General features: G+C 38.2%; 6 protein-coding genes and 1 non-coding gene across 14 annotated transcripts in view; 2 read left to right on the top strand and 5 right to left on the bottom strand.

The window, feature by feature from the left end:
• The first annotated feature begins 45,157 nt into the window (after nt 1-45,157).
• On the top strand, nt 45,158-45,956 carry LOC131327412 (uncharacterized). Its single transcript, XM_058360552.1, has 2 exons — nt 45,158-45,596; nt 45,673-45,956. The coding sequence occupies exons 1-2, from the start codon at nt 45,465-45,467 to the stop codon at nt 45,952-45,954; spliced, it is 414 nt and encodes a 137-aa protein (XP_058216535.1). The 5' UTR covers nt 45,158-45,464; the 3' UTR covers nt 45,955-45,956.
• A 1,051-nt stretch (nt 45,957-47,007) lies between these two features.
• Nucleotides 47,008-50,462, bottom strand: LOC131327411 (uncharacterized). The gene is made up of 2 exons (XM_058360551.1): nt 48,396-50,462; nt 47,008-48,294 (listed from the first exon to the last, which is right to left on the bottom strand). The coding sequence occupies exon 1, from the start codon at nt 50,354-50,356 to the stop codon at nt 48,656-48,658; it is 1,701 nt and encodes a 566-aa protein (XP_058216534.1). The 5' UTR covers nt 50,357-50,462; the 3' UTR covers nt 47,008-48,294; nt 48,396-48,655.
• An 18,344-nt stretch (nt 50,463-68,806) lies between these two features.
• On the bottom strand, nt 68,807-76,177 carry LOC131327404 (pentatricopeptide repeat-containing protein At3g58590-like). Of its 3 annotated transcripts, XM_058360542.1 has the most exons (5): nt 75,041-76,177; nt 73,698-73,848; nt 70,987-73,540; nt 70,114-70,234; nt 68,807-69,315 (listed from the first exon to the last, which is right to left on the bottom strand). In XM_058360542.1, exons 3-4 carry the CDS (start codon nt 73,527-73,529, stop codon nt 70,210-70,212), a joined length of 2,568 nt encoding a protein of 855 aa, XP_058216525.1. In that variant the 5' UTR covers nt 73,530-73,540; nt 73,698-73,848; nt 75,041-76,177; the 3' UTR covers nt 68,807-69,315; nt 70,114-70,209. The 3 variants fall into 3 exon arrangements, with proteins under 3 accessions (XP_058216525.1, XP_058216526.1, XP_058216524.1); XM_058360543.1 differs by lacking the exon at nt 73,698-73,848 and having other exon boundaries at nt 70,884-73,540; XM_058360541.1 differs by lacking the exon at nt 73,698-73,848.
• A 7,712-nt stretch (nt 76,178-83,889) lies between these two features.
• LOC131328085 (small nucleolar RNA SNORD96 family) lies at nt 83,890-83,982 on the bottom strand. Its single transcript, XR_009200367.1, has one exon. It is a non-coding gene; the product is annotated as a small nucleolar RNA SNORD96 family (small nucleolar RNA).
• Nucleotides 83,983-119,750: 35,768 nt separating this feature from the next.
• On the bottom strand, nt 119,751-126,142 carry LOC131327405 (pentatricopeptide repeat-containing protein At3g58590-like). Of its 4 annotated transcripts, none has more exons than XR_009200296.1 (4): nt 124,213-126,142; nt 121,879-124,103; nt 121,005-121,125; nt 119,751-120,107 (listed from the first exon to the last, which is right to left on the bottom strand). XR_009200296.1 is itself a non-coding variant. In XM_058360544.1 (2 exons), exons 1-2 carry the CDS (start codon nt 124,233-124,235, stop codon nt 121,071-121,073), a joined length of 2,412 nt encoding a protein of 803 aa, XP_058216527.1. In that variant the 5' UTR covers nt 124,236-126,142; the 3' UTR covers nt 120,506-121,070. The 4 variants fall into 4 exon arrangements, 1 of the variants encoding a protein (XP_058216527.1); XR_009200295.1 differs by having other exon boundaries at nt 121,879-124,444; nt 124,604-125,773; XR_009200294.1 differs by having other exon boundaries at nt 121,879-126,142.
• A 4,160-nt stretch (nt 126,143-130,302) lies between these two features.
• LOC131327796 (pentatricopeptide repeat-containing protein At3g58590-like) lies at nt 130,303-132,445 on the top strand. The gene is made up of 3 exons (XM_058360927.1): nt 130,303-130,472; nt 130,558-131,569; nt 131,627-132,445. The coding sequence occupies exons 1-3, from the start codon at nt 130,303-130,305 to the stop codon at nt 132,443-132,445; spliced, it is 2,001 nt and encodes a 666-aa protein (XP_058216910.1).
• A 5,328-nt stretch (nt 132,446-137,773) lies between these two features.
• LOC131327406 (uncharacterized) overlaps nt 137,774-144,179 on the bottom strand; it is a 9,488-nt gene continuing 3,082 nt past the window's right edge. For all 3 annotated transcript variants that reach the window (XM_058360547.1, XM_058360546.1, XM_058360545.1), the window contains 9 exons: nt 143,497-143,623; nt 142,394-142,458; nt 142,132-142,306; nt 141,128-141,322; nt 140,981-141,028; nt 140,638-140,781; nt 140,361-140,443; nt 138,925-139,040; nt 137,774-138,105 (listed from right to left, as the gene is read on the bottom strand). In XM_058360547.1, coding sequence (XP_058216530.1) covers nt 138,023-138,105; nt 138,925-139,040; nt 140,361-140,443; nt 140,638-140,781; nt 140,981-141,028; nt 141,128-141,322; nt 142,132-142,306; nt 142,394-142,458; nt 143,497-143,623 — 1,036 coding nt within the window. In that variant the 3' untranslated portion in view covers nt 137,774-138,022. The remainder of the gene's footprint in view (nt 138,106-138,924; nt 139,041-140,360; nt 140,444-140,637; nt 140,782-140,980; nt 141,029-141,127; nt 141,323-142,131; nt 142,307-142,393; nt 142,459-143,496; nt 143,624-144,179) is intronic.

Genomic DNA, 144,179 nt, shown 5'->3' with positions numbered 1-144,179 from the left:
GTGACAAACTCTTGTAGATTATAGATCCGTCTCGATTAGATAAATCAGAAAAGCAAAAAATTTGCACTTTTACCTAAATATTTTGAAAAATAACCACTTTTCAACCAAAAAAAAAAAGAAAGAGAGTGCCAACTTTAGTTAAGCGGAACAGTGTCTAAAATACCGTTAATTTAAGGCTTTAATTTTTAGCCAATACCTAGTTTTGCTATTACCTTAATTTGCATTGGTAAATTAACCTAAATAGTATTGCAGTGAAATCCTTCCATCCCTCATATTTTTTTTTTAATAAAGAGGCAAGGAAATCGCATAAAATCGAGGATAGAAGGTTAAGCTATTAAATATTTTATAGTTGGTAATTAATTAACATTGGATCTATATGTTAACAATTAGAAAAGGCACGGAATTTGCATGGTGAGCATTCCAATCATAAAATTTGAAATTACCCTTTTAATTCTATGTCCTTTGCCGAGCTTCTTTATTTAACTTTATTATTTGGTGTTACCCAAAAAAAAAAACCTTTATTATTTGGAACTCAAAATTATTTGATTTACGATTTCGCACGAATTATGAAAATTTACAGAGCGCATTAACGTACTACAGTATAGGGGTGTTCAAGAAAACTGTCCGAACCGCAAAATCGATCTGATCCGGACCAAACTGTCATATTTGGTCTGGTTCTGCGGTTTACGGTCAGGTTATGGTTCCAAAATAATAATAACCGTTAATTTTGGTTCAGTTACTGGTTTTCAATTAATGAACAGTGGTTAGAACCGGACCGGACCATTTAAAACCAAGATAAATATAAAAATATATATGTGTGTAATTAAATATGTATTTGAATTTGGTAGGTTAATCTTTTCCTTGCTAAACTTAATTTATTTAGAGATGAAATCTCATTTGTTAGGAAAGTTTTTATTTTCTTCCTTCATTTCTATTTCACATATTCTCTTCCGATTTCTTTAATTTTATGAGTTCATATTTTGTGAATAAGTGTTTGGATGCTTATTGGATAGAACCGGAACCGAACTAAAACCAGACCGGTCTTGCGGTTTGGTTCTGGTTAGCTAGGTTTCATGCATATATTGGTTAGGTTTTGGTTTCTAATTTTCTAAATCTGTTTGAAATGGTCCGATTACTGATTTTCTAGAGAATCAGACCAATCCGGAACATGTACACACCCCTACTACAGTAGGATTCGACCTTTTAGAATTATGGTAATTATCGCAATGGCCTGGACTCCTTTAAAGGTTTTGGGAATTCATAAAGGAAGCTGTTAATTCCACGGGAGGATTTGCAGAGGCCCCGGAAATTAATTACACATCATCCTAATATACCTCAATTGCCCTCCCTAGTAATTAGCTTTGTTTTGACTTCAAATCCCACTTCAAATCTTTTTCATTCCTAATCCACTTTAATACTCCACTACACAAGATCCCAACCAAAGTCCTTTCAGAGTACAAAGAATAACTTCCTATAACTACTTCGTCATTTAAAAACAACTAGCGTCTTGTCCGTTCGATGCGTGGATCATTACATATGGCTCTTGGAAATTTCTCACTTTTCTTGTAAAATAATTTAAAAAATTAACAATAATAAAAAACAAAAGAAATGAAGAAAGAGAAAGGTTTCAATAAAAATTGTCAAGGGCTAAGTGAAGGACACATTACAAACTTTTCCTTTGTTTTTTTTTTTTTCCTCTTGGAACTTCATAGTACATGTTCTCATTATTTTCTAGGGAAAGTCTACAATACACACCCTTTAAAAGGGTGTACCATATGCACCTATTTTATGGTTCATTCATAACATTTTAGAGTGTTTTGTAACTTTTGTTCTAGAATTCATAAATTTTCAGCAGTACGATTCGTAACATTTTCATTATGATTCATAATATTTTGGTTTATCTCGTAACCTTTATACGATTCGTAACTTTTTAGCAATACGATTCATAACATTTTTTCTATAATTCATAACATTTTGGAGGATGCATATGATACACACCCAAATAAGGGGTGTGTATTGTAGTCTCTCCCTATTTTCTAATGCTTCTTGGAATGCATCTTTAATGGCGGTCGAGAATATTAATTTTGATTTCTAATGGTTCTGGTTATGTCTTGCTAATGGTGATTTGCAGTTAACCTTGAGAGCAAAAATATAATTATTATTTTATTCTTTTAATTCTTTGTAGAAGAAAGAATTTTGGTTGGGATCTTAGGAAAGCAACGGCTATGAAGAAGTCAAAACAAAGCTGATTACTAGAGAGGCCAATAGGCATATTAGCTAGGTTGATGTGTAATTAATTCCCGTGGCACTAACAAAACTTTCCGTGGAATTAACAATTCCTATTCATAAATGGGATGTACCTATAAATCGGAAAGTTTGTTGATACAAACTTTTTAGACACATAGCGTGCATAAATTCAATGTGGAGTCCACTATGGGATCCACACAAATGATTCGAATCATTCATTAAATGTAAAACATATTTTCAAAGGTATCAGCAAAAAATTTACTCAATCCGTTACCTATAGATCGATATTCGATACAATCATCTAACTTTTCATTATCCGCCTGATATCCGAATGAAAAGATAGATGATTGGATTGCAATTATAGGTATTGGATTGAGATGATTTTTCGTGAAGGCCTCTTGAAGCCAATTTTGCGTGGATCGAAAAGTGAACGGAGCGAGCACGTTCGAATACAAATGGGTCAATTAGTGCAATCAAGGGAAAGGCTAGTTCATTGCTTAGTGTTTCAGAATCCACCATTAATCCATCAAAGGGAAGGAAAAGCAAGAAAGGCAAGCAAGCTCTGTAATTAGCGGTGCAGAACTCGGGGGGAAAACCAAAAGAGCGAAGCAATAAAGGTAAGGCCAGATCAGTTATTGGTTCAATCAGGGACGGAACTAAAATCTTGTAAACACGGGGGCCAATCTATGAACACGATTTTGAAATTTGAAGGTTCGGGAATCTAATAGTTTGTTTGGTTTAAATTTTAAGGGATGTTTTTTTGGGTAGTAAGTAGAGAGAGATAGAAAAAGAAATGAGATCAATAATTGAAGGAAAAAACTTATGGGAGACCATGCACAGAGAGAGAAATTGGGTTTTGAGACAAAAAACGAACACATTTTTATGTCTAAATAATATCCAATACAAAATACAATATCTAGATGTTCTCACCAAACAGAAAAAAAATTATTTAAAAAAAAAAAAAAAAAACCCGAAACCGCGCGGGGGCCTTGGCCCCCATATGCCCACACCTCCCTCCGTCTCTGGGTTCAATTACTGTGGCACCCCAAGCATGACCAGCTGTGAACGATGAAAAAATCAATGGAACCTGTTTGTCGTTTGTTTTACTTGTTGTCGATGATTGACAGAGAAATATTCACGTATTGGAATGTGGATGTTTGTGGTAGTGGAGTTTGGTTCCTTACCATATTTCAGGACTTTTCTAGAAACAAACGTAATATTATGAAGTGAATGGAAATGGAAGAAAATAACAAATGGAGTTTATTATTCTTCAAAGTAGAAGTCGATCGACAATGTAAACACAATCGAGTGGATGGTTACGTTACAAGCTACTCCCAGGACAAGAAAAGTAAAGTACTGATAAAAAGTAGAAGCTTTTGGGCGATTGTGTGGGAGTCTTACAATGAGGCCTAAAAAGGCTATTTGTAGGAAAACAAAGATGTGCAGGAAATAACTTCCTAATTTCCTACTACTCTTCATTCTTCTAATTTGCTTCCAAGTGTCCAAATAACTTCCCTTCAAAGTGTGTAGGACGATGACAAGTGTCTTTTTAACTTCTAAATGTGTAGGAGTATGCCAAGTGTCTTGCACTTCATTAAAATAAAATAAATAAAAACTAGTTATATTATAAATACGAAATAATAAAATAGAAAGTATTCTCATAATCGCTACCTTCTGGTCGATCATCGACAGGTGGTAAATATATGGTGTAAACAGAACCCGAAGCCTAAACAAAAGAATTTAAGAACTTGCTCAGTTATTGGTTCAATTACTGTGGCATCTGAGCATGATCGGCTGTGAACGATGAAAAAATCAATAGAACACGAAGCCTAAACAAAAGAATTTAAGAACTCGAACAAATAAAAATTTAATACTTAATTAAATTAAAAATGCGCTAACGTAAACCAATTTTTTTTTCCCATATCGAGTTGGGTGCAAACATCCCATATTCTCCGAACTTCAAATTTAACCGTAAAAATACTATTAAACAAAGGTGCAGAAGTAGTTTGACAGAATTAAAAGACATAAAATGCAAATATTCTAGAGGTCCAAAGTGGGTCCCGACTGTCTCAGAGTCCACTACTGTATTCCACAACTAACATAAGAAAAAAAATGTGAAATAAATCCGTCAGTTGCATACATACGTATAAACGAACAATAATAGATGTCTCCCAAGAAATGGTTACTACAAGGATCGATGGCTCAACGAATGGTATTAACCAAGTAAATAACAAAAGATGAAGTTAGTGGCTCAACAAATAGTATCAACGAGATGAATAACCAATTAACGATTAACATGACCAATAATCAAATCACAATAATAAGCATTTATAACAAATAGTTGGCTCGAGAATATCAAAACGACGAGCAATAATAAAAAGGAGTCTAAATTAAAGTGGGATCCATAATATTAACCAAGTATCATATGCCAAATGTTTTCTCAAGGCTCAGCTCGTTAGATCTAAAACCGTATTTACAGTCACCATAGCATAGTGCTTGGAAACTTTTTCCCCAAGCCGATCTGGAATGGGGTCTTAGAGTAATAATTCATAAGTCTTTTCTCCATCCGTTGAGCACTAGAATCACAGGGTAATTCACAAACTTCTAGCGGCCAAAATCACCACGATATTTCACGGGCCCTTTCCTTGGACTTTCACAAATATATACATGGTCCCAAACTCAAAAGAATAATGGCAAACCAGAGTCATGGCTAAAATGTTTTTGTTGGGAAATATTGGGGTATCCCTTTAATTTATACTCTCCTATAGTGGTGATCAATTGCGCGCGGACTCAGAAATTTTCTATACTGAGAGCACTTACTATTCACAATCTTAAACAAAAATAAACAATCAAACACAATTACATAACATTAGGCTCAAACATTGATCATTGTGCATAAAGGTCTATAACATATATATGCTTCCAAAAGTAACAAACGCAAAAATAAAAAATAAACAAAACCAAAAAGTTGTGTCCAGTGAAAACACTCCCTACCGTTTAAAAAATACAGTAGTGGCTACACCCCCTATATATAGATCTCCCAGGAGAACTAAGGAGTTCTGAGCGCGCGCTCTTTCTCTCACCCACTTTGATCATACTCAACAGGAGAGCAGTAGTTATGGGCTAACTATCACCCCTGAATTCTTCATTCGAAACGCAAAATAATGTGGTTGCAGACACCATAGAACCAGGTAGTTATTAATTTAGACTTCCTAATGAAAACTACTTAGAGCATATCCACACTAGGCTCATTTCTCCTCTGGTAAAATTATAATAACGAGTAAAACGGGGAAAAAGGTGATGCATCAGTCTCGCTTGTTCATGGATTAAAGAAACGAATGCTACAGTTGCTTGGCTCTTGTAGTGAGCAACTGTTCATACGCTAACCAATATTTTATTGTACTTTAATGTGTTTGTCTTCGTTTTCCCACATGACTCTGGCCCCACTTCTTTCTCAAGCACGAAAAGTATACTAGATTATTGAAGTATAAATAAAATAATTAATGGGTTTGATGTATATAGTAGTCCTTTTCCCGTCCCAAATTATTGGTCCTATAAAAAAGGCGTGTAATTTTCGGATTAAAAATTACTCCCTCTGTTCCTTTTTAAGTGTTCTGTTTCGGTAACTCCAACTTATTAAAAAGACATCATCATTACACCTTTCACATTAACTTTTTTCTCCACTTTCCCTACCTACCCATCATCATTACACTTTTACTCACTAACTTTCAAAATGAAATATACTTTTATGAACTAAATAGATAATGCACCAACTTTTATTCCATAACTTTACAAATGGACACTTATTAAGAGATAGCCCACAATGAAATACTGGACACTAAATAAGGGACGGAGGGAGTAGTTTTTTTTTTTTATTCGTTAAACCTAATCTACTTTATCCTAGGGGACTAGTTTTTTTTTTTTTTCATTCGTTAAACCTAATCTACTTTATCCTAGGGGACTTGGGAAGGGGAATAGGTGCTTACTAGAATCAAACTCTGCCTATGTGCATGGAAGTATAATAGAGGCACCAACCACATAATTTTTATTTCATAAAAATTATGTATTTTTGTGCATAGTTTTTAAATTTTTTGACACCCAATTAGAGATCTCAATTAGTTTTTTAATTTGATGTCAAGAAACCTGAAAATTTATGCACGAAAAAACTTGATTTTTTAATAAAAAAATTGCACGTTCTTTCATGTATGACCAACAATTCGTAACGGACGGATTACAAATATGACTAGGCAAAATACTAAATGTGACATTTTAAGTTTATAATTTTACTTAAATTTGTTGAGGCTGATATGGATGCTCTTAAAATATAGTCACTGCAAAAATATAGCCGCTAATTTCAGCCAGTGAAAACATTCAAATTTAGCCAGTTGGGAATGAATGGCTGGATAGGAGTGCAGTCGGTAAAATGAGAAGGCTAATTTCAGCCAGTGAAATGGTTGAAATTTTTAGGAAGGAAAATATTGAAAATATGCAGATAAAACCTATGGGGGGAAGATTCTTGATACTAACATTCCCTACGAAAGAAATCAGAGATGAAATAATGAAAAAGAAATGGTTTATGGGATGGTTTGAAGAGTTGAAACCTTGGAAGGGAGAACCAGCAAAAGATGAAAGGTTTGTATGGATTGCATGTTATGGTATACCCCTTAATGCGTGAAACGTTCCATCTTTCGAGACCAGATCCCCTGTCCGAGTGAAATTCGGATAGACGCCTGTCCCATTGCTCGGAGCCGTTGATCTCGCAAATCAACGGCTGAGATCTGTCGAACACTTTCTGGTCCAAAACGACGTCGTTTTGGCTCGGCAGATCTCAACCGTTGATTTGCGAAATCAACGGCTCCGAGCAGTGGGACAGGCCCCTGTCCGGATTTCACTCGGCCAGGGGATCCTCGGCGCCATCTTTCAGAGCAATTGGAAGTAAATGGGGACATTTTATAGAAGTGGATGATAATACTTTGAGAGAAACATCATATGTCGACAAAGGGAGGTTTCTGATAGCCACTGAAAACCACAACAAGATTGAAGGTAAAATTCAGTTGACAATTGAAAAGGAGAAATATGTGATCAGAGTGGAAGAGGAAGATTCTTTCAGATTCATTCCCCCAAGTAAAAACACCAAGATTGCTGGTTCGAGCTCTGGTGAGGAAGATGATGACATGGATTTAAGTGACAGGAACAAGATTGCCAACTCAACCAAAGGTGATCAATCAGTGAAAGACACGACAGCAGAAGGGGAGGATGGAAATGATGATGTGGAAGACAATAATGTAATTAATGAGGGTCCAAAGGTAATTTACTCAGAGATTACAGCTCATCCAATGGGAATTGGTGTACAAGGTGTGCTTACTGCAATTAATGAACCAGAAAAAGGAAACCAAATTTCTCCGGTCCCAAAGTCGGCTGAACCACTAGCCCCAAATGCAGGTATAGATATTAATGAAGAAAATTCAAATTCAAATTCCTCACATGGACTGGTTTCTTTTATACCTGATTCAGAAAGCCCATCAGAGGAAGAATAACAAGTAAGTGCCAACCTTTGTGATAAGGCCCAAAACAGTGTAGCCCAAGATACATTTAGCCTAGAGGAACAAGTAGTGAATCAGAGAAGTGAGTATCTCTACAATGGCCCAGTGGTGATTGGATCAGATTGCGGCATACGACCATCTCAGATGGCAGGTATTAACCTGCTAGTAGATTTGAACCCAAGTGCTATTAGGAAAGCAGTTAAAAGCCAACAACTAGAGGAGTCTCTGTCAACAGAAGATAGTGAACATGGAACCAGATCCATTCCTATTACACAAGTGCAGGAACAGAATATGATTGACAATGAACTCAGAACCACTATAACAGATGGTGTCACACTGGGGATTGATTTCGAGGAGGAAGATGTAATGTCAGTGAGGGAAATGATAGAAGGAGAAGTTCAAGGATTCGCTCGTCTTCAAAGAAACAAATTTTCACCTCTTTGAAGGAACATCTAAGCATTCTGATTTGTAGCTCCACTGTCAGTTTTTTTCTTATAAAATGAAAATAATCTCATGGAACATAAGAAGCTTGGGAAGTTCAGTTATGAAGAGGCTTGTTACTAAGTTCATGAAGGACAGAGTCACAGATCCTTTCCTCTTCCCACTATCAGGAGGGCTAAGAGGCGTAATTCATTCACTGATGTTCAAGCTGCTATGCTTACAGTCCTATCCGCTTTTCAACTCCTATCTTTCGGAGGGCTAAGAGTTCTCTTTCACTGAGAAATTATATGACTGATGTTGGTTTTTCTGCTGGTTTTGGATTGAATTTTTTTTGTTTCTGATCTGCTGTTGATGGGGTGATGAATGATGATTCTGAATTATTATGAAGGCTGTTTCTTAGTCCAAGTGAGGAATGCCCTGCATATTTTGGGTGACTTGGAGCTTTCAAACTTTGAAGTTTGGTTGCAGCGGCCAAAAGACATACAATGGAAATTGGTATCAGGGGATCTAGACATTCGTATTTTGGTTCTTGATATAGCTAGTGAGTATGGAAAGGTAAGAGCTTGGGCGGTGGCAGGTTGTGGTGTGATGACGGTGGCTGTTGTCTTGTTGCGGCGGCGGTAGATGCTGCACTTTGTTAGGGTTAGTTTTCGTTCTAGGCTAGGCGTGGCCCAATTTTTTGGGCTGAGCCCTTTGAGGTGTGGGTCAGGCCCATATGCTTTTAGGGTTTTATTTTTTGGAGCCGGGCCAGTTTTAAATGAGGGTAAGATGGTAATTCCACATACCAACTCACCTAGACAATTGCTGACTAGGAAGAGGCATAATCGACCCATATCGGGAGTTTGGGTATTAATTCCATCAATTGATTCTCATTTATTTTGGCTTATATTTGTCTCTAGTAGTGTAAGTTTTCGTCATCAAAAAGCACAATAGTTGATGAGGAAAATTTCGTCACTAATTCATTTTTTTCTGACGAAATTTTTCGCTGTCAAAAGGCAGTATAAGTTAGGGATAGCAATTTGGACCGAACCGATGGGTACCCGAACTGATAACCGAAATTTTCCCGAACCATAACCGAAATTTTCCGCATGGATATGGGCATGGTTGAGGCCTTGGATAACCGAACGTGTATCGGTTCGGTAATGGTTCATCTGTTACCCGAACCGATACTTGAACCGAAATAATTGAAACTAGGAAATTACATAATTACCCTTTAGTATATATAATTACCCCTTAGGGTTTTGTCTCCACATATCCTTACACTCACTCACTCACTCACACACACTCTCTCTCTCTCTCTCTCTCTCGCCTTGATCAGATCGATTGCTTGTCCTAAAAAAATAACATATTGAACGTTTGGATTGGGTTTTGAGAGAGGTTATTGAGAGGAAAGAGAATATTTATTCGAAACCATACACAGGAGTTTTGAAATCCAAAACGAACAAGCCTTTCTGTTGAGAAATAAAAGTCATGTTCAGCCACGATCGCTTTAGCATGTCGATCGTGTTAGATCATCAAACTAATCAAACGGTTAGCGATTGTTTGCCGAGGGAAAAGAAAAGGGTTAGCTGTCCAAACGTGTTTTGAACGATCCAAATTTATTCTCTCTCTCCCCTCACCCGACCTCTTTCTCCTCTTTTTCTCTCTCTAAAATCTAAACCGTCCAAAACTCATATGGAGGGAGAGTGGTCGGGTGAGATGAGAGAGGAATGAATTTGGACCATCCAAAATATATTTGGACGGTTGAAATCACCTACGGAGAACTACATGTTTGGTACTTGACCAGCACCAAAAAAAACTTCTCCAAGTCAAGAAACGTGTGGATGATGAGTGATTAGTTCAATCTAATTAAGATTAATTCTATGCCTTGAAGACATGTTTATGTATGTACCAAAAAAAAAAAAGAAAACATGTTTATGTGACCTATTCCACAACCTAACCCACGTCATCTCTTATCTTTTTTTTTTTTGCAAGGCGAAAAATTTATTAATTTTTAAAAACAAATTACAAAGATTAAAAGGAATCAAGGCAGCTTCAAGCTGAAGGAGAGAAAACCCACAAGAGGAAACAACCACTCCAGCAATCATAAGTCAACACGGACCTTAAGGGAAAAGATAACAAACCAAGTTGGCAAGAAACCAACAAAAAAACACCCAAGGCCCAAAGCAAAAATCCAAATGGGTGCACCCAACTAGGCGAACCCCAGCTATAACAACAGCTAAAATACCTAAATAGACACCTAAGAGACACCCAAAAAAGACACCTAAGAGTTAATCATTATGATGATGCGCCTTTGCCCTTTCCTCATCTTCTGCTTCCATAATCGCTAATCGGCGAGTAAGATCCTTTTCATCACCCGAATAATGGAGGCCCATGAACTTGTTAATGGCCCAAACAACCTGAAACTAATCTAGATGAGTCCAGTTGGTGCCTATAGAAGAAAGAGGTAAAGCTGTTGCTGATCTAACACTTTGCTTCTTTTTTCCACCTTTCTTCTTGGGCTTAGGAATGCCCAACGTATTCTCTACCGACTTTTACTTCCATTTTTCTTTCCCCGTATCCTTAACCTCCTCAATTGGGTTGAGATTCACAACTAACTGAAGGCCCTCGACTTCCTTGCCATTTAAAAACGTACTTTTGATAGGTTATAAAAACCTACATCATGTTCCACAACCTCTGAATCTGGGACAATTTCCGCTGCGCCATCTTCCAAGAAAGGAAGTTTATCTCCTGCAATAATAGCTCCATCATCAGCCGAGGTTTGGGTTGAATCCTTAGCATGAATTTCGGTATCATCCACTCTTAATGTAAACAAGTTTCCACACGTAAGGAAATTCTTGTCGCCATGAATATTTGAATTCCATAAAATATTTTACATTGAAACAAACGGAGCCTAAATGTTTATGGCAAATTCAACTTTCAGTGATCGGGGATTTTGTGATCGTTATTTGAATTTCCAGATATGTGCATTGGAAAATTTGCTGATTTTGTTGTGTTGTCGACTGAGTCATGGGATGAGCTCATGGCTGAAGGATCTGCATCTGTAAAGGCTACATATGTTGGTGGCGTACAAGCATATCCCTGAAATCTATTGGGCATACGGCCTGGCAGGTCTTACCTTTCCGCCGGAGCTTCATGGGCGTTGCCCCGTCCCCAATCAGAACAGTAGGAAATATAGGGCCATTAAAGGAGCAAGTACGTAGATTGTATAGGGCCATAAAAAAGAGCAAATCTGTAGGTTGATCATTTAAAAGCATGCCCTGCATATTTCTCGTGATAAGTCGGTAGTTTGCTTGTTTAAAAGGATGCCCAATGCACATATCTCGCCTACCCCTAAAATCGTCGTATTAAGTGGTTCCCAAAGCTACATTTGCAGAGAATGTAATTTGGTTGTTGCTGAAGTTTGTTCGTATTATTTAAAGGATGCGAAACATCAAAGTCTTTGCTAAATTGCTTCTTGAAAACCAAAACACTTCATGACCTCCATTTCTACTTAGCCTTTCCTGAATTGCGTAAAATCTATGGTACAAACAAAGCCTTAGTTGTATCACGTATTGTGCACTCTGTGTTGTAGTCAGAGCCGGCTTATAGGGTATGCGAGGGAAGCAACTGCTTCCGGCCTCCGAATTTTGGTCCAAAATTGAGGCCCCACAATAATGTAACTTACATATTAATATTAGAATGTTTTCAAATAAAAACACAAACCAGATACTTTATTCAATGATCACATAATATTGCTATGTTATTGGGAGTTTGTGGTTCGACTCGTATGCGCCTCCATAATTTCAATCATATCTTTTTACATTTATAGTCATAATTGTATCCTTTTAGTTTGATTTTTTTTGTTTTTTTTTGTACTTTTATCATTTTTTAAAGAAATTCATGAATATGTAAGGGGCTCAATATAGGAAATTCGCTTCAGGTCTCCAAAATATATGAGCCGGAATTGGTTGTAGTTAGGAGGTTGGACAGTTTTTCGCTTTGATATTTGTATCAAATAGGATCGAAACGTTGATGGCAATTTGTTTGGAAAATTCCGTTATATGCGGCCGTCTATTTTTCCAGCTCCTCTCTTTTACTTTTCTTTCTTATACAAATCCCTTTACCACCTCCAAGTAACCCAAGTAGGGCAACTTTCCCGCGAGGAGGATCCCATGTTGCTATTTTTCTAGATTCAACTTAATATCAAGTTTATTTTTGTTTTCATCGGTTAAATCGCATGTTGCTTTTTATCCTTATGCTTAGTTCTTTATCTATGAGTTTGTAGTCTTTTAGGCTAGGTCAATGGATGATTCCTACCCCGAGACCTGGTTGGTAAAATGGTTTCTCTTGCCTTAAAGTTTTAAATTGGTTTATAAAATGGATTAAATCTCTTATTTTCGTTCAAAGCATGTAGTTGTTAACTTCTTTGATTGTGCGTCGACAAGCTTAACTTGCCACATACGATGCTTGGAACCTTGACACTTCAAGTATTTGATTAAATGACTAAATGAGTTTTGGTCCATTTTCGGACCCATCTTTACATATGATTTTCAAGTTAAACCCTCTGAGTGAGAGCACATGGTTGTGACTCTCACTTGAGTTATCAAAGAGAACCATTAGCCGGCTAAGTCGCGGGTCGGTTGATCCCCGAGACCTTGCCGCTCGTTAATTTAGTTTAAAACTCGTTTCTTGTTTCACCTTTGTCATGCTCTCGATTTTCAACATAAATATAAATGATTTCCATATTAAAATCCTCACAATAACCCGTACAATACCCTAAAAGACTTAACATTTCCATTTCCATAATTAAACTTCCACGTGCAATAGTTTCCAAAAGATTACATCATCGACTCAATGGCCCAAATATTTCATAAGCATAGAATATCAAAAGAGAGTTAAGTGTTTACAATATTCCATAGTCAAAAGAAAAGTAATCAAAGTTACAAATACAGATTGCTAAGGGATTTTACAAAGATGGTTAGGTAACTCATCCAGTTAGTTTTCGACAGTATTTCTTTTTCACATTCAAGCACTTCAAGCATGCAAGCTATTATCCTGTAAATGATAATAGGTTGAGTTACACTAGCCCAGTAAGAAAATCTCAACTAACTCTAATTGTGGATGAGATGATGAGCGTAGAGATAGTGAATCATGTTGCATGGGGAAAAAAATCATTCAACAAGAAATGAATCGACAACCCTTTTAAACCATTAGGGTACAAGGAATCAACACACCAGTATAAATTCAAGAACCACACATACCACCAGTAAAAGAAGAATTCACATATTTATGGCCAAAATTCAATCCGTTTCAACACTCCTTTTTTTATCACTTGATGTTCCTTCTTCAATTTCTAACCATCAATGGAAGACGGTTACACTACAACAAATTACATCATTCCCGACTAACGTTTTAGTCGCCAAATGTCCACTTTTTAGTCGCCAAAGGGTTTTTCCAACTAAATAATTTAGTAGGCAAATTAGTCGGGGAATGACAGTCGGCAAATGTAATTACCGACTAAATGAGGTTTAGGCGGCTAATGTATGGTTTTAGTGACTAAAAAGCTTGGTCGGGGTTTCTATTTTAGTCAGCAAAAGTTAACTTTTGCCAACTAAATATTTAGTCGGCAATAATAATTATTGTGGCGTCAAATGTCATTACGAAAAAATCAGGGGACCAAAGTGGAAAAACTACATTTCCATTTCTGAATTATATTTGCCTTTCCCAATTCATTTGGTGGAATATGGCACTTCCAGGTCTCGAACCTGAGACCTCCATCTTCATTACACGCGCAACTAACCACTCAACCACTGCTGTACTTTGTTTATTTTTCAGTAATAAAAATATTTATACTATTTGGTTTCGTTTGTTTTACCTTTATTTTTTAAATTTACTTTATTTTTTTCTTTGATAAGCTTTTAAATTTACTTTTTTTATCTTTTCTTTAAATTTACTTTCTTAAAAATAAAAATAAAAACTCATTACTGCAGTTCATAATCTTTTTTTAGAACTTACACACACTAAAAGAGAATTATATCAATCACACATTCACAGACAGAACCTATTTCTCCAATGCACAAATTAGAACATTATCACTCAAGCCCCACTTTGAGGTCTTTTTTTCCCCGATTAGAACCATCTTATCTTTTGTTTTTATTAAATATGGTTTAAATGATAATTCTTACCGAGATTATAGTTGATTGTTTTTTATTAGACAATTGATTGCATGAAAATACTATTTATTCTAATGAGTTCATGTCTCGATAAAGGGGATTTTTTTTTTCTTTCTATAAAGGGGTTTTCTAAACCTAATCGAGCCGCAAATTTACGAGAATGAATAATTCACCGAGTGTAGCAAAATGAAAAGTCTCGATCATAATATTTTTCTCGTGGTCGTGTGGCTTCTGTAACAATGAGTGCAACATAAGACTTACTTGACTATCATCAAGTAAATAAAAAAAAAGCATAGATTGTAAACATAACTGCCAAGTAATTTTTTGTAATACTCGATCTGAACCGTTAGAATTTCACGTCTTACCAATTATAGCATCGTCACCAAAATCGAAGACCATTCGATATCAGTGACCACATAATCAAAAACATATTTATTGCTTTCGGAGACGTTTAAGTGTTATAGTGCGCTAACCGAGCCCCGCCTGAGGCCTTATTTGGCAATCCAAATCATCTCTATCTTTTACATAATACAAATTAGATCATTCGTACTAAGAATGAAGTTAACCCTATTTGGATAGACACTTGATCAGATAATAAAATTCTTTTTAATTAACAATTTGTGTGCCGATAAACGGCTTTCCTTAACCCAATCGAGCAAAAAAATTACGAAAATCTTATGATTAAGAAGGAAAAAAATTGAACGGTTTCGATCGGGAAGGTTTCATCGCGTGATCGATGTCGTCGGAACAAATATTGATTTTCTTGAACTTTTGTTTAAAAGAGAGGAAAAAATTTATATTCCCCAACCAAATGTAATTTTAGTCGGCAAATATTACTATTCCCTACTAAATTATTTAAATTATTTAGTTGGAAAATGTTTTTTATTTATTAATTTTTTAAATTTGCGAAAAAATAGATATTCGCCGACTAAATGTAATTTTAGTCGGCAAATATTAATATTACCTACTAAATTATTTAGTCGGTAAATGTTTTTCATTCATTAATTTTTTAAATTTAGGAAAACATAGATATTCGCCGACTAAATGTATTTTAGTTGGCAAATATTAATATTCCCTACTAAATTATTTAGTTGGGAAATTTTTTCGTTCATTAATTTTTTAAATTTAGGAAAAAAAATTGATATTCGCCAACTAAATATAATGTTAGTCGGCAAATATTAATATTCCCTACTAAATGGTTTAGTCGGGAAATGTTTTTCATTTATTGGTTTTTCAATTAGGGGAAATATTGATATTCGCCGACCAAATTTATTTACTAGTTAGCAAATATTATTATTTCCCGACTAAATAATTTTAGTCGGCAATTGTGTAATTTCTTATAGTGTTATAAGCTGCCTTTGTGTGCACTACACAGAGGTGCACTTCAACACTCCCGGATCCCAATGGAAGGGATTGGGAAACTTCAATAGGTTGAGGTGGTGTTGTCGTATGCTTGTATGTCTCTAACCTTTTCCAAAAGTGGCTCGTGCTTAAGGATCAAAATATCTTTGGTATGATAGCAAGTGTGGTGATTTCCCTTCACCTTCTTCTTTGGTTCTCTGGGAGAGATACCTTTCAGAATGCATAATCTCCTGCAAATCCAAAATAGAAAATTTAGCGTACATCGTTAAACCTCTTTTTGTCCTCTCCTAGTACCAATTCGTACTACAACCTTCGCTATGAGCATCTAACTACATAGTTATAAGCAAATCCAAATATGTGTATGAATCTATATGCATACACCTCCAGACACTTATTCGTGCATTTCAACAAGCTATAAGCCAATAACTCTATCCTCTAAAAAACCAAGTCGTGAAGCTGCAAAAACCAAGAGAAAAGGTTAACAAGAGTGAGCCAACAGAAAGCTTGACGCAGCGGAACTTACGAAGAGATTAGTTGTGTACTAATTCAAACGAGATAGAACTAGAATCCACAAGCAAATCTTGTGCACAAGGAAAAGTAGAGAGAAACTCTGAATATTATTGATGAAAAGTTGCATAAATATTAGGTTACAACCCATTTTATAGAAAAAATGTATAACCCTAGCAAAACCCTAACTCAAAAACGAAAATTTCTAAAATTTGGGAAAAATAATAAAATTGAAAAAAGGAAAGAAAAACACGACTTTCCTAAAAAGAATAAACTTCTACGGAATTATACGCTAAAAGTTATTAACAAAACAAATATTTCTTAAAACGGCAAAAACGTCCAATTGGAGGCCTAAACGAAAGAATTAGGCCGGAAAACACCATTGATCATCAACCTAGCGTTTGTGGGTTTTAACCACAATGCAAAAATAAGTTAGATTACCAAGTTTGGGTCCGATACGAGCTCATCCGAAAGTTGCCAAACCGGGCAATTTGTAATTAAACAACGCTTGGGCTTCCGAGGCTTCGACTGATCCAATTGATCATGAAATTGGGCCTCCACGTGTTCTACATCAAAGCTGCAAAACCCGCAGCATGGGATTTGAAATGGAATAACAAATGGATTAGTATAAGCCATTGGAACAATTTTGGAAAGATGTGCCGAGCGGGTACCACGTGAAATATATCCACCCAGCACCGAAAACTTTCTCCTCCCAAAGGGCAATCTACACCAACTCTTCTTTTTTTATCATGGCTAAAATATAAAAAGGTGTACAGTGTATATGTATGACTTCATTTTGTGTTTCTATGCATATGCAACGACCAATTTTACCAATCTAAATATCAAGTAATCAACAACTTCCAACAGACTTAATCGTCCCGGAATTTGAGAGAAAATTCCTAAAAACACATATGTTGACTAACAAATGTGGGGAAGGTGTGACCATCCACCCTCCAAAGAGCAATCTGCACCAACTCATGTTTTTAAAACCGTGGCCAAAATGTACGTGAATATGGTTAGTATGACTTCAACTTTTGTTTATAGGCAAATGCACATTTTACCAGTCTAATATTGGTAATTAACGACTTCCGCCGCCTGACTTAATCCAGGAAGATGTAGCAATTTACCCTCTTGAAGAGCAATCTGCACCGAACCAACTACCAACTTCACTTTCTGTTTCTACGCGGATCCAAATTGATTAATTTTATCAATCCTGTCAACTCCTATCCGGCTTAGGGGTACTTGCACATACTAAACTGGTCGTGTACTAGTTACGCATACCTGCTATACTCAAGGCCGGCTCATAAGTTTTAGAGGCCGGAAGCGAACCTCTTGAATGAGGCCTCAAGAAATTCCGTATGTAAGTATTTGCCGTCCATGGTCGTCAGTCGTTGTCTTCCCTTCCCTTCGACATCTCAAGCGCGAAGCATGAAGCATTTGCAGCTTGTTGCGTTTCTTTCTTCTTCTTTTTTTGATCGGCCGCGCAATATATCTTCTTGCTGTTCCTTATTATTATTTTTTTTAACGCCTAGTGTTTCTAATGAGTAATTCCACCATTTGAGGCTATTTTGTGGCTTCTAAATTTCAATTGGGCCTATTTTGTGTGAAGGATGCTAGTGCAATTTTTTTTTGGGCCCCACACACACACATAGGGATTCTAAAATTTTGGAGGCCCTCGTTTTTGAGTTTTTTTGGGGGACCGGAAGTGCAGGCTTCTCCTGCTTTGGCCATAAGCCGGCTCTAACCTACACTTGCACACACCTGAACTGCAAGCAGTTGCACAACTCAGTCACTTGCAACAAAATTTAGGCTCAGATTATCGGCAACATATTACCAAACTGCAGAAAACCCTCCCAACTGCTGTAACACTAACAACTGCAAAAACTAGAGGATCGGCTCGGCTCGGCTCGTCTCATTTAGTAATTGAGTTGAGCTCGATTTCGAGATTTGAGCTTTTTTATTATATGAGCGGAGCTTGACACTCAAAAGTTCGATCAGCTCATTTATATAAGTTCGGCTCGTTTAAAGAGTCTCTTTAAGTAAATTAATTAGTCTGGCTCGGCTCGTTTAGGGCTAAGCTTGTTTACAAACGAGCTAAGCTTGAGCTTAAATTTTAAGTTCGTTTAGCCGAACTCGAGCACTATGAGGTTCGGCTCGGCTCTTTTACACCCCTAAGGCGTGAAACAAACATGTCAACTTATGGATTTTTATCCAATCCTATTGACACTGGAAACAGGAATTAAAGGGAGGCCGGCCGTTGTTGGTTCTCTTGAACCGCGCTCACTCTCAATTTCTTCATTTCAGGCTTTCAATACAAAACGACACACACTCGAAGTAGTACGTAACATTTTACCTTTGGACAGGATGAGCGAGTTTGCCACCGTAGCTTCTCCCTGGATTTGTGGAACCTTCGATCCTTGGTAGTTCTCTAATAAACACCACCAATTACGCGTGTCCTCCTTAATTCTGCATCGCAATCTTCAACGCCTCCGCATTATTATTGTCGCAGTTTGATTTGCCGATCGTCACTGCTCAGACCACCAGCCAATGGATTCGATTTCGTTTTACAAGACGTCGCCCTCGATTCTTCTGGCATCGATACCACCCATGCCAGAGTGACTCTCTCTCTCTCTCTCTGTTTTTATTTAATTTCTGACGTGAAAAATGCTTAATTTTAGTGGTATTAGTAGAGTCAAAGTCACATAATCCTTCAAAATGCCCAGGGTTGGATCCCGCCCTCAATCTTCGGACCTTGCACTCTCAATCCTCGCTCTGACGAATTTTAGTAGTTTGGATGTGTTTCGAAGATACTTTCACGCTCGAGCTCCGCTTATGCACATGAATTACATGACTTAGGCTAGGGTAGAATTCATTGCATTCTTGGGAGTGATGATGTTGCATCGATCATTGGTTATTTCCGTGGAATATGTATCTTTCAACCCACTAGGGTAGCCAATCGTCCATTTGGACCAATCATATTAGAGCATCTCTAGCTACTGTTCAAATTTGAGTAATGTGGTTGGAAAATCTGAGTAAATTTGAGTCTCCCTTGATTTGTGTAAAAATTATATTAATCTATTATCATGAGTTTGAGTCACAGACTGATCCACGTGCGTTTTAGGAGGTTTTTAGCTCAGGTTTTGGTTCTGAGGAAAATTAAAAAAGTAACACAGTCCCTTTGGATAGAGAGAAACGGCGAGAAAAGAAAAAAGAAGGCTCTTTTAGCTGGCCGAACATGGTTGTTTGCGTTCAACCACCGAGCACGTACCTAGGGCTCGGCTTGAACCAAGGCCTGTCAGCCGCTAACATGACACCCGCCTTATGCTTGACGCCAGGAATGTGTCATCCACGCTCGGCGACCTGTGAGAGAATAGGCTCCGTTGGAAGGTCCTTCGTTCGAGGCGATCATTGGGCTCGGCCGGGTGCGGGGCTCGGCCACCCGCTGAGTCGCGTGCTCTCTCACGTGACTGAAAACTGTTACGCCAAAAGATAATGATGAGCGCACATGGGAGGTGCTAGCTCACGCCAAAACGGTTACCAGATCTATTATGTGACATCGCGATGACGCCTTCTAGCCCGTGCAAGGCACGTGCTGGTACTTGGAGAGCAAGTCAAGGAGACTCTATAAATATCAAAGGTTCACAAACCTAAAAGGTACATGCTTCTACAACCAAAACTCTAGTCTCTGGCTTTACTCCCAGCACATTCTCATCCTCTCGCCGGAGGGCCTTGCCGGGCGACCCCCGGCCGGGTCTTTAGTCGTGCGTTCCCTGTGCAGGATAGGGCAAGGAGGCTAGACGATCATCTAAACCAGAGGAGGAAGGATTCAAATCAAGGATTACGGGCCACACAATTGGTGAACCCGACGTGACCCACGAAATTTCTGACTCAAATAGCTCCAATCTCCTTCAATCCACCCCCCTCCTCCCAATAACAACCACTGATCCATCCACCATGGGTGGAGATCTGACTGACATCGCCACCTCAGGAACAAAAGACGCCAGTGGAAACACAATCCTTCCACTGTTCTCTGAGAGGCATATGTCCATCTCAATCCCTCTAACTCCAGACTCTCCCCAGCAGCGGACGACATAACGACGGCCACGTCGCGACAACAAACTGGCGGCTCTGAGGGCGGAAGTGGCCCAAATGAAACAACAAATGCATCAGGACGCCGCTCCTGCCACATCCAGATCTGTTGGAGGCGGCAGGCTGCGAAGACAAACACCACATCCACCATCACTGGAGCATCCTCACGAAAAAGCGGCCTACAACATCTGGGACACGTTGCTCAAAGAGCCACCATGATCGCCCTGACACAAGAGACACCGAGTCGTTCACAAGCACATACTCGATTGGTCGCGCGGAGTTCTCTTGCACAACTGTTTCCCACCGTAGCTGAGATTCCGTACAAATCAGGCGCCATGTCTCTAAACGTCTCGGAGAAATCCCACCAGAAAACTTAGACAATGGAAGACAAGCCCGGCGAAACAAGGAAAGCGAACAAACCCGAGGGACGAACAACGACGCCAGGAACCGACAGAACAGGGAAAAATCTGTCGTCGGCCCACATCGAACAGAAGATTTGCACGAAAAACTACGGCGCAGAACCCACGAAAAATCACCTTGCAAAGAATCCAAAAGAACGAAGACAGAAGGGCACGACAAATCGCCGCGCCCAGGCTTTGAGCGACAGCTGAAGGACCTCGGCGTCTCCCCCTTTGCATCCCACATAATCAACACGACAACCAAGCCTAACTTCCATCTGTCGAAATTCACAAAGTTCGACCCAACCACGTGCGAAGCTTATACCCACCTAACACACTTCCGCCAAACCATTGAATTGTGCACCATAAAGTACGAAATCAAATACAAAGCGTTCCCGTCTAGCCTCGGCTCCCTTGGGCTCCAGTGGTTCAATAAGCTACCCGCTGGATCCATACGGAACCTCGCTGACCTCGAACGCGCCTTCAATACTCGTTTCATCACAAGCAATAGGTCTGCCAAAGAGCCTGAGTCACTATCCTAGATGAGGAAGCTCTCCACAGAAACACTTAGACAGTATACCGAGCGCTACTGGCAACTTTTCAATGAGATCCCCAAAATCGACAAGTACTGGGCTGCGCGAACCTTCAAAAACGGCCTGGAAACTGGCAGCAAGATCCTGGATGAACTTGCCATCCGTCCACCCCACGGTATGGGCGAATTGATGCGCATCGTAGAACGATTCTGCGCTCTTGAGGAATTTTACGTAGACCGAGCGGCTCAGGGGATACCGAACCCAATTATCCTACCCTCAGTGACCACGACACAACTACCTGCACCAATCATAACCCATCAGTCCCAGGAAAAGAAACACGTCAACAACATCAAGGAAGGGAAGAAACATCCGCCAAAGGTGCACGACTACGTGGCTGTAACCACATACTTCAAAGAGCCCATCTGGTCTTTTCTAAAAGAGATAATGAGGCAACCATGGTTCGAATGGCCAACAGAAAAGCTCAGCACTAACACTGGCCAAGAAGATCAAAACCCAAGGAAAAAGTGCTCATATCATAACGAACTCGGTCACTACACAACGGCATGCGCACCATACAAAGCACTATTGGAGCGTTTGGCAGCCCAAGGCCATCTCGATCAGTACATCGATCGAACCAAACACCCACCCGTCCACTTACTGGAAATCCCAACCCAAATGAGCCGCAGCCGACGATACACGTTATTCACGGCCCCGTGACAAAGGAATCTGAAACTAACCTTCGTGCTGACCTCAATCGCGCATCCACTTCCAAGCAAGTATTCGCGGTAGGACCTGGATCCAAACGTCCATGTCCAGAAGAATTACCCAAATGGACAAGAACTTTTAACCGAGCGCGATCTCGAGTGTGTGCAAACACCACACTCCGATGCACTCGTCGTAATTGTCCAAATTGGAGTCCATGACGTCAAGCGCGTTCTAATCGATCAAGGAAGCTCGGCGGAGGTCATGTACTATGACTTGTTCAAAAAGCTTGATCTCCCAGAGTCGGCTTTCCAACCCGCCGAAGTACCCCTCATCGGATTCAACGGAGCATCCGTCTGGCCACTTGGTTGAATCTTCCTGCTAGTCATCGTGGGCTCGAAAATGTTGAGCGTCGAATTCATCGTCGTCAACGTACCAAGCCCATACAACGCAATTCTTGGCCAAACTTGGCTGCACGGCATGCAAGCAATCGCCTCAACCTACCACCAGGTCGTTCGCTTCATCGGCACCAATGGGAGACAGGAAGATCTACGAGGCGACCAAATAGCCTCGAAAAAGTGCTACGTCTCAGTCGTCCACAACTCCACCAAAGCCAAGGAAGTGCAATGGGTCGAAGTCCCAGACAAAGCAGAAGTGGACTTCGTCCAAATGCCCATCAATGAGGATGGCTCCCGATTCTTCTTACTCAGCTCCTTCATCAGTGAAGCTGACCGCGAAGAAATGTTCCAATACCTAAAAAAAAAACATAGAAGTTTTTGCTTGGACCCCCAACGAGATGCCGGGGGTCGACCCCAATTTTATCAGTCACTCTCTCAACATAAAGAAAGATGCCAAGCCTGTCATCCAGAAGCCGCGGCGTTCTGCAGCCGAACACGCCGACGCAATCGTTGAAGAAATCAAACATTTGCTGGAAGCCAACGCCATCCAAGAAGTACCATACCCAACATGGTTGTCCAACACAGTGGTCGTTAAGAAGAAAAACAACAAATGGCGAGTTTGCGTGGATCATACCAATCTCAATGACGCTTGTCCAAAGGATTGGTTCCCACTCTCCAAGATTGATCAACATGTGGACGCAACGGTAAGCCATGCTCCGTTAAGCTTCCTGGACGCCTACCGTGGCTACCACCAAATTGTTATGGACCCGGACGACATGGAGAAAACCACTTTTATAATACCATATGGCATCTTTTGTTCCCGAGTCATGCCCTTCGGGCTCAAGAATTCGGGCGCCACATTCAACAGAGCCATATTCAAGATGTTGCAAGAACAAATTGGCCACACTGTAGAAGCCTACATTGACGACCTCGTTGTCAAGAGCAAAAAGGAATCAAACCACTTCCAAGATTTGGCGGAAGTATTTGAAATCCTTAAACTACACAAGCTACGACTAAACCCTGAAAAATGCGCGTTCGGTTTAAGCGCTGGGAAATTCCTTGGACACCAGGTCACCCGACGTGGTATTGAGGCCGACCCTAACCAGATAAAAGCCGTTAAAGACTTGCGCCCACCAAGGACAATCAAGGAAGTACAAAGGCTAACTGGGATGGCAGCGGCTCTGAACCGATTTATCAGCAAATCATCAGATAAATGCTACGCATTATTCCATGCCTTGAAAGGCAAGAGTCGTCGAAGTTTTGAATGGACCACAGATTACGACTCCGCCTTAACCGAACTCAAAGAATACTTAAGCTCGGCCCCTCTACTCGTGAAACCAAAGGAGTATGAGACCTTGTATCTATACCTTGCCGTCTCCGCCCACGCAGTCAGTTCAACATTGGTACGGCAAGTTGGCACAGACGACTTGCCTATCTACTTCACAAGCAAAACACTCCTCCCAGCACAAACACGATATCTACCACTTGAGAAATTGGCCCTCGTTCTCGTTTTGGCAGCAAGGAAACTCCTCCCTGTCTTAACAGAACACCCTCTAAAAAGCCTCTTTCGCAAGGTTGATCTCTCCAACAGGGTCTCCAAATGGGCAGTCGAATTAGCAAACTTCGACATCTGTTTCGAGCCACGAACAGCGATTAAGGGTCAAATTTTGGCCGATTTCATCGCGAAACTAACACCGGAGGACACAAAAATTCTCAAAACTCCCACTCTTCAACCTGTCACAGAATCAACTAAAGCACCACCACCGTGGCTACTTTTTCAAGGCAACATCTGGCAATTACATGTCGACAGGGCTTCCAACAGCAACGGAGCCGAGGCAGGAGTTGTCTTAGTTTCCCCTTGTGGCACACTTCATGAAAGCTCTCTGAGCATCGACTTCCCCGCCACCAATAATGAAGCTGAATACGAAGCCCTCCTTGCTGGCTTACGCTCCGCAGTCGCAATGAAAGTTTTCGATCTTGTTATCTATTGTGACTCCCAACTCATAGTTAACCAAGTACTTGGGGACTATGAGGCTCGGGACCCGCGAATGTCAAAATACCAGGCAACGACAACCGAACTACTCATGCACTTCAAGAATTTCAAAATCGAACAGATCAACCGCGAACACAACGCGCATGTAGACACACTCGCTGGCCTTGCCTTAGCCTCCATGGCCTCCGAATTTAGGACTATCAACTTCGGCAGTATCGACCACCCAAGCTTTGACACCACTCCAGAGGTCCTCAATGTCGAACTCGGTCAAAGCTGGATGGACGAGATCATTGCGTTTCTCAAGCATGACACTTTACCAATAGACAAGAAGGAAGCTTACCACATCAGGAACAAAGCTGCTTACTACTGGCTCTCCGAAAGTGGCCAACTCTACAGGAAATCTTTCTCGGGCCCTTATCTCCTCGTTGTCCACCCAACTCAGGTACCCACGATTCTCACCGAGCTTCACTCAGGTAGCTGTGGATGCCACTCCGGCAGCCATTCGCTCTGCCAATGAGCAATCAGTCAAGGATATTTTTGGAAGAACATGAAAAAAGACTGCGAAGAAGTCGTCCGCAAATGCCGACCGTGCCAACTTTTTTCTCCTATACCAAAACATCCTGCCCAGAACCTCTCTCCCATCACAAGCCCTTGGCCTTTTGCACAATGGGGGCTTGACATCATAGGCAAATTGCCCACGGCTCCAGGAGGTTTTAAATTTTTTATCACGGCAACAGACTACTTCTCCAAATGGGTCGAGGGCGAACCACTTGCCACCATCACTGAAGCAGATGTCAGACGATTTGTTTGGAAGAATATTGTCACCAGGTTCTGCGTCCCTTATGCCATTGTCTCAGACAACGGCAGCCAATTCGTCGGCAAGGACCTCACCAGCCTCTGCGCTGAGTTCGGAATTCGCTTCTTCTATTCAACTCCAACGTATCCTCAAGGGAATGGTCAGGCCGAAGCCACGAACAAAACCGTCTGTGTAGGGATCAAACGTCGGCTCAATTCCAAATGAGGAAAGTGGGCTGAGGAATTGCCACATGTTCTTTGGGCTTACCGTTCTACCCCTAGGCGCTCAACAAGCCAAACGCCCTTCTCAATGGCGTTCGACATGGAGGCCGTAATCCCACTAGAGTCCAGGTTCCCCACTCTGATAACAGAGAAATTCGATCCAAAGACTAATGACAAAGCCGTGGAACAGGAACTGATCTTGGCAGAAGAGAGGCGCGACAACGCTCAGCTAAAGCTCGTCGAGTACCAACAGCAAGTAGCAAGAGGCTACAACCGAAGTGTTCGCACCAAGACGTTTAAGCCAGACCTTGGTTTGGCGAAAGGTAGTGCAAGCCAGCAAAAAGCAGAAATTCAAGCCCAACTGAGAGGGTCCCTTTCGTGTTGTCAAAATTGCTGGTGAAGGTGCTTACATACTCGAGGACATGAATGGAAAAATCTTCACCAATCCATGGAATGCACAAAACTTGAAAAAGGCATACATGTGACAAACCATTTTCCAAGGAATGGCTTCGGCGCCATCTTCTACTTAGATTTTAGTATGGCTTCGGCCCCTCTGTTTTTATTTCTCTCATGTACTCCCCACGTTTATCAATACAAAGAGGAATCCTGTTTGGCAAATGATGTCTTCTGCATTTTTTGGCTTGATTTCACTAAAATAATTCACTCTCGACAAAATATGCCACAAACAAACGTTGACTTCGGTCACACCCACAAACGGCTTTTACACCCCCGCTTCGGCCACAATCGCTCCCCAAATGAAGCAAAAATAGGACATATGGTCCACCAAACCTAAGGCACACATTACGGTTGGAACTTAGACTTTGGTTCGGCTTGGCAAGATAGTAAGGTCGGCCAATGCCAGGTTATACTCACATTTTGGTGAGCAAACCGCTCACAAACGCTCCACATCTCAAGCACTATGTAACGACCTGAAATTTCAAGCACCACAACATAGAAATTAAAGTGTACGACCCGTCCCACATCATTATTTACAACAAACCACAAGCTGTTCATACATATAATTATGCGTGAAAACACCACCCTGGCCCAACCCCACCGAGGTTGCACCCACCAACTGTTCTGTTCTTATTTTTTTCCCTTTTTCCTTATTAGACACGTACTTAAGAGAAGCACCCCTCCCATGGGCACCTTCCCCCCTTTTCTTCATGTAAAGACTTTATACAACATATGCATATCTTCTTCTTTTCTGCATGTCTTCCACATAACACATTAACACAAATGCTTACACCTCTCACCAAACTCACATGCAAGCTAGCCAAATGATGCCACGCCCTCCATGCAAATCTCTCTTCTTTTTTTTATTTTATCCATTATTAGTTTTCTCTCTTCTCACAATTTTCCATTTACCACTCACATTGGCAAATTTTACACAATCATGCAACCCTTACAGTTAATACTTTTGATTAACTGCTAAAATAAAGACTCGGGTCTCACACTGCAAGCCTTCCAATAATATTAATCCACGTTATTAATCGCTAATCGGAAGAAAGATAAAGTATGGGTCTCACACACTAAACACCCTGATTAGGGGCTAGCACCGTACCCAAAGCCCAACAACAAGTAATGGCACCTAAAACTTTTTGTTACCGACCTACCTTATATCCAATAAACCTGGCAAAATAACCTAATGCAATGCCAAGCTCGGCCACCTATCAACCAAGCACAAACATACCGACTTTGGTCAATGCTTGGCCATAACACAACAACAACAGTCCAACAAGTTCCTACTGTATATCCATGTCCAACTACTAAGCCGAACCCAGACCAAAGTGGGGGCTATAGACAACTACCACCAAGACTAGCAAATCTACAAAGAATAGATCAATCAAGTTTGGCAACATTGAAGTATCACGAGAAGGCAACCAGACCATTCATATATTCAAAGAAAAACAAATGTTGAAGAAAAACAAGGGTTGAAGAAAAAACCCTAGAGCTAGGCGGTATGGCTGGGTAAATCATTTAGTACCGACCCCTGACAGACTATTACATCTGCTACGGCAAAATCCAAGCTCGGATCCATCTAGTCCAAAAAAGTTCCAAATTCAAACTACAAATCAAGAGAGATGACAGACTAAACTTGAGTAGTGACCTCAGCAACTACATCAACCTCGCCCTCAGCATTTCTTTCGACATTCATCGGCTTACGCCCTACATCGTCGGCTGCCTTCCCACCTTCAACCTCGCCAGTCTTCTACCCTACAACCTCATCTCCACCCTCGGCTTCGTCACCAGAGATGTCCTCAATCTCTTCTTCACTTTCAGGGAATTCCTCGGGAGGAAGCGGCGCACACTCCTCTTCTGTATATGGCAGGACGAGCTCGGGAACAACAAGTGCAAGGATGGACTTTTACAAGTTGGAGTCGGATTCCAGCTGAAGTGCGTTGGCAGTAGCAGCCACACCATCCTTATAACCCTTCCTGTATGCAATAGGAACCCTCTTCTCCACCTCCTCATTCACCATCTTCCGAGCATCTCTGATATACTCGGCACCGGCTTGGTCGAAACCGGCCTGATAAGCCTTTTCGTCAACTTCTTTCATCTTTCTCTTCTTTCTTTTCAAAACCCTCCTAAGCTCACGCTCGGCCTTCTTCATTTTTTCCTCGACCTCTGCCTTCTCCTTTTTGAGCTCGGTCATATGGGCTTTCGCCACCTTCGTGCTTGACTTTAGAGACTTTACTTTCTCACGCTCGGTCTTAAGGTTGGCGCGGTAACGGGACCTCTCAGCATTGACCAGCTCGGCTTTATTCGAAGCTCGAAGTAAAGCCTGCCCAGCTTGAGAATCAAAATGGGATATGCATGAGAAGGCTAAATAAACAAAAACAGATTCGGAAACTAACGGTAAAAAAGAGTCATGCTCAGACGAACCTGAACAAGGTAAGCGCTCGCACGTACCAAGCTCGGCTGAAGATCCTCCGGAACCTTTTGCAATATCACGCGGAAGAGCCAGACCTTGGAGCATTGCAATAGCCAGCCTCAGCTCCATCTTCACATAATCTTCTACAGTAACAACCCTGCCTTCGGCCAGAGCATAAGATTGGGCAAACTCCGGAACAGCAACCGGCCCAGCCGAACCCACTGATTTTTCAACCGCCTTCGAACCACCTACAGCTGAAGACTCGGTCTTGTCCTTATCACTTGGATGCGGAGTCGACGGCTTAGTTGTGAAAAAATCATGAGTGATTTTTTGTCTTTTCTCAGCAGGCTCAACCACATCTGTATCTTTCTGCCGAACCACAGCGCCGTCTCTGATGTTGACACGAACAACGTTCCTTCTTCCCATTTGGCCAGCAAACTCAGGTATGAGTGTCTGAAGAGGAATGTTAATACCTGGTAACTCGGATTGTTGACTTTCCTGGAACCAGAATTCTGCTGGCTTCCTGAACGTAGGAAATTTCACTCTCGGCTCCTTTTGCTTCTTACTTGCCCCCTTCCGTTGATGTTCCTCCGCCGTTGATAGTCCACCAACCTTAGAAAATTCTCCTCTTTTGCTCGGCTTACCAACCTCCTTTTCTCTCCTCTTAAGCTTACCTTTGTAAGATGGGATGTAACCAAGCAGCGTCAGCGCGTCTCTGACAACTTGAGACAGCAAGACTTCTATGTGCTTTTCAACGGCCAGCGACTGCTGAGTCTTTGTTATGGACCGATGATCTGCAATGAACCGAAGGCAGTCAATGTCATTTAAAAGAGGGAGATACAGGAACAAAAAAAAAAAAAGGCTCGGTAGAAAAGCAAATAAAAACAGACCTACCTCTGAAATGCTTTATCTTCGGCACAGCGTGTCAACAATTAGACTGTTCGCCGAACTCATAATTGCCATTTACTTCAACATAAAAATTTGCTCACTTATCAGTATCAGGCAAACCATCAACTAGGGGCGTCTTGTCCCTATGAGTAGACAAGTATCGACGCTCGGTCTGGCCATGCCTAGACATTATCTAAGTATGGAAAAGGTCAGCGATGGTAAACTCCAGATTGTGGAACTCCTTCAGTGCAATCACTGACATCACAATCTTATAGCTATTAATTGCAAAGTAATGGGGAACTAGGCTGAACCGAGCCAAAAGTTCTCTCAGGAATGGATGAAGCGGAAACCGTAGCCCAGCTTCACAAATCGCCATTAGGGGAACTGTTATATGCTCGGGATGATGCTCCCTCTGATCCCGAATACGGTTGCTGGCTACCTGGCTGATAACGACATCCTCGGGAATACTATAGGCCTTGTTCGTTTAACATATTTACTTTGTTTTGACTTTGTTTTTCAATCATTACCCTATATCTTTCCCCAATCATTACTCTATTTCTTTAATTATTAATTTCATTTATCTCTTTATCTCTTTCCAATCATTACCTCTCTCTCTAATCATTACACTATTTCTCTCTCTACCCACTACAAAAACTAAAATACCCAAAGTTACCAAATGAACAAGGCCTATATTCTTTACTAAAAGTTTCGTATTCACCAGGATCCCCACTAAAAAAATGAGCGTGGGGACAGACTTGACCCCTCTCAAAGAGGTCGACGACCTCTCTATCCTCTGAAGGTGCTTCGCCATGACCAGATCGTGCAGAAGAAGTGGCTTCGACCTGAGAGTTGAATCTCGACTCAGCTTCGGCCCCAAGGTGTTGGTACTTGGAGAGCAAGTTAAGGAGACTCTATAAATATCGAAAGTTCACAAACCTAAAAGGTACATGCTTCTACACACCAAAACTCTAGTCTCTGGCTTTACTCCCAGCACATTCTCTGGCTTTACTCCCAAGGTGGGGCTTGGCCTCTGAGTGTGTCGACGTAATGAACGAAATTTCAAGTTCAGTGTTGGATCCGTCCCCGCCGTATTCATAGTCGTGTTCGACGTTTGAGTCGCTAGTATTAGCAGACATGTTTGAAGCAATTGAAGAGTTCTGGCGTCGGCTTCTATGCCTTTCCAAATACTCTCGGATTATCAAGTCCCAAAGTCGTCCCCTGAGCTTTTAGAGTCGGAAGAAATGACTATGACCTGGTGAGCCAGACTTATAAGCACAAGAAGAAAGTGAGAAACCTTATCGTCGGCAACAGACGAGGATCTCCCTACGCTCGACTACCCTGCTGGCCCACCCTATTCACTCACAATAACTCAAGCTCGGGAAGATCTAAGACTCAAGTCATGGGATTCGGCCCAACTTAGCGTCGGCCTAATCAAACCAACCTCAAAGTTGAAGCTCGGAAGAACAGGTTAAACGCAGGGATGAACATCACTGTTCATCCCCAGAGGAATACTGTTCACAAGGAACAAAACCCCCCCAAGAAAACCCAGAAAAGCAATGAAAAAGGGAACAAAAACTGTAGAAATGATGGGAGAGGGGGATATCGAACACATACCTGGGGTTTTCGACGAAATCTGGCAATGAAACTGCTGGGATCTCAGGATGGAAGATGAACGGTTGGGTCTTGGAGCTTTGGCAATGGAGGTTTAGAGAGAGAGAGTTTTAAAAACCCCTCTCTCTCTCCTCTCGTCCTCCTTTATATAGAGGGAGGGATGGAAATTGAGTTTCCCGCCCATTCTGACACCGCCGAACCAGCAGCCAATTAACACTCGACACGTGGAGGCATTGGGATGGCCTCGCAGAATTCTCTGCATGCCAGCCGTCCTCTCATATGCCGTACCCAACCACCGGGGAACACCTGGCGCCCCTCCATTGGGGCTTGCCTATGATGGTTGCTAGAAAAATGATTGAAGCTTGGCCGAAATTTCACCTCTTTGCCAAAATTCATGTTTGGCGATCAAAAGGATTCGGCCAAGGCTCAACATCAACCTCTACCATGCACCCAGCAATGGCAGAGGTTGAGGGGCTATTGTAGCCGGCCGAACATGGCTGTCCGCGTTCAACCACCGAGCACGTACCCAGGGCTCGGCTTGAACCAAGGCCTGTCAGTCGCTAACGTGACACCCGCTTTGTGCCTGACGCCAGGAATGTGTCATCCGCGCTCGGCGACCTGCGAGAGAATAGGCTCCATTGGAAGGTCCTTCGTTCGGGGCGATCATTGGGCTCGGCCACTCGCTGAGTCGCGTGCTCTCTCACGTGACTAAAAACAGTTACACCAAAAGATAATGATAAGCGCACATGGGAGGTGCCAACTCACGCCAAAACGGTTACCAGATCTATTATGTGACATCGCGATGACGCCTCCTAGCCCATGCAAGGCACGTGTTGGTACTTGGAGAGCAAGTTAAGGAGACTCTATAAATATTGAAAGTTCACAAACCTAACAGGTACATGCTTCTACACACCAAAACTCTAGTTTCTGGCTTTACTCCCAGCACATTCTCATCCTCTCGCCGGAGGGCCTTGCCGGGCTACCCCCGGCCGGGTCTTTAGTCGTGCGTTCCTTGTGCAGGATAGGACAAGGAGGCTAAACGATCATCTAAACTAGCGGAGGAAGGATTCAGATCAAGGATTACGGGCTGTAGACACCCCGATCTGACTTCCCAATCGTTTTACTTTGTTCTTCGGTTTCTTGATTCCCCGATGATGAATCAGGTCGAAAACAGTCCCGAGAACTTGGAATGGCTTGAGTTTGGCATGTGAGGAACCCATCCTTAGCCCTAAAACCCTTGAATCAGAACCTGGACCTTGGGTTTGAATGTCGCGCGACACACTGGGATCCTCGCGCGATGGTCCATTTGCCAGGTGGTGGTCAAAGTCAAAGCTTTGACCATTGACCCTCGCGGGGTTGGCTGGACCCTCGCGCGATGCTCTCACTGTCGCGCGCGATGGTCAACACCTGTTATTTTCACCCGGATTGCGTGGTGATCAGGGGGCTACAGGCCTATGTGACCCCGTTTTCTTCGGCTAAACAACGTTCTGGGGGGCTCCCCTTGCACCACCTCACCCCCCATTCTCCCATCACCTTTGCCACCCCACTTCTCCACCAAGTGATTCTAACCAGCATTGTTGGCTGGTTACAAGGCCTTGGCTAGCCACCAACTAACCCCTTCTTCTATAAATACCCCCCCCCCCCCCCATGCTTCATTGCAAAGGGTTACCAATTTCTCTCCAAGAAAGAAGAAGGCAAACTCAAGCACAAACATCTCACACCCCACTCACTCCCACATAATCACCCTCCAAATCTCACCATCTCATCATTCAAGCCATCTCCAAGACACTCAAGCAAAGGTATAATATCTTTCTGCTCACTGTTCGAACCTCTGAGGGGGGCTGACAGGGTCAAGGCTGGTAATCGATACCAGTTCTGGCCCTAAAGCTAGCAGGGTTTCAAGAGCCGTTACCTGGGACACCCTCGTGCGATGGTCCCATACACTCGCGCGACGCTTTTGTCTGCGTGAGATTGGACCACGTGGGGAAGGGACCCTGGTCTTTAAGTTTCTTGTTGTGTTCTTAGTCATTTTCAAGTCTTTCAAAAAAGTATTAGCTCACTGTTTTGCATGTTGAAAATCATTGTTTGGCTTAGTTTATAACTCCTCTTGGTTTGGAATGCTCTTGGGATGCTCTTGAACATGTCTCAGAGCCCTGAATACGCAAAGCAGTTCCTGGAAGTCCAGTCTGAACAATCGCGCGCCTGTATCACTTTGTCGCGCGATGGTACTGTGTTTTCCAGGGACTGCCCTTGCATGAGCAGCTTGGCCTTGGCCTCTTTTTAGACACCCCCACTGTTTAGGGGTCGTGTTTTCATAATATTTCCATCTGTTTGCTGTAATATTATTTACTTTCAAGTGCTTATAAACTGCTTGGATTGCACCTGGGTGAGCACTGGTCCTTCCAGAGCCCAGAAGGGGGTGAAATTCAAACTGTTGGTGAAGCATCAACACTCGCGCGAGTATGTGGTTGTGTCGCGCGATGGTTTGCTTGCATGCAGATGAACTCACGCATGCAAGCTGGCTGCTTGTTTGTGCCAAAATCATATACAGCGCCGCCTTGATGTATGATCGACGTTTTGAACTTCATTCCATTTATTACTTGTCATCTCACTAATCCATGCCATATCTTATCACATCCTGCAAACATGTTACGGTATTAATCCCCGATTAAACTGTTCCCCCGCCCTAATTGGCTAAAAATTGATTAATCAAAGAGAATCGCAAACAAACATTTCGCAAATGCCTAAGTAGAGACCGATCTCCGGATTGGGCGAGAGGGGTGCCATAAAACCCTTCCCCTCTCGTAACCCGGCTCCCGAACCCAGATATGGTTATGACGGACTAGTTCCTTAAACTTTTTTTAAAATCAAAAAGCGCGGCAAGTGCTTCGAAATACGGTTCCTTGGGTGTCGGACCTTCAAACCCGAGTGGCGACTCTGTATTTTCGCGAGCGCTTGACGTCCAGCTAACAAAAAGCGCTCCCTCGATCCGGGCCCCTTGCCTTGCGTCTCGGAATTCGGAAATTCCGAAAAGGGCACCGCATGCCCACACGGGCCACACAGCTCTCTTTTTAGAGAGGACCAGAATGGATAAACATGTGAGAAATGTTAAGGAGGAGGAATGATGAGTTTTTATTGGCTCATTTTGTTTCTCACCAACTCTCACCAAAAATGGTGAGATTTGGTGAGAAAGCTTACTCCTTTATTTTCTTCTTCCCTTTTCTCACAATCGGAAGGAGCTCTAAGGGCTGGGGATGAAGATTAAGATGCTCGAAGATCTTCTACTTTTGACTTACCTGATATGTAATGCCCCAGAATTTGGGTACGTTAAATAAAACATTTTATTGAAATAAAAGCTGAGTCCGGCTCTTTATTACATCAAGACTTTAAAAGAAGTACTTTTATTACAAACGGGAGGGAACTAAGGTTCCTAACTACAGCTCCGCTTGTTCTTCCATCACAGCTAGCTCCTCGGCTCCGAAGGCCTCCAAGGTGTATAGTTCACCCTGTTCGTCTATGAAGTCTGACATATTATACCGGTGTTGCCACCAATATAATAGGCCAGGGTCACCAAAAAGGCAACACCGTGAGCTTAATCGCTCAATAGAATAATTCAAACCCTCTAACCCTTAACTTATGAACGTAAGAACATAATAACAATAATTCCACTTAGATCATGCATTTAGTCCAACAAGTATTCTAATCCACATTCCTTACTCAACTAACGTTGTGTTCATTTCTTAGACTCATCGTAGACCGTGTTATTATTTCACTTTCCTTTTTACCCGAAAACTCCTTTTTAACTCACCCAACCTCGGTTCCGCTGCGCCGGTCTCCCGAGTATCCTCACAATGGTTCCGCCACGCCGGGTTCCCATTGGCACACAACCGCATTGGCTCCGTACCGCGGATAACTAAGCACACACCCAACCTCAGTTCCGCCGCGCCGGTCTCCCGAGTATCCTCACAATGGTTCCGCCGCGCCGGGTTCCCATTGGCATACACACACATAACTCACATAATGCACCCAAAACCGGTCATTATGTAGTTTCAAAATATTTCATCCCTCGGATACACACTTTTTCATCTTCGTTAACACACCCTAGGTGCCATGTCTCTATTCTCTTGGTTTTCGTGTCACGTTACATGCATAGACTCCGTGGTGTAGGACTTTCCACATAAACGAGCATTTATAAATTTCCAAAATGAATACAACAATATTATCCAACTCTTGACCATATAACATGCTTGAATCATAATAACAACATCATGCATCTCACACATTCTCAACAAAAGATAACCTTATCTACTTTAAACATAATGATCAAAGTTACTTTCTAATGAACTTATTTTAGAGTTATGATACAAAACTACTTTATATTTGGGATAGTAGGTAAAGATAACTACTTTATACTTAGGGTGGAAGATATGGATAACTACCAGGATGGAAGATAAGGAAATCCTACCGTGCTTCTTGGCGGTAGTAGTCGGTTACGAAAATTCGGTCGTCGGTTTTGGATTTCGGCGGCGTAATGGCGTCGGTTTGCTTCGAAAGGAAAAGAGTTGTACTTTCTTTTCCTAGAAACAACTTTCTAACTTAACTAAGCTACTTTAAAAGATCTAAAGGTGGTTTTGGAAGGTGGTTTAGTGGTTTCTCTTAAGAACACTCAAGAACACAAGAAAACTAGAACTTTGAAAGCAAGAACTTTTGGAATTTCTAGAGAGAAGTGAGAGCAATGGTTGAAGGTGTGAGTTCAAAGCTTGGAATGACTTCTATTTATAGGCCAAGCTCTCCCTCTCTCCCTCTCTTGGCCGGCCCCCCTCTCTGTCTCTCTAAGTCTCACTTTCTTTCATATGTCAAGGTTGGTTGAAAGGTTGGAAGCTAATTTTGGTAGGCTTGCATGGCTACTTTGGTCCTTGGATTTGATCTTTGGAAGATATGTTGGAAAGGAGGAGACATGGGTACAAGATTCTTGGTTAAACAAATTGAAAGTTGTACAATGGAGGACAATGGGGTTAAGATTTGGCTTAGGAAAAGAAATCACCAAAGATTTGAAGTACTTTTGGAAGACCAATGTCAAGTACACATCAAATCCTTCTTCTTCTTCAATTCCTTCCTCTTTCCCTCTCTCTCTCTCCCTCTCCTCTTTCTCTCTCTCGACCTCTCTCCTCTCTCTCCCTCACGGCTCTCTCTCTCTCTCTCTCTCTCATGTACTAGCTATATATATATTACTAATGCAAGACAAAAAAATAAAATAATGGGTACTTTTGTACAAAAGATCAAACTAGCCTTTAAGGGTCAAGATTCTCCTTAATAAACTAACAATGGGTACAAGTGTACTAAGGCAATTTACATCATCCAAGTACTTATATACATATATACATATGTACTAATATACACTAGGGCTAAAAGGGTCAAGATTCTCTCAATAAACAATTAAAAGGTACAAGTACTTTAATTAATATAAAAATGTACTTTTGTACTCCCGGGAATCTTAACAAAATATTATTTTAATGGGTTAAGTACTTAGTTGAAAGATGAACTCATTACCCAATGGATAATAAAACCCCTAACGGTTATTAACCAAAGGATAATAAGGTACGAGTACTTTAAATACTAAACTAAGTTTTTTGAAAAAGACTACATGTCCTATTGTCATTACACATGTGTTTATATATATATATATATATATATATATATATATATATATATATGTACTTACCAAATAAAATAAAGGAAAGGCTTTTGTCCAATGGGTAAAGATTACCCTAATGGTTATTGTCCAATGGACCAAAGTTACTTGGGTACTTTTATTAGAAAAAATAATCAAAAGTACTTTTCAAATAATTATAAATGTCATTTCTTTAAAAGATCAAAGTACTTGTTCAAATCTTTCAAAAATCCTTTTAATATAAAGAATTGGGTTTCTATTATCCAATGGATAATAGTTCCCCTAACATTTATCGTCCAAAGGATAAAGAATAAAACCAAAACAATAAAAGAAAATAATTAAACAATTTCTAGTCTAGGGTTGAAAAGGTTCAAAAGGTTCAAGATGGGCAAAATGGTCCATCTACGGTTAGGGAAAAGTAACTAGGTGACTTTCTAGTTTGGTTCTCCAACAAGTCGGTTAGAAGCTAACTAGGCTTACTAAGTAGGGCTTAAAAGTCAAGAAACGATCCTTGAGGGCTAAAGTGTAATTAGGGTTTCTAGTCGAGGAGTAAGATGATAAGGCGTTCGACTGCTTAAATACAAACCACAAGGAATCAAATCAACGAGCAATTAAGAGAAATTAAGAAATTTCAAATAACAACGAGATTTTTATTGAACGAAAAATCGGAGTTGTTACATGATACTTGTGGCTTATTGGTTGTCACTGTGCATACCCTCTAGTATATAAGGTGTGGTCCTGGCTTGGAGGTTCCAATTCGCCATTTTATTTCCTTTTTGGTATATCTGAGGTGCATGCGAATTTGTTACGGTACATTCTTAAGAGTAAGAGAACACACATCAGTCATTAGATTAATTCAATCCTAACCATTGTAATAATTTATCTTTTAAGGATCCTACACCTTTCTGTTTTGTATTATAAAATTGGAAAAAAAAAAAAGAAGAAGAGACCAACTCATCTTTGCTATTTAGAAACTAGAATTCCGAAGTCCAAAGCATTTCACGTGCAAACTGTGAAGTGTAAGGCTTCAAAAATTCAAGAATTCATGCTTTTAAAATTAAAATAGCACGTGGTGCTTTTAGGAAAGTTGGAACACAATTGCAATAAAATGCTTGAAATAAATTATTAGATATACGTATAGATGTGTCTAAAGTTGTCCAATCTGCTTGTAGATATCATAATTTGTATTCGTAGCATTGCTTGCTCGAGTAAACTGTAAAAGGGCTCTCGTGGAATGTGATGGAGTCCTGTCATTGCGTCACACAATTGCACAAGACATCATTGAAAAACAAACTTTTCCTTAAAAGATGATCTTTGCAACTTAATCTCTTAAAATTTCTAGGGATTCCCATTCTGGCGAGGTTTGAAAATCTTTAGACCAAATTTCGGTGGTTGATTGATGGAAAATAGTTGAATTTTGGTGATATGGCATGGATGGCTATAGCCATTTGTGATTCAATATTTGGAAACAAAGATATGCATCTTTTGAACCAAGTAATTGGCACCGCATTGGAGCCTCATGGGTTGAAATAATTGGTGCCAAATTTGGACAATAGCACCAAGTTTGACAAACATTGGACTGTCTTAGTAGTATCATAGTGTGAACATAATTTTCGACTCCAAAGTGAGTGTTGCTTTAGAAGGGACATAAAGGAAAGCACTACATGAAAAGCATTAGTTGTCTTTAATTAATGGTTTTAGAGTTATTGACGCAGCATACGTAGAAATGAAAACATGCAAGACGCGAATCTTCCCTCACTCATGAACAAAGACAACTCTTGTACAAATCTGTTGAATCCTAATATTACCGACCAGAAATATAGGAAATCAAGAGATACTCTATCAACTCTATTATTAGCCAGCATGCCCAAAGTACCAAAAAGGAAAATAAGATATAATGAAACAAAATCAACCGTAATTCTATTGACCAAGTAACCTTCAAAATAGGAAAGGGTCGTGTTAATTCCACGACTAAATTTGTTAAGTAACCTTCAAAATAGTGACAAAACAAATGTTAAAAATCGTCGATAAAAAAAAGAAAAAAAGAAGCCTAATTGGTCTCAAAGGAGAAAGAAACCCGAGTCTAATACTACTTCCACAGTTTTTTTTTTTTTTAAATCTTAAATTGAAAAACTAATTGGTCTCATACATGCAAAGAGACTAGTGGCCATCGAATTAAAGGGGAAAAAAGCCTCAAAATCACCCAATCAAAGAAAGAAAAACAAGAATCTTTCACCACTCTTTCCATGGCTGTAAATGGGCAAAGAGTGAAGGATAAAACAGAGAGGAGATAGAAGGTCTTCTTGCGGTATTTGCCGAGGAGGATCTATGGTGGGGTTGAACTATTTGATGAAGGGGAGGAAGAGATTGTTTGTAGTGAGAGAAAGTAACAGAAACGAGTCAAATGAGAGAGAGAGATCGAGAGAGAGAGAAATTGTTTCGCCTGCAAGGGCAAAAATGTCATATTGCATAATCCTTCGTGGCACTAACAAATGTAATCGTGGAATTAACAGCACCCTCAATGGGAAACCTCAATCAAAATAAACTAGGAAACTAAATACTTCTGCAATATTTTGAATAGAACAAACATATTAAATGAAAAATACTAATTAAACCAAATTAATTAAAACAAAATACGACTTTCTTGGAATTCGCCCTGCATCAGTTGTCCAACACTAAGACTCATGTCACTGCTTTCCTGCAACACCAACCAATTAATTGAACATCAATCTTGCAAACAAAAGAAGCAATTTCTATATGTAGTTTTATGTTGTTTTTGAATCTTTAATTTATACATAAAATAAAATAAAAAAGGTAAGTGATAATGGTGTATTACATAGGAAAATATACTAAATTCCTATCTCACATTTTTTTTTTTCACTTCAAAAAATTGCTCTACAAGTATTACATAGGAAAATACTTTCTTTTTTTTTTTTAACCGGGAAAAGGAAAATCATTGGAAATTACGTGGAAGATATTTTCCTTTTTCGGTTCATGTTTTCATTCGCTCCGTGTATCGATTCTTTATTCCAATACAGTCTTTTAAGGAGTAGCTAATTTAGCATTTCAATATTTTCCACTTCACTGGAATTTAGTTTTGTTTTTCATTTGGTTAATTTAACAAAAAAAAATATTTGTTACTATTAATTACGGATCCTGTATCCTTACCTTGTTGTTGCTTCCACCAGTCTTCGCCTTTCGACGACCACTACAAATTAGGAATGCAAATATTATTAAGGAAGCTTTGTTTAGTAATAATGCATATATATAGATCTGATTTAAATAACACTTACGTTTCTCTGAGCTCTGCTTCTAGCATCTTTAGGTGTTATCCTACGGTCGGCAGCCATGATAAGAGCTTGCTCCTCCCTTTCATTGTAAAACATACATATATTAATTTTTTGATGCCTATTTTTTTTTTTTGCTCGGCAAAACGAACGATTTATAAATCTAGATAGGGAAAATTATTATCAAGAGCTTGTTATTTATTAGGGAAAATTATTATCCAAAACCCTACGTACGTGAAAATTTTTTTGCAAAAATTTATACATGTATATAGACTTATTAACGTGGTAATACGACGTCACGTAAGGACATTAATTTCAAACTAAATTGTAGTACTTCAAATATCGGAAATGATAAACAAATCAATCATACGAAATAAATTTTTAATTAATAGTGGCATTGAATGTCCGAGTTTTTTATACCTGTTACCGAGAGCTTGTTATTTATTAGGGAAAATTATTATCCAAAACCCTACGAGACATTTTTTTCGCAGATATTTATACATGTATTCCTGATCTTCAAATAAGCTAGTTGGCTTTCTTTATTTTTAAAATGACTCATTAGGAATGCTATTGAAAATGAGAAAGCAACTAAAATGCCAAGAAAAATAATAGAGAGAAGGAAGACTAAGAAAAACTCAAAAAAGGCAGTGTACATATATTAGGGGCAAGAAATAAAAATCACAATTTGGTAGGGATTCTTGAATAAATAATAGGTGAAAACGTAAGAACGAGCAATTCTAATTATTTTTTCAAAATATATATGGGTAAAGTTGTGTGGAATTCTTATTTCTATGCTTACTCGATAAATTGGTGGTATGAGCTTACCTGAAAAATTGATGGATATCGCTTGTGGTAGCTGTGTAATAGGTAATCCAGAAAAAATACAAAACTTATTATAAGAATGGTTGGTTTGGAATTTACTTATCAAATATAATAACCGCAAAGAAACGGAAAGAAATGTTGATATATACATACGTTTTGTAATAATGGGTGCTTCAGAAGACGATTGCTGGATTGATGAAGAAGGCTGCCCCATCTGGAATTATACAGAAGAATTTTCTTCTTATTTTACTTAAGATGTGAAAATATCGAATTCTCCAAGGAGATTGAAAAAGAGGAAGCAACAATTAGGTTTTTTATTTTTATTTTTTCTTCCTAAGCATAACAAGTGAACTAAAAGGAAAATCTGACAGTCAAAAAACATAAACGTAGTAGGTTGCGGAGTATATACCCACACACACATATGAGTGTTGTGTGTGAAATTGATTTCTCTCTTTTCCCATCAATAAGCTAAAATAAAACTAATTTTGAATTCCGATTGATTTTCAGAATCCCATTTCAATTTGTAAAAGGTAATCTAGAATTAGTGTTTTGATATACATGTATGCCGTGTTTGCATCAAGAGATTGTTGAGAGTGGAACCTGGGGATTAGTAGTGTTGTTTACAAACGTGGGTCTACGGCAAAGCCTGCATTGCACTGACGTCCCTGTGTCCAACGACCCAACCTAGAGAGAGAGAAAGAGAGAGAGAGAGAGATACACATGTACATTATTCACGCAAAAATATGAATGAGAGAGGGAAAAATAAATTGATTTATTAGTTCTTTTTATCCGCAATTGATTTATAGTTAGTTTATAGGTTTTATTAGAACTTTATGAAAGAATCGATTGAGTTTTTTTTAAGGGAGAAGGGGGTTATTTCAATAATAATCTAATTGATACCAAGAGAATAAATTTTCCCCAATAAGTGAAATATTCCCAACTAATGAACCGTTACTATAATCACAAAAAACCGGGGCAATTAACCACATCATTGACAAAAAAGAAAAAAAAACAGTGGGATGAGTTTTTTTTTCCTTTCTTTGGCTTGCCCCTCAAATTATTATTATTATTATTATTGGTTCAGACGATAGAGGTTGGTATATAAATGTAAAATTACTACGAGAGTTAACCTCCGTCTATGAAAGTAACCTTAAACTTACTGCTCTAAAGGAACAACACAATCACTGAAAGGGTGTATCGAAGTGATAGCTAATGAAAGTGATAAATGAGATATAAAATCCAAGGATACCATAGCGATAACATAATTTAACTGCCATTTAAAAAAAAAAAAGATAACATAATTTAATTATTTCTGACTAGATATGCTTTCGTTAGGGGAACTAAATTTCATGCATATTGCATATATATAGAATTAAAAAATCATGCATATTTCGAGACTCATTATAAATGTAATGCACGAAAGTATAAATATACTAATCTCTCTATCTCATTTTATGAATACTAATCTCTATGTATGCACAAAAGTATAAATATGTACGTACCTCAATACGGATGCTGCAGTAGGCACAATGAACATAGCGATCACCTTCAAGGGTCGTATGTATATCCATGGTGTTGGCTTTAATTCTCTCCCAAGTTGGTATATATTATTACAGGAACCAGTAGAAGAGAAGTGGTTTTGATGTTTGAAGCGTGAGTTATATATAGCTTCAAAGGTGGCAAATACGGTATAGCTAATTGGAAAGAGTAAAAAAAAAAGAAGGAAGGAAATCTAGGGTTTAATTACTATGTAGATTCATGCATGCTACTCCAACTTCTGAATTACTATATATATATGCTACTCCAACTTCTGAATTACTATATGTGTGTGTGTGTGTGTGTGTGTAAAGGTACAAAACTTGATCATATCATTGAAAAATTAATATTAAGTTTATGCTCGTGCAAGAAATTTATACATATTAAGTTTATATATTAAATATGATTGAAAAATATATTGTATAATTTTTTTAAGTTTTATGCGTTTGAGTTTGTTTTCATCCTTGTTCCACTCAGTACTTTTAAGATTTTTTCGATTTTGTCCCTATTCAAAACAAATTCGCGTTTGTTAATTTTGCGACAAACTCTTGTAGATTATAGATCCATCTTGATTAGTGGAATCAAAAAAAAATTGTACTTTTACCTAAATATTTTGGAAAATAACCACTTTTCAACAAAAAAGAAAAAAAAGAGTCAACTTTAGCTAAGCGGAACAGGGTCTAAAATACCGTTAATTTAAGGCTTTAATTTTTAGCTAATTCCTAGTTTTGCTAATACCTTAAATAGTATGGAAGTGAAATCCTTCCATCCCTCATTTTTTATAAAGAGGCAAGGAAATCGCATAAAATCAAGGATGGAAGGTTAAGCTATTAAATATTTTATAGTTGGTAATTAATTAACATTGGATCTATAGGTTACCAATTAGAAAAGGCACGGAATTTGCATGGCGAGCATTCCAATCATAAAATTTGAAATTACCCTTTCAATTCTATGTCCTTTGCCGAGCTTCTTTATTTAACTTTATTATTTGGTGTTTACCCAAAAAAAAACCTTTATTATTTGGAACTCAAAATTATTTGATTTACGATTTCGCACGAATTATGAAAATTTACAGAGTGCATTAACCTACTACAGCATAGGGGTGTTCAAGAAAACTGTCCGAACCGCAAAATCGATCCGATCCGGACCAAACCGTCATATTTGATCCGGTTCTGCAGTCTACGATCAGGTTATGGTTCCAAAAAAATAAGAATCGTTAATTTTGGTTCGGTTACTGGCTCTCAATTAATGAACAGTGATTAGAACTGAACCGGACTGTTTAAAACCAAGATAAATATAGAAATACATATGTGTGTGTAATTAAATATGTGTTTGAATTTGGTAGGCTAATCTTTTCCTTACTAAACTTAATTTATTTAGAGATGAAATCTTATTTGTTAGGAAAGTTTTTATTTTCTTCCTTCATTTCCTATTTCACATATTATCTTCCTATTTCTTTAATTTTATGAGTTCATATTTTGTGAATAAGTGTTTGGATACTTATTGGATAGAACGGGAACCGAACTAAAACCAGACCGGTCTTGCGGTTTGGTTCTGGTTAGCTAGGTTTCATGTATATATTAGTTAGGTTCTGGTTTCCAATTTTTTAAATCTGTTTGAAATGGTCCGGTTACGATTTTCTAGAGAATCGAACCAATCCGGAACGTGTGCACCCCTACTACAATAGGATTCGTACCTTTTAGAATTATGGTAATTATCGCAATGGCCTGGACTCCTTTAAATGTTTGGGAATTCATAAAGGAAGCTGTTAATTCCATGGGAGGATTTGCTGGTGCCACGGAAATTGATTACACATCATCCTAATATGCCTCAATTGCCCTCCCTAGTAGTCAGCTTTGTTTTGACTTCAAATCCCACTTCAAATCTTTTTCATTCCTAATCCACTTTAATACTCCACTACACAAGATCCCAACCAAAGTCCTTTCGGAGTACAAAGAATAACTTCCTATAACTCCTTCCTCATTTAAAAACAACTAGCGTCTTGTCCGTTCGATGCGTGGATTATCACATATGGCTCTTGGAATTTTCTCACTTTTCTCATAAAATAATTTAAAAATTAACAATAATAAAAAAAAAATGAAGAAAAGCGATAGATTTCAATAAAAATTGTCAAGGGCTTAGCGAAGGACGCATTACAAACTTCTCTCTCTCTCTCTCTCTCTCTCTCTCTCTCTCTCTCTCTCTCTCTCTCTCTCTCTCTCTCTCTCTCTCTCCAACCAATCACCACAAAACCTACTTCTCTTATCTTTAACATTTTTCTTAAATACTACTCGAAGATCGATCAGAATGATGAAAGTAATTAAAATTCATCAAAAAATCGGTAATCATCTGCCGGAAATATCTCCTGTTTAAAAAAATAAAAAATGGAATGATGACAGTGATCCAAATTGTACTCCGAAATTGGTACTCATAGGTGGAACTCACGGTATCACGATTTCTTTTTCAGACGGCATAATCTAAAGAACCATAACAATTTGGGTTTATGGGTTTTGGCCATGCATTCACCAAGCGGTGTAGCAAGAGAATTAAGCTGGGCGAGTTTCCAAGTATCGAGTACGAATATACACTGGTGGATCTGATCTACATTGATGAGATGAGTGTATAGTTCGTTTGAGAGAGAAGAAATGAGATGAGATTGAAGGAAGGTGTAATGCTCTGGTTTTGCAATTGAGGGAAGAGAGTTGCCTTAAGAAGGGACATAATTAAAGGGATCCGAAACACCACTTGAAAAGCATAGTTGTCTTTAATTAATTAATGGTTCAACAGCACATGCTTTTAGAGTTAATGATGTAGCGTATAAATGAGAACAAGACGAGAATCTTTCGTCACTTACGAACAAAGACAAGTACTCTTCCCTCTACAAATCTATTGAATCTATCAAGAAATACTCTATCAATTCAATATTATTATTATTATTAATAACAGAATTCCTAAATATTGCCAGCATTACTAATTAAAGCACCAAAAATGAAAATAATATATATAAGAAAACAAAATCAATCGTAATTCTATTGACCAAGTAACCTTCAAAATTGAAAACCTCAATCAAAATAAAGGCTTTTTAACCTTTTTGGTCCCCAATGTATCAAATTCGGACCATTTTGGTCCCCAATAAATGAATTGGAGACATTTAGTCCCCCATGTTTCTAAATGTGTACCGATGTAGTCCCCACCAGTCACACCGTTACCTCTAACGTTAAAACAAGGGGCAATTGTGTCTTTTCCCCACCCCCAACCCTATTATCCCGCCAAAACCATACACTAACCCACCTGGTAACCCTTTTATCCCGCCAAAACCATACACCCATTATATATACATTACCTGTGAAAAAAAAACAGAGTACACCAGTTTCTTCTCTCTCTCTTCCATGGCTTCTTCTTCCTCTGCAACTACCCAATATGAGTACCCTACTTGCTTGTGTGGGAATCCAGTCCCCCTTCGAAGGTCAAAGACCATTGCTAATCCAGGAAGACGATTCTTAGGGTGCGCCAATTACGAGGTATGAAATAAACCCACAAACTATATACTGAAAATAAAAACTGCAAGTTTACAGAATTTGTTGTTAATATTTGCAGATAAAAGAGAAAAGATGCAAATACTTCTATTGGGTTGATCCACCAACAAGGGAGAACGAATTGGAGGCAAAGAATGCTGAGCTAGAGCACCGACTAGAAGACATGGAAAAAAAGAACCAACAACTAAGCAAAGAGAACAAGAAGCTGAAGAAGAAATTGATGGCAGTGGAGGCTAAAATGAACTCCTACAAATTATGGTGTATTATTCTAATGGTTGTATGCATCATGTATTGGTTCACAACAAAAAATGGTCATGTTGGAAGTGTCAAGTATCTGCCATGAAATATAAAGGCAGATATGTAATGACTTTTTATGCTTCGAGTGAATGAAACTATGGTACCCAATGCCTTTAAGTTTATGCCAAAATGATTGAACTGAAATGTAATGCCTTCATTTTGTGAAGAGAGCATGCAGCATGTGTCCATAAGTTCTTCCAAATTTTAACTGAAACAGAACCACAATGTACTGAAACAGAACAAAGTGCACTGAAAATATATATATGCACCAAAGTGTACTGAAACAGAAAAAATTATGCAGCAAATTAGACAAAAAAAATGCAACAAAGTAGATAAAAAAAATTGCAGCAAAGTAGATAAAAAAAATGCAGCAAAACAAATGCTATATTGTTCCCAAAGTGCAGGTATACAATCAAAGTGCAGGTAGCAGTAGCATACAGAATGTTGAATGCTAATAGCAGCAAAAGCATATTGAATCCAGGTGTTCTTCTGCCTAAAACAGCAACAACATACATATTGACCATAACAAAGCCATAACATAAGCTTGGTACCAAAATATAAGGTATTTTTCTGCCTAAAACATTGGCTTACTGTCAAAACATTCAAACTGAATCAAATGCCCTATGGCATACATATTGAGCATAACAACATAAGCTTTAATAGCTAGCTTCCTACTAAATCCAAAAAAAAATTCATAAGCATGGTACCATATCCAAAAACAAGTTCATAAGCATGGTACCATATCCAAAAACCAATTCATAAGCATGGTACCATTATGCCTAATCCATTAGGGCCTAATCCCATGCAAACCTGACACATTAGCATACTTGTTGGTAGCTCCCCTTCGAACTTGCTTAACTTGTGTCACAGTTGAGATTTGGGATCCTTGTGTTGCTTGGTCATAATTTGTTGGAGTATTGACCTGTACAAAATGAGATAAGTGTATAATATAACGTGTGACTAAATTATGAGCAAACAGAGGTTAAGTGTGTGAGATGAAGTGTATAATACTAAATAATGAGCAAATAGAGGTAAAATGGTGGATTTTCACCTGAGTTGTAAGCCCACCCCCCCCCCCCCCCCCCCCCCCCCCCCCCCCCCTAATAGCAGGCCCTGTTCTTCCTCCTCTACCTCTAACAGTTGTTCCTCCTCTTCTTACACCCCTTCCTTGCACAACACCTACATCTCCCCTCACAAGACTGCCTCTACCTCTTGCTTGCACAACATTACCTCTGCCCCTTGCTTGAACAGCATGTCCTCTTCCCCTTGCTTGCATAGCAATGCCTCTACCCCTTGCTTGCATAGCTCCACCTCTGCCCCTTGCTTGTACAACACTACCTCTACCTCTCACAGCCCTACCTCTGCCCTTCACAGGTATACCTTGCACATCAGTTGCACCTCTGCTCCTCCCAGCATTACCTTCAGCTGTCTCACCTTCCTTTTGTTCTGCCAATGGTACACTGCAAGTCCTCCTATTGTGTCCATGTTGCCCACATCTCCTGCAAAACACTGAATTCTACCCAACTTTCAACATCTTGTGTGGGTACAATGGATTAAGGTACTCCTCAGGACCTCTTATTCTCTTCATTCTAGGCCTTCCAACCTTCCTTCTGGTAGATGGGGGAAGCACTGGAGTGAATCCAGTCTTTGGCCACATCTTGTACCCATTGATGGGGTTAATCAATGGTTGATATGCTTTCATGTACGTTGCCTTGGAATAACAAGCATGTATGTAGACCTCTGGTTTTTGGTGTCTTTCTTGTATTGCTGCCATGGCATGAGGGCATGGCAGTCCACTCAAATTCCATCTCCTACAAGTGCATGACCGTTGGTTCAAGTCCACTGTATATTGCTCACCATCCTGTCCCCCCACTTTGACTTGAAACTGCAAATCACCAAACCATGTTGCATAGCATAGGCCAGACTCATTACTCAAGGCCTCAATCTTGTCATAGATATTTGGTAGGAGGGAATTGGGGTACTTCTTGATCCACTCTCTCCTAACTAGTATACGTTTGCTTAAATAGCATCTTATCCACTCAAGCATCTCTATGATTGGCTTATCTCTTGCCTCTAGAATTCCTCTATTAAATGCTTCACATAAGTTGTTGCATACCATATCACACTTAATTGTTTTCCTAAAATGTGACCTACTCCAATATCTAGAGGGAATATTTGCTAGCCAATCATATGCCTTTTCATCCTCCTCCTTAACCCTTTGCATTGCTTCTTCAAATTTGGATACATGTGATGCATTGGCACATGCCCAAAACTTGTCCTCAAATGAAATGCCCTTAAATAATTTCTGAAAATTACTTTATATGTGCTTGCAATAATACTTGTGCTCTACCCTTGGAAGCATTTCATTTAGTGTTGGGATTAAACCCTGCAACATTAAAAACAAATTGAGTGTATAAGAAAATTGAAAAGACAGAAAAATACAAAAAAAAAATGCAATTTTTTATAAAAGAAAAGAACATACAGTACCTTCTGCCTGTCATTAATGAAGGTCCACTCATGTTCATTGTTGTCATTAATGTTGCAATCCATCTTGATTAATGTAAGAAACCATCCCCATGTATCCTTGTCTTCTTTCTCTACCACAGCCCATGCCATTGGATACATAGCGTTGTTTGGATCAACTCCAGCTGCAGTTAAAATCTGTCCATTGTACTCTCCCTTCAAATGGCAACCATCAACACCAATGATCTTTCTACACCCATTAGTAAAAGCAGACTTCATAGCCCTTAGGAATATGTAAATTCTGTTAAATTTTGGTTGCCCAAATTCTTCATCCACTGGTGCGCATCCATTACAACTGTGGATCCAGGATTGGACCTCCTCAACTCCTCACAGTAATCCCACAATCTCCCATACTGCTCAAGATCACTTCCACAAATTAAGGCCGCAGCCTTCCTCTTTGCTCTATACAACCGATTTCTTGTTACATCTACTTTTAATTCTTTCCTCACTCTCTCTTTGAATGCAGGAATAGGTAGTCTTGGATTGGTCCTCAAATCATCCTGGTACTTCCTTGCAATCATGGTTGAAGTTACATTCCTATTTGAATAAGTTTTAATGCAGTTATGGTTGCTAGTATAAGTTCTCACCTGGTATGTACTCTCCCCCAATACCTTATATGCATACCCCTCCCAGTTGCAGTCCTCACCCTGACACCTAGCCCTCACCCTTCTTTTGTCATTTTTAACAAGCTTTAAAGGCCTTTGGTGCTTGATTGCATGCTGCTTCACAGCTGCCTTGAAGTCTTGTGTTGTGCTAAATAGCTGGCCAACCTTGAATCTGGGATCTTCCATGTCTGTCCCAGGCCTGAAAGTCTTGAAGTCATACTTTCTTCTATTGTGCCCATTTTCGTCATCAGATGAGTTGGAAAAACTGTAGTCTGAATCATACTTCGAATCTCCATCACTTAAGATCTCATCTTCACACACCTTTGGCCCTTTGAAGTTATCTTTAGGTACACCAACAAATTCTTCTTCCTTATCAATATTGTAGGCCTCGTACAATTCATCATCATCAGTCTCTCTATATGAGTGGTCACTATAGTACACACCATCGGATGAGTCTTTGTCTGACGAAATAACCCTATTGCCCTCAAACTCTAATATATCTGTGGCATCAAACCCTAAATTCCCATTGCCAATGTCCTCATTTAAGTTAACATAATCTGATCCAATCCCAAAGTCAACGTCAAACCCAACACTAGGGTCCATAAGCAGCATGTCTTGAAACCCAAGATCAGTCTCTACATCAAACCCAGTCCTTCCATCAGTAGGCCCAAACCCAATCCCTCCATCAGTAGGCCCAAGCCCAATCCCTCCATCAATAGCCCCAACATTTTGCTCTGTTTCTAAGGTTAGGTCACAAACTTCGACTTCAGACAGCTCCTCCAAATGTGGGTCCCTTTGATGGGCTGCAATTATATTGGAACTACCCACCTGGCTCTCAAGTAAAGTCTCTCCTCCTTTATGGTCCAAGTAAACTTTAGCAACCCTATCTTTATGCAGAAAATCCAGCATTTTGATTGCCTCTTTATCAGTACTAAAAGGCACAAGCCCTTTGTCCAAACTAAAACCACGTTTTTTATAGTAAAAGGCCACATGGCCAGAATACCCAAGATCCTGGGCAATGGCCTCCATTTCCAACATTGATATATAATCTGGATTTAGGTCATGGAATGTGTCAATCTTACCCCCAGTGTAAAGTTTCATGGGCCTAACACTAAACCTACCCCCATGATGCACTTCCAGTGAATACAGAGAAGGGTCTGATTTACCCCCTGCAAAAAGGCCAAAGAATATATGCATAGTCAAAAGACAGCTTTTGGGACCACACCCAGTGACAAAAGTAACGAAAAATGGCCAAAAAGCAATAAAAAAAAAAAAACTTTTTTTACCCTCCACTACATAGATTCTCTGAAAGTAAAACATTAAAGAACTCACATGATTTTATACAAAGTACCCATACACATTCATATATAAATATATTATACAAAGGGAGGAGTTTGTTTCTTCACATACAAAAAAATACTCCTGTATAATCCTACAGCAAGTGAAATACTCCTACCCACAGTTGCCGTCACTGGTATGACGTGGGATCCCCGGTGCAAGCAACACTAACTCACACGAAATCAATACAAACACGAGCCAAAATCCATGTACAAACCAAATCTTTCCAAATACAAGAACAAAGAGCAATTTTCGTACCTTTACCACCAGCATTGTCCATGATCCAATCTCGGATTCTTGTATTTTCAGTCTATACAAACACGATTTTGGGTTGAGAGTAATAGGGTTGAGATTTGGTAAAGCTCTCCTCCATCTGAGTTTTTCTTTTTCTTTTTTAATCCGTCTTCTGAGGATAATAGGGTTGGGGGTAGGAAAAGACAATAGTGCCCCTTGTTTTAACGTTAAGGGTAACGGTGTGACTGGTGGGGACTACATCGGTACACATTTAGAAACATGGGGGACTAAATGTCTCCAATTCGTTTATTGGGGACCAAACTGGTTCGAATTTAATACATCAGGGACCAAAAAGGTTAAAAAGCCCAAAATAAACTAGGAAACTAAATACTTCTGCAATATTCTAACTAAAATAAAAATATTAATTAAACCAAATTAATTAAAACAAAATACTATGACTTTCTCGAAAATTCGCCCTGCATCAGTTGTCCAACACTAAAACTCATGTCACTGCTTTCCTGCAACACCAATTAATTAATTGAACATCAATCTCGCAAACAAAAGAAGCAATTTCTATGTAGTTTTATGTTGTTTTTTAATCTTCAATTTATACATAAAATAAAATAAAATAAAAAAGGTAAGAGATATTGGTGTATTACATAGGAAAATAGACTAAATTCCTAGCTTACATTTTTTTTTCACTTCAAAAAATTGCTCTACAAGTATTACAAGTCTATTTATTTGTATTTGGACCATAGTCTTATAGAGAGCAATCCAACAAGAAAAGGGAAAATGCCCTTTTTTTTTTAACCGGGAAAAGGAAAATCATTGGACATTACGTGGAAGATATTTTTCTTTTTCAGTTCATGTTTTCATTCGGTCCATGTATCGATTCTTTATTCCAATACAGTCGAAACAAAGTTGGAAGCCATGGATTTTTTTTTGGTTCAGAGTCGGTGGGGCAGTAGTGATTTTGATTTTGCGTACTCTAGACTCTAGTGCTTCCGGGGCGTCATGGGGATTATTAGCTATGTGGAACAAAGTTTTTTTCAAAGCTGAAAATATTATCCGTCATAGGTTGTTTATTATATTGCATGGTGTTATTTATGATGAATTCCATTCTACTGTGGTGAATATCTACGCTCCAAATGATGTGGTGACTAGGAGAGGAGTATGGAAGGAATTGTTAGCTCTGAAATCTGTCTCTCCAGTTCCTTGGTGTATTGGGGGAGATTTTAATGAAATCAAGGCAATTAGTGAAAGGGTAGGCTACTAGAGAATGGAGAGGGAAATGAAGGACTTTTTGGAGTTTAGTACCAATCTGGAACTTCTCGACCTTCCGTTGTTGGGTAGGAGATTTACGTGGACTAACTACCAGGATCATGCGATTCACAGTCGTTTGGACAAATTTTTAATATCCCAGCAGTGGCTTGAGAAATTCAAGGTGGTCCAATGGGGGATTCATAGGCCAATTTCTGACCACTGTCCAATTGTGCTCACTAATGACGAAAGGGATTGGGGACCTAGACCGTTTAGGTTCTTGGATTTTTAATCAGTTTGAATCGGTGTGAAGATCTTATTTCTTTTTATCATATTATTCTAAAGGGTCGTAATTAATTTTTATCTCTAGGACTCATATAATTAAGTACTCCCTCCGTCCAGATTTAATAGTCCTTTTTTGGAGATTGTGTCATTTTCCAATCGATTATATCTTCCAATTTATAATGTTTTATGTGATTTCGAAAATATTGTATTATAGAATTAATCGAGATCTATCAAACAAGATCCATATTCGTTATGAAATTCATTATGGATTCAAAGAGATAACCCATTTTTTAGCCGGTTAAAATAGAACTATGAACAATTAAATCCGGACAAAGGGAGTATCTGTTTTTATTTGGGACTCTATAGAGTAGATACTTAATTATAAAAGTTCTAGAAATAAAAATTAATTATGACCTTCGAGGATAAAATGCTCGAAGAAATAAGGCTACGTACGGATGGACATGATTTAACGCTCTTGTGTTACATATAGTTATATATTCAAAATTTTCCCCCTTTTATTGAATTCATCAATTTTTTTTTTTGGGGAGCAACAGCACATTTCATTAATAAGCTCGAAGGCGAAGATTACATCATAAAATGTGGAGAGAACCAAAGCCGCCAAAATCTACGACACGAGCTACTGTTCAAAGCACTTACGCTAACAGGCTCTACGACACGTACTGCCGAAACAGACCAGCACAAGATGCCGGCATAAGGTCTATCATCGACATGGAAGCAGAGTACCCGAATGAGAACCTGTGTTTATGACAATGCTGTCTTGAACAAAATTTTCCTTGCCCTTACCCTTTTTGGAGTCGTCTCCCATTAAGACTCTGGAGAGCTTATTGTGGTTGTCAATTGTCATATTCTTTTTTTTTTTTTTTCAATCAATAAGTTTTATTCATTAAGCAACGGAAAGTACATCCAACGACGCTTCTACCTGGGCTCAAACTTGAAAATTTCCCACCCAAGCCGGGGGGAAAGTCTAGAGATAGGACATGTGCAGCTATCAAATGAGCTACCCTATTACAAGTCCGAGGAATAAAATTAAAAGAATAAGACTGAAAGCTACGAGCTAAAGCTAAAGTATCCCGGTTCTGTTATTGTTTTCTTCATTTTTTTTTTATTTTAATTTTTTTTTTTTTTTTTTTTTTTGTATCTAGGTGAAATTTCTGTTGTAGGATTAATATATGCTCAATTTCAATGATCTACCTATGTTGCATACATCTAAGCATGGGAACTGCAATGAAAAGAAATCCACAAGTCCAATCCCTTCATGCAACCATAGCTATGAGTCTACCTGTCTTTCAGACGAATTTGGTGCTTTAGAAGGTGGGAAGGCGAAAAATACGTTTCTTTGTAAGGTTGGGTATAAGACCTCGTATTTGGTTGTCGAGAAAGGGGGAAAATATGTTCGAAATACATATGCCTATCGTAGCCGGTATACTTGATATAGTTGGAAATGTCGGGGAGGGAATACTGGCTTTTGATGTTTGTGAGGAGAGAATTTATCTGTCGGAAGAAGGGGGATGGGTTTTTTTTTTTCTCTTCCTTTTTTGGCCAGCACTTCCTCCTAAATTAAATCAGTTTGTGCTCTCGTTTCTTTGTCGAATTCTTGCGCGTCTTCTCTGTTAGAGTTGCTACTTAAAATTGGATGCATTTCTCTAGCTTTGCCTGACGCATTATGGCCTTCTCCTGTGTATATAGCTCATAGTTGATATGGAACATTGGAAGACATGGAATCTCTATCGTCCCAAGAATCAAATTGCAGTCAGCTGGACCAAGGAAAATCCGTATCGTGTGCATCTTATTGTCATGCCAAGTATTGAGAATCAGAAGCTTAATGAAGAAATTGTTGTAAATGCTCAGAAACTTGGCACTCTCTTTTTACTAGAACTAGAGGCTGGAGTAGACTGCAGTTTGTTACTAAACTGGAATCATGTGGAATTTTTGGGTGGATTTTTATTTAAAGTTGCTGGAGGCTGAGCGTCCTCAAATTATTCTGATATATTAAGTTATTTCTCTCTGCTATATATCTTCTTCAACTCTTCCATTCTCTTAGTGTCCAACGAGATCGATCTCCGTCCAAGAAATTCTTGGCGTCCAACGTTTTCTTCTCATTGTAAAACGACCTCCACCGTTCGTGACTCAACCCTCCGACGCCCTTTATCACTTTCCTCAAGTTGGACTAGTACTGTAACTTTTCAAAAGAATAGGTACTGATCAGGGAGAGAGGCAATTACACCCAATAACCCCCATTAACTGTCACATTAATGTTGTTTTTATACCTGGACTTGAAAAACTGTCCTCCAATCATTCCACTTCCTTATTACAAAACTAAATGGGGTGTTTGGGAGCCTATTTTTTGGCTTTTCATGTTCAGCTTTTTGATTTTTTGACTTTTTAGATTATTATCAGAATGTGTTATGAAGAATGAAGGAGTGTTTGGGAGATATGTGCAGAATGTATTTTAAAACAGCAGTAGTGTTTGGTAGATGAATGATGAAAATGAATTATGGATTGATTTTTACCATATTACCCTTGGTTGTTTTATGTATTAAAAGATGTATTTAATGTTTACTTTTATAGTTCCTCATGACTTCTATCTCTCATCCCAACCCACCGCCCTCCAGCCCAAACCCACCGCTTCCTTCTCCCCTGGCACGACTTCCTCTCTCTCATCCCTCCCCCTCTCCGAGTTCATCGCTCCGATCAACCACCACTGTCGCCACAACGGGCAACTCCTACGCCGACGCTCATCGCTCCGATCATCCATCACCGTCGCCACCACCGGCAACTCCGTACATATTTTTCCATCTCCCTTTCTCTTAGTTTCTCCGATCTATGTTGATCTCTGTGTGTGGAAAGGATAAGAGTAATTAATTATTAGCTTTGAGTGGGTATTTTGGTAATTGTACCTAAAATGAGAAAACCCAACAATGCAAAAAGGACCTTTGGAGCTACTTCTCACTTCTGGCCCAGAGTTGTAGAAATGGTGAATGAGTTTTCATTTAATGTATTCTGGAATGAACCACCCAAACACCCAAAATGCAAAAATGAAAAACTGAAAATGTGAAAAGGGGGGAACCAAACACCTATATAGCCACACACACCTACACAAACACTTTACATATACATTCACATCTTTTGGTGGGGCTCATACATTAGAAGCGTAGCATATGTGGACCTCAATATAAATATGAATGTATTTGTGTAAATATTTGTGATTATAGAATGATTGTTTTAATTACCTTTTCCTTTGTACAGTAAAGAGAATGATTTATAATGGGTTTTGGTAGATTATAGATTTTGAAACATAATTATGAACTTTGAATTATCAAAAGTTAATTTTCCCGAGTTTCTAAATTACGCACAATAATAGAAACAAAATTATGCATATGAGTAGTGTTTGCTTGTATAAGACCCTTATTATTATTTTTTGCATATATTCAAAAAATACCCTGATACCTATTTAATTCTAACTTAATTTGTCAGTCTTTATATATCAATATTTTCACTACTATCACCATCACTGCTCATCACCGCAGCCGCCACCGCAACTACCATTGCTCTACAATCGCTGTCGTTACCACCCCGATTCCACTCCCGCTATTAGTAGACCATCACTCCACGGTCGGTGCAATTACTACCACCACCATCACTGCTATAACTACCATCACTACTCCTATAGCTGCCACTGTCGGCAACACCATTGGTGCTAGGGATTTTTACTACCACCCTCCCAACCACCACTCTATTGCCGCCACCGCTACCATGCACACCCACTCCATGATTGCTACAATTACTACTACCACCACCACCACCATTCCAGCACTATCATTACCGCCACCACTCAAACCACTCCAGCTCCAACCAGAGCCGGCTTATAGCCAAGGCCGGGGAAACCTGTGCTTTTGGCCCCCGAAGAAAATTAAAAAAGAGGGCCCCCAAATTTTTAGGATCCCTATATATATAATATATATATATATATATATATGAGGAGGTCCTTATTTTAGTTAAAATAAAGACCTCTCCATTTCTCCCATTTTCCGTTCGAATTACGATAATCCGAGCCACTCAATGTGTTCAGAACATGATTTTAAGAGTACCCGCGAGAAATCAACAAAAAAAAATGACTGGGAAGGGCTTCATTTAAGCAGTTTTTATTTGAACCGTTTGATAAAAAAACAAACAAAAGCTGCTCGGATGAAGCCTTTCCGGTCATTTTTTTTTGCTGATTTCAGGCGATCGAGTACCCTTAAAATCACGTTCTGAACACATTGAGCGGCTTGGATCATCGAAATTCTATCGGAAAATGAAGGTCCTTATTTTATTAAGTTAAGGTGGTCCTTAGAAGAAAGAGACTATAGACTATATACATACACACACACACACACACACACACACACACACACACACACACACACACATATATATATATATATATATATATATATATGGTCCAAAAAATTTGTACTAGCCTCCTTTACACAAAATAAGCCCAATTGAAATTTAGAAGCCACAATTAAAATATGTTCAAATTGTGAAATTACTCATTAGAAACATTGAGGCATTAAAAAAAAGAAAAAAAATAAGGCGTATTCCATAGCAAATACATATTCTTTATTTGTTTCGAATTTGCTATTTTGATTTCTTGTAATACTACTCTATCCATCTCAATTTGTTTATCCAATTTGGAAAATACAACTTTTTAAGGGAACACAATTATTGCACCAATAAATGATCAACTTTCCAAAAGTTGCCCTCCAAACTTTTTGAAAAAAAGTACTTTAGTTCAAATGGTAAGGGACAAAAAGGAAATTTTGTAGCTTTTGATCCATTGGTCTTCTAAAATGGACAAACATTTTGGGACAAGTAAAAAGTAAAAAATTGAACAAACAAATTGGGACGGAAGAAGTAGAAAAATGCATAAAAGCCTCATTTTTGAAGCGCGCTTCCGGCACCCGAAAGTCTTGAGCCGGCCCTGGCTCCAACTACCACTATCTCTCTATCTATCCAACATGTTCCACCGCTACCTTCAAATTCCTTGTTCTTCTTCATGACAACGACTACACCATTGCTCGCTACTCTCGGCATTTGTACCGTTATCTACCACCCATGTCCCTCCTCCACCATCTTCGACTCTTCGTCGCCATCTTTTAAACACACCACCTCCGCTACAACCATCATTGCCCGCACTACCAACAGACACCATAATCACCATTACGTTTTAATTCAATTTTTGATATTTTTATCAAAGAGCTTTTCAACTTAAAATATTTAACATCCAATTTTTAGTACTTAATTTTTCAATTTTTAACTTCATTTTTAAGTAACTATTTTTTCAGCTTTTAGCTTCAGTTTTTAGTACTTATTTTTCAACAATGTTGGGGGCTCTATCAGATTTAGGTTTGACTTGAGGTTGATCTTCATAGTGCTGCAGCGGAGATTACAATGAATTAGGGCGGCAACTATAGGAATCTTTGTGGATTTTTTTTAGATTCAGATTTGAGTGTCTTTTATTTTGGGGTTGATAACTGGGACTAGAAGTGGGGGTTAGCATTTAAGGGGATTCTCTATGGTTGTGATTGTGTAAGCGCGCAGTGGCGAAGTTAGAATTTTGAAGTGGCGGAGTTAGGATTTTAATTCCGAGAATTAGTAGACATAAAATTTTATCGTAACGTATACCTATTATATCATAAATTTTTTATTTTTTTAATACATTACATTTGTATAATGAAATAATTATGGCCTAATGCAGTTAAAGTATATCAATTATTTTATTTTTTTCTTTAAGCTATTTCAACTGTCACGTGCTTATTTTTTATTTATGAAAGAAATTGATAAATGAAAATATAAAATAACAGATTTTTAATCCTATCAAACTAAAATTATTAATATTATAAGTAGCGCGCTATACACGAGTAAATATTAGTGATATTCAAAATCAGATATATACACAGTATAAAAAAATAAAATTCGAGAGCGGGGGAAGGTGTGTTAGGACTTGGTAGTGAGGTGTTTGTGGAGGTGGTCGGAATCGGGTCGGCAGCGGTGATGGTGGATCTACCCGGGTTCCGTGAGAGAAGGGCATTGTTGTGAGCTGTGATGCTGTTGCGGTGGAGTTATTTGGGCCGTGGAGGGGGAGGATGGATGGAGCACCATGTGGAGCTACGTTGGTCAGGTGCCAGAGCGCAGCATTGGAATGTACGTGTCTGGGGAACACGTGAATTTTGCAATTGTTGAATGCAGCAATTGTTGAGAATATGTGCGAAAGATTCTAGTCCTTTATTGATTGGATAAATAAAAAATGATTGGATCTTGGATACTCCTCAATGGATTGGGCCTACGCGCACGCAAAAGAATCTTAGGCGGATCAGACTCCCAAAAAGTGATATCAGGGCCAATGGCTGACAATCTATGCGCAAACTCTTTTGGAAGCATCGGTGGTCGTGAGCTTGCATGAAAACTCTAGGAGGAGTAGAAAAATCCATTGTAACTCTCAATGGAGCAGGAAACTCCTTGTGCGTGCTGCAGGTGGCCGGCAGCAAGGTGGCTCTGGTGGAGTATGGTGGCTTTCGATGGAGTGGGTGCAGTGAATAAGCCGGAGTTTGGACATTGTATTGGAGAATGGTAATAGATCAAGAATTATGGGGAGTCAAATGGATCAAATTGAGGGGGGAGCTAGGCCCAATGCATGGTCACAAATGAGAAGGAGGTTGTTGGGAACATGTATGAATCTCACATCAGATAAATAAAAATGGGTTGGACCTTAATATACAATTAGATGGCTCACCACTTACAAGACTTGGCATTTAAGTGGATATGAATCATTTACTATATATTGAGTCAAGGTGATGTAGTGTGAACTCCGTGGATACTTTCAACGTATAGAACCCACGCGCACACAGAAGAACCTCAGACGGATCAGACTCCCAAACGCAAGAACTCTTGATCTTGAAGTGACCTGCTACAAGATTGTTTGATTTTCAGGATGATCCTCTTAGAGGGTATGATAGCAAATGCTGGACGTGTTTTGTGTGGTAATGGGATTGAATCTCATGCTAACTTAGAGCAAGTTTACCGGTGAATATGTATACTACCTTATGAATAGTTTACAATTCTATTTTAACTTTTTTTTTTCCACAACTACACTAATACTATCTATTTTACCTAGCTAACACCAATTAAAAAATATTTTCTTTCACTCATTTTCTATTATCTTTATTGTTTAAAGAGAGGAAAAAGGAGGGAGGAGAGAGAAAAAGAAACAATAAAAAAAGAAAGGAGTATGAATAGTGCATAGGTAAAAATAGAGTACAACTGTTCATAAATAAATTTTAGCTACCCTCTTACCTATGCTGGTGCAGCTGTGTTTTTTAAGTTTTTCCTCTCCAAAGTAGCTAAAAGGCATTTCACCTATGTTGGTCTACTTGCTCTTATTCTTCACATGTTCCTTCTCTTCCCCAGTTTGCATTCATTTGCTAAGGAAGAATGCGATTCTGGATATACCCAAATATGGCCAAATTTTAAAAAGGGAGATTCATTAATCAATTAATGGCTGAAAATTTTATTTTGGGCCTCGATTGAATTTTTAGTGGACCATATTGGGTCAAATTGAATTTGGAAGGGCCGGATTGAATTTGGGAGGGCAAAATTAATTTTCAAAATTAATGTCCCGCATTAATATTTAGAGCATGATCCAATTAATTAAAACCCAAATTAGTTTTTTAGGTCATGGCCCATCTTTAGATTTATTTGGCCCAAAAAGAAAGAGGTCCAAATAAATACAGTAAGACTAAGAGTAATGAATAAAATTCCTAAGGACTGGGGCCCACCACCTAGGGATGCACGGTCAAGAAAGAGGGCCTTTAGTTGATTACCTCCTTTGGGAGGGCATTTAGGCCATTTCCAAAAAACTTTTTTACTCTCCGTTCTGGAACGTGAAATAAGTACTAATTTTTTAATAAGGTAGTTTCAAGCTAAAAAATGATAGGCTTATTGAAATCTAAAAATGTGCAATATGGATCTTATTTGAAAGATCTCATTGATATTTTTAATACGGTGCAAAAAAAAAATCAAAAAATTATTTTTTATTTTCATTATTTTTAAGTTTAAAAATGTGAAATAAGTACTTATTTTTTAAGAAGGTATTCTGGAACGGGACTCTTAGGCCTGTCATCTTTTTCATAAACGTGTGGAAAGAAGGAAGAAAAAGTGATTTGTGAGCTCCCATAAATCTTTTTTTTATAAGTTCTTCATATAAAATTCCTTAAAGCCATCAAATGGTCCACAAATGAGGACTCTAAGTCAACAAAAATGTTTGATAGTCCTGGTAAACATTTCGGCCATTAGCCTTGGTGGGTGTGTGAGGAGAAAAGGAAAAGAAGATTTCTTTTTTGGCAAGTTTCCGTGCAAAAAAGAAGGCCTTCAGCCCTGCAACCGTTATTCTTGAGTGAGGAGCAAGATATGGGACACTTGGCAGCCATGCTGGAAGCAACTCAAGTCTGGATCTCCTGCCTAAAAATACAAGAACTGAAGACTTAGAAAAGGGTTCAGAACCAACCAAACCTTGCGCTTATTCAAATCAATTCAATTATCTTTACTTTCTAGCAAAGTAGTCAATTTTTTACCATTCAATCCATTTCCATTTCAATTCCTTGTACTGATTAACTTCATGTTCCTTGTACTTAGCATGGAAAGGACTTAAAAAATTTCAACCGTAATGGAAAATGGAAGAAAATGGGACAAGATCTCGATAAAACTAATAAGCCAAACCATGAATCATTTTAAGGCCTTACCCTTTGATCGTACGCAATCGTTCTAGTAGAAGTCAGATTAAGACACGCAGGCCTTAACACGAATTCAGACTGCAGTCCAATCCTGACACGCTCGCAACAAGAAGAAAAAACACTCATGCCATCACGGTTTATCAGGGACCGTTCTGTTTTCTTTTTAAACCTTTCTTTTTGAAAAGAAGGTAATTTCGAATTCATATATTATAAAAATGAAAAATAAATTTTCAATTTTTTTTACATTGTTTAAACAAGATCTATATTGATTTAAAAATTATTTGCATAAAAACATAATTTTTGAGCTTGATTTACCTTCTTTTTCCTAAACTTCCTTTTACAGTAGAAATGGAACGGCACCTTAATTTTCACTTTCGGGGAAAATAGATTCAGAGACCTCGCTTATCTCGTCCTCAAGAAACTAACTGGGCTAGGACTCAGGGGAGGAAATTAAGTGCCCCTATATATATATATATATATTAAAATGCAGGACTTTCCTTCCCGATTGAATTTCGATGATCTGAGCCGCTCAAAGTGATCAGAACGTGATTTTAAGGGTCCCCGCGAGAAATCAGCAAAAAAAATGACCGGAAAGGGCTTCATCCGAGCAGTTTTCATTGAACGGTTCAAAAAAAACTGCTCGAATGAAGCCCTTCCCGGTCATTTTTTTTGCTGATGTCTCAAATGAGGGAGTCCTTATTTTAGTTAAAATGCAGACCTCCTCATTTCTCCTATTTTCCGATCGAATTTCGATGATCCGAGCCGCTCAATGTGTTCAGAACGTGATTTTAAGGGTACCCGCGAGAAATCGGCAAAAAAAATGACCGGAAAGGGCTTCATCCGAGCAGTTTTTGTTTAAACCATTCGATAAAAAACAAACAAAAACTGCTCGGATGAAGCCCTTCCCGATCATTTTTTTTGCTGATTTCTCATAGGTACCCTTAAAATCAGGTACCCTTAAAATCATGTTCTTAACACATTGAGCGGCTCGGATCATTGAAATTCAATCGGGAAAAGGATGTCCGCATTTTATTAAAATGAGGTGGTCCTTACAGGAGACGAACTGTATATATATATATATATATATATATATATATATATATATATATATATATATAGCGTCTGGTCTTTAAACTTTCCATCAGGACCGACTCTGAGATTTTGGAGGCCTAAGACAATCTTCGAAAGTGAGGCCCTTAATAATTGTAAACGAAAATCAAATAAAAAGTCGATCACATTGAATAATTTTTATTCGGATATAGTATTTGTTTACAATTAGAAATACCAAAGTAGTAGCATTTAAGGGGGGGAAAAATGCATCCATACATCTACTATACTAAATAATTTTGAAGGGCCCCAGAGATTTTTGGCGATCCCGCGACCTTTTACTGCTCTTTTTTGTTTTTTTCTTTTGTTTATTCCTACATTCCGTGTTCCATTTTTCTGGACCTTTGAGACTTAAGTATAAAATGTCTTCTTGGGTTTAAAATTGGCTCTAAAACAATACATATATACTAAGTCCTAAAAATAAGTAGAGGCCCTATTTTTTTTGGGGCTTAAGGCCCACGCCTCTTGGGCTTTAGCCCAGAACCGGCAGTGCTTTCCATAGCAGCTGTTCTGTACATTATCCAAATTACCATTAGTAAACCTTGTTAAAAAATTCTCATGCGGAAAGTCTTGCTCGTCTATAAGCCCTGCCCTCGTTAAAAATTTGACATTTTTAAGTACTCCGAGCCTATTTCAGATATTGATCAGCTGCTCTGAGAAGCTCCTGTACATTATCCAAATTAACATCCACTGATCCTGTATATATGTATATGTATAAGGTTTTCATTTAACGGTTATTTGTAACGTTCTCTCATATGGGGTGAGACATACATATACACGGAATTCACGGTCCGGGGGTCCATGATTGCAATATTTGATGGAGTTGTTACCAACCCTATTCTCTTGAACTTAAGTTAAACTTAATTTATATCTGAAAATTTTGTTCTTGTTTGAATTTAGTTTTTCGCCAAATTTTTTGTGGGTTATTGATTCATCTCAACGAGAGGAATCGGAAAAGTAAATTTTTATTTCTTTTACCCAAGTATTTTGAGAAATAACCATTTTTTAATGTGAATGTGTCATTTTTTTGCTAAAAAGTGGTTATTCTCAAAATACTTGGGTAAAAGTAAAAAAAAATTTCCTTTTCCGATTCCTTTCGTCGAGACGAATTAATAACCCATAAAAGTTTGGTACAAAACTAACAAATGCAAAAAAATTTAAATAAAAACAAAACTCTCATATTTAAGTTAAGTTCAAGAGAATGGGTATTTAAGAGAAACATTAATATTAGGACATTTACGCCTAGCCTAAGTCACATAATGTGTGTGTGCGGGCAGGAGATAGAGCGAGCGTGAGTGTGATAATAAGAGCGAGCGTGAGTGTGATAATAAGGATTGAAAGCACGAATGTAGAGCGAGGGTCCTATTAAAGGATTATGTGAGGACTAAGCACCCAGCCCTCTCTGACTAGCTAGGAGTTTGCATACGTGATTTGTCTTCTCATTCAGAGAAAAGAACAATTAGTAGAGAATGCTGGATGTCAATTGTACTTATCCCAAAACCAGATACAGAATTAAAGAACTTCACATTCACACATGTCTTCTCAACCAACAACATGTGTGTGTGAATGTGAAGTTCTTTAATTCTATATCTGGTTTTGGGATAAGTACTTGACATCCAACATTCTCTACTAATTGTTCTTTTCTCTGAACGAGAAGACAAATCACACATACAAACTCCTAGCTAGTTAGAGAGGGCTAGGTGCTTAGTCACATAATCCTTTAGTATGTAGGACCCTTCTCTACACTCGTGCTTTCAATCCTTGTTTTCACGAATTTCGGTAGTTTGAGAAATTTTTTAAAGACGTTATCACACTCAGGCTCACTCTATCTCTTGCCCGCGCACACACATTATGTGACTTAGGATGGGCGTAGATGTCCTAATATCAATTTTTCTCTTAAATACCCGTTCTCTTGAACTTAACTTAAATATGAGAGTTTTGTTCTTACTTGAATTTTTTTTGCATTTGTTAGTTTTGCGCTAAATTTTTGTGGGTTATTGATTCGTCTCAACGAGAGTAATTGGAAAAGTAATTTTTTTTATACTTTTACCCAAGTATTTTGAGAAATAACAACTTTTTAGCAAAACAAAATGACACATTCATGTTAAAAAATGGTTATTTCTCAAAATACTTGGGTAAAAGAAATAAAAATTTACTTTTCCGATTCCTCTCATCGAGATTAATCAATAACCCACAAAAAATTTAGCGAAAAACTAAATTCAAACAAGAACAAAATTTTCAGATATAAATTAAGTTTAACTTAAGTTCAAGAGAATAGGGTTGGTAACAACTCCATCAAACATCGCAATCATGGACCCCCGGACAGTGAATTCCATGTATATGTATGTCTCACCCCATAAGAGAGGACGTTACAAATAACCGTTAAATGAAAACCTTATGCAGATACATATATACAGGATCAGTGGATGTTAATTTGGATAATGTACAGGAGCTTCTCAGAGCAGCTGATCAATATCTGAAATAGGCTCGGAGTACTTAAAAATGTCAAATTTTTAACAAGGGCAGGGCTTATAGACGAGCAAGACTTTCCGCATGGAAATTTTTTAACAAGGTTTTCTTCTAGAATATTCCAGAATCATCTATCTGTTGTACTTTGTAGGTCGGCTATGCTACCCCATTGACAGGTGCAAACTGCAAAGGGGCCTACCCCAGAGAAAGAAACCAAACAGACAATGGCACCCCGAAACTTTTCAGTGCCGGGTGGACACGGGCCACATGGTGCCGAGCATACATCTCAGTCGTCCAAACGTGTTTTGGACGGCCCAGATCTGTTTGGGTTTGAGGGGGTATTTTGGTAATTTCACAATAAAAAATTATCCAAACAAATCTGGACCATCCAAACGCCGAGATGGTGCTCAGCACCACGTGGCCCGTGCCAAACCGGCACTGAAAATTTCTCGGCCTTAAGACCAAACAAAACCAGGAAAATGAAGCTAAGTCTCAATTTGAGAGAAGACCTACCTACACTGGGGGAGCTATGCCAATATGTGCAGACCATTTCAGTTCTCCTCAAATTTCTCCAAGAAATGAGATATGCTCTCACATTAGTTTCTATCCTTAAAATGATCACTTCAATCAACACCATTGCTTTTAGGCTGAAATTATAAAAATCCTCCCATTTGTTTCACCGGGGATATGGTATAGAACTATAGAAGTACAGAACAGCTGCTATGGAAAGTTTAAAGACCAGACGCTATATATATCGGCACTTTCCTCCCCTGAGTCCTAGCCCAGTTAGTTTCTTGAGGACGAGATAAGCGAGGTCTCTGAATCTGTTTTCCCCGAAAGTGAAAATGAATAAACCGCGAAGGCGTGAGTGTTTTTTCTTCTTGTTGCGAGCGTGTCAGGACTGGACTGCAGTCTAAATTCGTGTTAAGGCCTGCGTGCCTTAATCTGACTTCTACTAGAACGATTGCATACGATCCAAAGGGTAAGGCCGTAAAATGGTTCATTGTTTGCCTATTAGTTTTATCTTGTCTCATTATCTTTCCATTTTTCATTACGGTTGAAAAATTTTAAGTCATTTTCATGCTGAGTACAAGGAACACGAAGTTAATCATTACAAGGAATTGAAATGGAAACGGATTGAATGGTAAAAAATTGACTACTTTGCTAGAAAGTGAAGATCATTGAAATAAGCGAAGGGGTTGGTTGATGCTGGAACCTTTTCTAAGTCTTTCACTTCTTGTATTTTTAGGTAGGAGCTCCAGACTTGAGTTGCTTCCACGAATGGCTACCAAGTGTCTCATGTTTTGCTCCTCACTCAAGAATAACGGTTGCAGGGCTGAAGGCCTTCTTTTCCGCACGGGAACTTGCCAAAAAAGAAATCTTCTTTTCCTTTTCTCTTCCACACCCATCAAAGCTAATGGCCGAAATGTTTACTAGCACTGACAGACATTTTTGTTTACTTGGAGTCTTCATTTGTGGGTGGTAGTAGTAATTGTAGCAATCATGGAGTGGGTGGTAGCGGTGGCGGCAATAGAGTGGTGGTTGTGAGGGTGGTAGTAAAAACCCTAGCAACAATGGTGTTGCCAACAGTGGTAGCTATAGGAGTAGTGATGGTAGTTATAGCGGCGATGGCACCGGAGTGATAGTGGTGGTAGTAATTGCATTGACCATGAGTGATGATCTACTAATGGCGGGAGTGGAATCGTGGTGGTAATGGCAGCGATGGTAGAACAATGGTGGTGATAGTGGCAATGGTAGTTGCGGTGGCGGCTGCGATGATGAGCAATATTGATGGTGGTAGTAGTGATAACAGTGATGGAACGGTGGTAATAGTGATAACACTGATATATAAAGACTGACAAATTAAGTCAGAATTAAATAGGTATCAGGTTATTTATTTTATTACCATTTTTGAGTTTACAAATGGTGGTGGTATCAAATTAACTTTTGATAATTCAAAGTTCATAATTATGTTTCAAATCTATAATCTACTAAAACCCATTATAAATTATTCTCTTTATTGTACAAAATGAAAAGGTAAAACAATCATTCTACAACCACAAATATTTATTCAAACATATTCATATTCATATTAGGGCCCACACACACTACGCCTTCAGTGTATGAGCCCCACCAAAAAATGTAAATATATGTGTAAAGTATTTGTGTGAGTGTGTGTGGCTATATAATTGTTGAAAGCAAAAACCCAGATTTTCTTCCATTTTAAGCATTCAATGCCTCGGGCCCAAAATGAATTTTGCCGTGCCAAAATCAGGGGAGCCCGTGAATGTTATTTTTACTCCCCTGTAGCCTTCCAAAATTTGAACTCTCCCTCTTCTCTTCTCTCTCTCTCTCACTGAAAACTTGACTTGGCCTTGTGAGAAGTGAAAACAAATTTCAAACTGAAAATAACATGAGTTTGAATCTTCCCTCCCTGCCTCTAAAATCCTAATTTTGAACACTCTAAAACACCAAAAAGTTTTGGAGAGAGAGAGAGAAGCAAAATTAAACTTTGAATCATCCCTCCAAAACAAACCTCCCCCATTCACCCACCACTACATATAGCTCTCACTCCGCAATCCCCATCTCTGCATCTCACTAGAAAACTCCCTTCTCTTCATCTCACTAGCAAACTCCCTCTTCTCTCTCTCTCTCTCTCTCTCTCTCTCTCTCCAGAAATGGAGGTTGCCTCTTCTTCTTGTCAACACAACGACAAAGAGAAAATCCCACCGTTTGCTCAAAACTAGATCCATCCAGCTCCTCCAGTGATTCATACTTGTTCCGCAAAGAATGCCAAGAGAAGGTTGAGGAGGCCTCTAAGGGACATAACCCACCTTTTCAACTCCCAAATCCAATTAGATTCGGCTCGGGACACCGGTTTCCAGCTCTCTTCCCCTGTTCTAGCTCCTGCTTTGAATTTTCGAAAGCGAAAGGCAGTTGATGACATTGATTCGATACACCAAATCAATTCCAAGTCATTAAGGATGAATTTCTAATAGCTCCATTTTACAACTTTATTAAAAAATTTACAGCTATACTCAATCGTATAACGCTCTAGATTTGTTGAAAGCCTCTCTTTTTTTTTATATTGGACTTGAGAGAATCTTACCTGTGTTTTCCTTTCCGAAATTTACTCAAACTGATGTTTGAGTGTACGATCTGAATTCATTTTCGTTGAGTTTATGCAGTATATGAGGAATGTGAAAACTTAAGACCTTGTTTCATTAACGTTCAGTATTTAATTTTTATTTTACGAGACATATTATTTTCTCACAATACATCACTTTTAATTTTAAAAAATAAGTAATTTTCCTTGGCGGAACGAGGCCAATCTATGCATTTTGTGTTTACTTTAGTCCTTTGCGTTATTTATGATCACTTTTTGAGAAATTTAATAAAAACTTGCTTGGTTGAGGATTTGTTACACTTATTTTTCTCATATTATTTTTGAAAAATAACTACGCTTCATAGTAGTAAATAGTAGTAGGGTGAGGCCGAACCGATCAATTTAGGGAGAATAAGTAAAACCCTGACCAAGACAATGGAACGGCCAAATTGGTTCCAGGTCGTTCGGTCTAGTCGGGGAATTCAGATTTTCCGGTTGTTTTGGGTTGGCCCATAAAAATATTTGGGACCAAATACAAAAACAAGTGATGCTACAAGTACCGACAGGGTCGGTACCAATATCATTTCTGAAAACAAAAATAATGAACAAAAAATGGGTAGTATATCTTAAAATAAATGGGCTGGAGGCCCAAAACTTGGCCGAGAGAACCAAAAATACCATGTTGGGTCCAAACCGGGGTATATATGTTAGTACTATGTTTTTTAGGTCAGGTTCGGGTGAAATTTCAGTCAACAGGAATCGAACTAGAATTCAAAATTTTCTCCCTCAAAAATCGAAACCGACCAAATTCCGATTATTCCAATCGGTTTTTCTCAATTGGTTCGGGGTGGTCAATTAAATTTTTGCCCCTAGGAAATAGTATCCAAACAGCGCCGGCTTTAACTTATTTGGGGTTGGAAGCAAAACGTAAAACAAAAACAAAACAAAACAAAATACTTCACAAAACTATGCTATCCGGCCCTTTCTCCAATGCAGCTCCAAAGTGCACAAGATATTTTTAACAAGATGACCTGTGAAATAGCCTTTGAGCTGATACCAAGGGAAAACATTGACTATTTTGTTCTTCATAATTTCATACCATGTTCAGGAGCAAATACTGTACTATTTTGTGATTCATATCTCATTCAGTTTTTAGAAAGAAAAAAAAAACAATAAATATTTTTGTTCTCATCAAGAATTTGCAATTTCCTTTCAAATGGGGACCATAAGAACAGCCAACATGAGCGCAATGAGTTCATACCACAATAAAGATAACAGAAAAAAAAAAGGGAGGCAGAAAATTCTATCTCATCTACCAAATTCATGAAACAAAATCAGAATCAGCTGTGGAGCTTTATTTATGCAGTCTCTTGCTTTAGACACAATATTGTTTGACGAAACATATAATCCCCCAATTACGCCCATTAAACCAAAATCTTGGTTACTAATCGTGGATTAAGACAATTATGGTGCTCACTGCTTAGGATCTGGTTCCGAAGGAGTCGTTCTGTCTTGAAATACCCTTCCATGCGATATAGACTTTGTCTCCACTGTTGGGAGATATGAACCCTAATATTTGGAAGAATGAAGACTTTCCACAATGTTATGCTTGAGAAGACGTGCTTGCTAACTGATGGAAAGTGTCCAGAGCACAACTAGTGTCTTTGCTGCAGTAGGGTAACCCATTCCTGGTAGAAAGAAATGAGAATGAAGTAGAGTATTGTGTGTTACTCGAGTAACAAAGTTTAAACAAATGACTACCCATACAGTGCTAAGAGATGGTGGTGCTAGTGGAGATTTCATGAATTCGTGAACAATTAAGGAAAATTGATTGATTTCTGTGCAGGTGGAGATTATATTAACTATCTGACCAAGTCAGCAAATTAGCATATTTGGTAATTGGTACATACAAGTGTGCCTGTGATCGAATTATTAGCAAAGAAGAGCGGTCCCTGCTAGTGAAGTTACAGGAATCCTTATTAATTACTACATTTCACCTAAGGCTTTGGTTGATTATCCACAACATTGCATAGGAAAATGATTCTCGAGAAAAATGAACCAGAGGAAAAAACGAATGAAAAAGAAATTAGCAATATTTAATTTTCCACCATCTATTCCGTTTAAAGGAAGTTCATGCAAAAAGAAGAAGAAGAAGAAGAGAAAGTATCGTATAAACGGGAAACAATTATGACAGCACCCTCCATTTCCTGCAATTATTCAATATGTATAAACGGGAAACGCATATCGTTTTTGTTTTCATTTCTCTTCCCTTTCCCGTCCCAAGTTTATCTGTTTCTCAAACGTGGGCAAACATCACTCAACAGCTCCTGCTCCAAAAACGGAATGAATAAGTGCCAGCGTCAGACATTGGCGCAAGTGGACATTATATGAATCTATATTCATTGCTTTCCAGCTTTGGTTCAAAATGAGGAAAGTTTAAACAATTTTCCTTGCACACTTAATTTTGTACGGATAAATTCACTTACTTGGAGATGCTGGACTAGCACACCATGAAGGCAGCTGACTACCGCACAGCCGACTGAGAGGTTGATTCAGCTCAAAGAAAAGACATCCCGGAGATGTCATGTCTTAATTGAAAGTAATTCTCTGCAAGTCATAGATTTTGAACAAGGTAAGGAACCTTTAATTCCAAGGTACAAGTAGTACAAAAAAGCACACTCACTCTATCTCACATACTTTGGTAAGAAGCTTTGAGACTGTGTTTTCCATATCTGATGCCGGATAATTAGAGCATCTCCAATCCATGGCTCAAATTCTACGTGGAGCAGAAACGGTAACTTTTGGCATCCTCATTTGATCCCACCCTGATGCCAAATAGAGTGTCAAATCCAACGTTGATTTGGCTATACACCATTTGTTTCAAATTTGACTCCTCACGCCAAATCTACTTTTGGCTTTTTGGAATTCAAAAAGTAGGTGTTTTGTACTTTAATACTTTGAATTTGACATCAAGGTTGGAGATGAAGGTTTGTTGGTGTCAAATTTGGAGATGTCAGATTACCCATAAACCTTCAAATAAATTTGGCATCTGCAAATTTGACATAATGGCTGGAGATATACAAACTAGTTGACGACCATAAATGTTGCTAGAACGACAAGAAGCATTATTGCTCAATTAGCCAATTAATGAAGATTATGCATAGTGCATGGTTTATACGCTATAAATATCTGTAACCGATGTCATGGGTCAATAATTTTCATGGTGGTTTATTTTAGAAGTTCAATAAATCAATACCTGGCTCAAAAATTAACAGAAGACCAAAGAATGCACGAAAGAACACTATCCGCCTGTGTAAAGAGAAGTGTCAATATCATGACACAACGGTACACAAGCTCACCCGCTCGATTCCAAGTTTACATTATCCACTTCTAGATTCTCTGCATTACGCTGTCTGTTACAGGCTTCAAGAAATCTACGCCATATCAAGGCATTTGGAGGGAAAGGCAATCGCTCTGCTTCCTTCAGATCTCCATATCTAGTCAATAAGTCCACCATAAGGTGATAGTGATCGAAGTCTGGTTCAATCCTATAAGTCATATTCATCTCCCCAAAAAGTTGCTTTCCTTCTTTCACCAACCCACCATGTCTGCATGCTGAAAGCACAGCAAGAAAAGCAATTCTATCTGGCGTAAAACCAACTGCTTCCATTTCTCTGAACATTTGTAATGCCTTGTATGATTGACCATGAAGCCCTAGTGTTGCAATTACAACAGTCCATGAGATAAGATTTCTATCTGCCATTTCGTCGAATATTTTCAAACAACTCTCGAGGCTCCCACATTTTCCATACATGTCTATAATTATGTTGGAAACAAATGTGTCGCAACGTTTGGAATCCGTTTTTATGATGAGGCCATGGAGCGAACTACCCAAAGCTAGATTGCAAAGGTTAGTGCAAACACTCAAAAGGCTAACATAAGTATACTTGTCAGGATGAATCTGAGCCACCCGCATGTGTCCAAGAAGTTCAAAAGCCTCCTTGTAATCGCCATTGCGGGAGCAAGCTGCAATCAAGATGTTCCAAGAGACAATGTCTGGTTCCTCAAGTAGAGAATACAATTCTTGTGTCTTATGATATTGCCCCGTCCTATTGTAAATTCCAGCAATCACATTAGATGGGACAACAGGAAGTTGTGTGTCATCAGCAGGAAGTAAAATCAAGGCATCGGATATCAGACCACTTTTGGCATATGAGGTAATGAGAGAGCATGATACATACTCATTCCCGTGGTAACCCATTTTTATTATCAAAGAATGAAGCTGCTGCAACTCTACAGTGTTGGATGACTTGAGTAGAGTAGAAAATGATAACTCATTTGGCTGACAACCGAATTGAATCATTTCACATAGTAGTTGAACAGGGGAGAAACAGCATTTCTGCGAGTACCCCCAAATCAAAGCGTTCCAAGAAACCACATTCTTCTCATCTATATCATCGAAACAACGCTGTGCATCCCCCAACCAATCAGTCTTAGCATATAAATCAACCAATGCACTACCTACAAATATATCACGATCTAACATGTGTTTAATTGCCATACCATGGATCAGTTTTCCATACATCAGATTCTCTGATCTGGTACAGGAGCTAATAACACTAACAAATGTCGTCCTGTTAGGCCAGACTCCATCAAGACACATTTTCAAGTAGACCTCTAGTGCTTTGCCTGGACTCTCACTTTTTGTCAGTGCACCAATTATTGTATTCCAAGACACAACATCCCGGATAGAAGCCTCCCCAAATACTTTCTCAGCTATGCATGGCCCAGAGCACTTTACATACATATTGAGCAGAGCATTTAGAACCAAAACATTGCAAACCAACCCATTTTTCACCAATAAACCATGTACTTGCTCTCCTAATTCTAGGTCCCGCTCCCACAAAAATCCTGATAACACACCAACATAAGAATATTCTGTCAACGCCCATTCCATCTTCATGATCTTGCGGAACATAACTATTGACTCTTCAGCAAACCCGTGATGGCCAAACAAAGATATCATCGTGTTCCACGTAACCAAATTCTTCCGAGGCATGTCTTCAAAAGCTTTAAGACATTCATCTAAGCACCCGTGCTTCCCGAACAGACCTAACAATGCAGTCCCTGCAAAAGCATCAGGGTAAAGCAACCCACTCTTCAGAACCAATGCCTGCAAGTAAAACCCTCTATAGAGATCCAAAGACTGGCACGACAAAAGACCCCCAAACGTGAATTGGGTGGGCTCATACCCACACAACCTCATCTCAAAAAACAATTTCCAAGCTTCCTCCGCATCCCCACAACGGCTATAACAACCAATCATGGTATTGTATGAGACAGTGTTTCGTCGAGGCATTTCATCAAATACCTTGCGAGCAAGAAATAGCTCACCAAACGACGCGTAGGCCGAGATGATATTGTTGTTAAGGAAGATGGGTTGTGGGCAATTCCAGCCGGTCGTAATGGCGAGTGCGTGGAGAGACTTGGGGGCGTCGAGTGATTTGATTCGTGGGAATTCTTGGAGTAGTTGAAGAAGAATACATTGGTGATGGAATTCTCCATGGAAGTGCTGAGCAGCAATTGTATGTTGAGAATGACAACGTTGAAGGGGGACTGTGAGAAGCATTGGTGGAGATATAGAACGGATTTTGGTTAAGTTGAAGAGCAGACGTACAGACCTTGATGAAGTTGCCTTTCTCATGCAGACTAGGCGGCCAACAATGGACTGTGTGTAAGTATTGTTTAAAGTAACACTAATACTTTGGTGACAACAATTGGCTATGTAAACTTTCAGCTTCGATAAAGGCAAGAGAATATAGGATCTTATTTGCCCAAAAAGATGATCCTGCTCCCTCAGATGTTCATGAAAGCTCCCAAGTTCTTCAAATTGTTGGAACATAGAAGGAACTCCTAAAAAGGGAAAAAGGCCACGAATTAGTAGGCATAATGTAGTTTGATTCGTACAACAAACATTAAGAAACCTCCACACCAAACTTTCAGAAACGTCGAAAGTTGGACATTATCTTTTTCACTTGATAAGCCTAGTAAATTGGCATAACTACATTACACGAAATCGGCCCATTCCAAAGCTATACTACAGCAGTTTGTGTTGTGAATGATGGCCCATACTCCATAATTGTCTCGGACAATGTTCCTTTGTTCCTACTTGTTCTGCATCCCTCATGATCATTGGTGTAAAGTGTGTACATTTGGTCTCCCTAATAAGCAATGCATAAGATTAACCAACAATAGCATTTCAAACTAATCACACGACACTTTTGATTAAATTGGAGTAACAATTGAGCTGGTCATTCTGAACCTCAAACACTAGAAAAGGAAGAGGACAAGAAAAGTAGAAGGAATAAGTAAGAGATCGTGGACTAACATAACCCATCCTAAACACAACCACTTTCTTACCTAACATCACTCGACCTAAACACAACCACTTTCACACCTAAGTTTGAAGTATACTTGACGGAAGTCAAGAATAGAAACAAAGAAGCTGATTAGAATTAGCATGGTGGCCTTATTCATTAGAACTACCCAAACTGTAACATTCAATTGAACTATTTAAAAGGATTGAGTGATAAAACTAAGCAAGATTTGCCAATCATTCAAAAGTCAATCCTTTCATGCTCGCTCCACAATATTCCCTATAGTCCTTGCATCAAAGGCTCTTCTAATCTCTGGATAGATCCCTCAAAAATCTGAGAACAAAAGTACCAAATGGGTAAGAAGTTGAAAGTGAACAGATCCTCAAGAATGTAAAGAAATTTAATCCGTCCGTAGAAGTCTAACACATTCAAAAAACAGAACCAGCTGATTATATTGACCAACCTCCATGTTTTCAAGACATAAGAAGGGACCGAATAAGATGGCCAAACCAATAGCTAGGCAGTAACATAATAAAGATCAAACACATCTTTTGATTTACTTTTACCGCAATGATAAGGCCCAGTCCTTCACTGGCTGCTACAAAATGCTACGATCTACAATCAATGGAATTTTGATTGATTCTATCAAGATGGCCGGCCGGCCAAGTCCTTGATAGTCAAGGGGGTGAGGTAAAAATGAAGGGCTGGGATCCTCTCTAGTTACTGTCTCGATACTCCACTTTCTTCTCACATTACAATAATGTATTCTTACTGGTAAGAATACCATTATGGGGTTTGTCTCAGCAACTGTCCAGGCAGTTACAGGAGAGGATCCGGCTCCAAAAAAGAACGTGAAAACTAAAACAATCTGAAATTTTTCAGATTTGCAAAATAAACGAAGAAAAGGATTACTTTTTCGTGGAAAGCAAAAATAAGAAAAGAACAAAGGGAAATATCTAGGACAGAAAACAAAACATATTCACAAGATTGTTCCTCAAAGAAAAGAATAGCCGTTGGATCCGTGACTAACCATTACCTGTTTGATTTCTTCGGGCTTCTTCCGATCCGGTTGACACGGATCCCGGCCTCGATCGGTGTACCGTTGGCGAATCGGTAACGGAGTAGAAAGCTAAGGACTAATCGGGACAGAAGAGAAAAGCAATACGGAACAGGGATCCTCTCCCGGAGAGGACAGGAGAGGATCCTGGCCGTACCAATATTCAGCGGTCTAGCAAGAGGAAGAGGCGTGTGAACTGAGGTCACTGAGGTGTGTGTATTTATCGTGGAGGTTTGGGTTGGGGGGGAAGGGAGATTCGCGGAGGTGGGGAAGTGGAGAAACTTTTTTATATCGCAGGTATAGGAGGGGTGATGGTCTTGTCCGTTTTTAAGTTTTTGGCTATATTTCGAGTATATTTTGATGATAGCCTCAGTTTATTTTATAGAGTTTGACGAGAACATTAATTTGTCAAAAATTATGTTCATTAGGTTATAATTAGGGCTGTCCACCAAATCGACCCACCCGACCACCCGACTCGACCCAATCCGAAAATACATGCAACTGACGGATTTGATTACTCTGTCGGGTCGGGGTCGGGCCTGTTTAGTCAGATTTCGTGACATGTCGGTCGGGTGTCGGGTGCACCATATAATTCCTCGGGTGACCCGACCCGACCGAGAAATCGTGTATAAAAAGAAAAAAAAGCCCTAGATCTATTACAGTATTACTCTGTTACTCCTCCTGTCTCTTCCCTTCCACTCCTCGTTTTCTCTCTCTCCCACAGCCCCCAAATTCCCACCGGCCACCACCACCAGTCCACCGCCACTCCTCCTTCTGCCGATCGACCCACCGGCCACCGTGGTACATCTCTCCTCTCTCTTTCTCTCGATTGATCTTGAACTCTCCCGTTCATCTCTCACTCTCCCTCCTCTGTAGGAATGCTAAGGTTTCAGAGTTGAAAGCATTATCTGTCAAGGAAGTCATGGAAAATCTTTGGTTCGTGATCTTGTTTTCAAGGAATCAAAAGAAACCATTGACAAGCTGTATTATGTAATCAGTGAACAATTTCTGGTTCGTATATAATCAGTGAACGATTTCTGTTCAAATCTGATCTCATCTCTCTCTCTCTCTCTTCTTCGATCTGTTTGTTTGAAGCCAGTTCCAAACCCGACCGAACCCGACAGAGTGCATTTCGGTCGGAGCCCGATGAGAGTTTCGGTCGGGCTCGGGTGGACATTTTGGTAATCCGAAAAAAGTCGGGGGGGGGGGGGGGGGGGGGGGGGGGGGGGGTCGGGTCCAACCCGACCCGAATCCGACCAAATCCGACCTGTGGACAGCCCTAGTTATAATAGATGCATGATTAGCATACACGAAAATTGAAAAAAAATTAATTAATTTGGATCCAAAAGCACATTAAATCGGAACCCAATATTTTGTTTTTTTTTGCATCTCGAAAAATGGCCAAAAAATTACTCCAAAATCAGACTAAAGGGATACCATCACCCCTCCTATACACATTATGGACGGGTCGGATGCACAAGCGAACACCACGTGATATCCGCTCGGGACTAAAAAAATTTCCCTATGCTTGGGATATATATACAAGTTTCTCTGTGAAGTGGCTATACGTCTAGGGTTTTCACTTTTTGGAACTTGTGATTGCCTGAGTTGGAAGGATAAGTGTTTTTTTTCCACTCGATAGATGTCTACTCTCCTCAGGGTTGGAGTCTAGACTGCTCAAGAATGGGAAGAGATACTACAAAGCAGCATATGGGTGGGTGATTGAGAGATGCTATTAAGCGAGGGTGCTTGGCACTAGTGTTGAGCATCCAATCTGGTCGTTCATATTGATAATCAACGACTCAGATTTTTGCTGAGCAATCGACAGTTCAAATTTGTATGTATTCGGATTCAATCCAAGCCGTCCGTAAGGAAATGAACGGTTGGATGCCACTTGGCACGGGAGTGCTTGGCAGTACCATAACACTAAACACTCACGCTCCTCTCACATTTAATACGAAAATATGTAAGTAGTGACGTTGAGCTACAAACACGTTGGCTTGTAAGGTTACGTTTGAGAGAGGGGTATTTATTTTTGGGAACTTGTGTTTCCCACTTTTGAGATCTGAAACGGCTCAGAGCTTGTTTGATGGAAAACAATTGAACGGTGAGGATTTGGACAGATCAATATGTTAAGGGAAAATGACGGTCAATGACATGTTTTGATAATTAATACCCGCCAAAGACTTGTTTAGAACATTCGTTAATGTTGAAAATATTTTTGGCTGGCATTAATTATTGAAACACGTCTTGGGCCGTCATTTTCCCATATGTTAAACTCCCAAATCATTCTTGGCTTCTGGATCTGTGTCCAAACTAAATCTGGACCGTTAGATCAAGATCTGACAGCTTGAAATAGGATTGATGAAGGCTTTTGTTAACAGTAAAGATTGAGGTACAGCAGTGGGTGTACAGCAGCCCCGTACAGATGGGTTTTGCGTCCGGGCTAAATTCTGAAGTAAAGTTGGATGATTCGTAAACGTCTTTTCTGATATCGGATTGAGATGATTTTTTACAGGGACCGTAAACAATATGTTTTGAACAAAATGAGCGGCTCCGATCATCTTTGCGGGACTCGAGACGGGCGCAAAATTTATCTGTACAGGACTGCTGTACACCCACTGTTGTACCATTAGCAGCTCTCTTTTGTTAACGGGATATGGAAGTCGGATATGACTTTTGCCCGTATAAGAAATTTTGGGTGGGGTTATATCCGATGTTTTGTTTACTTTTTGCTACTCAGGCCTCGAGGATCAAATTTGAACACACCTCCTCATTTTTTTTTCTTTTTTTTTTTATGAAATACGATGTATTATAAGATAATAATACTCCATGTTTTATAAAATAAAAAATAAATTCTTAAAAAATAAAAATCTTTACAGAACGGAGTCTCAATCAAACTCAAAACAAAGAAAAGAGAAAAGTATCCATTACCTAACTGGGTTTTTGTCTAGCCCGGCTATGGGTATAACATTTGGTGTACACTATCTTTTACGGGACCCACTTAGGGGTCCCACACGAATGATCGACTCTGTTCAATTTTTTAAAAAATATTTTTTAAGCATTCCTATTAAAATCAGCTCCGTGGGATATCGGTAAAAGCTTGATTGATTCTATGCCTAATTTTTCTGTCATCAAATCGGACGTAGAATCAATCAAGCATTTTTCAATATTCAACGGAGCTAATCTTTTACATAGATGCTTACAAAAGTATTTTGAAAAAGTTGAGTGGCTCCAATCATTTGCATGAAATCCCTTAATGAGTCTTGTAGACAGCGGTGTACATTTAGTGTACACTAAATGATGGGCGCATAGTTTTATTGGTTTTTGTCTTGCATATTTTAAAAGGGAAAAACCCATTTATAATACTATTATTTCCCAAGCATGCCTCTCTCTCCTCTGTCCTTTTCTTGAAGAAGAAGAAAAGAAAAAGAAAAAGAGAAAGGAAAAAGAAAAAGAAATACAGTAGCATATTTTAATAAATGGAAGTAGGTAAAATGAGAGTATTTTATTTTGTAGTGTTAAAAGAAACAAAACTGCTACCGACACAGATTTTTGAAAACAGACAGCGCGTACAAATGAATTTTGGACCCGTTTTGGGTCCCACAAAGATCGGAGCCGCTCATTTTTGTTCAAAACATCTTATTTAAGATCCCCGTAAAAAATCAGCTCATTTGGATATCGGTAAGGGGGTTTACAAAACACTCAACTCTGCTTCAAAAAATAGGCTATTTTCTGAAGTAAAGTTGAGTGTTTCATAAACCCCTTTCCCGATATCCAAATGAGCTGATTTTATATGGAGACCTTAAACAAGATGTTTTGAATAAAATGAACGGTTCCGATCATCTTTGCGGACCCAAAACGGATCCAAAGTTCATCTGTACACGCTGTCTGTTTGCAAAAATCTGTGCGTGTAGCACTGTTGTAAAAGAAATATGTGTAACTAAAATGTAAAAAGTGTTTGATTAGCATTTTTACCTATCAAATAGTGCAGTAAGTGAACACAGATTATTTGCAGACAAATCTTGCACAGATTATGATGTGGAGTCAAGTTTTTCATTAAATGCAAAACATTTTTTCTAGTGGTCATTAAGAAAAATCAACTCAATCCAATCCATATAAAAGATCAATCCAATCATCTAACATTTCATTCTCCAGAAATCTTAATGAAAAGTTGGATGTTTGGATCGAGTACCTATAGATATCGGATTGAGCTGATTTTTTTTTTGCGAAGGCCCTTGAAAAAATGTTGTACATTTAATAAACAGCTCGAATTTTTTGTGTGAGACCTGTAGTAGGCCCCACACCGTGATCTATACACAATTTGTATGCAAAAGTCTATGTGTAGCAGTGTTGCAAATAGTGTACATGCTCTTACGGCATGCGTTAATGATAATTTAATACTTAAGACCAACTAAATAAGTACCACTCTTATCTAGGTCAGGTCAATCTGAATCTATTGAGACAACTATACCCTTTCACCTATTTCCATGTACAACCTTTTTATTTTCATAATTTCATTCCTACATTTTTTCAACTTTCAAAGTTATCACATCCGAAACAAAAACGGTACTGGTGGGATCATATGTGGGTTCTATTTTAGAGTTTCGCACAAACAATTCAAATCATTCATTATTCATTAAATAATTTTATGAGATTACTTATAAAATTTCAGATTGATCCGATTAATATAAATAATTGATCCAACGTTTAATTTTTCTTTGGGTATAATTAAGATCCTATATTATTTTTTGGGCAAATAAGATCCTATATTCTCTTACCTTTATCGAAGCTGAAAGTTTACATAGCCAATTGTTGTCACCAAAGTATTAGTGTTACTTTAAACAATACTTAAACACAGTCCATTGTTGGCCGCCTAGTCTGCATGAGAAAGGCAGCTTCATCAAGGTCTGTACATCTGCTCTTCAACTTAACCAAAACCCTTTCTATATCTCCACCAATGCTTCTCATAGTCCCTCTTCAATGTTGTCATTCTCAACATACAATTGCTGCTCAGCACTTCCATGGAGAATTCCGTCACCAATGTATTCTTCTTCAACTACTCCAAGAATTCCAAGAATCAGATCACTCGACGCCACCAAGTCTCTCCACGCACTCGCCATTACGACCGGCTGGAATTGCCCACAACCCATCTTCCTTAACAACAATATCATCTCGCCTACGCGTCGTTTGGTGAGCTATTTCTTGCTCGCAAAGTGTTTGATGAAATGCCTCGACGAAACACTGTCTCATACAATACCATGATTGGTTGTTATAGCCGTTGTGAGGATGCGGAGGAAGCTTGAAAATTGTTTTCTGAGATGAGGTTGTGTGGGTATGAGCCCACCCAATTCACGTTCGGGGGTCTTTTGTCGTGCCAGTCTTTGGATCTCTATAGAGGGTTTTACTTGCAGGCATTGGTTCTGAAGAGTGGGTTGCTTTACTCTGATGCTTTTGCAGGGACTGCATTGTTGGGTCTGTTCGGGAAGCACGGGTGCTTAGACGAATGTCTTAAAGCTTTTGAAGACATGGCTCGGAAGAATTTGGTTACGTGGAACACGATGATATCTTTGTTTAGCCATCACGGGTTTGCTAAAGAGTCAATAGTTATGTTCCGCAAGATCATAAAGATGGAATGGGCGTTGACAGAATATTCTTATGTTGGTGTGTTATCAGGATTTTTGTGGGAGCGGGACCTAGAATTAGGAGAGCAAGTACATGGTTTATTGGTGAAAAATGGGTTGGTTTGCAATGTTTTGGTTCTAAATGCTCTGCTCAATATGTATGTAAAGTGCTCTGGGCCATGCATAGCTGAGAAAGTATTTGGGGAGGCTTCTATCCGGGATGTTGTGTCTTGGAATACAATAATTGGTGCACTGACAAAAAGTGAGAGTCCAGGCAAAGCGCTAGAGCTCTACTTGAAAATGTGTCTTGATGGAGTCTGGCCTAACAGGACGACATTTGTTAGTGTTATTAGCTCCAGTACCAGATCAGAGAATCTGATGTATGGAAAACTGATCCATGGTATGGCAATTAAACACATGTTAGATCGTTATATATTTGTAGGTAGTGCATTGGTTGATTTATATGCTAAAACTGATTGGTTGGGGGATGCACAACGTTGTTTCGATGATATAGATGAGAAGAATGTGGTTTCTTGGAACGCTTTGATTTGGGAGTACTCGCAGAAATGTTGTTTCTCCCCTGTTCAGCTACTGTGTGAAATGATTCAATTCGGTTGTCAGCCAAATGAGTTATCATATTCTACTCTACTCAAGTCATCCGACACTGTAGAGTTGCAGCAGCTTCATTCTTTGATAATAAAAATGGGTTTACCACGGGAATGAGTATGTATCATGCTCTCTCATTACCTCATATGCCAAAAGTGGTCTGAACTTTATATTCGGTCTGAACTTTATATTCTAATTATCATAGTTTCAAGTTTCCATTTTAGACTATCAACACAATCTACCAAAAAACTCTATATTCTAGTTTCAGCTAGGAATATTCAAAGTTTGCTTCCTAATTTCTGAACTTTGAAGTTCATGATCGTGGTGCTCCTATAACTTCTTCAGATATCAGACAAAGAAATAAGCTCTTCTTGAAGGAAATAAAGGACACTCTTGGGTTTGGGAAATGAGTGTGTACTTTCATGAAAAGGATGACAGACTCTCATACAAGCTTTAAGAGATTTGCATACATGCAAGCACATTTTCATCATCAACAAGCATTAACAGATTTGCATACAAGCACATTTTTTGATTGCATCTCATTACCTTACCAGGATATGCATCTGTGGCAGCCTTCTTAAACATCTTCACCCAAAACAAGAGCTACGAACTGCAGTAACCTGGAGTGTCCAATGGATATGGTTGTAACCTTTATTTCTTTTTTTTGGTACTTGTAACCTTTCCAAACCACAAGAAACACATGAAAAGGTCTCTGTTAACTCTAGCTTTAAATAAAATGGCATGCACTAGATATATCATAGCAAACAAGTGAAACTCATGCGAAGTTTCTCTGAACACAGACTTTTTCAGTCCCATTTTATCCTATCATGGATCTTCTATTACAATTCTTGTGATGGATAAAATTGACTCATAGTAGATTCATCTCCTAAGTTCTGCATAAAAAAAAAGTTTCGCAAGTATAGAAAAAACTATGACAAACATCCACAAAGTACCAGCCAAAATTCAAGTTTCATGAAAGGGACAACTAGATAAGTTTTCAAAGAGGCAAGAGATTGAATAATGCACATGTAACGAAGATCAAAATACAGTACAGACTACACAGCAACTAATTACCAGAAACTGACAAGTCAAAGACTACAAATTTGCATTTCCACGTGTTCAATTTCACCACAGTAAGCAAAAAAATTCTTTGACGTCCTTCTCGGTTGCTCTAGGAGAGAGGGTAACTACTTCTGCAGTATAGCCACCAGGGTACAGTGTTTTGAAGTCCAACCAAGAATTATTTGCCTAAGTGTGGACGGTTAGATGCAACTAAAAAAGGTCAAAATCTCACACACTAAAAGCTATAGTCATTCAAGAAACAACTTTCACCATTCAAAGGAAAATAGATACATACATGTAGCATACATGAAGTTTTGACCCATAAAATTTCCGTTTGAATGCTTTCGTTTTCCTCAAGAAGAGTCCAAGAGAACTACTAAAACCACAAAATATGTCGACCTTCTATGTACACACTATATATCAACATTTTAGAGACAGAGCCAGCGGAAGACCTCGTAGTCACAGTAGAAGTTCCTTCATCTACTAGAAAGTTTCTGCGCGTCGGTGTTAACCATGTTAGGATTCAGGCTGCCCAATTATTTTGCTATGTTCATTAGACTTAGTTGTTAGTATCTTTTAACTCTAATGGTTTGTTGAACTTATTTGAATTTCTGAAGCACCAAAAAAAAAAGGCAATCTCACTTATACTAACTTGTTCTTCCTACTTTCTCACCAATTCAGTTGATTAGCAAAGAATGCTTGGCATGGTTCCTATGTAGATCTAAAAGCCCAAATCAGGTTCCTATTATAAACAGAAAAATATGCTTTAACAGAGAGATTGAAAGCAACAACAAAAAAAAGGTGAAAATAGAGAAGAGAACAGGAAAAGGAATGTGTATGTAAGCATAAATAGTGACGTGGAACCTGTCATTTCATGAGTCATATGACCATGGAACAATGATTTAGCAATATCAAGATGACTCATTGTCAATGGGCCATTCTTGGCCAGGAAATTAAATAAGGGAACGTAACAAAACGATGAGAGGAGGATTACCTGCCGAAGCATATCAATAAAACAATCAAAATGAAAGCATTTAGCCAACTTGATTCTTTGTATGCCACCCAAACCTGATAAAGCATGCAAAACCAACAAAATAACGTATGTAAATCAATAAACTCAGACACGTCTCATGATAAAGGAGTGGACGAATACACCTCTCGCTGGCTCCACATAAAGGTCGAACACATTTAAAAACATGAATACTTGAATCAAATGCTACAGATTTACAGAGATTGAATACAGGTTTTTCTTTTAGTGTTGACTTCATGAATTTCCGATGTCACGACACATGGATGCAATTGATCATCAAAGTATCTATGCAAAAAAGTATGTTGAAATGTTCAATACATGTACTGCACTGATTTTGATAAACAAGGACATATATTTCTAAGAGAACTTTTTGTTGTCCTGCTTCTTGTAAATACTTACCGATAGAGTTGGAAGGATGAAGTAATAGGGAGTTAAAAACAGACAAAAGAGAAAACAAAACTGTTGGCTATGTGAGTTTTGTTACATAAATCAAAAAGTTGGAAATAAGGCCTTAGAATTGCAGAATGACAGCAAGGCTTGTGAAAAGCCATTCAATCCCGAAAGATGGTGATCTTGTTTAACTGATGTCCCACCAGCCAGATCTACAACAACAATAACATAACGGAACCCATCTAATCCCCAATCATTGGGGGTATGGGCGAGAGATGATTGGAGACAGACCTAACATTTGGCAATATATGCGCAAAATGGTTGCTCTCAGAATACCATTGAAACAGTGGCCCCCCCTAAACCTCCAAGAACCGAGGAGCTACAAGGACGTTTTGCTGCAGAACCATGCCCCCCCAAATCAAAGCCAAATGGAATGATGCCAATGAATACATACGAATAATCAAAATTTTGAACATTAGGAAAGAAGCATCATTAAAGCTAACAAAAATCCCAAAAAGGACCAGTATGTCTCATCCAATTACATAAGCAACACATTTCCAAGAACTGCATAGCGTCATACTTTAAGCCAAAGGACCAATTCAGGAAATGATTCAATGATCAACCGAACTTTAGGGGGGAACCAGCATTTCTTTCTACAAGTCACTCCCAACTAACAAAATACAGATTTTTCAAAATTAATTAGCAAGATTATATACAATTGAGCAGCAAATATTAAGTTTCAATGGAAAATCAATAGGATCCGGCTCTAAGCAATCTAGCTCAAGTAAAAGATCAAAATAAATCTCAGTTGCAATTCACAAATCACAATGCAACCACATTTGGGTCAAGTGTCAATTCTACATAATGAATTTCCATATAAAAACTAAGGCAGCAAGAAACAACAATTAAAGCGAGATTGATAACACGACCAAATAACAGACAAATAGACTATCCAATTGATCAAGAAACTCACCTCTCCTTCAACGTTATTGTTACTTATCATTAGGAGTAACATGTTGATAGGATGCAAATGAGCCAAACTTATTTCCAGACCAGTCCCTCTGCGGCACCATACTATATGGATGTGACTCAAACCCATGATAAGAACCAGGTGTGGCCGGATTACCCATAGGCATCCCCAGCTGACCATTACCATGGGCCATGCCAAACACTGGCATATGCATCATCTGCGGTGGGTAAGGCATTGGAATCGGAACCTGGACTTGCCCATTCCCGTGCCCCTGTACACTTCCTCCGGACCGGCCAGATCTAAAAATTGAAATTAAAAATACGTTATAATTACCAAATACAAAATGAAAATATGTGTTGAGTGATTGCGGAATTGAAATGTAATCCTCATGGCCAGTCCCAAATGGTAAAAGCAGGAACCCTGCTACCCAAGGCGATAGGATGTGAGTATGCCCACCGGTCGGCAACCGGAAACTCCGAGTAACTGGAGTCGCGTCCGCTTTGCACCGAACAGCAGGTTGATCTGCGACGATTCGTTCTTGGAATTTACGAAAACAGACGTAAGTTCACTCCAAACATTTATCCGAATCGTCGCGTCAAATTCAAACAGAGAAACCAAACCAAACGAAGTATATTGTATGTATAGAAATCACCACGCAGAGAGAGAGAGAGAGAAAGAGAGGCATACCAGCAGCAACGGAGAAGAGGAGAATCAGAAGGGTCGATGATACCAAAGACTAGGGTTTTTCTCTTTTTGAGGCGCCAAGGGAATTGGGGGAAATAGAAGGGAAGGAAAAATATTTACTGTATGTAAAACGGTGTCGGTTCTATACCAACTTTTCATCTAAATTTTTTCAATCTCCCGCCCCTTTAATAATTAGATGCCCACCAAACTATTTTGCAAAAGAACAGATGCTCTACAATCCTGTTTTGGAGATTGCATCGCGCAGTTCGTTATGTACGGACCTCTCCTCAGTTATCCGAATCATTCATCTTGTAGGACTCGTCAAATTAAATTTTCACGCAAAAGTTCAACTTGATCAGACATCCGCAACTACCTCATTGAACCACTATTATAGTAAAAAAATTAGTCTAATTATTTTGTGCATGACTAATTAAACTATTCCAATGAGGTAGTTACAGGATAAACTTCATTATTTGTATAATATTTTTTTTTAAAATCAAAATTGTCTATCTTTTGCGTAAGAGGAGCTAGATTATTCCTGCCAATAATGAAGTTTATCTCTTATCAGTATATACTTGATCGGAAGTAAAATATCATTCTAATAATGAATTTGTGTCCCGATGAAAGGACTTTCAAAACCCGATAGACCCAAAAATATACAAGAATGATTAAAACACTAAGCACAATAAAATGAATAGTATCGATCGTCACCAGACCTTGGTTCAGAAACAAGTATATTCAATGTGTAAATTTTGAAGCCAATTGCCGGCTCATTTTTTTTAATGATCGATCTAAACCGTTAGGATTTAACATCTTATCAACTATATCATTCTCGCCAAAATCGGTGATAATCAGATGTCAACAACCACATGATCGTAACACATTCGGTGGGTCCAAAGAGATTAAAGTCCTATAGTGCATAACTCGTGGGCCGCTTGAGCTTCTTTTTTTAGAAAATTAGAAGCCGGTCCTCTTTTTTAGGTTCGGTTTGAACCCAACCCTGAAATATTTTTCCGAACCTAATAGGCTTGGTTATGTGCATGATGGATCATTTTGCCCCAAAATCACTGCTCGTGCTCCTTTCCTACAACCCGCGAACAACAACAACGACGACTACAACCACCACTCAGATCAGGCTGGTGCGGAATCACCACCTCTGTCATCTCTCTCTCTCCGGCCATCCTCCTCCTCCAACGAGTTCCACCTCGGTCTACTGTCTCTTCGTCCAGATCTCTTGCTACATACCCGACGGCCATGGAAGCCCTCTCTGTAACTCCGCCGGATCCGCCTCCACGGAGGACCACCTTATCGACATCGACGGCCTTGCCTCTACGCCGTGTGCGGTGGCCACATCGTTGATGCAAGAGGCGCACAGGAAGGAGGCGGCCCAGCTTGAAATGGTTTACGAGGCGTTAACTCCATTGAAAGTGATTGTGTTGAGAGTCAACCACGTAGCGGATGCTGTGTTCTTTCTAGCCTCCGATGAATCTGCATTTGTGACCGGGCATGACCTCGTGGTCGACGGTGCATACGTAAGTTGATCTTCAGCGTCCAAAAATCAAATTGATCTTTTGTGGATACTGTATTACATTGTGTAATTGTTGATTTTTTTTTTGGATCCGCTGTAATTGTTGATATTCATTTCACTTTTTTTACAAATAACTATATTTGATTATTTTGATTTTTTTTTTTCAATTTTTGTTTGTGTGTATTTTCTATGAGAATTATATATTTTTCTATGAGAACTGTGTATTTTTTATGAGTATATATAGAGAGAGATTGAGAGAGAGCAAAATATTTTTTCCCAAAGTTACTTGAGGAATTGAATTGTAATAGTAAGGCTTTGGCGCACATAAAGCTAACTAAAAATTCAATTCTAAATCAATTTATTACCTTTGTGAACTATTAATTTTTTACTTTGATTACTTTTTTAAGACATGGCGGTGAGAACATATATAACTATATTTAATTTTGATTACCTTTTTTTGTTTTTGTTCAATTTTTATTTATATTTGTATTTTCTATGAGAACTGTGTATTTTTCTACGAGAACTATGTGTTGTTCATGAGAACTGTCTATGAGAATTGCATATTTTTCTATGGGAACTGTATATTGTCCATGAGAACTGTCTATTAGAACCGTGTATTTTCTATGAGAACTATATATTTTTTTATGAGAATTGTGTATTTTAATGTGTGGTAAGACTACGTGAACTATTATTTTTCAGTTCACATAGTCCAGTTCTCATAAGTAGTTCACAAAGCAAGTTCTCTATGAGAACAATCACTTCTCATAGCCAATTCTCATAGAATTGATTATAAAAACTGATAGTTCTCATAGAACTGACTATGAAAATTGGCAGTTCACATGGCTAGTTTTCATAACTCAGTTCACATAGCCAGTTCTCTATGAGAACTGACTATGAGACTTGACAGTTAAAATTCAATTTTAAATCAATTTATTTTCTATGTGAAGTATTATTTTTTTACTTTGATTACTTTTTTAAGATATAGTAGTGATAACATTTATAAATATATTTGATTTTGATTACATTTTCTGTTTTTGTTCAAATTTTGTTTGTGTGTGTATTTTTTATGAGAAATGTGTGTTGTTCACGAGAATTGTCTATGAAAACTGTGTATTTTTCAATGAAAATTGTGTATTGTCCATGAAAACTCTGTTAGAACCGTGTATTTTCTATGAGAACTATATATTTTTTATGAGAACTGTGTATTTTAGTGTGTGGTAAGACTATGTGACCTATGTATTTTTCAATTCACATAGTCAGTTCACATAGGCCAGTTCTCATAACCAATTTACAAAGTTAGTTCTCTATGAGAACAGTCACTTCTCATATCCAATTCTCATAGAACTAACTATGAAAACTAGTAGTTCTCATAGAATTGACTATGAGAATTGATAGTTCACATAGTCAGTTCTCATAGCTCAGTTCACATAGCCAGTTCTTCTATGAGAACTGAGCAGTTCTCATAACTAGTTTACATAGCCAAGAGTATTTTTGTTCGAAATAATATGATTCAAGAATTGATTCGAAAAATATAGCTTTCATAGAATCAGTTCTTATAACCATAGTTCAGGGGTATTTTTGTCCAAAATAATATATTAACTCGAGCTATGTGAACTGACGGAGATATTTTTGTCCGAAATATTATGTTAGCTGGCTATGAGAATTGATAGTTCTCATAGCCAGTTCACATAGCCAAGGGTATTTTTGTCCGAAATAATATAGGTCAGGAGTTGATTCTAAAAATATAAATTTTACTAAAAATAGGCATGTACACAAAAAGTTAAGAAGTAAGGGCAAAATAGTAAAAATGCATGAAAAGTCAAGAAAATGGACCGAAACAAAAAAGGAATATTTTTATCAGGACTAAATTAAGTCCAAACCAACTTTTTGGGGTTGACCTCTAAATTCCCCTTCTTTTTTTTTCTAAATCGGAACCGTCTATATTTTAGATAAGAGAGATTAAATCATTCCTGCCAAGAATTAAGTAAATCTTTTATCGTTACATACTTGATCGGACGTAATAAATCATTTTAATAATGAATTTTGGTACCGATGACAAATTTCATAAAGCAGATCGAGCCCAAAACTTATGACAATAATTAAATCAACAACAACAATCAAATCAATGGTTTTGATTATTAAAGTACACGATTTACTAAGGTCCGTTATATTTTACCATTCAAGATAATTGAAAAAAATGTATATAGTGGGCGTTCCGGTTTCTTAAAAAAAGAACATTTAGAAAAAGAAAGTAATTTCAAGCTCAAAAATCATGTGTTTACGCAAATATTTTTTTTACTAATATGGATCTTGTTTGATAGATCTCATTGAGATCTTTTATACGGTGCCAAAAAAATCATAAAATTATTTTCCATTTCATTATATTTGAGTTTAAAATTTGAAAAAAAAGAACTTTTTTAAAAAGAACATAAACTGGAACACCCATTAATTAATTCTGCTCACTAAATGTACTTTCCCGCCCTATTTTATCACCGAAATTTTGGCACTATTTGATCCCCTCTTTAATTTTTTTTAATCGTCTAAATCCCCTCTTTAAAATGAAAGACAAAAAAAAATTCGTCACCCAAAGTATTTCCTTTTGTGAGGGATTATTTCGTCATGTAATGGTTACAAGAATATGTGGAGGAAACGGATTAGCGATGAAATTTAATTTTTTGTCACCTTATATTTTTTTGTCCACCCTTTTGCTGACAAAATTTATTTTTTCGTCACTGATTAACTGTTTTTGGCGACGAAATAGAATTTCCTCACCTTAAGTTTTTCTGCCCTCTTAGTTGATGACGAAAAAAATATTTTCCTCACAAAATAGGTATATTTGGAGACGAAATCTACTTTCCTCACCACCATATCGTCACATATTCTCATTTTTCTTGTAGTGTTAGCTTTGGGATGTACAGGAAGCCAAAAATTGCATACCATGCTTTGGAAAGTGTTAATTTTTGGGTAATGAACTACTTGTACCAGTTAATTTAACACACAACTATTGAGTAGTTAATCCTTTTCTTCTTCTTTTTGGTCTAAACTATGACTCCTTCGAGAATTATCATATCTATGGCTTTTCTCAATTTGCAATGCCTCTCATCAAACACATCTGAGAGCAAAAACAAATGCATCTTGAAGCACTTAAACTACTCAAATGTGTATGCGAGGAAATTAGATCTTGGAATGACTCAAATGCTTTCCGATCATTTGTCAATGATGCATAATTTCGACGTTGGACAGTGACAATCATACCTTATTTCATAAAGCAATTATATATCACCATGAAAATGTGTTCAACCTCTTGTATCAAATGGGTGATCAAAAAGTATATGGTACATTTTTTCGAGACAATCATGCTGACACTATGTTGCACTTAGCCGGAAGATTGGCACCCCAAAGAAAACTCGATCTTGTTCCTGGTGCAGCTTTGCAGATGTAGCGTGAGTTACAATGGTTTAAGGTGCGGCATCTTACTTTCTAATTTTCTAAGGATTGCTTACAAAATACATATTCCTTTCAACATGCACGCATGCGTAACAGTTATGAGCCAAACATACATATATGTGTGTGTCTGCAAGCTATGCATGTACGGGCATGTTGATAATAGCTTGTCCCATTTAGCAAAACGACACAAGTAAAACTAGTATTTGATGTTGGACGATCTTCCTTTCATTTTTGTCAGTCGCATTTGGGTTAGATATTTTGTTTGTTTTGGTAACAAAGCTAGGTTTGAAAAGCTTCTAGGTAAGACTCTTTCATCATTGATTTGATTGATGCTCCCTTGGGCTAAAATTGCAAGTCGTTTGATGGTAATCCTTGTGATAAGCATCTGCCACGTGAATAGTCCTTTTCAGAACTAATCCCACATCAATTGATTAGTACTATCTAACTAGTACATGAATATATATGGGCGGTATCTCCGGTCATTTAATGGGGAAATGACCGAAACTTGCCACTTACATGCCACTTTCAGACTCTAACTAGCAATAATGTTGACGAGATGAGATAGGCAGTTGGTCAAATCTATTATGGATCAGTGAAATTTTGTTGAATCGCTTTTACACATTTCTCCTAAGACCAATTTATGATAAGTAAGGTATCAATTAAGTATCTTATTGCATTCGACATTGCAACTACAAGTCTATTTTTTGAACAGTCACAGAGAATGACAATATGTTACCAACAAAGGTACTCCGGGTACGGGCCCAACAATTTTAACGATTAACTCTTATACAACCATATACATCCTTATACACATACATACACATATATGTGTACAAGCCTATATTTGTATATACTCTCAAGTCCTGGTGATACCCAAATGGGTTGTGTGAATAAAGTTTTAAATATGTGTACGTATATATTCTTTCTTTGATGGATGAGTCATTTGTATATGTTTGTATTACTTTGTAGTTTATGTGCTATCATGTAGGAAGTGGAGAAACTAGTGGTGCCCTTATATACAGAGTGGCGAAACACCTCTAATGACACGCCTGCAATGGTCTTCACTAGAGAGCACAAGAAATTAGTAGAGGATGACAAATGGATGAAAGACACTGCAAACTCATGCACAATTGAAGTAGAACTCATCGTCACCGTGGTATTTGCAGCCGCAATCATTATTCCTGGCGGCAACAAGGAGGCCACCGGGCTCCCCATTTTCTCCAAAAAGACAACATTCATTGCCTTTGCGGTTTCAGATGCAATCTCTCTCTTCATGTCCATGACTTCTCTGTTGATGTTCTTGTCCATCCTTACATCTCGTTATGCTGAATCAAATTTTCTCTTTGTTCTTCCCAAGAGATTGATAATTGGTCTGTTTACTTTGTTCCTATCTATAACAACCATGATTGTGGCCTTTAGTGCCACACTCTATCTTTCGTTTTGGCATGATAAGTTGGGGATACTCATTCCGGTGGTTGTACTAGCCAGTTTAATTACCAGTCATGTGTTTCGTGTCACTCCAATTTCCTCTCCTTGTGGATCTCATTTCAACAACGTATGGTCCTAGCATTGTTGGCAAGCAAAGTGATCGGCCCTTTTATTAACATGATTAGCATTTGTGGGAAGATAATTAAGATTGATTGCAGTAGTTTGTTGGAAGACAAAGTCATTTGGGTGGGACTTGATGAGAGAAGACAGAGAGGAAGTGAGTGAGGTTCTTATGAGTTAGTGGGTGAGAAGTTATGAATGTGTTTGATTAATGGTTATGTTGGTATTGGATTAGTGTTGTACATCTAAAGGTTTTGGGAGCGAGAGAGAGGGGAACTATGTCATGTGTGTAAGTGTTTGGGGCGCGATTTGTATTTTTTGTAATTTTGTATATGATGAATAGTGTTTAAATTTGTGTGAAATTCTATTTGTTCTCCCACCAACATTTGGTATGAGAGCATAGGTGAAGGATACTGGAAAAAGTTCGGGATAGGTAGAAAGATAAGAAGGTTTTTTTCTATTTAAAAAAATACACTATTCTTTGTGGGTATACATAGACCAACTTACAAATGGGCTCCTATCCCAGTTAACTCCTGCCCTCCCTATGTGGAAGGTCAGGGTTCGAGTCTATTATGGGTGTTTGGGATTTAGGACTACGGATAGCTTCTTAAATCTACTGTGAACTAACCTACTAACACCTTACTAACTCTTGTTTATGTAGAAAATATTAGAAAAAAAAAAAAAGAGGACAATGCTAATGCCATGACAATATATTTTACAGCCACGACAGTATCTATTATCTTCCCATTTTTACCCTTTCATCTTAGTAACACAAGTTCCACTCCCTCTCTACTTTGTCCGCTTCGATTTCTCTGGTTTACTGATCAGAGATTCCCCTAATCACACTCGAAATCACATTCCTCTCTCTCTCTCTCTCTCTAACCAATCACCACAAAACCTACTTCTCTCATCTTTAGTAGCATTTTTCTTAAATACTGCTCAAAGATCGATCAAAATAATGAAAGTAATTAAAATTCATCAGAAAATCGGTAATCATCTGCCAGAAATATCTCCTTTTTAAAAAATAAAAAATAGAATGATGGCAGTGATCAAAAATTGTACTCCAAAATTGGTACTCATAGGTGGAACTCATAGTATCACGATTTCTTTTTCAGAGGGCGTGAGACTCGGTGATTTGGTGGAGCAAATTTGATTGTAGTGGTAATCTAAAGAGCCATAGCAACTTGGGTTTATGGGTTTTGGCCATTTCTCCATGCGGTGTAGCAAGAGAATTAAGCTGGGCGAGTTTTCAAGTATCGAGTACGAATATACACTGGTGGATCTGATCTACATTGATGAGATGAGTGTATAGTTCGTTTGAGAGAGAAGAAATGATATGAGATTGAAGGAAGGTAATGCTCTGGTTTTGCAATTGAAGGAAGAGAGTTACTAATTAAAGCACCAAAAACGAAAAATAATATATAAGAAAACAAAATCAATCGTAATTCTATTGACCAAGTTACCTTCAAAATTGAAAACCTCAATCAAAATAAACTAGGAAACTCAATACTTCTGTAATATTCTAACTAAAATAAAAATATTAATTAAAACAAAATATGACTTTCTCGAAAATTCGCCCTGCATCAGTTGTCCAACGCTAAAACTCATGTCACTGCTTTCCTGCAACACCAACCAATTAATAGAACATCAATCACACAAACAAAAGAAGCAATTTATATGTAGTTTTATGTTGTTTTTAATCTTCAATTTATACATAAAATAAAATAAAAAGGTAAGTGATAATGGTGTATTACATAGGAAAATATACTAATTTCCTATCTCACATTTTTTTTTCACTTCAAAAAATTGCTCTACAAGTATTACATAGGAAAATGCTTTTTTTTTTTTTAAAACCGGGAAAAGGAAAATCATTGGAAATTACGTGGAAGATATTTTCCTTTTTCAGTTCATGTTTTCATTCGCTCCGTGTATCGATTCTTTATTCTAATACAGTCTTTTAAGGAGTAGCTAATTTAGCATTTCAATATTTTCCACTTCACTGGAATTTAGTTTTGTTTTTCATTTGGTTAATTTAACAAAAAAAAATATTTGTTACTATTAATTACGGATCATGTATCCTTACCTTGTTGTTGCTTCCACCAGTCTTCGCCTTTCGACGACCACTACAAATTAGGAATGCAAATATTATTAAGGAAGCTTTGTTTAGTAATAATGCATATATATAGATCTGATTTAAATAACACTTACGTTTCTCTGAGCTCTGCTTCTAGCATCTTTAGGTGTTATCCTACGGTCGGCAGCCATGATAAGAGCTTGCTCCTCCCTTTCATTGTAAAACATACATATATTAATTTTTTGATGCCTATTTTTTTTTTTGCTCGGCAAAACGAACGATTTATAAATCTCGATAGGGAAAATTATTATCAAGAGCTTGTTATTTATTAGGGAAAATTATTATCCAAAACCCTACGTACGTGAAAATTTTTTTGCAAAAATTTATACATGTATATAGACTTATTAACGTGGTAATACGACGTCACGTAAGGACATTAATTTCAAACTAAATTGTAGTACTTCAAATATCGGAAATGATAAACAAATCAATCATACGAAATAAATTTTTAATTAATAGTGGCATTGAATGTCCGAGTTTTTTATACCTGTTACCGAGAGCTTGTTATTTATTAGGGAAAATTATTATCCAAAACCCTACGAGACATTTTTTCGCAGATATTTATACATGTATTCCTGATCTTCAAATAAGCTAGTTGGCTTTCTTTATTTTTAAAATGACTCATTAGGAATGCTATTGAAAATGAGAAAGCAACTAAAATGCCAAGAAAAATAATAGAGAGAAGGAAGACTAAGAAAAACTCAAAAAAGGCAGTGTACATATATTAGGGGCAAGAAATAAAAATCACAATTTGGTAACGATTCTTGAATAAATAATAGGTGAAAACGTAAGAACGAGCAATTCTAATTATTTTTTCAAAATATATATGGAATTGTGTGGAATTCTTATTTCTATGCTTACTCGATAAATTGGTGGTATGAGCTTACCTGAAAAATTGATGGATATCGCTTGTGGTAGCTGTGAAATAGGTAATCCAGAAAAAATCCAAAACTTATTATAAGAATGGTTGGTTTGGAATTTACTTATCAAATATAATAACCGCAAAGAAACGGAAAGAAATGTTGATATATACATACGTTTTGTAATAATGGGTGCTTCAGAAGACGATTGCTGGATTGATGAAGAAGGCTGCCCCATCTGGAATTATACAGAAGAATTTTCTTCTTATTTTACTTAAGATGTGAAAATATCGAATTCTCGAAGGAGATTGAAAAAGAGGAAGCAACAATTAGGTTTTTTATTTTTATTTTTTCTTCCTAAGCATAACAAGTGAACTAAAAGGAAAATCCGACAGTCAAAAAACATAAATGTAGTAGGTTGCGGAGTATATACCCACACACACATATTAGATGTAAAATTGAAAATTTTATTTACAAAAATAGTTTTAGAATTTATTTATTTTTCCAGAGTAACGTGATCAAAGTTTTGGAATTACGATTAAAGTGAGTGTCATTAGTGGTTTGATATACATAGTCCATCCTCTATAGAGGTCATATATAGTATTTGTCATATATTTTGCTTATCAGGCTATCAGCCAAAAAGAGTTGTTAATTTTGTGAGTGAGGTTTGAGTGTTGTGTGTGAAATTGATTTCTCTCTTTTCCCATCAATAAGCTAAAATAAAACTAATTTTGAATTCCGATTGATTTTCAGAATCCCATTTCAATTTGTAAAAGGTAATCTAGAATTAGTGTTTTGATATACATGTATGCCGTGTTTGCATCAAGAGATTGTTGAGAGTGGAACCTGGGGATTAGTAGTGTTGTTTACAAACGTGGGTCTACGGCAAAGCCTGCATTGCACTGACGTCCCTGTGTCCAACAACCCAACCTAGAGAGAGAGAGAGAGAGAGAGAGAGAGATACACATGTACATTATTCACGCAAAAATATGAATGAGAGAGGGAAAAATAAATTGATTTATTAGTTCTTTTTTATCCGCAATTGATTTATAGTTAGTTTATAGGTTTTATTAGAACTTTTTGAAAGAATCGATTGGGTTTTTTTTAAGGGAGAAGGGGGTTATTTCAATAGTAATCTAATTGATACCAAGAGAATAAATTTTCCCCAATAAGTGAAATATTCCCAACTAATGAACCGTTACTATAATCACAAAAAACCGGGGCAATTAACCACATCATTGACAAAAAAAAAAACTGTGGGATGAGTTTTTTTTTTCCTTTCTTTGGCTTGCCCCTCAAATTATTATTATTATTATTATTGGTTCAGACAATAGAGGTTGGTATATAAATGTAAAATTACTACTAGAGTTAACCTCCGTCTATGAAAGTCGAACCTTAAACTTACTGCTCTAAAGGAACAACACAATCACTGAAAGGGTGTATCGAAGTGATAGCTATTGAAAGTGATAAATGAGATATAAAATCCAAGGATACCATAGCGATAACATAATTAAATTGCCATTCAAAAAAAAAAAAAGATAACATAATTTAATTATTTCTGACTAGATATGCTTTCGTTAGGGGAACTAAATTTCATGCATATTGCATATATATAGAATTAAAAAATCATGCATATTTCGAGACTCATTATAAATGTAATGCACAAAAGTATAAATATACTAATCTCTCTATCTCAATTTATGAATACTAATCTCTATGTATGCACAAAAGTATAAATATGTACGTACCTCAATACGGATGCTGCAGTAGGCACAATGAACATAGCGATCACCTTCAAGGGTCGTATGTATATCCATGGTGTTGGCTTTAATTCTCTCCCAAGTTGGTATATATTATTATAGGAACCAGTAGAAGAGAAGTGGTTTTGATGTTTGAAGCATGAGTTATATATAGCTTCAAAGGTGGCAAATACGGTATAGCTAATTGGAAAGAGTAAAAAAAGAGAAGGAAGGAAATCTAGGGTTTAATTACTATGTTGATTCATGCATGCTACTCCAACTTCTGAATTACTATATATGTGTGTGTGTATATATATATACAGAAATCTCCAAGTAAGGACTTTAAAATAAGGACCTTATCTGCGGACCTCCCATTTCTCTCCTTTCCCGATCTGATATCGATCATCCGAGCCGCTCAATGTGATCAGAACGTGATTTTAAGGGTACTCACGAGAAATTGGCAAAAAAAATGACCGGAAAGGGCTTGATTTGAGCAATTTTTATTTGAACCGTTAGATAAAAAAATAAACAAAAATTGCTCGGATGAAGCCCTTGCCGGTCTTTTTTTTTGCTGATTTCTCTAAAGTACTATAAAAATCACGTTCTGAACACATTGAGCGGCTCGGATCATCAAAATTTGATCGGAAAATGGAGGTCCGCATTTTATTAAAATAAGGTAGTCCTTATAAGAAGGGATATGTGTGTGTGTGTGTGTGTGTGTGTAAAGGCACAAAACTTGATCATATCATTGAAAAATTAATATTAAGTTTATGCTTGTGCAAGAAATTTATACATATTAAGTTTATATATTAAATATGATTGAAAAATATATTGTATAATTTTTTTAAGTTTTATGCGTTTGAGTTTGTTTTCATCCTTGTTCCACTCAGTACTTTTAAGATTTTTTTGATTTTGTCCCTATTCAAAAAAAATTCGCGTATGTTAATTTTGCGACAAACTCTTGTAGATTATAGATCCGTCTCAATTAGAGGAATCAAAAAAAAAAATTATACTTTTACCTAAATATTTTGGAAAATAACCACTTTTCAACAAAAAAGAAAAAAAAGAGTCAACTTTAGCTAAGCGGAACAGGGTCAAAAATACCGTTAATTTAAGGCTTTAATTTTTAGCTAATTCCTAGTTTTGCTAATACCTTAAATAGTCTGGCAGTGAAATCCTTCCATCCCTCATTTTTTATAAAGAGGCAAGGAAATCGCATAAAATCAAGGATGGAAGGTTAAGCTATTAAATATTTTATAGTTGGTAATTAATTAACGTTGGATCTATAGGTTACCAATTAGAAAAGGCACGGAATTTGCATGGCGAGCATTCCAATCATAAAATTTGAAATTACCCTTTCAATTCTATTTCCTTTGCCGAGCTTCTTTATTTAACTTTATTATTTGGTGTTTACCCAAAAAAAAACCTTTATTATTTGGAACTCAAAATTATTTGATTTACGATTTCGCACGAATTATGAAAATTTACAGAGTGCATTAACCTACTACAGTATAGGGGTGTTCAAGAAAATTGTCCGAACCGTAAAATCGATCCGATCCGGACCAAACCGTCATATTTGATCCGGTTCTGCGGTCTACGATTAGGTTATGGTTCCAAAAAAATAAGAACCGTTAATTTTGGTTCAGTTACTGGTTCTCAATTAATAAACAGTGATTAGAACTGAACCGAACTGTTTAAAACCAAGATAAATGTAGAAATACATATGTGTGTGTAATTAAATATGTGTTTGAATTTGGTAGGCTTATCTTTTCCTTACTAAACTTAATTTATTTAGAGATGAAATTTTATTTGTTAGGAAAGTTTTTATTTTCTTCCTTCATTTCCTATTTCACATATTATCTTCCTATTTCTTTAATTTTATGAGTTCATATTTTGTGAATAAGTGTTTGGATGCTTATTGGATAGAACCGGAACCGAACTAAAACCAGACCGGTCTTGCGGTTTGGTTCTGGTTAGCTAGGTTTCATGTATATATTGGTTAGGTTCTGGTTTCCAATTTTCTAAATCTATTTGAAATGGTCCGGTTACGATTTTCTAGAGAATCGAACCAATCCGGAACGTGTGCACCCCTCTACAATAGGATTCGTACCTTTTAGAATTATGGTAATTATCGCAATGGCCTGGACTCCTTTAAATGTTTGGGAATTCATGAAGGAAGCTGTTACTTCCACGGGAGGATTTGCTGGTGCCACGGAAATTAATTACACATCATCCTAATATGCCTCAATTGCCCTCCCTAGTAATCAGCTTTGTTTTGACTTCAAATCCCACTTCAAATCTTTTTCATTCCGAATCCACTTTAATACTCCACTACACAAGATCCCAACCAAAGTCCTTTCGGAGTACAAAGAATAACTTCCTATAACTCCTTCCTCATTTAAAGACAACTAGCGTCTTGTCCGTTCGATGCGTGGATCATCACATATGGCTCTTGAATTTTCTCACTTTTCTCATAAAATAATTTAAAAAATTAACAATAATAAAAAACAAAAGAAATGAAGAAAAGCGATAGATTTCAATAAAAATTGTCAAGGGCTAAGTGAAGGACGCATTACAAACTTCTCTCTCTCTCTCTCTCTCTCTCTCTCTCTCTCTCTCTCTCTCTCTCCAACCAATCACCACAAAACCTACTTCTTTCATCTTTAACATTTTTCTTAAATACTACTCGAAGATCGATCAGAATAATGAAAGTAATTAAAATTCATCAGAAAATCGGTAATCATCTGTCGGAAATATCTCCTGTTTAAAAAAATAAAAAATGGAATGATGGCAGTGATCCAAATTGTACTCCGAAATTGGTACTCATAGGTGGAACTTACGGTATCACGATTTCTTTTTCAGACGGCGTAATCTAAAGAAAGATAACAATTTGGGTTTATGGGTTTTGGCCATGCATTCACCAAGCGGTGTAGCAAGAGAATTAAGCTGGGCGAGTTTCCAAGTATCGAGTACGAATATACACTGGTGGATCTGATCTACATTGATGAGATGGGTGTATAGTTCGTTTGAGAGAGAAGAAATGAGATGAGATTGAAGGAAGGTGTAATGCTCTGGTTTTGCAATTGAGGGAAGAGAAGAGAGTTGTCTTAAGAAGGGACATAATAAAAGGGATCCGAAACACCACTTGAAAAGCATAGTTGTCTTTAATTAATTAATGGTTCAACAGCACATGCTTTTAGAGTTAATGATGTAGCGTATAAATGAGAACAAGACGAGAATCTTCCGTCACTCATGAACAAAGACAAGTACTCTTCCCTCTACAAATCTATTGAATCTATCAAGAGATACTCTATCAATTCAATATTATTATTATTATTAATAACAGAATTCCTAAATATTGCCAGCATTACTAATTAAAGCACCAAAAATGAAAATAATATATATAAGAAAACAAAATCAATCGTAATTCTATTGACCAAGTAACCTTCAAAATTGAAAACCTCAATCAAAATAAACTAGGAAACTAAATATTTCTGCAATATTCTAACTAAAATAAAAATATTAATTAAACCAAATTAATTAAAACAAAATACTATGACTTTCTCGAAAATTCGCCCTGCATCAGTTGTCCAACACTAAAACTCATGTCACTACTTTCCTGCAACACCAACCAATTAATTGAACATCAATCTCGCAAACAAAAGAAGCAATTTCTATGTAGTTTTATGTTGTTTTTTAATCTTCAATTTATACATAAAATAAAATAAAATAAAAAAGGTAAGAGATATTGGTGTATTACATAGGAAAATAGACTAAATTCCTAGCTTACATTTTTTTTTCACTTCAAAAAATTGCTCTACGAGTATTACAAGTCTATTTATTTGTATTTGGACCATAGTCTTATAGAGAGCAATCCAACAGGAAAAGGGAAAATGCCCTCTTTTTTTTAACCGGGAAAAGGAAAATCATTGGACATTACGTGGAAGATATTTTTCTTTTTCAGTTCATGTTTTCATTCAGTCCATGTATCGATTTTTTATTCCAATACAGTCGAAACAAAGTTGGAAGCCATGGATTTTTTTTCGGTTCAGAGTCGGTGGGGCAGTAGTGATTTTGATTTTGCGTACTCTAGACTCTAGACTCTAGTCGTCAGGGGGATTATTAGCTATGTGGAACAAAGTTTTTTTCAAAGCTGAAAATATTATCCGTCATAGGTTGTTTATTATATTGCATGGTGTTATTTATGATGAATTCCCTTCTACTGTGGTGAATATCTATGCTCCAAATGATGTGGTGCATTGTGTGCTTACTGTGGTTGAGCTCCTCGATGTATCTTTTCGAGATTCCATAATAAAATTTTGTTTGCCGAGCAAAAAAAAAAATGATGTGGTGACTGGGAGAGGAGTATGGAAGGAATTGTTAGCTCTGAAATCTATCTCTCCAGTTCCTTGGTGTATTGGGGGAGATTTTAATGAAATCAAGGCAATCAGTGAAAGGGTAGGCTACTAGAGAATGGAGAGGGAAATGAAGGACTTTTTGGATTTTAGTAACAATCTGGAACTTCTCGACCTTCCGTTGTTGGGTAGGAGATTTACGTGGACTAACTACCAGGATCATGCGATTCACAGTCGTTTGGACAAATTTTTAATATCCCAGCAGTGGCTTGAGAAATTCAAGGTGGTCCAATGGGGGATTCATTGGCCAATTTCTGACCACTGTCCAATTGTGCTCACTAATCAGTTTGAATCGGTGATAAGATCTTATTTCATTTTATCATATTATTTTAAAGGGTCATAATTATTTTTTATCTCTAGGACTCATATAATTAAGTACTCCCTCCATCCAGATTTAATAGTCTTTTTTTAGAGTTTGTGTCATTTTTCAATCAATTATATCTTCCAATTTATAATGTTTTATGTGATTTCGAAAATATTGTATTATAGAATTAATCGAGATCTATCAAATAAGATCCATATTCGTTATGAAATTCATTACGGATTCAAAGAGATAACCCATTTTTTAGCCGGTTAAAATAGAACTAGGAATAATTAAATCCGGACGGAGGGAGTATCTGTTTTTATTTGGGACTCTATAGAGCAGATACTTAATTATAAAAGTTCTAAAAATAAAAATTAATTATGACCATCGAGGATAAAATGCTCGGAGAAATAAGACTACGTATGAATGGACATGATTTAACGCTCTTGTGTTACATATAGTTATATATTCATAATTTTCCCCCTTTTATTGAATTCATCAATTTTTTTTTTTTTGGGAGCAACAGCACATTTCATTAATAAGCCCGAAAGCGAAGATTACATCATAAAATGTGGAGAGAACCAAAGCCGCCAAAATCTACGACACGAGCTACTGTTCAAAGCACTTACGCTAACAGGCTCTACGACACGTACTGCCGAAACAGACCAGCACAAGATGCCGGCATAAGGTCTATCATCGACATGGAAGCAGAGTACCCGAATGAGAACCTAGCTCAAACAATTGCGTGTCGCCTGTGTTTATGACAGTGCTGTCTTGAACAAAATTTTCCTTGCCCTTGCCCTTGCCCTTTTTGGAGTCGTCTCCCATAAAGACTCTGGAGAGCTTATTGTGGTTGTCAATTGTCATATTCTTTTCTTTTTTTTTTCAATCAATAAGTTTTATTCATTAAGCAACGGGAAGTACATCCAACGACGCTTCTACCTGGGCTCAGACTGGAAAATTTCCCACCCAAGCCGGGGGAAAGTCTAGAGATAGGACATGTGCAGCTATCAAATGAGCTACTCTATTACAAGTCCGAGGAATAAAATTAAAAGAATAAGACTGAAAGCTACGAGCTAAAGCTAAAGTATCCCGGTTCTGTTATTGTTTTCTTCATTTTTTTTTAATTTTAATTTAAAATTTTTTTTTTTGTATCTAGGTGAAATCTAGGTGAAATTTCTGTTGTAGGATTAATATATGCTCAATTTCAATGATCTACCTATGTTGCATACATCTAAGCATGGGAACTGCAATGAAAAGAAATCTACAAGTCCAATCCCTTCATGCAACCATAGCTATGAGTCTACCTGTCTTTCAGACGAATTTGGTGCTTTAGAAGGTGGGAAGGCGAAAAATACGTTTCTTTGTAAGGTTGGGTTTAAGACCTCGTATTTGGTTGTCGAGAAAGGGGGAAAATATGTTCGAAATACATATGCCTATCATAGCCGGTATACTTGATATAGTTGGAAATGTCGGGGAGGGAATACTGGCTTTCGATGTTTGTGAGGAGAGAATTTATCTGTCGGAAGAAGGGGAATGGGTTTTTTTTTTCTCTTCCTTTTTTGGCCAGCACTTCCTCCTAAATTAAATCAGTTTGTGCTCTCGTTTCTTTGTCGAATTCTTGCGCGTCTTCTCTGTTAGAGTTGCTACTTAAAATTGGATGCATTTCTCTTGCTTTGCCTGACGCATTGTGGCCTTCTCCTGTGTATATAGCTCATAGTTGATATGGAGCATTGGAAGACATGGAATCACTATCGTCCCAAGAATCAAATTGCAGTCAGCTGGACCAAGGAAAATCCGTATCGTGTGCATCTTATTGTCATGCCAAGTATTGAGAATCAGAAGCTTAATGAAGAAATTGTTGTAAATGCTCAGAAACTTGGCACTCTCTTTTTACTAGCTAGAACTAGAGGCTGGAGTAGATTGCAGTTTGTTACTAAACTGGAATCATGTGGAATTTTTGGGTGAATTTTTATTTAAAGTTGCTGGAGGCTGAGCGTCCTCAAATTATTCTGATATATTAAGTTATTTCTCTCTGCTATATATCTTCTTTTCTTTTCTTTTTTAATCAGCTGTTATATATGTTCACTTACAAAAAACATACAGGCCTGTATGGCAATCAAGAATTGCATCAACTGGATAAAGATTTCTCTTTCAAAAAGGAAAAGCGAAAACTGGATAAAGGCTTATTGGGAAAATTTTGATCTGGTAATATACTTTTGTCAACTTGAATCATCAACCCTAGCTGCATGCGGGCCTTCGCACTGTGTTTGGATTATGACCGAAAGGAAACTCAAATTCCGTGATTCAAACATGCTGCGGTACGAGATTCAAGAATAATTTCTTAGGATTACCAACGAAATGCACGACCTGTCGGTGGAAGTTTTTCGGCACATATATCACCAAACCATTTCGAAAGCTAACATGTACGCAGATCAAAAAAAAAAAAGAAGCTAACGAGTACTATGCAAGTCTCACAGCAATAATGCAAATACTTGTTGAAATGAAATCCCACTTCTACTGATGAAATTAATGTTTGGAAGCTCCAACCCAGTTATACAAGCATATGTACACCAAACCACATAAAACAAGGCTCTACATATGCAAAGCATGCGCGCAGTGCCTGCTCCCCAATCTGATAAGTAGAATCCAGAAAAGGGTTGAAAAGTGAAGAGATATCGGAACCAATGTCGTCTAACTAGTGCAACCTTGTCAACTCTTCCATTCTCTTAGTGTCCAACGAGATCGATCTCCGTCCAAGAAATTCTTGGCGTCCAACGTTTTCTTCTCATTGTAAAACGACCTCCACCGTTCGTGACTCAACCCTCCGACGCCCTTTATCACTTTCCTCAAGTTGGACTAGTACTGTAACTTTTCAAAAGAATAGGTACTGATCAGGGAGAGAGGCAATTACCCCCAATAACCCCCATTAACTGTCACATTAATGTTGTTTTTATACCTGGACTTGAAAAACTGTCCTCCAATCATTCCACTTCCTTATTACAAAACTAGAGGGTGTTTGGTCATTTCAAAAAAACTAGAGGGTGTTTGGGAGCTTACTTTTTGGCTTTTTATTTTCAACTTTTTGATTTTTTGACTTTTTAGATTATGATGAGAATGTGTTTTGAAGAATGAAGGAGTGTTTGGGAGATATGTGCAGAATATATTTTAAAACAGCAGTAGTGTTTGGTAGATGAATAATAAAAATAAATTATAGATTAATTTTTACCATATTACCCTTGGTTGTTTTATGTATTAAAAGATGTATTTAATGTTTACTTTTATAGTTCCTCATGACTTCTATCTCTCATCCCAACCCACCACCCTCCAGCCCAAACCCACCGCTTCCTTCTCCCCTGGCACGACTTCCTCTCTCTCATCCCTCTCCCTCTCCGAGTTCATTGCTCCGATCAACCACCACTGTCGCCACAACGGGCAACTCCTACGCCGATGCTCATCGCTCCGATCATCCATCACCGTCGCCACCACCGGCAACTCCGTACATATTTTTCCATCTCCCTTTCTCTTAGTTTCTCCGATCGATCTATGTTGATCTCTGTGTGTGGAAAGGATAAGAGTAATTAATTATTAGCTTTGAATGGGTATTTTGGTAATTGTACCTAAAATGAGAAAACCCAATAATGCAAAAAGGACCTTTGGAGCTACTTCTCACTTCTGGCCCAGAATTGCAGAAATGGTGAATGAGTTTTCACTGAATGTATTTTGGAATGAACCACCCAAACACCCAAAATGCAAAAATGAAAAAATGAAAATGTGAAAAGGGGGGAACCAAACACCCCCTAATTATATAACCACATACACCCACACAAACACTTTACATATACATTCACATCTTTTGGTGGGGCTCATACATTGAAAGCATGGCATGTGTGGACCTCAATATAAATATGAATGTGTTTGTGTAAATATTTGTGATTATAAAATGATTGTTTTACCTTTTCCTTTGTACAGTAAAGAGAATGATTTATAATGGGTTTTGGTAGATTATAGATTTTGAAACATAATTATGAACTTTGAATTATCAAAAGTTAATTTTCCAGAGTTTCTAAATTACGCACAATAATAGAAACAAAATTATGCATATGAGTAGTGTTTGCTTGTATAAGACCCTTACTATTATTTTTTGCATATATTCAAAAAATACCCTGATACCTATTTAATTCTAACTTAATTTGTCAGTCTTTATATATCAGTATTATCACTACTATCACCATCACTGCTCATCACCGTAGCCGCCACCGCAACTACCATTGCTCTACAATCGCTGTCGTTACCACCCCGTTACCACTCCCGCCATTAGTAGACCATCACTCCATGGGTCGGTGCAATTACTACCACCACCATCACTCCGGCGCCATCACTACTATAACTACCATCACTACTCCTATAGCTGCCACTGTCGGCAACACCATTGGTGCTAGGGATTTTTACTACCACCCTCCCAACCACCACTCTATTGCCGCCACCGCTACCATGCACACCCACTCCATGATTGCTACAATTACTACTACCACCACCACCATTCCAGCACTATCATTACCGCCACCACTCAAACCACTCCAGCTCCAACCAAAGCCGGCTTATAGCCAAGGCCGGGGAAGCCTGTGCTTTTGGCCCCCGAAGAAAATTAAAAAAGAGGGCCCCCAAATTTTTAGGATCCCTATATATGTATATATATGGTCCAAAAAAAATTGTACTAGCCTCCTTTACACAAAATAAGCCCAATTGAAATTTAGAAGCCACAATTAAAATATGTTCAAATTGTGGAATTACTCATTAGAAACATTGAGGCATTAAAAAAAAGAAAAAAAATAAGACGTATTCCATAGCAAATACATATTCTTTATTTGTTTCGAATTTGATATTTTGATTTCTTTTAATACTACTCTATCCATATTTGTTTATCCAATTTGGGAAATACAACTTTTTAAGGGAACACAATTATTGCACCAATAAATGATCAACTTTCTAAAAGTTGCCCTCCAAACTTTTTGAAAAAAAGTACTTTAGTTCAAATGGTAAGGGACAAAAAGGAAATTTTGTAGCTTTTGATCCATTGGTCTTCTAAAATGGACAAACATTTTGGGACAAGTAAAAGTAAAAAATTGAACAAACAAATTGGGACAGAAGAAGTAGAAAAATGCATAGAAGCCTCATTTTGAAGCGCGCTTCTGGCCCCCGAAAGTCTTGAGCCGGCCCTGGCTCCAACTACCACTATCTCTCTATCTATCCATCATGTATTCATGTTCCACCGCTACCTTCAAATTCCTTGTTCTTCTTCATGACAACGACTACACCATTGCTCGCTACTCTCGGCATTTGTACCGTTATCTACCACCCATGTCCCTCCTCCACCATCTTCGACTCTTCGTCGCCATCTTTTCACCACACCACCTCCGCTACAACCATCATTGCCCGCACTACCAACAGATACCACAATCACCATTACGTTTTAATTCAATTTTTGATATTTTTATCAAAGAGCTTTTCAACTTAAAATATTTAACATCCAATTTTTAGTACTTAATTTTTCAATTTTTAACTTCAGTTTTAAGTAATTATTTTTTCAGCTTTTAGCTTCAGTTTTTAGTACTTATTTTTCAACAATGTTGGGGGCTATATCCGATTTAGGTTTGACTTGAGGTTGATCTTCATAGTGCTGCAGCGGAGATTACAATGAATTAGGGCGGCAACTATAGGAATCTTTGTGGATTTTTTTTAGATTCAGATTTTAGCGTTTTTTATTTTGGGGTTGATAACTGGGGCTAGGAGTGGGGGTTAGCATTTAAGGGGATTCTCTATGGTTGTGATTGTGTTAGCGCGCGGTGGCGAAGTTAGAATTTTGAAGTGGCGGAGTTAGGATTTTAATTTCGAGGATTAGTAGACATAAAATTTTATCGTAACGTATACCTATTATATCATAAATTTTTTATTTTTTCAATACATTACATTTGTATAATGAAATAATTATGGCCTAATGCAGTTAAAGTATATCAATTATTTTATTTTTTTCTTTAAGCTATTTCAACTGTCACGTGCTTATTTTTTATTTATGAAAGAAATTGATAAATAAAAATATAAAATAATAGATTTTTAATCCAATCAAACTAAAATTATTAATATTATAAGTAGCTATACACGAGTGAATATTAGTGATATTCAAAATCAGATATATACACAGTATAAAAAAATAAAATTCGAGAGCGGGGGAAGGTGTGTTAGGACTTGGTAGTGAGGTGTTTGTGGAGGTGGTCGGAATCGGGTCGGCGGCGGTGATGGTGGATCTACTCGGGTTCCGTGAGAGAAGGGCATTGTTGTGAGCTGTGATGCTGTTGCGGTGGAGTTATTTGGGCCGTGGAGGGGGAGGATGGATGGAGCACCATGTGGAGCTACGTTGGTCAGGTGCCAGAGCGCAGCATTGGAATGTACGTGTCTGGGGAACACGTGAATTTTGCAATTGTTGAATGCAGCAATTGTTGAGAATATGTGCGAAAGATTCTAGTCCTTTATTGATTGGATAAATAAAAAATGATTGGATCTTGGATACTCTTCAATGGATTGAGCCTACGCGCACGCAAAAGAATCTTAGGCGGATCAGACTCCCAAAAAGTGATATCAGGGCCAATGACTGACAATCTATGTGCAAACTCTTCTGGAAGCATCGGTGGTCGTGAGCTTGCATGAAAACTCTAGGAGGAGTAGAAAAATCCATTGTAACTCTCAATGGAGCAGGAAATTCCTTGTGCGTGCTGCAGGTGGCCGGCAGCAAGGTGGCTCTGGTGGAGTATAGTGGCTTTCGATGGAGTGGGTGCAGTGAATAAGCTGGAGTTTGGACATTGTATTGGAGAATGGTAATAGATCAAGAATTAAGGGGAGTCAAATGGATCAAATTGAGGGGGGAGCTAGGCCCAATGCATGGTCACAAATGAGGGGGAGGTTGTTGAGAACATGTATGAATCTCACGTCAGATAAATAAAAATGGGTTGGGCCTTAATATACAATTAGATGGCTCACCACTTACAAGACTTGGCATTTAAGTGGATATGAGTCATTTACTATACATTGAGTCAAGGTGATGTAGTGTAAACTCCGTGGATACTTTCAACGGATAGAACCCACGCGCACACAGAAGAACCTCAGACGGATCAGACTCCCAAATGCAAGAACTCTTGATCTTGAAGTGACCTGCTACAAGATTGTTTGATTTTCAGGATGATCCTCTTAGAAACGCAGGGTATGATAGCAAATGCTGGATGTGTTTTGTGTGGTAATGGGATTGAATCTCATGCTAACTTAGAGCAAGTTTACCGGTGAATATGTATACTACCTTATGAATAGTTTACAATTCTATTTTAACTATTTTTTTTTTCCACAACTACACTAATACTACCTATTTTACCTAACACCAATTAAAAAATATATTTTTTCACTCATTTTCTATTATCTTTATTGTTTAAAGAGAGGAAAAAGGAGGGAGGAAAGAGAAAAAGAAACAATAAAAAATGAAAGGAGTATGAATAGATAATAGGTAAAAATAGAGTACAACTGTTCATAAATAAATTTTAGCTACCCTGTTACCTATGCTGGTGCAGCTGTGTTTTTTAAGTTTTTCCTCTCCAAAGTAGCTAAAAGGCATTTCACCTATGTTGGTGTACTTGCTCTTATTCTTCACATGTTCCTTCTCTTCCCCAGTTTGCATTCATTTGCTAAGGAAGAATGCGATTCTGGATATACCCAAATATGGCCAAATTTTAAAAAGGGAGATTCATTAATCAATTAATGGCTGAAAATTTTATTTTGGGCCTCGATTGAATTTTTAGTGGACCATATTGGGTCAATTTGAATTTGGAAGGGCCGGATTGAATTTAATTTTGAAAATTAATGTCCCGCATTAATATTTAGAGCATGATCCAATTAATTAAAGCCCAAATTAGTTTTTTAGGTCCTGGCCCATCTTTAGATTTATTTGGCCCAAAAAAAAGAGGTCCAAATAAATACAGTAAGGCTAAGAGTAATGAATAAAATTCCTAAGGCCTGGGGCCCACCACCTAGAGATGCACGGTCAAGAAAGAGGGCCTTTAGTTGATTACCTCCTTTGGGAGGGCATTTAGGCCATTTCCAAAAAACTTTTTTACTCCCCGTTCTGGAACGTTAAATAAGTACTAATTTTTTAATAAGACAATTTCAAGCTAAAAAATGACGTGCTTATTGAAATCTAAAAATGTGCAATATGGATCTTATTTGAAAGATCTCATCGAGATTTTTAATACAGTGCAAAAAAAATCAAAAAATTATTTTTTATTTTCATTATTTTTAAGTTTAAAAATGTGAAATAAGTACTTATTTTTTAAGAAGGTGTTCTGGAACGGGACTCTCAGGTCTATCGTCTCTTTGATAAACGTGTGGAAAGAAGGAAGAAAAAGTGATTTGTGAGCTCCCATAAATCTTTTTTTTATAAGTTCTTCATATAAATTCCTTAAAGCCATCAAATGGTCCACAAATGAGGACTCTAAGTCAACAAAAATGTTTGATAGTCCTGGTAAACATTTCGGCCATTAGCCTTGGTGGGTGTGTGAGGAGAAAAGGAAAAGAAGATTTCTTTTTTGGCAAGTTCCCGTGCAGAAAAGAAGGCCTTCAGCCCTGCAACCGTTATTCTTGAGTGAGGAGCAAGACATGGGACACTTAGCAGCCATGCTGGAAGCAACTCAAGTCTGGATCTCCTGCCTAAAAATACAAGAAGTGAAGACTTAGAAAAGGGTTCAACGCCAACCAAACCCTGCGCTTATTCAAATCAATTCAATTATCTTTACTTTCTAGCAAAGTAGTCAATTTTTTACCATTCAATCCATTTCCATTTCAATTCCTTGTACTGATTAACTTCCTGTTCCTTGTACTTAGCATGGAAAGGACTTAAAATTTTTCAACCGTAATGGAAAATGGAAGAAAATGGGACAAGATCTCGATAAAACTAATAAGGCAAACCATGAATCATTTTAAGGCCTTACCCTTTGATCGTACGCAATCGTTCTAGTAGAAGTCAGATTAAGACACGCAGGCCTTAACACGAATTCGGACTGCAGTCCAGTCCTGACACGCTCGCAACAAGAAGAAAAAACACTCATGCCATCACGGTTTATCAGGGACCGCAAACCTTTCTTTTTAAAAAGAAGGTAATTTCGAACTCATATATTATAAAAATGAAAAATAAATTTTCAATTTTTTTTACATTGTTTAAACAAGATCTATATTGATTTAAAAATTATTTGCATAAATACATATTTTTTGAGCTTGATTTACCTTCTTTTTCCTAAACTTCCTTTTACAGTAGAAATGGAACGGCACCTTAATTTTCACTTTCGGGGAAAACAGATTCAGAGACCTCGCTTATCTCGTCCTCAAGAAACTAACTGGGCTAGGACTCAGGGGAGGAAATTAAGTGCCGATATATATAGCGTCTAGTCTTTAAACTTTCCATTATGGCCGACTCTGAGATTTTGGAGGCCTAAGATAATTTTCGAAAGTGAGGCCCTTAATAATTGTAAACGAAAATCAAATAAAAAGTCGATCACACTGAATAATTTTGATTCGGATATAGTATTTGTTTACAATTAGAAATACCAGAGTAGTAGCCTTTAAGGGGGAAAAAAGATGCATCCATACATCTACCATACTAAATAATTTTGAAGGGCTCCAGAGATTTTTGGCGATCCCGCAACCTTTTACTCCTCCTTTTTTATTTTTTTCTTTTGTTTATTCCTGCATTCCGTGTTCCATTTTTCTGGACCTTTGAGACTCAAGTATAAAATGTCTTCTTGGGTTTAAAATTGGGCTCTAAAACAATAAATATATACTAGGTCCTAAAAATAAGTAGAGGCCCTATTTTTTTGGGGCTTAAGGTCCACGCCTCTTGGGCTAAAGCCCCAGAGCCGGCAGTGCTTTCCATAGCAGCTGTTCTGTACTTCTATACCATTTCCCCGGTGAAACAAATGGGAGGATTTTTATAATTTCAGCCTAAAAGCAATGGTGTTGATTCAACTTGATTGAAGTCATTTTAAGTATAGAAACTAATTAATGTGAGAGCAAATCTCATTTCTTGGAGAAATTTGAGGAGAGAACTGAAATGGTCTGCACATATTAGCATAGCTCCCCCAGGGTAGGTCTTCTCTCAAATTGAGACTTAATTAGCTTCATTTTCCTGGTTTTGTTTGGTCTAAAGGCCCGGACGTGCCAATGTTTGTTTGGTTTCTTTCTCTGGGGTAGGCCCCTTTGCAGTTTGCACCTGTCATTGGGGTAGCGTAGCCGGACTACGAAGTAAGAAAGATGATTCTGGAATATTCTAGAAGAACCGTTAGTAAACCTTGTTAAGAAATTTCCATGCGGAAAGTCTTGCTCGTCTATAAGCCCTGCCCTTGTTAAAAATTTGACATTTTTAAGTACTCCGAGCCTATTTCAGATATTGATCAGCTGCTCTGAGAAGCTCCTGTGCATTATCCAAATTAACATCCACTGATCCTGTATATATGTATCTGCATAAGGTTTTCATTCAACGGTTATTTGTAACGTCCTCTCATATGGGGTGAGACATACATATACACGGAATTCACGGTCCGGGGGTCCATGATTGCGATATTTGATGGAGTTGTTAATTAACAACCCTGTTCTCTTGAACTTAACTTATATCTGGAAATTGTCCTTATTTGAATTTATTTTGCATTTGTTAGTTTTACGCCAAATAATTATGGGTTATTGATTCGTCTCGATGAGAGAAATCGGAAAAGTAATTTTTTTTTACTTTTAACAAAGTATTTTGAGAAATATCCATTTTTTAACATGAATGTGTCATTTTTTTTTTGCTAAAAAGTTGTTATTTCTCAAAATACTTGGGTAAAAGTATAAAAAAAATTTACTTTTTCGATTCCTCTCGTTGAGACGAATCAATAACTCACAAAAATTTAGCGCAAAACTAAAAAATGCAAAAAAAAATTCAAATAAGAACAAAACTCTCATATTTAAGTTAAGTTCAAGAGAACGGGTATTTAAGAGAAACATTGATATTAGGACATTTACGCCCATCCTAAGTCACATAATGTGTGTGCGCGGGCAAGAGATAGAGTGAGCCTGAGTGTGATAACGTCTTTAAAAAATTTCTCAAACTACTGAAATTCGTGAAAACAAGGATTGAAAGCACGAGTGTAGAGAAGGATCCTACATACTAAAGGATTATGTGACTAAGCACCTAGCCCTCTCTAACTAGCTAGGAGTTTGTATGTGTGATTTGTCTTCTCATTCAGAGAAAAGAACAATTAGTAGAGAATGTTGGATGTCAAGTACTTATCCCAAAACCAGATACAGAATTAAAGAACTTCACATTCACACACACATGTTGTTGGTTGAGACTTGAGATGCTTAAATTGACAACCCCCTCTTGCTCCACTTGCTAATAAGTCATGGTCACCAGTTCAAACTCCTAGATCCATTCAGTAGAAACTTTAGGTTTCTGTACACTCTGAAGCTGTGTTCAATTCAGACACAGATCAGCTTGTACAAAACATGGATTAAACAGAAAAAAAATGAGAAATAAACAATTCAAAGTTCCCTCATGATTGAGTAAACTAAATAACTCCGTCTGTATCCTGTTCGAGTCTTATCTCTCACATGAATCCTATTTAACACTAGATAAAACGGATTCATTTAACCGACCATAATTAATTGAGACTTAAGGCTTGATTTATTTGGTTTGGTTTAGTACGAAGTTAGCATCTGGAGTTTCAGATTAGAAGTGCTTGAGTGCTTCTAACTACGACCACGTATGACTATCAATATTGTGGATGGATTTATGAGAGATTTCATGTCTCTACAATTTAACATCAACTCTGCAGATCTTTACATGCATTCCTCCAAAATTGAATGTGGTTAATAAATTTTTCTTTGTTGTTAAAAAAAAAATTGAAAATTCCGAACATGAAGTCAAATAAATGGGGGCATGTTGCTCTAGGTCAGATATCAAGATGGGAGAAAAATTCACTAGCAACCAAATCTTGACGTGCCCCAGGCATACGGGTTTTTTTTCCTTCTAATTAAGATCTACAGTTTGAAACCTCTCATGCGCTATTAAATTCTTAGGAGCCTTTGCTCAAACTTTATTGCTATCAATTCTTTAGACAATAGAATTTTTTTTGCAAATTTAGTTGAGGTGTGCGTAAATTACCCCGGACACTTATAATAGTAAAAAAATTACTTCCTCCGTCCCTAAATATCCAGCGCGCAAACCTAGAACTTACAAAAGATGCATTTTGTTAACAAATTTAAATTTTTTTCACAATCTAATAGAACTTATTGCTATTCATTGATTTAATTTGTTAAAAAAAAATTAATTTTTTTAACGATACAAATGCATCTTTTTAAAGGATTAAATTTGTACGCCGAACAATTATTTAGGGACGGAGAGAGTACTAACTTACGGTGCAACAACTAGTCTAGATGCTCCTTCCAATCAAGTCCTTTCCTTGTACTACTTTTGAACGTTGCGACTTCGCAATACCAAGTTGATGCCCCCCCTCTCTCTCTCTCTCTCTCTCTCACGTATGCCTGGGGGCACGTCAAGATTTGGTTGTTAGTGAATTTTTCTCCCATCTTGATATCTGATCTAGAGCAACATGCCCCCATTTATTTGACTTCATGTTCGGAATTTTCAAATTTTTTTTGAACAGCAAAGAAAAATTTATTAACCACATTCAATTTTGGAGGAATGCATGTAAAGATCTGCAGAATTGATGTTAAATTGTAGAGACATAAAATCTCTCATAAATCCATCCACAATATTGATAGTCGTACGTGGTCGCAGTTAAAAGCACTTCTAATATGAAACTCCGGATGCTAACTTCGTACCAAACCAAACCAAATAAATCAAGCCTTAAGTCTCAATTAATTATGGTCGGTTAAATGAATCCGTTTTATCTAGTTTTAAATAGGATTCATGTGAGAGATAAGACTCGAACAGGATACAGACGGAATTATTTAGTTTACTCAATCACGAGGGAACTTTGAATTGTTTATTTCTCATTTTTTTTTCTGTTTAATCCTTGCAAGAAAATTTTGCAAAACTTACATGTTTTGTACAAGCTGATCTGTGTCTGAATTGAACACAGCTTCAGAGTGTACAGAAACCTAAAGTTTCTACTGAATGGATCTAGGAGTTTGAACTGGTGACTATGACTTATTAGCAAGTGGAGCAAGAGGGGGTTGTCAATTTAAGCATCTCAACCACCAACTTGTGTGTGTGAATGTGAAGTTCTTTAATTCTGTATCTGGTTTTGGGATAAGTACAATTGACATCCAGCATTCTCTACTAATTGTTCTTTTCTCTGAATGAGAAGACAAATCACGTACGCAAACTCCTAGCTAGTCAGAGAGGGCTGGGTGCTTTGTCCTCACATAATCCTTTAATAGGACCCTCGCTCTGCATTCGTGCTCTCAATCCTTATTATCACACTCATGCTCGCTCTATCTCTTGCCCGCGCACACACATTATGTGACTTAGGCTGGGCGTAAATGTCCTAATATCAATGTTTCTCTTAAATACCCATTCTCTTAAACTTAACTTAAATATGAGAGTTTGTTCTTATTTAAATTTTTTTGCATTTGTTAGTTTTGTACCAAACTTTTGTGGGTTATTAATTCGTCTTGACGAAAAGAATCGGAAAAGGAATTTTTTTTTTACTTTTACCCAAGTATTTTGAGAATAACCACTTTTTAGCAAAAAAATGACACATTCACATTAAAAAATGGTTATTTCTCAAAATACTTGGGTAAAAGAAAAAAAAATTTACTTTTCCGATTCCTCTCGTCGAGATGAATCAATAACTCACAAAAAATTTGGCGAAAAACTAAATTCAAATAAGAACAAAATTTTCAGATATAAATTAAGTTTAACTTAAGTTCAAGAGAATAGGGTTGGTAACAACTCCATCAAACATCGCAATCATGGACCCCCGGACAGTGAATTCCATGTATATGTATATCTCATCCCATATGAGAGGACGTTACAAATAACCGTTAAATAAAAACTTCATGCAGATACATATATACAGGATCAGTGGATGTTAATTTAGATAATGTACAGGAGCTTCTCAAAGCAGCTGATCAATATCTGAAATAGGCTCGGAGTACTTAAAAATGTCAAATTTTTAACAAGGGCAGGGCTTATAGACGAGCAAGACTTTCCGCATGGAAATTTTTTAACAAGGTTTTCTTCTAGAATATTCCAGAATCATCTATCTGTCGTACTTCGTAGGTCGGCTATGCTACCCCATTGATAGGTGCAAACTACAAAGGGGCCTACCCCAGAGAAAGAAACCAAACAGACATTGGCACCCGGAAACTTTTCAGTGCCGGGTGGGCACGGGCCACGTGGTACCGAGCATACATATCAGTCGTCCAAACGTGTTTTGGACAGCCCAGATCTGTTTGGGCTTGAGGGGGTATTTTGGTAATTTAACACTAAAAAATTATCCATACAAATCTAGACCATCCAAACGCCGAGATGGTGCTCGGCACCACGTGGCTCGTGCCAAACCGGCACTGAAAAACTTCTCGGCCTTAAGACCAAACAAAACCAGGAAAATGAAGCTAAGTCTCAATTTGAGAGAAGACCTACCTGCACTGGGGGAGCTATGCCAATATGTGCATACCATTTCAGTTCTCCTCAAATTTCTCCAAGAACTGAGATATGCTCTCACATTAGTTTCTATCCTTAAAAATGATCACTTCAATCAACACCATTGCTTTTAGGCTGAAATTATAAAAATCCTCCCATTTGTTTCACCGGGGATATGGTATAGAACTATAGAAGTACAGAACAGCTGCTATGGAAAGTTTAAAGACCAGACGCTATATGTATCGGCACTTTCCTCCCCTGAGTCCTAGCCCAGTTAGTTTCTTGAGGACGAGATAAGCGAGGTCTCTGAATCTGTTTTCCCCGAAAGTGAAAATGAATAAACCGCGAAGGCGTGAGTGGTTTTTCTTCTTGTTGCGAGCGTGTCAGGACTGGACTGCAGTCTAAATTCGTGTTAAGGCCTGCGTGTCTTAATCTGACTTCTACTAGAACGATTGCGTACGATCCAAAGGGTAAGGCCGTAAAATGGTTCATTGTTTGCCCTATTAGTTTTATCATGTCTCATTATCTTTCCATTTTTCATTACGGTTGAAAAATTTTAAGTCATTTTCATGCCTGAGTACAAGGAACACGAAGTTAATCAGTACAAGGAATTGAAATGGAAATGGATTGAATGGTAAAAAATTGACTACTTTGCTAGAAAGTGAAGATCATTGAAATAAGCGAAGGGGTTGGTTGATGCTGGAAACTTTTCTAAGTCTTTCACTTCTTGTATTTTTAGGTAGGAGCTCCAGACTTGAGCTGCTTCCACGCATGGCTACCAAGTGTCCCATGTTTTGCTCCTCATTCAAGAATAACGGTTGCAGGGCTGAAGGCCTTCTTTTCTGCACGGGAACTTGCCTAAAAAGAAATCTTGTTTTCCTTTTCTCTTCCACACCCATCAAAGCTAATGGCCGAAATGTTTACCAGCACTAACAGACATTTTTGTTGACTTGGAGTCTTCATTTGTGGGTGGTAGTAGTAATTGTAGCAATCATGGAGTGGGTGGTAGCGGTGGCGGCAATAGAGTGGTGGTTGTGAGGGTGGTAGTAAAAACCCCTAGCAACAATGGTGTTGCCGACAGTGGTAGCTATAGGAGTAGTGATGGTAGTTATAGCGGTGATGGCGCCGGAGTGATGGTGGTGGTAGTAATTGCATTGACCATGAGGTGATGATCTACTAATGGCGGGAGTGGAATCGGGGTGGTAATGGCAGCAATGGTAGAACAATGGTGGTGATAGTGGCAATGGTAGTTGCGGTGGCGACTGCGATGATGAGCAGTGATGGTGGTAGTAGTGATAACAGTGATAGAACATGGTAATAGTGATAACACTAATATATAAAGACTGACAAATTAAGTCAGAATTAAATAGGTATCAGGTTATTTATTTTATTACCATTTTTGAGTTTACAAATGGTGGTGGTATCAAATTAACTCTGGAAAATTAACTTTTGATAATTCAAAGTTCATAATTATGTTTCAAATCTATAATCTACTAAAACCCATTATAAATTATTCTCTTTATTGTACAAAATAAAATGGTAAAACAATCATTCTACAACCACAAATATTTGTACAAATATTTATACAAACATATTCTCTCTCTCTCACTGAAAACTTGACTTGGCCTTGTGAGAAGTGAAAACAAATTTCAAACTGAAAATAACATGAGTTTGAATCCTCCCTCCCTGCCTCTAAAATCCTGATTTTGAACACTCTAAAACACCAAAAAGTTTTGGAGAGAGAGAGAAGCAAAATTAAACTTTGAATCATCCCTCCAAAACAAACCTTCCCCATTCACCCACCACTACATATAGCTCTCACTCCACAATCCCCATCTCTGCATCTCACTAGCAAACTCCCTTCTCTCTCTCACTCTCTCTCTCTCTCTCTCTCGTCAGAAATGGAGGTTGCCTCTTCTTCTTGTCAACACAACGACAAAGAGACATCCCACCATTTGCTCAAAACTTGATCCATCCAGCTCCTCCAGTGGTTCAAACTTGTTCCGCAAAGAATGCCAAGAGAAGGTTGAGGAGGCCCCTAAGGGACATAACCCACCTTTTCAACTCCAAAATCCAATTAAATTTGGCTCGGGACACCGGTTTCTAGTTCTCTTCCCCTGTTCCAGCTCCTGCTTTGAATTTTCGAAAGCGAAAGGCGGTCGATGACATTGATTCAATGCACCAAATCAATTCCAAGTCGTTAAGGATGAATTTCAGATAGCTCCAATTTATTTATTTATTAAAATTTTTACAACTTTATTAAAAAAATTTACAGCTATACTCAATCGTATAACGCTCAAGATTTGTTGAGAACCTCTCTCTTTTTTTATATTGGACTTGAGAGAATCTTACCTTTGTTCGATATCTAGTTGTCGTTACATGCGGCTGAATTGTGTTTTCCTTTCCGAAATTTACCCAAACTGATGTTTGAGTGTACGATCTGAATTCATTTTCATCGAGTTTATGCAGTATATGAGGAATGAGAAAACTTAAGACCTTGTTTCATTAAGGTTCAGTATTTAATTTTTATTTTACGAGACATTATTTTCTCACAATGCATCACTATTAATTTTAAAAAATAAGTAATTTTCCTTGGCGGAACGAGGCCATTCTATACATTCTATGTGTTTACTTTTGTCCTTTGCGTTATTTATGATCACTTTTTGAGAAATTTAATAAAAACTTGCTTGGTTGAGGATTTGTTATACTTATTTTTCTCATATTATTTTTGAAAAACAACTACGCTTCATAGTAGTAAATAGTAGTAGGGTGAGGCCGAACCGATCAATTCAGGGAGAATAAGTAAAACCCTGACCAAGACAATGGGACGGCCAAATTGGTTCGAGGTCGTTCGGTCCAGTCGGGGAATTCAGATTTTTCGGTTGTTTTGGGTTGGCCCGTAAAAATATTTGGGACCAAATACAAAAACAAAAATAATGAACAAAAAATGGGTAGTATATCTTAAAATAAATGGGCTGGAGGCCCAAAACTTGGCCGAGAGAACCAAAAATACCATGTTGGGTCCAAACCGGGGTAGATATGTTAGTACTATGTTTTTTAGGTCAGGTTCGGGTGAAATTTCAATCAACAGGAATCGAACTAGAATTTGAAATTTTCTCCCTCAAAAATCGAAACCGACCAAATTCCGATTATTCCTATCGATTTTTCTCAGTTGGTTCGGGGTGGTCAATTAAATTTTCGCCCCTAGGAAATAGTATCCAAACAGCGCCGGCTTTAACTTATTTGGGATTGGAAGCAAAACGCAAAACAAAAACAAAACAAAACAAAATACTCCACAAAACTATGCTATCCCTTTCTCCAATGCGGCTCCAAAGTGCACAAGATATTTTTAACAAGATGACCTGTGAAATAGCCTTTGAGCTGATACCAGGGGAAAACATTGACTATTTCATCCTTCATAATTTCATACCATGTTCAGGAGCAAATACTATACTATTTTGTGATTCATATCTTGTTCAGTTTTTAGAAAGAAAAAAAAAACAATAAATATTTTTGTTCTCATCAAGAATTTGCAATTTCCTTTCAAATGGGGACCATAAGAACAGCCAACATGAGCGCAATGAGTTTATACCACAATAAAGATAACAGAAAAATAAATAAATAAATAAGGAGGCAGAAAATTCTATCTCATCTACCAAATTCATGAAACAAAATCAGAATCAGCTATGGAGCTTTATTTATGCAGTCTCTTGCTTTAGACACAATATTGTTTGACGAAACATATAATCCCCCAATTACGCCCATTAAACCAAAATCTTGGTTACTAATCGTGGATTAAGACAATTATGGTGCTCACTGCTTAGGATTTGGCTCCGAAGGAGTCGTTCTGTCTTGAAATACCCTTCCATGCGATATAGACTTTGTCTCCACTGTTGGGAGATATGAACCCTAATATTTGGAAGAATGAAGACTTTCCACAATGCTATGCTTGAGAAGACGTGCTTGCTAACTGATGGAAAGTGTCCAGAGCACAACTAGTGTCTTTGTTGCAGTAGGGTAACCCATTCCTGGTAGAAAGAAATGAGAATGAAGTAGAGTATTGTGTGTTACTCGAGTAACAAAGTTGAAACAAATGACTACCCATACAGGGCTAAGAGATGGTGGTGCTAGTGGAGATTTCATGAATCCGTGAACAATTAAGGAAAAATGATTGATTTCTGTGCAGGTGGAGATTATATTAACTATCTGACCAAGTCAGCAAATTAGCATATTCGGTAATTGGTACATACAAGTGTGCCTATGATCAAATTATTAGCAAAGAAGAGCAGTCCCTGCTAGTGAAGTTACATTTATCCTTATTAATTACTACATTTCACCTAAGGCTTTGGTTGATTATCCACAACATTGCATAGGAAAATGATTCTCGAGAAAAATGAACCAAAGGAAAAAATGAATGAAAAAGAAATTAGCAATATTTAATTTTCCACCATCTATTCAGTTTAAAGGAAGTTCATGCAAAAAGAAGAAGAAGAAGAGGAGAAAGTATCATCTTTCAAGATACATAAATCCTTAAAGGAAACAATTATGACAGAGCCCTCCATTTCCTGCAATTATTCAGTATGTATAAACGGGAAACGCTTATCGTTTTTGTTTTCATTTCTCTTCCCTTTCCCGTCCCAAGTTTATCTGTTTCTCAAACTTGGGCAAACATCACTCAACAGTTCATGGTAATTGAAAGCCACAGGTTGGAACAAGTTGGAGATTATATTAATCCACAATAGATTGCACGTAGTAGCTCATCAGCTTGTGCTCCAAAAACGGAATGAATAAGTGCCAGCGTCAGACATTGGCGCAAGTGGACATATATGAATCTGTATTCATTGCTTTCCAGCTTTGGTTCAAAATGAGGAAAGTTTAAACAATTCTCCTTGCACACTTAATTTTGTACAGATAAATTCACTTACTTGGAGATGCTGGACTAGCACACCATGAAGGCAGCTGACTACCGCACAGCCGACTGAGAGGTTGATTCAGCTCAAAGAAAAGACATCCCGGAGATGCCATGTCTTAATTGAAAGTAATTCTCTGCAAGTCATAGATTTTGAACAAGGTAAGGAACCTTTAATTCCAAGGTACAAGTAGTACAAAAAAGCATACTCACTCTATCTCACATACTTTGGTAAGAAGCTTTGAGACTGTGTTTTCCATATCTGATGCCGGATAATTAGAGCATCTCCAACCCATGGCTCAAATCCTACGTGGAGCAGAAACGGTAACTTTTGGCATCCTCATTTGATCCCACCCTGATGCCAAATAGAGTGTCAAATCCAACGTTGATTTGGCTATACACCATTTGTTTCAAATTTGACTCCTCATGCCAAATCTACTTTTGGCTTTTTGGAATTCAAAAAGTAGGTGTTTTGTACTTTAATACTTTGAATTTGACATCAAGGTTGGAGATGGAAGTTTGTTGGTGTCAAATTTGGAGATGTCAGATTACCCATAAGCCTTCAAATAAATTTGGCATCTTCAAATTTGACATAATGGCTGGAGATATACAAACTAGTTGACAACCATAAATGTTGCTAGAACGACAAGAAGCATTATTGCTCAATTAGCCAATTAATGAAGATTATGCATAGTGCATGGTTTATAGGCTATAAATATCTGTAACCGATGTCATGGGTCATTAATTTTCGTGGTGGTTTATTTTTAGAAGTTCAATAAATCAATACCTGGCTCAAAAATTAACAGAAGACCAAAGAATGCACGAAAGAACACTATCCGCCTGTGTAAAGAGAAGTGTCAATATCATGACACAACGGTACACAAGCTCACCCGCTCGATTCCAAGTTTACATTATCCACTTCTAGATTCTCTGCATCACGCTGTCTGTTACAGGCTTCAAGAAATCTACGCCATATCAAGGCATTTGGAGGGAAAGGCATGCCAAGAATTAATCGCTCTGCTTCCTTCAGATCTCCATATCTAGTCAATAAGTCCACCATAAGTTGATAGTGATCGAAGTCTGGTTCAATCCTGTAAGTCATATTCATCTCCCCAAAAAGATGCTTTCCTTCTTTCACCAACCCACCATGTCTGCATGCTGAAAGCACACCAAGAAAAGCAATTCTATCTGGCGTAAAACCAACTGCTTCCATTTCTCTGAACATTTGTAATGCCTTGTATGATTGACCATGAAGCCCTAGTGTTGCAATTACAACAGTCCATGAGATAAGATTTCTATCTGCCATTTCGTCGAATATTTTCAGACAACTCTCGAGGCTCCCACATTTTCCATACATGTCTATAATTATGTTGGAAACAAATGTGTCGCAACGTTTGGAATCCGTTTTTATGATGAGGCCATGGAGCGAACTACCCAAAGCTAGATTGCAAAGGTTAGTGCAAACACTCAAGAGGCTAACATAAGTATACTTGTCAGGATGAATCTGAGCCACCCGCATGTGTCCAAGAAGTTCAAAAGCCTCCTTGTAATCGCCATTGCGGGAGCAAGCTGCAATCAAGATGTTCCAAGATACAATGTCCGGTTCCTCAAGTAGAGAATACAATTCTTGTGTCTTATGATATTGCCCCGTCCTATTGTAAATTCCAGCAATCACATTAGATGGGACAACAGGAAGTTGTGTGTCATCAGCAGGAAGTAAAATCAAGGCATCGGATATCAGACCACTTTTGGCATATGAGGTAATGAGAGAGCATGATACATACTCATTCCCGTGGTAACCCATTTTTATTATCAAAGAATGAATCTGCTGCAACTCTACAGTGTTGGATGACTTGAGTAGAGTAGAAAATGATAACTCATTTGGCTGACAACCGAATTGAATCATTTCACATAGTAGTTGAACAGGTGAGAAACAGCATTTCTGCGAGTACCCCCAAATCAAAGCGTTCCAAGAAACCACATTCTTCTCATCTATATCATCGAAACAACGCTGTGCATCCCCCAACCAATCAGTCTTAGCATATAAATCAACCAATGCACTACCTACAAATATATCACGATCTAACATGTGTTTAATTGCCATACCATGGATCAATTTTCCATACATCAGATTCTCTGATCTGGTACAGGAGCTAATAACACTAACAAATGTCGTCCTGTTAGGCCAGACTCCATCAAGACACATTTTCAAGTAGAGCTCTAGCGCTTTGCCTGGACTCTCACTTTTTGTCAGTGCACCAATTATTGTATTCCAAGACACAACATCCCGGATAGAAGCCTCCCCAAATACTTTCTCAGCTATGCATGGCCCAGAGCACTTTACATACATATTGAGCAGAGCATTTAGAACCAAAACATTGCAAACCAACCCATTTTTCACCAATAAACCATGTACTTGCTCTCCTAATTCTAGGTCCCGTTCCCACAAAAATCCCGATAACACACCAACATAAGAATATTCTGTCAACGCCCATTCCATCTTCATGATCTTGCGGAACATAACTATTGACTCTTCAGCAAACCCGTGATGGCCAAACAAAGATATCATCGTGTTCCACGTAACCAAATCCTTCCGAGGCATGTCTTCAAAAGCTTTAAGACATTCGTCTAAGCACCCGTGCTTCCCGAACAGACCTAACAATGCAGTCCCTGCAAAAGCATTAGGGTAAAGCAACCCACTCTTCAGAACCAATGCCTGCAAGTAAAACCCTCTATAGAGATCCAAAGACTGGCACGACAAAAGACCCCCGAACGTGAATTGGGTGGGCTCATACCCACACAACCTCATCTCAAAAAACAATTTCCAAGCTTCCTCCGCATCCCCACAACGGCTATAACAACCAATCATGGTATTGTATGAGACAGTGTTTCGTCGAGGCATTTCATCAAACACCTTGCGAGCAAGAAATAGCTCACCAAACAACGCGTAGGCCGAGATGATATTGTTGTTAAGGAAGATGGGTTGTGGGCAATTCCAGCCGGTCGTAATGGCGAGTGCGTGGAGAGACTTGGTGGCGTCGAGTGATCTGATTCTTGGGAATTCTTGGAGTAGTTGAAGAAGAATACATTGGTGATGGAATTCTCCATGGAAGTGCTGAGCAGCAATTGTATGTTGAGAATGGCAACGTTGAAGGGGGACTGTGAGAAGCATTGGTGGAGATATAGAACGGATTTTGGTTAAGTTGAAGAGCAGATGTACAGACCTTGATGAAGTTGCCTTTCTCATGCAGACTAGGCGGCCAACAATGGACTGTGTTTAAGTATTGTTTAAAGTAACACTAATACTTTGGTGACAACAATTGGCTATGTAAACTTTCAGCTTCGATAAAGGTAAGAGAATATAGGATCTTATTTGCCCAAAAAGATGATCCTGCTCCCTCAGATGTTCATGAAAGCTCCCAAGTTCTTCAAATTGTTGGAACATAGAAGGAACTCCTGGAAAGGGAAAAAGGCCACGAATTAGTAGGCATAATGTAGTTTGATTCGTACACCAAACATTAAGAAACCTCCACACCAAACTTTCAGAAACGTCGAAAGTTGGACATTATCTTTTTCACTTGATAAGCCTAGTAAATTGGCATAACTACATTACACGAAATCGGCCCATTCCAAAGCTATACTACAGCAGTTTGTGTTGTGAATGATGGCCCATACTCCATAATTGTCTCGGACAATGTTCCTTTGTTCCTACTTGTTCTGCATCCCTCATGATCATTGGTGTAAAGTGTATACATTTGGTCTCCCTAATAAGCAATGCATAAGATTAACCAAAAATAGCATTTCAAACTAATCACACGACACTTCTGATTAAATTGGAGTAACAATTGAGCTGGTCATTCTGAACCTCAAACACTAGAAAAGGAAGAGGACAAGAAAAGTAGAAGGAATAAGTAAGAGATCGTGGACTAACATAACCCATCCTAAACACAACCACTTTCTTACCTAACATCACTCGACCTAAACACAACCACTTTCACACCTAAGTTTGAAGTATACTCGACGGAAGTCAAGAATAGAAAGAAAGAAGCTGATTAGAATTAGCATGGTGGCCTTATTCATTAGAACTACCCAAACTGTAACATTCAATTGAACTATTTAAAAGGATTGAGTGATAAAACTAAGCAAGATTTGCCAATCATTCAAAAGTCAATCCTTTCATGCTCGCTCCACAATATTCCCTAGAGTCCTTGCATCAAAGGCTCTTCTAATCTCTGGATAGATCCCTCAAAAATCTGAGAACAAAAGTACCAAATGGGTAAGAAGTTGAAAGTGAACAGATCCTCAAGAATGTAAAGAAATTTAATCCGTCCGTAGAAGTCTAACACATCCAAAAAACAGAACCAGCTGATTATATTGACCAACCTCCATGTTTTCAAGACATAAGAAGGGACCGAATAAGATGGCCAAACCAATAGCTAAGCAGTAACATAATAAAGACCAGACACATCTTTTGATCTACTTTTACCGCAATGATAAGGCCCAGTCCTTCAGGCAATCACTGGCTGCTACAAAATGCTACAATCTACAATCGATGGAATTTTGATTGATTCTATCAATATGGCCGGCCGGCCAAGTCCTTGATAGTCAGGGGGGTGGGGTAAAAATGAAGGGCTGGGATCCTCTCTAGTTACTGTCTCGATACTCCACTTTCTTCTCACATTACAATATTGTATTCTTACTGGTAAGAATACCATTATGGGGTTTGTCTCAGCAACTGTCCAGGCAGTTACGGGAGAGGATCCGGCTCCAAAAATGAACGTGAAAACTAAAACAATCTGAAATTTTTTAGATTTGCAAAATAAACGAAGAAAATGATTACTTTTTCGTGGAAAAATAAGGAAGAACAAAGGGGCATATCTAGGACAGAAAACAAAACATATTCACAAGATTGTTCCTCGAAGAAAAGAATAGCCGTTGTATCCGTGACTAACCATTACCTTTTTTGATTTCTTTGGGCTTCTTCCGATCCGGTTGACACGGATCCTGGCCTCGATCGGTGTACCGCCGTCGAATCGGTAATGGAGTAGAAAGCTAAGGACTAATCAAAACAGAAGAGAAAAGCAATACAGAACAGGGATCCTCTCCCGGAGAGGACAGGAGAGGATCCCGGCCGTACCAATATTCAGTCGTCTAGGAAGACTGAGGTCACTGAGGTGTGTGTATTTATCGTGGAGTTTGGGCGGGGGGGGGGGGGGGGGGGGGCGGGGGGTGGAGATTATTGCAGGTATAGGAGGGGTGATGGTCTTGTCCGTTTTTAAGTTTTTGGCTATATTTAGAGTATACTTTGATGATAGTCTCAGTTTATTTTATAGAGTTTGACGAGAACATTAATTTGTTAAAAATTCTGTTCATCAGGTTATAATAGATGCATGATTGGTACACGTGAAAATTGAAAAAAAAAATTAATTTGGATCCAAAAGCACATTAAATCGGAACCCAATATTTTGTTTTTTTTGCATCTCGAAAAATGGCCAAAAAATTACTCCAAAATCAGACTAAAGGGATACCATCACTCCTCCTATACACATTATGGACGGGTCGGATGCACAATCGAACACCACGTGATACCCGCTCGGGACTAAAAAAATTTCCCTTTGCTTGGGATATATATACAAGTTTCTCTGTGAAGTGGCTATACGTCTAGGTAGGGCTGCAAACGAGCCAAGCCGAGCCGAGCCGAGTTTTAGAGTGTTCGAGCTCGGCTCGCCAAAAATTTAGTTGGCTCGAGCTCGGCTCGAGCTCGTGACGAGCTGCAGGACTCGAGCTCGAGCTTGGCTCGAGATGTATTTACGGAGCTCGAGCTCGGCTCGCTCGGCTCGTTTATGAAACAAATATATATAAATATATATATATAAATAAATATAAATATGTAAAAAAAAAAATATATATATATATATATATAAATATATATAATATAATCGAGCTCACGAGCCAATTCGAGCCGAGTTTCGACTAGCTCGAGCTCGGCTCGTTTATGAAACGAGCCCAGGACTCGAGCTCGAGCTCGTTCGTTTTTGTCTCGAACCGAGCCGAGCCGAGCCGAGCCGTTATCGAGCCAAGCCCCGAGCCGCTCGCGAGCGGCTCGGATCGTTTGCAGCCCTGCGTCTAGGGTTTTCACTTTTTGGAACTTGTGATTGCTTGAGTTGGAAGGATAAGTGTTTTTTTTTTTTTTTCCACTCGATAGATGTCTACTCTCCTCAGGGTTGGAGTCTAGACTGCTCAAGAATGGGAAGAGATACTGCAAAGTAGCATATGGGTGGGGGATTGAGAGATGCTATTAAGCAAGGGTGCTTGGCACTAGTGCCGAGCATCCAATCTGGTCGTTCATCTCGATAATCAACGACTCAGATTTTTGCTGAGCAATCGACAATTCAAATTTGTATGTATTCAGATTCAATCCAAGCCGTTCGTAAGGAAATGAACAGTTGGATGCCGCTTGGCACAGGAGTGCTTGGCAGTACCATAACACTTAACACTCACGCTCCTCTCACATTTAATACGAAAATATGTGAGTAGTGCCGTTGAGCTACAAACACGTTGGCTTGTAAGGTTACGTTTGAGAGAGGGGTATTTATTTTTGGGAACTTGTGTTTCCCACTTTTGAGATCTGAAACGGCTCAGAGCTTGTTTGATGGAGAACAATTGAACGGTGAGGATTTGGACAGATCAATATGTTAAGGGAAAATGGCGGTCAATGACATGTTTTGATAATTAATACCTGCCAAAGACTTATTTAAAACATTTGTTAATGTTGAAAATGTTTTTGGCTGGCATTAATTATTGAAACACGTCTTGGGTAGCCATTTTCCCATATGTTAAACTCCCAAATCATTCTTGGCTTCTGGATCTGTGTCCAAACTAAATCTGGACCGTTAGATCAAGATCTGGCAGCTTGAAATAGGATTGATGAAGGCTTTTGTTAACGGGATATGGAAGTCGGATATGACTTTTGCCCGTATAAGAAATTTGGGTGGGGTTATATCCGATGTTTTGTTTACTTTTTGCTACTCAGGCCTCGAGGATCAAATTTGAACACGCCTCCTCTTTTCATTTTTCTTTTCTTTTTTATGAAATACGATGTATTATAAGAGAATAATATGTTTTATAAAGTAAAAAATAAACAGTTAAAAAATAAAAATCTTAACGGAACGGAGTCTCAATCAAACTCAAAACAAAGAAAAGAGAAAGTTATCCATTACCCAACTGGGTTTTTGTCTAGCCCGGCTATGGGTATAACATTTGGTGTACACCGTCTTCTACGGGACCCACTTAGGGGTCCCACAAGAATGATCGGCTCTGTTCAATTTTTTTTAAAATATTTTTTAAGCATTCCTATTAAAATCAGCTCCGTGGGATATCGGCAAAAGCTTGATTGATTCTAAACCTAATTTTTCTGTCATCAAATCGGACGTAGAATCAATCAAGCATTTATCAATATTCAACGGAGCTAATCTTTTACATAGATGCTGACAAAAGTGTTTTGAAAAAGCTGAGCGGCTCCGATCATTTGTATGAAATCCCTTAATGAGTCTTGTAGAAAGCGGTGTACATTTAGTGTACACTAAATGATGTGCGCATAGTTTTATTGGTTTTTGTCTTGCATATTTTAAAAGGGCAAAAACCCATTTATAATACTATTATTTCCCAAGCTTGCCTCTCTCTCCTCTGTCCTTTTCTTGAAGAAGAAGAAAAGAAAAAGAAAAAGAGAAAGGAAAAAGAAAAAGAAATACAGTAGCATATTTTAATAAATGGAAGTAGGTAAAATGAGAGTATTTTATTTTGTAGTGTTAAAAGAAACAAAACTGCTACCGACACAGATTTTTGAAAACAGACAGCGCGTACAAATGAATTTTGGACCCGTTTTGGGTCCCGCAAAGAAGATCGGAGCCGCTCATTTTTGTTCAAAACATCTTATTTAAGGTCCCCGTAAAAAATCAGTTCATTTGGATATCGGTAAGGGGGTTTACGAAACACTTAACTTTGCGTCAGAAAATAGGCTATTTTCTGAAGTAAAGTTGAGTGTTTCGTAAATCCCTTTCCTGATATCCAAATGAGCTGATTTTATATGGAGACCTTAAACAAGATGTTTTGAATAAAATGAACGGTTCCGATCATCTTTGCGGACCAAAAACGGGTCCAAAGTTTATCTATACACGCTGTCTGTTTGCAAAAATCTGTGCGTGTAGCACTGTTGTAAAAGAAATATGTGTAACTAAAATGTAAAAAGTGTTTGATTAGCATTTTTACCTATCAAATAGTGCAGTAAGTGAACACACAGATTATATGCAAACAAATCTTGCACAGATTATGATGTGGAGTCAAGTTTTTCATTAAATGCAAAACATTTTTTCAAGTGGTCATTAAGAAAAATCAGCTCAATCCAATCCATATAAGAGATCAATCCAATCATCTAACATTTCATTCTCCGGAAATCTTAATGAAAAGTTGGATGTTTGGATCGAGTACCTATAGATATCAAAATGAGCTGATTTTTTTTGCGAATGCCCTTGAAAAAATGTTGTACATTTAATAAACAGCTCAAATTTTTTGTGTGAGACCTGTAGTAGGCTCCACACCGTGATCTGTACACGATTTGTATGCAAAAGTTTATGTGTAGCAGTGTTGCAAATAGTGTACATGCTCTTACGGCATGCGTTAATGATAATTTAATACTTAAGACCAACTAAATAAGTACCACTCTTATCTAGGTCAGGTCAATCTGAATCTATTGAGACAACTATACCCTTTCACCTATTTCCATGTACAACCTTTTTATTTTCATAATTTCATTCCTACATTTTTTCAACTTTCAAAGTTATCACATCCGAAACAAAAACGGTACTGGTGGGATCATATGTGGGTTTTATTTTAGAGTTTCGCACAAACAATTCAAATTATTCATTATTCATTAAATAATTTTATGAGTTTACTTATAAAATTTCAGATTGATCCGATTAATATAAATAATTGATCCAACGTTTAATTTTTCTTTGGATATAATTAAGATCCTATATTATTTTTTGGGCAAATAAGATCCTATATTCTCTTACCTTTATCGAAGCTGAAAGTTTACATAGCCAATTGTTGTCACCAAAGTATTAGTGTTACTTTAAACAATACTTAAACACAATCCATTGTTGGCCGCCTAGTCTGCATGAGAAAGGCAGCTTCATCAAGGTCTGTACATCTGCTCTTCAACTTAACCAAAACCCTTTCTATATCTCCACCAATGCTTCTCTTAGTCCCCATTCAACGTTGTCATTCTCAACATACAATTGCTGCTCAGCACTTCCATGGAGAATTCCATCACCAATGTATTCTTCTTCAACTACTCCAAGAATTCCCAAGAATCAGATCACTCGACGCCACCAAGTCTCTCCACGCACTCGCCATTACGGCCGGCTGGAATTGCCCACAACCCATCTTCCTTAACAACAATATCATCTCGCCTACGCGTCGTTTGGTGAGCTATTTCTTTCTCGCAAGGTGTTTGATGAAATGCCTCGACGAAACACTGTCTCATACAATACCATGATTGGTTGTTATAGCCGTTGTGGGGATGCGGAGGAAGCTTGGAAATTATTTTCTGAGATGAGGTTGTGTGGGTATGAGCCCACCCAATTCACGTTCGGGGGTCTTTTGTCGTGCCAGTCTTTGGATCTCTATAGAGGGTTTTACTTGCAGGCATTGGTTCTGAAGAGTGGGTTGCTTTACCCTGATGCTTTTGCAGGGACTGCATTGTTGGGTCTGTTCGGGAAGCAGGGGTGCTTAGACGAATGTCTTAAAGCTTTTGAAGACATGCCTCGGAAGAATTTGGTTACGTGGAACACGATGATATCTTTGTTTGGCCATCACGGGTTTGCTGAAGAGTCAATAGTTATGTTCCGCAAGATCATGAAGATGGAATGGGCATTGACAGAATATTCTTATGTTGGTGTGTTATTGGGATTTTTGTGGGAGCGGGACCTAGAATTAGGAGAGCAAGTACATGGTTTATTGGTGAAAAATGGGTTGGTTTGCAATGTTTTGGTTCTAAATGCTCTGCTCAATATGTATGTAAAGTGCTCTGGGCCATGCATAGCTGAGAAAGTATTTGGGGAGGCTTCTATCCGGGATGTTGTGTCTTGGGATACAATAATTGGTGCACTGACAAAAAGTGAAAGTCCAGGCAAAGCGCTAGAGCTGTACTTGAAAATGTGTCTTGATGGAGTCTGGTCTAACAGGACGACATTTGTTAGTGTTATTAGCTCCTGTACCAGATCAGAGAATTTGATGTATGGAAAACTGATCCATGGTATGGGAATTAAACACTTGTTAGATCGTGATATATTTGTAAGTAGTGCATTGGTTGATTTATATGCTAAAACTGATTGGTTGGGGGATGCACAGCGTTGTTTTGATGATATAGATGAGAAGAATGTGGTTTCTTGGAACGCTTTGATTTGGGGGTACTCGCAGAAATGCTGTTTCTCCCCTGTTCAGCTACTGTGTGAAATGATTCAATTCGGTTGTCAGCCAAATGAGTTATCATTTTCTACTCTACTCAAGTCATCCAACACTGTAAAGTTGCAGCAACTTCATTCTTTGATAATAAAAATGGGTTACCACGGGAATTAGTATGTATCATGCTCTCTCATTACCTCATATGCCAAAAGTGGTCTGATATCCGATGCCTTGATTTTACTTCCTGCTAATGACACACAACTTCCTGTTGTCCCATCTAATGTGATTGCTGGAATTTACAATAGGACGGGGCAATATCATAAGACACAAGAATTGTATTCTCTACTTGAGGAACCGGACATTGTATCTTGGAACATCTTGATTGCAGCTTGCTCCCGCAATGGCGATTACAAGGAGCCTTTTGAACTTCTTGGACACATGTGGGTGGCTCAGATTCATCCTGGCAAGTATACTTATGTTAGCCTCTTGAGTGTTTGCACTAACCTTTGCAATCTAGCTTTGGGTAGTCCACTCCATGGCCTCATCATAAAAACGGATTCCAAACGTTGCGACACATTTGTTTCCAACATAATTATGGACATGTATGGAAAATGTGGGAGCCTCGAGAGTTGTCTGAAAATATTCGACGAAATGGCAGATAGAAATCTTATCTCATGGACTGTTGTAATTGCAACACTAGGGCTTCATGGTCAATCATACAAGGCATTACAAATGTTCAGAGAAATGGAAGCAGTTGGTTTTACGCCAGATAGAATTGCTTTTCTTGTTGTGCTTTCAACATGTAGACATGGTGGGTTGGTGAAAGAAGGAAAGCAACTTTTTAGGGAGATGAATATGACTTACAGGATTGAACCAGACTTCGATCACTATCAACTTATGGTGGACTTATTGACTAGATATGGAGATCTGAAGGAAGCAGAGCGATTAATTCTTGGCATGCCTTTCCCTCCAAATGCCGTGATATGGCGTTGATTTCTTGAAGCTTGTAACAGACAGCGTGATACAGAGAATCTAGAAGTGGATAATGTAAACTTGGAATCGAGCGGGTGAGCTTGTGTACCGTTGTGTCATGATATTGACACTTCTCTTTACACAGGCGGATAGTGTTCTTTCGTGCATTCTTTGGTCTTCTGTTAATTTTTGAGCCAGGTATTGATTTATTGAACTTCTAAAAAGAAACCACCATGAAAATTAATGACCCATGACATCGGTTACAGATATTTATAGCGTATAAACCATGCACTGTGCATAATCTTCATTAATTGGCTAATTGAGCAATAATGCTTCTTGTCGTTCTAGCAACATTTATGGTCGTCAACTAGTTTGTATATCTCCAGCCATTATGTCAAATTTGAAGACGCCAAATTTATTTGAAGGTTTATGGGTAATCTGACATCTCCAAATTTGACACCAACAAACCTCCATCTCCAACCTTGATGTCAAATTAAAAGTATTAAAGTACAAAACACCTATTTTTGAATTCCAAAAAGCCAAAAGTAGATTTGGCGTGAGGAGTCAAATTTGAAGCAAATGGCGTATAGCCAAATCAACGTTGGATTTGACACTCTATTTGACATTAGGGTGGGATCAAATGAGGATGCCAAAAGTTACCGTTTCTGCTCCACGTAGGATTTGAGCCATGGGTTGAAGATGCTCTAATTATCCGGCATCAGATATGGAAAACAGAGTCTCAAAGCTTCTTACCAAAGTATGTGAGATAGAGTGAGTATGCTTTTTTGTACTACTTGTACCTTGGAATTAAAGGTTCCTTACCTTGTTCAAAATCTATGACTTGCAGAGAATTACTTTCAATTAAGACATGACATCTCCGGGATGTCTTTTCTTTGAGTTGAATCAACCTCTCAGTCGGCTGTGCGGTAGTCAGCTGCCTTCATGGTGTGCTAGTCCAGCATCTCCAAGTAAGTGAATTTATCCGTACAGAATTAAGTGTGCAAGGAGAATTGTTTAAACTTTCCTCATTTTGAACCAAAGCTGGAAAGCAATGAATACAGATTCATATAATGTCCACTTGCGCCAATCTCTGACGCTGGCACTTATTCATTCCGTTTTTGGAGCAGGAGCTGATGAGCTACTACGTGCAATCTATTGTGGATTAATGTAATCTCCAACTTGTTCCAACCTGTTGCTTTCCATTACCCATCATTTGAACTGTTGAGTGATGTTTGCCCACGTTTGAGAAACAGATAAACTTGGGACGGGAAAGGGAAGAGAAATGGAAACAAAAACGAAATGCGTTTCCCGTTTATACATACTGAATAATTGCAGGAAATGGAGGGCGCTATCATAATTGTTTCTTTTAAGGATTTATGTATCTTGAAAGATGATACTTTCTCCTCTTCTTCTTCTTCTTCTTCTTCTTTTTTGCATGAACTTCCTTTAAACTGAATAGATGGTGAAAAATTAAATATTTCTAATTTCTTTTTCGTTCATTTTTTCCTCTGGTTCATTTTTCTCGAGAATCATTTTCCTATGCAATGTTGTGGATAATCAACTGAAGCGTTAGGTGAAATGTAGTAATTAATAAGGATTCATGTAACTTCACTGGTAGGGACCGCTCTTCTTTGCTAATAACTCGATCAGAGGCACACTTGTATGTACCAATTACCAGATACGCTAATTTGCTGACTTGCTCAGATAGTTAATATAATCTCCGCTTGCACAGAAATCAATCATTTTTCCTTAATTGTTCACGGATTCATAAAATATCCACTAGCACCACCATCTCTTAGCCCTGTATGGGTAGTCATTTGTTTCAGTTTTGTTACTCGAGTAACACACGACACTTTACTTCATTCTCATTTCTTTCTACCAGGAATGGGTTACCCTACTACAGCAAAGACATTAGCCGTGCTCTGGACACTTTCCATCAGTTTGCAAGCACGTCTTCTCAAGCATAACATGGTCGAAAGTCTTCATTCTTCCAAATATTAGGGTTCATATCTCCCAGCAGTGGAGACGAAGTCTGTATGGCATGGAAGGGTATTTCAAGACAGAACGACTCCTTCGGAACCAAATCCCAAGCAGTGAGCACCGTGATTGTTTGAATCCACGATTGGTAACCAAGATTTTGGTTTAATGGGCGTAATTGGGGGATTATATGTTTCGTCAAACAATGTTGTGTCTAAAGCAAAAGACTGCATAAATAAAGCTCCACAGCTGATTCTGATTTTGTTTCATGAATTTGGTAGATGAGATAGAATTTTCTGCCTCCTTTCTTTTTTTTCTGTTATCTTTATTGTGGTATGAACTCATTGCACTCATGTTGGCTGTTCTTATGGTCCCCATTTGAAAGGAAATTGCAAATTGTTGAAGAGAACAAAAATATTTATTGTTTTTTGTCTAAAAACTAAACGAGATACGAATCACAAAATAGTATTTGCTCCTGAACAAGGTATGAAATTATGAAGGATGAAATAGTCAATGTTTTCCCTTGGTATCAACTCAAAGACTATTTCACAAGTCATCTTTTTAAAATATCTTGTGCAGTTTGGAGCCGCATTGGAGAAAGGGACAGCATAGTTTTGTGGAGTATTTTGTTTTGTTTTGCGTTTTGCTTCCAACATCTAATAAGTTACAGCCGGCCCTGTTTTGATACCATTTCCCAGGGGTGAAAATTTAATTGACCACCCCGAACCAACTGAGAAAAACCGATAGGAATTATCGGAATTTGGTCGGTTTCGATTTTTGAGGGAGAAAATTTTGAATTTTAGTTCGATTCCTGTTGCCTGAAATTTCACCCGAACCTGACCCAAAAAAACATACTCCCTCCGTCCCTTTTTAAATGTCCTGCTTCGTAACTCCAACTTATTAAAAAGACATCATCATTATACCTTTCACATCAACTTTTTCCTCCACTTTCCCTACTTACCCATCATCATTACACTTTTATTCACTAACTTTTCAAAATGGAATTTACTTTTAGGGACAAAATAGACAATTCACCAACTTTTACCCACTAACTTTACAAAATGGACACTTATTAAGGGACAGCCCAAAATGGAATGCTGGACTGTAATAAATGGACGGAGGGAGTAGTACTAACATATATACCCCGGTTTGGACCCAACATGGTATTTTTGGTTGTCTTGGCCAAGTTTTGGGCCTCCAGCCCATTTATTTTAAGATATAGTATATGGTACCATTTTTTGTTCATTATTTTTGTTTTTGTATTTGGTCCCAAATATTTTTATGGGCCAAAGTGTTTTGATCCCAACCCAAAACAACCGAAAAATCTGAATTCCTCGACCGGACCGAACGACCTCGAACCAATTTGGTCGTCCCATTGTCTTGGTCAGGTTTTACATATTCTCCCTGAATTGATCGGTTCGGCCTCACCCTACTAGTATTTACTATGAAGTGTAGTTGTTTTTTCAAAAATAATCTGAGAAAAATAAGTATAACAAATCCTCAACCAAGCAAGTATTTATTAAATTTCTCAAAAAATGATCATAAATAAGGCAAAGGACAAAAGTAAACACATAGAATGTATAGATTGGCCTCGTTTCACCAAGAAAAATTATTTATTTTTTGAATTAAAAGTGATGTATTATGAGAAAATAACCTGTCTTGTAAAATAAAAAATAAGTACTAAACCTTAACTAAACGAGGTCTTAAGTTTTCAGATTCCTCATATACTGCATAAACTCGACGAAAATGAATTCAAATCGTACACTCAAACTGATCAGTTTGAGTAAATTTCGGAAAGGAAAACACAATTCAGCTGCATGTAACGACAACTAGATATTGAACAAAGGTAAGATTCTCTCAAGTCCAATATAAAAAAAAGGGGAAAAAAAAAGAGAGGCTCTCAACAAATCTTGAGCGTTATACGATTGAGTATAGCTGTAAAATTTAGAAAAAAATAAATAGGAGCTATCTGAAATTCATCCTTGACGACTTGGAATTGATTTGGTGCATTGAGTCAATGTCATCAATCGCCTTTCGCTTTCGAAAATTCAAAGCAGGAGCTGGAACAGGGGAAGAAAGCTGGAAACCGGTGTCCCGAGCCGAATCTAATTGGATTTGGGAGTTGAAAAGATGGGTTATGTCCCTTAGAGGCCTCCTCAACCTTCTCTTGGCATTCTTTGCGGAACAAGTTTGAACCACTGGAGGAGCTGGATGGATCTGGTTTTGAGCAAACGGTGGAATGTTCTCTTTGTCGTTGTGCTGACAAGAAGAAAAGGCAACCTCCATTTCTGAAGAGAGAGAGAGAGAGAGAGAGAGAGAGAGAGAGAGAGAGAGAGAGAGAGAGAGGAGTTTGCTAGTGAATGGAGAGATGGGGATTGTGTAGTGAGCTATATGTAGTGGTGGGTGAATGGGGGGTTTGTTTTGGAGGGATGATTCAAAGTTTAATTTTGCTTCTCTCTCTCCCTCTCCAAAACTTTTTGGTGTTTTTGAGTGTTCAAAATCAGGATTTTAGAGGCAGGGAGGGAGTATTCAAACTCATGTTATTTTCAGTTTGAAATTTGTTTTCAAATCTCACAAAGGCCAAGTTTTCAGTGAGAGTGAGAGAGAGAGAGAGAGAGAGAGAGAGAGAGAGAAGAGGGAGAGTTCAAATTTTGGAAGGCTACGGGGGAGTAAAAATAACGTTCGCAGGCTCCCCTGATTTTGGCACGACAAATTCATATTGGGCGCGAGGCGTAGAATACTTAAAATGGAAGAAAATCTGGGTTTTTACTTTCAATAAGTTACAAAACAAAAGCTACTTTATACCATGTTAAATTATGAGCCTCTCCTAGGATGGGTTTGAACTAACTTTGCTATTAAATTATTTCCTATGCAAGATTTCATCTAACATGAGCTTTTGTTAGTTTGGCAACACAATTTTTTTTCAATTTTCGTATGCCTCGAGTCTCGACGAGACAAATTTTAAAAACAAAAAAACTATGAAAATTTTACTACAGACAAAATAATTCAAAACAAAAGGGTTTTTTGACTTATTTTGTCTTTTGTAAAATTTTATCAAATTTGATTCATATTTTTTTTTTATTTTCAGATTCTTCCCACCAAAATGAACAAATAATCTAAGGAAAATTGATGCCAAAATAACAGAAATTGTGCAAGACGGAAATTTCTTGAAAATAAACTAATAAGAAAGTTAGGCTCATTTAAAAGCTTAAGGCACTAGATAGAACTTAATTCTTTATACTCCCAACAGCTGAAAACCAAGGCCATCAGTCTTCCACCATATTGCATGTATTGTAAACCTCTCATAGTAGCCAGATTGTCAGTCATGTACGACATGGTTGTGTGTATGTACATGCTATGTTAATCTTTCAATTTTTGCAATTGACAATTCAGCCTATTACTCCACTTCTGAAAAGAATGATATTAACTTGTTCGTTACATGACTTATGCCAAGATGTCCGGGCAGAGCTGTAGCGGTAAGGCATCAACAACAACAACAACAACTAGCTGTACGGTATCAACTAGGCAAATTAAAATTGACACAAACAATCAACAAGCCAACTCCGTTTGAAAATTGGAGTTGAACGAGGACCGAATTTTAGAGATCTATATACACATCATCTATACTTTTCCTGCTTTAGTTGTATTGGCATCATCTGCACGACTGCCTAATTTGATAATGTCTTCAACACGGATCTTTCCTTCTGTTGCAGAAGCCAGTAAAAGAACATAAATATGTACATGCATAAAGGTTAATAGGAATCATAAAGAAGTATTAACCAGACTATAGTAATGGTCAAGTGATATTTTTAAGAACATGATCCAAATAGATGGGAAGGAGCAAATGGGTACCGTGAAGGACTGCAGCAAATTCTTAATAATTAACAGTCCCCCACAAGAAAAGAGGAAAAGATAACAGGGAAAAGGAAAAGGCTACTCAACGGTCCAATAATCTCGCAACCAAATGAAGATAGAACAAAATCGTAGTTGCTTGTACCCCTAACCAAAAGATTTACCAACTAAGCTGCTCTAGTATTCCATAAACCATTTTAGGATGGGACACAAAGGGCTAGGGATCCACAGAAACCAATTATCAGATCACTGTCATGATATTCTGTTTTGATTATTTGTTTGAATTGTTCCCATCCAAAGGACAAAGGAGAGGTGTGTGTTTGGTGCAGTAGGGATTTCGACTGCAATAGCTCCAATGGCAAAACTAGGGGGGAAAAGGTGATTTTATTTCCAATGATTAGCCGGATATTACTTAAAAAACAACTGTTAACCAAAGCAATTGGAAATAGGGAGGATCCAAAGGAACAGGAAATAGAGAGGAGGGCTGGAGTATATATCAGGTTTTACAAAGGTACAACTATAGATGGCCTGGCCCCCCAAATTGATGCATCAACAATGATTTAAACGTTGAAATCAATCAAGTGCAGAATATCAATATGAACTTAAAATGTATGCAACGAAGGCACCAGAAGTCCAGAACAACAATAAACAGAAAACTCCTTGTCACTGACCTCTATCTTTGGAAAGGCTGCTGATAAGTTCTTGAAGACCCTCCTTACCCAATGTGTCCTTAAGGTACATAGCCGCAGATGCAACCTCCTCGGGAGTTACTTTGCCATCATAATCCCTTCATATGATGTAAGTTTAGTTGGCAGAATCATTTCCATTAGAGTAACATTTAATGCTCAACAAGAAGAATAATAATACAAGGCACCATGATAAACAAATCGATTTGGGTCTTTAGGCCTGCTCTCTCTAATGCCTTTCGGTTTGATTTGGGGGCATGGTTCTGCAATAAAACGTCCCTTTAGCTCCTCGGTTCGTGGAGGTATAGGAGGCCACTGTTGTAGTGGTATTTTGAAAGCAGCCACGTTGTGCATATATTGCTATAGGTTAAACCTGTCTCCAATCCTCCCCTACCCATCCCCTCAAGGAAAGGGAACTGGATGGGTTCTATTATTGTTGTTGTTGTTGAACCATGACAAACAAAATGCGGTACGCCACATGCTTTCAAAAGTGGCACACTGCCAATAGGGGTAAACTTTCTATTGATCACTCTATAAATGCTTAAACCTACGCCTAATGCGAGAGTAATTATCTCTTAATTGTTAGACGTCCAGCAAAATACAGTTAATCTTCTTCAAATTAATCATGTAAAAATATAGGTCTATTTCTTGAAAAGTTACGTATAAACAAAATTCTAGAAGCCTTATGACCCATTAGATATTACTCCTGTCAAAACTCTACTCTATAGATTTTAGTTCTGTATATTTGATTCTTTTTCCAGAGGAACTTTGGAGAAAATTCATTAAGAGATTTTGGAATTCTTTGAACTCCATTTTGGAAAGGATTTTTATCATGATTCAGAACTTTATATCACCAAAAATCATCATCTTGGAATGTAAGTCTACCATGTTTCAGAATCATGCATTCACTAGGATATTAGCCCTTTTGGGTATCCCTGGTTTTGACTAAACTCAAACTTTCCTAGAAAGCAATAGTCGGTGTTTGGTAAGATGCTAAGGTTTCTAAGAGAACAGCAGGTGAAGAAGATTCAGAAGAGTGTGCTCCAAGCTATAGCAGTCAAGTTTTGTTTAATTTGGGAATAAGGGGATATACATTAAGTCATAGTACTTCGGGATAACGCAATCTGAAGCTCTGCGTAGATCCTACAAAGGAGCATGATACTTTCTTTCTTTTTTATCATAGCATGATATAGCATCTTTTTCGTTCCACAAAAAAACCCAGATGGAAAGCAGTCCATTTGGTCCAAACTAGGGGAATTCAGGGAGGATAAGACTATTCAAAATTATATCCTGTTTCACGTGAATCAAAGAACAGAAAAGAAAAAATGGGGTTCAATCCTACACAGAATTTGAAAATCTCCTTCGATCATGTCCATCTCCAAAACTTATTTATTGCTCCGCTTATATATCTCCAAACATACCTGTCAAGTAACCTCCAACGATCGCCTATCTTAGCATCCACATCGTCAATTTCTTTTTCAAGCTTTTGTAGCATAGCATCAACCTGAAAAAAGCAGAATGCCAGAAGAACTTGATCAAAAGTCCTAGAAGACATTGTATGCATTTGGAATGCACAAGAAAACAGCAATCATAGAAGATAGTATGTATGTATTTATGTATGTATGTGTGTGTGTGTATAACATAAAGAAATAAATATTATATGTATGTATGTATGTATGCATGTGCCGGGCTCCTTACCCTGTCTATCAGAGCTGAAGAAACACCGTCATCCACAGCCTTCTCCACAGCATGGTCACCATCTTCACTGGCAGCTCTGTATGCCTTTTTGGCTTCTTCACCTTCTTGACCATCTTTCTCCACCATGCTATTATACAACTCTATCTACAAATGACATCATAGACAAATACAAACTAGGGAGATAAAGACACCAGAATCAAAAGGCCAAGGTAGGAGTCTAATTTAGTAAAACAAGTAACAGCATCAAACAAAAATGACCACCCAGCAATTTGGTGGTCACCAACTATGAAGTTAATGACGATAAGAAGGTATTCCTCCAAGAAGATCAAAATGATGGATCTACCTCTTTCTTGACAAGTCTCAAGAACTCTTCACGCTCCATGCTCACAGACTGAAAGAACCAGAAAAGAAAGCAAGTCAGCAGCTTGCATTGCCAAAACATATACCAGGTTATGAGCCACGAAAAGACAAAATGATGTCCAACTCTTACAGATGCTGATGCTAAAACAGCCAATGCACGACTTAGCTCAGAAAGCTGCTCCTGTTTGTCAAGAGTTTTTGATTTCGCCTGATCTTGTGCTTCTTTTGCTGTTGCATTAATCATCTCTTCCAAGGCAACATCCTTTTGCTTTGCAGCAGATTCCTTCATTCTGGTCTCATCCACTCCCTCTTTCTCTTCCTCTTCCTGTAATTCACAAGTCCGAACCATAATACAGGAACGCAAAGCCCTAGATATTAAGGAAAATTAAAGCCATACCATAATGAAAAACAACAGAGAATCCAATCCTTTTGTTGTTTATCAAATCAGTAAAATCGTGAGACCATGGTCTTGTCTGTGAATAGTCTGCGTACTTAAATGGTTTCTCTGACTACATTTCCCCTGGTTGAACTTTCTTGCAACTTGCAGATTTGCTGCATGTGAGTCTTAAGCTTTTCAACTAACTGGAGTTTTTTCTTTGCCTATTGTGTTTTTAATTTTTTTGTCACAAGGGCGGATAGTAAAGAAAGAGCGGATAGGTCCAGCAGAGGATAGAAAAAGATAAAAATGCCTGCACATCTGTGTCAACTATAGAGCCTAAGAACATTCCTTTTCAGCCATCCCTACATACAAAAACTGACATTCGAAAACCAAGGCGAGTCCAATGCTCCACTTGCGGATAAGATGCACATCATGAGCATAATACAGACCTCACAATGTAAACTGTCAAGTTCCAACAGCGTGATACAAAATATGGATATTCCTCCTAACAAATAAGATGGTAACTCTAAGAGATCAAGACACTAAACAAAATTAACTATCCCTTTAGACATAATCCCATATAACAAACTTCAGTACTTCTATACATTTCCACGACATCAATTTCAACCTACAAGTGGCAATGGAGTAAAAGAATAGTGATAAGATCATTTATGCTACTTTAAGTTATTTTCCTTCTACACTTCAAAAAGAGAAGATTGCAACGAACACCTTGGAACATGAAAAGGTAATCCAACCTTGATTAGTTCTTCTTGCATTTCTAGGAACTCCAACTTCCTCCTCCTTTCAGAAACAGAATCTTCAGATGGCAAAGCTGTCACCCCCACAGTGTCCACCACCTCATCTGGAAGCGAAGACAGCGTAGCTTGAACAGCTTCCTCTGGTTTCACTTTACCTGGCACAGTGAAAGCCCTGCAGACGGAATCAGATCACCAGAAAAAAAGAAACAAAAAGAAGATGTCGTTGAAAACTTATTGGTTTGGTGAATCATCGAGTTACCTAGAAAGAATCAACAGAGAAGATGGCACTGAGCGGTTGAGAGACAAGTCGAGCCAATCACGCAGCTGCAAGGAAGAATGAAAAGTTTAACTCCTCTCAAAATCAGCATTTCATTATTTCTATTTAATGATGATAAGCATATCAAAAGCTTTCATTAGTGGAAGCTTTTTCAGACAGTACCGACAATCAACAAGACTTTGCACCACCAGCAGGGAAAGGGCACAGAAGATAAATATGGCTTCCACAATAACATTAGGAAGCTAAATAAATTAGTTATTAACTGCCAACATACAAAATAAAGCTAGTTCTAGCTTCATCTTCAAGACTAAGGGGAATACACACCTCAACACCAAAAACACTCAAATACTTGTGAACCTTTTCACTAATTACATCCCATGTCATACTACTCCCAAAGCTTCAAAATAAAGCTAGTTATTGCTTATTCCTCAAGACCTAAGGGCAAACACACCCCCTCAACACCAAAACACACGAACAATATCTATCTCTATATATACATAGATGACTGTTGATTGCAGATGACTGATCCCTACAAGGAAACAGCTTAAAAGCTCGAGTCACTAGAACACTAAGGCCCCATTCCGCAACGCCAAATAAGTACTTATTTTTTAAGAAGGCAATTTCAAGCTCAAAAATGATGGGTTTATTGAAATCTAAAAATATGCAATATGAATCTTGTTTGAAAGATCTCATTGAGATCTTTAATATGGTGCAAAAAAATTGAAAAATTATTTTTCATTTGCATTATTTTTGAGTTTGAAAATTTGAAATAAGTACTTATTTTTTAAGAAGGTGTTCTGGAACGGGCTCTAAGGATGTCAAGTGACGAATTTCCTGCCACAGGCCTACCAAATCTTCCAACTTCTAAATGGAGTGCATCGATTTTGTTGGTATGTAAACACAACATTAAACCTAATGGTTTTATAAATTTTCAGCTTCATAGACAAAGATCATAACCCCTTAGATTAGATATCCATATGAGATGAATTAAGAACTAGTGACACCTGAGAAGCAACAAATATGGTGTCCACTGAGCATCTTCAATGATTAAATTCAAATAAGTATCCACATGATTGAGAACAAACCTGCTGGCGCATTTCTTCGACAGAACGTAACCCAAGTAAGCCACGATCTCTACATGCTTGACGAAGCTCCTGTTCAGAAAGGGAATCAATGCCTTCTGCTAGGATCATCTTATCATCATCCTTGATCCTGCCAAAACCACATGTCACATAATGCTGTATGATGGATATCTTAAAATCATAGGTCACAACTTTTTTTCTACTTTCCAATAACTTTTTGTAAAGCTCAAGTGATGATTTTGATCCATGCCATTTAACACTAAGAAAACAACCTTCTCGTTAGAGTCCCTCATTGGATCTATAGTTCGCGATCTTTCTGATGAACGACAGGATTTTAGTTCTCTGGTCGAGGAAAGGAAGACTAAGTAAAGGCCGGCAACAAGGCAATCATTACTCTTTTTTCGTATTAGTTTCTACAAGCCCACTAGGAGATTAAAACACAACATCCAACATGGCTGAATATGGAATCTGATTCCAGTCATGAACTCTACCACAGACGAGGAAACCCCAGGTTTCTGATATGTAGGCAGATACTGTTACATATACTTAAGTGGCAGGGAACAAACATTTTCAATGTGAGATCTGGTTATGATGAGAGGAGACATGAGTATTCCGTAGTTTTGGGGTAAACGTGCAATGTCATTGATTGCCTATCTCCTCCACATGAATGAAAAACTATTAACAAC

This window comes from Rhododendron vialii, chromosome 5a (assembly GCF_030253575.1).
Source record: "Rhododendron vialii isolate Sample 1 chromosome 5a, ASM3025357v1".
In the NCBI taxonomy this organism is placed as follows: domain Eukaryota; kingdom Viridiplantae; phylum Streptophyta; class Magnoliopsida; order Ericales; family Ericaceae; genus Rhododendron; species Rhododendron vialii.
The sequence above is the reverse complement of the archived record's forward strand: the minus strand, read 5'-3'. Positions and strand labels throughout refer to the sequence as shown.

Excerpts from the sequence above, each read along its gene's own strand:
- LOC131327796 (XM_058360927.1), top strand. The coding sequence starts at position 130,303 with ATGGAGAATTCCATCACCAATGTATTCTTCTTCAACTACTCCAAGAAT. Across the intron at positions 130,473-130,557 it reads TCTCGCCTACGCGTCGTTTG|CCGTTGTGGGGATGCGGAGG; the intron begins GTGAGCTATTTC and ends TGGTTGTTATAG. Across the intron at positions 131,570-131,626 it reads TACTCAAGTCATCCAACACT|TATGTATCATGCTCTCTCAT; the intron begins GTAAAGTTGCAG and ends CACGGGAATTAG.
- LOC131327411 (XM_058360551.1), bottom strand. The coding sequence starts at position 50,356 with ATGTTTTACTTTCAGAGAATCTATGTAGTGGAGGGTAAAAAAAGTTTT.
- LOC131327412 (XM_058360552.1), top strand. The coding sequence starts at position 45,465 with ATGGCTTCTTCTTCCTCTGCAACTACCCAATATGAGTACCCTACTTGC. Across the intron at positions 45,597-45,672 it reads TAGGGTGCGCCAATTACGAG|ATAAAAGAGAAAAGATGCAA; the intron begins GTATGAAATAAA and ends TAATATTTGCAG.
- LOC131327404 (XM_058360542.1), bottom strand. The coding sequence starts at position 73,529 with ATGTTCCAACAATTTGAAGAACTTGGGAGCTTTCATGAACATCTGAGG. Across the intron at positions 70,235-70,986 it reads GTAAACTTGGAATCGAGCGG|AGAATTACTTTCAATTAAGA; the intron begins GTGAGCTTGTGT and ends TATGACTTGCAG.
- LOC131327405 (XM_058360544.1), bottom strand. The coding sequence starts at position 124,235 with ATGAGAAAGGCAACTTCATCAAGGTCTGTACATCTGCTCTTCAACTTA. Across the intron at positions 121,126-121,878 it reads GTAAACTTGGAATCGAGCGG|AGAATTACTTTCAATTAAGA; the intron begins GTGAGCTTGTGT and ends TATGACTTGCAG.